General features: G+C 53.8%; 42 protein-coding genes across 42 annotated transcripts in view; 19 read left to right on the top strand and 23 right to left on the bottom strand.

Annotated features, from left to right (window-relative positions):
* Positions 1-23: 23 nt before the first annotated feature.
* On the top strand, positions 24-2,408 carry CORC01_11171 (hsp70-like protein; the record flags this gene model as incomplete). Its single annotated transcript, XM_022622797.1, has 5 exons — positions 24-66; positions 303-480; positions 642-807; positions 895-2,083; positions 2,140-2,408. 5 exons carry the CDS (start codon positions 24-26, stop codon positions 2,406-2,408), a joined length of 1,845 nt encoding a protein of 614 aa, XP_022470650.1.
* A 2,727-nt stretch (positions 2,409-5,135) lies between these two features.
* On the top strand, positions 5,136-5,882 carry CORC01_11172 (uncharacterized protein; the record flags this gene model as incomplete). The annotated part of the gene is made up of 1 exon (XM_022622798.1): positions 5,136-5,882. One exon carries the CDS (start codon positions 5,136-5,138, stop codon positions 5,880-5,882), a length of 747 nt encoding a protein of 248 aa, XP_022470651.1.
* A 1,880-nt stretch (positions 5,883-7,762) lies between these two features.
* Positions 7,763-7,999, bottom strand: CORC01_11173 (uncharacterized protein; the record flags this gene model as incomplete). The annotated part of the gene is made up of 1 exon (XM_022622799.1): positions 7,763-7,999. The coding sequence occupies one exon, from the start codon at positions 7,997-7,999 to the stop codon at positions 7,763-7,765; it is 237 nt and encodes a 78-aa protein (XP_022470652.1).
* A 3,503-nt stretch (positions 8,000-11,502) lies between these two features.
* On the bottom strand, positions 11,503-11,775 carry CORC01_11174 (uncharacterized protein; the record flags this gene model as incomplete). Its single annotated transcript, XM_022622800.1, has 1 exon — positions 11,503-11,775. One exon carries the CDS (start codon positions 11,773-11,775, stop codon positions 11,503-11,505), a length of 273 nt encoding a protein of 90 aa, XP_022470653.1.
* Positions 11,776-16,925: 5,150 nt separating this feature from the next.
* On the bottom strand, positions 16,926-17,153 carry CORC01_11175 (uncharacterized protein; the record flags this gene model as incomplete). The annotated part of the gene is made up of 1 exon (XM_022622801.1): positions 16,926-17,153. One exon carries the CDS (start codon positions 17,151-17,153, stop codon positions 16,926-16,928), a length of 228 nt encoding a protein of 75 aa, XP_022470654.1.
* A 4,872-nt stretch (positions 17,154-22,025) lies between these two features.
* On the top strand, positions 22,026-22,181 carry CORC01_11176 (uncharacterized protein; the record flags this gene model as incomplete). The annotated part of the gene is made up of 1 exon (XM_022622802.1): positions 22,026-22,181. The coding sequence occupies one exon, from the start codon at positions 22,026-22,028 to the stop codon at positions 22,179-22,181; it is 156 nt and encodes a 51-aa protein (XP_022470655.1).
* A 5,582-nt stretch (positions 22,182-27,763) lies between these two features.
* Positions 27,764-28,268, bottom strand: CORC01_11177 (uncharacterized protein; the record flags this gene model as incomplete). The annotated part of the gene is made up of 2 exons (XM_022622803.1): positions 27,764-27,913; positions 28,002-28,268. 2 exons carry the CDS (start codon positions 28,266-28,268, stop codon positions 27,764-27,766), a joined length of 417 nt encoding a protein of 138 aa, XP_022470656.1.
* Positions 28,269-30,142: 1,874 nt separating this feature from the next.
* On the bottom strand, positions 30,143-35,519 carry CORC01_11178 (DNA-directed RNA polymerase II subunit RPB1; the record flags this gene model as incomplete). Its single annotated transcript, XM_022622804.1, has 3 exons — positions 30,143-30,193; positions 30,249-35,099; positions 35,163-35,519. The coding sequence occupies 3 exons, from the start codon at positions 35,517-35,519 to the stop codon at positions 30,143-30,145; spliced, it is 5,259 nt and encodes a 1,752-aa protein (XP_022470657.1).
* Positions 35,520-36,574: 1,055 nt separating this feature from the next.
* On the bottom strand, positions 36,575-38,066 carry CORC01_11179 (WD domain-containing protein; the record flags this gene model as incomplete). The annotated part of the gene is made up of 2 exons (XM_022622805.1): positions 36,575-37,628; positions 37,690-38,066. The coding sequence occupies 2 exons, from the start codon at positions 38,064-38,066 to the stop codon at positions 36,575-36,577; spliced, it is 1,431 nt and encodes a 476-aa protein (XP_022470658.1).
* An 825-nt stretch (positions 38,067-38,891) lies between these two features.
* Positions 38,892-40,163, top strand: CORC01_11180 (tRNAHis guanylyltransferase; the record flags this gene model as incomplete). Its single annotated transcript, XM_022622806.1, has 7 exons — positions 38,892-38,905; positions 38,961-39,050; positions 39,129-39,305; positions 39,378-39,550; positions 39,604-39,692; positions 39,749-39,853; positions 39,945-40,163. The coding sequence occupies 7 exons, from the start codon at positions 38,892-38,894 to the stop codon at positions 40,161-40,163; spliced, it is 867 nt and encodes a 288-aa protein (XP_022470659.1).
* Positions 40,164-40,794: 631 nt separating this feature from the next.
* On the bottom strand, positions 40,795-41,505 carry CORC01_11181 (uncharacterized protein; the record flags this gene model as incomplete). The annotated part of the gene is made up of 1 exon (XM_022622807.1): positions 40,795-41,505. One exon carries the CDS (start codon positions 41,503-41,505, stop codon positions 40,795-40,797), a length of 711 nt encoding a protein of 236 aa, XP_022470660.1.
* Positions 41,506-42,209: 704 nt separating this feature from the next.
* CORC01_11182 (homocitrate synthase) lies at positions 42,210-44,078 on the bottom strand (the record flags this gene model as incomplete). The annotated part of the gene is made up of 7 exons (XM_022622808.1): positions 42,210-42,583; positions 42,638-42,895; positions 42,950-43,016; positions 43,070-43,683; positions 43,740-43,812; positions 43,888-43,913; positions 43,979-44,078. The coding sequence occupies 7 exons, from the start codon at positions 44,076-44,078 to the stop codon at positions 42,210-42,212; spliced, it is 1,512 nt and encodes a 503-aa protein (XP_022470661.1).
* A 1,980-nt stretch (positions 44,079-46,058) lies between these two features.
* On the bottom strand, positions 46,059-49,978 carry CORC01_11183 (uncharacterized protein; the record flags this gene model as incomplete). Its single annotated transcript, XM_022622809.1, has 7 exons — positions 46,059-47,273; positions 47,316-47,701; positions 47,755-48,292; positions 48,343-48,604; positions 48,655-49,383; positions 49,533-49,624; positions 49,895-49,978. 7 exons carry the CDS (start codon positions 49,976-49,978, stop codon positions 46,059-46,061), a joined length of 3,306 nt encoding a protein of 1,101 aa, XP_022470662.1.
* Positions 49,979-51,528: 1,550 nt separating this feature from the next.
* CORC01_11184 (cyclin-dependent kinase regulatory subunit) lies at positions 51,529-52,064 on the top strand (the record flags this gene model as incomplete). Its single annotated transcript, XM_022622810.1, has 4 exons — positions 51,529-51,632; positions 51,708-51,852; positions 51,917-51,975; positions 52,034-52,064. 4 exons carry the CDS (start codon positions 51,529-51,531, stop codon positions 52,062-52,064), a joined length of 339 nt encoding a protein of 112 aa, XP_022470663.1.
* Positions 52,065-54,222: 2,158 nt separating this feature from the next.
* CORC01_11185 (endoplasmic oxidoreductin-1) lies at positions 54,223-56,090 on the top strand (the record flags this gene model as incomplete). Its single annotated transcript, XM_022622811.1, has 2 exons — positions 54,223-55,919; positions 55,982-56,090. 2 exons carry the CDS (start codon positions 54,223-54,225, stop codon positions 56,088-56,090), a joined length of 1,806 nt encoding a protein of 601 aa, XP_022470664.1.
* Positions 56,091-56,383: 293 nt separating this feature from the next.
* Positions 56,384-57,490, bottom strand: CORC01_11186 (uncharacterized protein; the record flags this gene model as incomplete). The annotated part of the gene is made up of 2 exons (XM_022622812.1): positions 56,384-57,057; positions 57,142-57,490. The coding sequence occupies 2 exons, from the start codon at positions 57,488-57,490 to the stop codon at positions 56,384-56,386; spliced, it is 1,023 nt and encodes a 340-aa protein (XP_022470665.1).
* Positions 57,491-60,122: 2,632 nt separating this feature from the next.
* On the top strand, positions 60,123-62,273 carry CORC01_11187 (uncharacterized protein; the record flags this gene model as incomplete). Its single annotated transcript, XM_022622813.1, has 3 exons — positions 60,123-60,146; positions 60,896-61,876; positions 61,929-62,273. The coding sequence occupies 3 exons, from the start codon at positions 60,123-60,125 to the stop codon at positions 62,271-62,273; spliced, it is 1,350 nt and encodes a 449-aa protein (XP_022470666.1).
* A 680-nt stretch (positions 62,274-62,953) lies between these two features.
* On the bottom strand, positions 62,954-67,493 carry CORC01_11188 (CPSF A subunit region; the record flags this gene model as incomplete). Its single annotated transcript, XM_022622814.1, has 5 exons — positions 62,954-63,441; positions 63,506-64,751; positions 64,798-64,971; positions 65,024-65,340; positions 65,399-67,493. 5 exons carry the CDS (start codon positions 67,491-67,493, stop codon positions 62,954-62,956), a joined length of 4,320 nt encoding a protein of 1,439 aa, XP_022470667.1.
* Positions 67,494-68,108: 615 nt separating this feature from the next.
* CORC01_11189 (LMBR1 domain containing 1) lies at positions 68,109-69,890 on the top strand (the record flags this gene model as incomplete). The annotated part of the gene is made up of 1 exon (XM_022622815.1): positions 68,109-69,890. One exon carries the CDS (start codon positions 68,109-68,111, stop codon positions 69,888-69,890), a length of 1,782 nt encoding a protein of 593 aa, XP_022470668.1.
* A 210-nt stretch (positions 69,891-70,100) lies between these two features.
* Positions 70,101-71,443, bottom strand: CORC01_11190 (uncharacterized protein; the record flags this gene model as incomplete). The annotated part of the gene is made up of 2 exons (XM_022622816.1): positions 70,101-71,280; positions 71,358-71,443. 2 exons carry the CDS (start codon positions 71,441-71,443, stop codon positions 70,101-70,103), a joined length of 1,266 nt encoding a protein of 421 aa, XP_022470669.1.
* Positions 71,444-73,598: 2,155 nt separating this feature from the next.
* Positions 73,599-74,576, top strand: CORC01_11191 (uncharacterized protein; the record flags this gene model as incomplete). Its single annotated transcript, XM_022622817.1, has 1 exon — positions 73,599-74,576. One exon carries the CDS (start codon positions 73,599-73,601, stop codon positions 74,574-74,576), a length of 978 nt encoding a protein of 325 aa, XP_022470670.1.
* Positions 74,577-74,964: 388 nt separating this feature from the next.
* Positions 74,965-76,065, bottom strand: CORC01_11192 (mismatch-specific thymine-DNA glycosylate; the record flags this gene model as incomplete). The annotated part of the gene is made up of 1 exon (XM_022622818.1): positions 74,965-76,065. One exon carries the CDS (start codon positions 76,063-76,065, stop codon positions 74,965-74,967), a length of 1,101 nt encoding a protein of 366 aa, XP_022470671.1.
* A 1,255-nt stretch (positions 76,066-77,320) lies between these two features.
* Positions 77,321-80,569, bottom strand: CORC01_11193 (glycosyl hydrolase family 47; the record flags this gene model as incomplete). The annotated part of the gene is made up of 2 exons (XM_022622819.1): positions 77,321-80,350; positions 80,408-80,569. The coding sequence occupies 2 exons, from the start codon at positions 80,567-80,569 to the stop codon at positions 77,321-77,323; spliced, it is 3,192 nt and encodes a 1,063-aa protein (XP_022470672.1).
* A 4,643-nt stretch (positions 80,570-85,212) lies between these two features.
* CORC01_11194 (uncharacterized protein) lies at positions 85,213-85,473 on the bottom strand (the record flags this gene model as incomplete). The annotated part of the gene is made up of 1 exon (XM_022622820.1): positions 85,213-85,473. One exon carries the CDS (start codon positions 85,471-85,473, stop codon positions 85,213-85,215), a length of 261 nt encoding a protein of 86 aa, XP_022470673.1.
* A 1,457-nt stretch (positions 85,474-86,930) lies between these two features.
* CORC01_11195 (uncharacterized protein) lies at positions 86,931-88,745 on the bottom strand (the record flags this gene model as incomplete). The annotated part of the gene is made up of 3 exons (XM_022622821.1): positions 86,931-87,488; positions 87,547-88,536; positions 88,611-88,745. 3 exons carry the CDS (start codon positions 88,743-88,745, stop codon positions 86,931-86,933), a joined length of 1,683 nt encoding a protein of 560 aa, XP_022470674.1.
* Positions 88,746-91,982: 3,237 nt separating this feature from the next.
* Positions 91,983-92,402, top strand: CORC01_11196 (uncharacterized protein; the record flags this gene model as incomplete). Its single annotated transcript, XM_022622822.1, has 1 exon — positions 91,983-92,402. The coding sequence occupies one exon, from the start codon at positions 91,983-91,985 to the stop codon at positions 92,400-92,402; it is 420 nt and encodes a 139-aa protein (XP_022470675.1).
* Positions 92,403-93,838: 1,436 nt separating this feature from the next.
* On the top strand, positions 93,839-95,221 carry CORC01_11197 (uncharacterized protein; the record flags this gene model as incomplete). The annotated part of the gene is made up of 4 exons (XM_022622823.1): positions 93,839-93,886; positions 93,944-94,193; positions 94,346-94,400; positions 94,600-95,221. 4 exons carry the CDS (start codon positions 93,839-93,841, stop codon positions 95,219-95,221), a joined length of 975 nt encoding a protein of 324 aa, XP_022470676.1.
* A 4,560-nt stretch (positions 95,222-99,781) lies between these two features.
* CORC01_11198 (uncharacterized protein) lies at positions 99,782-102,147 on the bottom strand (the record flags this gene model as incomplete). The annotated part of the gene is made up of 3 exons (XM_022622824.1): positions 99,782-100,080; positions 100,186-101,857; positions 101,926-102,147. 3 exons carry the CDS (start codon positions 102,145-102,147, stop codon positions 99,782-99,784), a joined length of 2,193 nt encoding a protein of 730 aa, XP_022470677.1.
* A 917-nt stretch (positions 102,148-103,064) lies between these two features.
* CORC01_11199 (uncharacterized protein) lies at positions 103,065-103,410 on the bottom strand (the record flags this gene model as incomplete). The annotated part of the gene is made up of 2 exons (XM_022622825.1): positions 103,065-103,134; positions 103,241-103,410. The coding sequence occupies 2 exons, from the start codon at positions 103,408-103,410 to the stop codon at positions 103,065-103,067; spliced, it is 240 nt and encodes a 79-aa protein (XP_022470678.1).
* On the top strand, positions 103,370-103,666 carry CORC01_11200 (uncharacterized protein; the record flags this gene model as incomplete). The annotated part of the gene is made up of 2 exons (XM_022622826.1): positions 103,370-103,523; positions 103,581-103,666. 2 exons carry the CDS (start codon positions 103,370-103,372, stop codon positions 103,664-103,666), a joined length of 240 nt encoding a protein of 79 aa, XP_022470679.1.
* Positions 103,667-104,817: 1,151 nt separating this feature from the next.
* Positions 104,818-106,324, top strand: CORC01_11201 (aldehyde dehydrogenase; the record flags this gene model as incomplete). The annotated part of the gene is made up of 2 exons (XM_022622827.1): positions 104,818-105,293; positions 105,346-106,324. The coding sequence occupies 2 exons, from the start codon at positions 104,818-104,820 to the stop codon at positions 106,322-106,324; spliced, it is 1,455 nt and encodes a 484-aa protein (XP_022470680.1).
* Positions 106,325-107,336: 1,012 nt separating this feature from the next.
* On the top strand, positions 107,337-108,905 carry CORC01_11202 (threonyl-tRNA synthetase; the record flags this gene model as incomplete). Its single annotated transcript, XM_022622828.1, has 1 exon — positions 107,337-108,905. The coding sequence occupies one exon, from the start codon at positions 107,337-107,339 to the stop codon at positions 108,903-108,905; it is 1,569 nt and encodes a 522-aa protein (XP_022470681.1).
* Positions 108,906-109,153: 248 nt separating this feature from the next.
* CORC01_11203 (helix-loop-helix DNA-binding domain-containing protein) lies at positions 109,154-109,707 on the bottom strand (the record flags this gene model as incomplete). Its single annotated transcript, XM_022622829.1, has 3 exons — positions 109,154-109,202; positions 109,274-109,472; positions 109,596-109,707. 3 exons carry the CDS (start codon positions 109,705-109,707, stop codon positions 109,154-109,156), a joined length of 360 nt encoding a protein of 119 aa, XP_022470682.1.
* Positions 109,708-110,427: 720 nt separating this feature from the next.
* CORC01_11204 (uncharacterized protein) lies at positions 110,428-111,270 on the top strand (the record flags this gene model as incomplete). The annotated part of the gene is made up of 1 exon (XM_022622830.1): positions 110,428-111,270. The coding sequence occupies one exon, from the start codon at positions 110,428-110,430 to the stop codon at positions 111,268-111,270; it is 843 nt and encodes a 280-aa protein (XP_022470683.1).
* A 2,879-nt stretch (positions 111,271-114,149) lies between these two features.
* Positions 114,150-115,922, bottom strand: CORC01_11205 (glycosyl hydrolase family 47; the record flags this gene model as incomplete). Its single annotated transcript, XM_022622831.1, has 1 exon — positions 114,150-115,922. The coding sequence occupies one exon, from the start codon at positions 115,920-115,922 to the stop codon at positions 114,150-114,152; it is 1,773 nt and encodes a 590-aa protein (XP_022470684.1).
* Positions 115,923-117,182: 1,260 nt separating this feature from the next.
* CORC01_11206 (uncharacterized protein) lies at positions 117,183-118,078 on the top strand (the record flags this gene model as incomplete). The annotated part of the gene is made up of 2 exons (XM_022622832.1): positions 117,183-117,278; positions 117,350-118,078. 2 exons carry the CDS (start codon positions 117,183-117,185, stop codon positions 118,076-118,078), a joined length of 825 nt encoding a protein of 274 aa, XP_022470685.1.
* Positions 118,079-118,452: 374 nt separating this feature from the next.
* Positions 118,453-120,883, bottom strand: CORC01_11207 (uncharacterized protein; the record flags this gene model as incomplete). Its single annotated transcript, XM_022622833.1, has 3 exons — positions 118,453-120,308; positions 120,441-120,460; positions 120,600-120,883. 3 exons carry the CDS (start codon positions 120,881-120,883, stop codon positions 118,453-118,455), a joined length of 2,160 nt encoding a protein of 719 aa, XP_022470686.1.
* An 806-nt stretch (positions 120,884-121,689) lies between these two features.
* CORC01_11208 (uncharacterized protein) lies at positions 121,690-122,803 on the top strand (the record flags this gene model as incomplete). The annotated part of the gene is made up of 2 exons (XM_022622834.1): positions 121,690-122,323; positions 122,382-122,803. Coding segments are annotated over 2 exons (1,056 nt in total), but the record flags the coding sequence as incomplete, so codon positions are not given.
* Positions 122,804-123,428: 625 nt separating this feature from the next.
* On the top strand, positions 123,429-125,116 carry CORC01_11209 (alanine dehydrogenase/PNT domain-containing protein; the record flags this gene model as incomplete). The annotated part of the gene is made up of 9 exons (XM_022622835.1): positions 123,429-123,467; positions 123,535-123,621; positions 123,687-123,854; positions 123,912-124,283; positions 124,338-124,417; positions 124,482-124,495; positions 124,642-124,734; positions 124,795-124,916; positions 124,973-125,116. The coding sequence occupies 9 exons, from the start codon at positions 123,429-123,431 to the stop codon at positions 125,114-125,116; spliced, it is 1,119 nt and encodes a 372-aa protein (XP_022470688.1).
* Positions 125,117-125,610: 494 nt separating this feature from the next.
* CORC01_11210 (uncharacterized protein) lies at positions 125,611-126,300 on the bottom strand (the record flags this gene model as incomplete). The annotated part of the gene is made up of 2 exons (XM_022622836.1): positions 125,611-125,966; positions 126,144-126,300. 2 exons carry the CDS (start codon positions 126,298-126,300, stop codon positions 125,611-125,613), a joined length of 513 nt encoding a protein of 170 aa, XP_022470689.1.
* Positions 126,301-126,951: 651 nt separating this feature from the next.
* CORC01_11211 (fibronectin type III domain-containing protein) lies at positions 126,952-132,037 on the bottom strand (the record flags this gene model as incomplete). The annotated part of the gene is made up of 4 exons (XM_022622837.1): positions 126,952-129,944; positions 130,005-130,198; positions 130,308-131,086; positions 131,930-132,037. The coding sequence occupies 4 exons, from the start codon at positions 132,035-132,037 to the stop codon at positions 126,952-126,954; spliced, it is 4,074 nt and encodes a 1,357-aa protein (XP_022470690.1).
* A 441-nt stretch (positions 132,038-132,478) lies between these two features.
* CORC01_11212 (UTP-glucose-1-phosphate uridylyltransferase) overlaps positions 132,479-133,320 on the top strand; it is a gene marked incomplete at both ends in the record, with an annotated part of 1,571 nt that continues 729 nt past the window's right edge. Inside the window, one exon of the mRNA XM_022622838.1 lies at positions 132,479-133,320. This exon is cut by the window's right edge and continues 604 nt beyond it. Within this exon, the coding sequence (XP_022470691.1) occupies positions 132,479-133,320 (842 nt within the window).

Below are 133,320 nucleotides of genomic sequence, written 5' to 3' on the forward strand. Positions count from 1 at the left end.
TTGTGCATTTCAAATCTCTCAAAATGGCGGACGAGGTCTACGATGGTGCCATTGGCATCGACTTGGGTAAGTTTGATTTTTCCTTTTGCTGATGGGTGATGGTTTTTTTGGTTTATTTTGTGGCGAAGTCGGTTGCCGCTCTCTTGAGTGGTTGATCTTTTTGGGCATCACGAACAATGCCGCTACCGCCACCCCAGCAAAATAACACCGAATGTCAATAAAGTACTACGGATGGGAGACTCGAGGAGAAGCCTGTCACTACGGAATGAGCATATGAGGCTGACCGAGTCTTTTCAACACAGGAACCACCTACTCTTGCGTCGCTACGTACGAGGGTACCAATGTCGAGATCATTGCCAACGAGCAGGGTTCATTCACCACGCCTTCTTTCGTTTCCTTCACCGACAAGGAGCGTTTGATTGGTGAGGCGGCCAAGAACCAGGCTGCCATGAACCCCATCAACACCGTCTTCGATGTTAAGTGAGTAGCCTCGCCGTTTTCTTGGTGCTTTTACTCTGCGATTCCTGCTTGTACCCCGTCGGGTGAGGATTTTCCCCGCCCGAGGAGGGGTAATCCGGAGCAAAAGCAGAATGTGAGAAAAGTCTCCAACCACAGAACGCTGACCACCCATTCGTCTACAGGCGTCTCATCGGTCGCCGCTTCGATGACCCCACCGTCAAGAAGGACATCGAGTCCTGGCCCTTCAAGGTCGTCGACGAGGGTGGCAACCCCAAGGTTCAGGTCGAGTACCTCGGCGAGACCAAGACCTTCTCCCCCCAGGAGGTCTCCTCCATGGTCCTCCTTAAGGTACGTTTTGCTCGAGTGAAGAGCCCGGAAATAATGACCGGGTCCACACGATTTCCACGACATGCAGCTTGCTGACCCCCTCAACAGATGAAGGAGATTGCCGAGGTCAAGCTTGGCAAGAAGGTCGAGAAGGCCGTCATTACCGTCCCTGCCTACTTCAACGACAACCAGCGTCAGGCCACCAAGGACGCCGGTGCCATCGCCGGTCTTAACGTTCTTCGTATCATCAACGAGCCCACCGCTGCCGCCATTGCCTACGGTCTTGGTGCCGGCAAGTCTGGCAAGGAGCGCAACGTCCTCATCTACGACTTGGGTGGTGGTACTTTCGATGTTTCCCTCCTTAACATCCAGGGCGGTGTCTTCACCGTCAAGGCCACCGCTGGTGACACCCACTTGGGTGGTCAGGACTTCGACACCAACCTTCTGGACCACTGCAAGAAGGACTTCCAGCGCAAGACCAAGAAGGACCTCTCTGGCGACCCCCGTGCCCTCCGCCGTCTCCGTACTGCTTGCGAGCGTGCCAAGCGTACCCTCTCCAGCGGTGCCCAGACCACCATTGAGATCGACTCTCTCTTCGATGGCGAGGACTACACCACTCAGATCACCCGTGCCCGTTTCGAGGACCTGAATGCCAAGGCCTTCAACGGTACCCTCGACCCTGTTGCCCAGGTCCTCAAGGATGCCTCCATGGAGAAGGCCGGCGTTGATGAGATCGTCCTCGTTGGTGGCTCCACCCGTATCCCCCGCATTCAGAAGCTTCTGTCCGAGTTCTTCGACGGCAAGAAGCTCGAGAAGAGCATCAACCCCGATGAGGCCGTCGCCTACGGTGCTGCCGTTCAGGCCGGTATCCTCTCCGGCAAGGCCACCTCAGCCGAGACCGCCGACCTTCTCCTCCTCGACGTCTGCCCCCTGTCCCTTGGTGTCGCCATGGAGGGCAATATCTTCGCTCCCGTCGTCCCTCGCGGACAAAACGTCCCTTGTCTTCGCAAGCGAACTTTTACCACTGTCGCAGACAACCAGCAGACCGTCCAGTTCCCCGTTTTCCAGGGTGAGCGTGTCAACTGCGAGGACAACACCTCCCTGGGTGAATTCACCCTTGCTCCTATTCCTCCCATGAGAGCCGGTGAGGCCGTCCTTGAGGTCGTCTTCGAGGTCGATGTCAACGGTATCCTCAAGGTCACCGCCACCGAGAAGACCTCCGGCCGCAGCGCCAACATCACCATCTCCAACTCTGTTGGCAAGCTCTCCTCCTCCGAGATCGAGAACATGATCTCTGGTAAGATTCGCTTGAAAACAACTCGATGATACGCCCAGATGCTAATCACCCTATAGACGCCGAGAAGTTCAAGACCAACGATGAGGCCTTCAGCAAGCGCTTCGAGGCTAAGCAGCAGCTTGAGTCTTACATCGGCCGCGTTGAGGAGATCATCTCCGACCCCACGCTGTCCCTCAAGCTCAAGCGTGGCCAGAAGGACAAGATCGAGCAGCAGGTCTCCGAGGCCATGGCTGCCCTCGAGATCACCGACAGCGGTGCCGACGATCTCAAGAAGCAGGAGCTCGCTCTCAAGCGTCTCGTGACCAAGGCTATGTCCTCCCGTTAAATGTTTCAAAACGTACAGGAAATCTCTTGCGTTTTGTTAGCGTGGAGGATGTCTACGGCTTTGAAGAGGCCGCTTCACTGCGGTGTATCTGGTTCAACTTTCTTGCGTTTGGGTGGCCGAGCAGATTACGGCCAGGCAGGATGCGAATAATTTGGGTCAGGTGATATCAAAAGGCACTTAAAAGTTCCTCCTTTCTTCCAGCCGCCTTCCTCCCCATATACCTCCACAACCCCCTTACACACACACACACGACACGACACTGGCATGACTCTCGGGCGAGTATGAATGCTTTCCGGGTGCCGTCTTCTACGGCTTTCATAGATGCTGTAGAAAGGATCAGGGCGACATGAAATGAAATTACGTCTTACTTCAACTTGGTCCGATATCACTATGGATGTGATGTTACTCTGATATGTTGTGAGTTCTGCTAGCAGTTTTCTGTGTAGCTTCCATAACTGCAGACATTCGCATCGTCTTGACGTCCTCGCCATTAATGCCGCTACCATCCTGAAACCATCGACGTCACCGTCGCCGTCATCATTTGCCGCTGTCATCGTTATTAATATTATTATAAGTGAATATTCGTTGAGAAAGACATACCTATCTATACTCGCTCGAGATGACTAATAGCTTATTAGAACATATCACATTTTAAATGTGTTTTTAAATTTATAATTTGGACAGTCATTTGTATACGAAATTTATAAATTTGTATGGGAAATGCTGATCCGTCGTGTGGGGGTAAGACTTACTTTACCTTGGGTGGCTTGCTGTACACCTGCACAAGACATAGCAGCCTCACCTAGATTCAGTAAAGCGCCCGTTCAAAAGACTATAAGATATTATGACACAAATAATCATGTAGCGAATGCTCGTGGCCAAATCAGGAAGAGCATGGTTAAACGCTCATGTTCTGCAAAATATATTGGGCTTACTTCTACGGATGAGCTGGCACTGCTAGGTGGGCCGAGAGCCATGCTTGTTGTTATCGCAGACGGACCTCTTCAATACTTGGTGCATCCAACAAGTCAGACATGTCCCTCTAATGCGACTTGTTCGTTTTATATCCCTGCCTCATGTGGGAGCTCGGTTCGCTTGCACTGCATTTATCTAGGATGAGATGTGCACTGGGGACGTTTGGACGTTTGGTAGGAGGTGATACAAGGTACAGATTCAACAACGCCATTATCGAATGGCCCTTTCATTTAGAAGCACATTCCCCGAATGAATAGCTAGCAAATCAAACTCCTTCTGAAACATACGCTTGCCCCGCTCGCCCATTAATCATTCCACCAGCACAGACGAGTTGAAGTACGGCCAAGCGAGAAAAGTCGGCTTAGGCATAGCATCTATCATCGCTATGGGATAGAAGCATTGGTTTGGAGGCATCCGGCAAGTGAAACCAGCACGCATAGGCAAGAATGTGTCACAACATTTGCAGCGGCTACAAGACCGTGTTGCCAACTGACGAAGAGTTGTATGCGGGAGTAATATGTTGAGAAATAGTTAACTCGGGCGGCAAATGCTGGTTTGTCCTTGGCGCCAGCCATCCTATCCTGAGATTTACAGATATCTCCTATAACTGTTCATACAATTCCGTCGTGCCGGTGTGTCCTAACGAAGATGGAAATTGATTATTAATGAAGCTATTTCAGCTCGGGGGTTATTCCATCAGAGTCTGACAACAAGAGGTGAATCCCTCGGAGGGGGGGGGGTTGAGGAGCCAATGATTGATGCTGCAATGTTTTACTCAGATTCTGATTCCCCCTTCTTCACACAGTCTTTACTGCACGAGGCGCCGATTTGGCCATCCTTGACATCCTTCCAATGCGTTGTCAAGAGTGGGCAGCTCGAAGTCACTAGAAATTCATGCGCCCAAGACCCAAGCGACCAGCATGTAACCACTAGGAGATGTCGCTAACCATGCACACTAAACTAAGGCAGGGGTTGTGACCTTTAATGAAACCTTTAACGTGAGCCGAGAACTAGCAGACAGCCCGATAACATCGAATTTTCTTAGGTACCGAGGTTCTAGCTGCGATAGACCAGCGTAACATGCGAAGTGGTCAACGTCACCATGGCCAATAACAAAACTCAATGACTGGGTAAAAGGGGGATAGCTGTACGCCAGAGGGAACTTCAGTCACGAATTTTCCTTTTCCCTCTAATTATGATAGAAGAGGATGCTTGATTTCATCGCTGACTGAGGGTATCACCGTTCATGAGAAGATTCCAGCTTCTCTTCCCAAGATCTCGGTTGCATCAACCACATATCTTGTAGAACGGTGTGTGCCCCAAATTACCCACGGACACGCGAAGTATAGTGCTCTTTCACTGTAAGAAGCCGGTAGACGAGGCCATCATACCTGCTTTACCTGAATTCTAGTAAGCTAGATACAAGAGGTAGGGGTATATCAGAGTAGACGAGGTGAAGTTGAAATAGAACTGACCAGGGCAGGAGGATGATAGACCGGAGCTCGATCGCCACAGTGGGGCCGGCTGACATCTCAGCCAATCATGTAATCAGCAACCCCACCTTCTGTCGTTCCCAGTCACTCTCCGTCACTACCTTACTCACATTCATCTTCCACACCACTACAGCGTCTTGGCAGCTCCTTGCAGATTAGATCTAATGAGACGGGCCTGTCGTCAAACGTCTTTCGGAAGGTGATAAGATACCCCTTGCTGGTCAATTCCCGTCATCGACCATGCCGAGATCCTTTCGAGATGGCCTCCCGCACCTTCGAACAGTTTTTTGACCTTCCCGTCGAGATCCGGGATCAAATCATCTCGTACCTTTGCATACTACCAAATCCGATACAGATAGGTCCCACAGAGATCTCTGAGATACCTTTCCCACACGACTTAATACTTTCCCATCCGCTCCTTTACGCCGCTGGTTCCGCCCTTTTCTACGAGCAAAACCGCTTCATCCTCAATCTCCAAAATGGGCCCCGCGCCGCCGTCGAGCGGGCTATCTGCGACGGCAGCCCCTGGCTCCTCGGCAACGACCGAGCCCGTCGCCGCGTAAAGTATCTTGAGCTTTCACCCGGCCGCCTGGGCAACGTCTTCCAGACCCACGTCTCCCCGGCCGTGGCCGACATGATTCTGAACGGCTCCCTCCGGCATCTAAGGCTCGTTCTGTATCCAACGAGTGCCGACAAGGTCGTTTTTAACCAGAATGCCACCGATGCTCAGTCCAGAAGAGCCGCCATCACGCGGCGCGATGACGCCTTTGCTCATTCAAGGCCGTTCCAAGCTCTGTTGCGGCTTCTGGCCGATCCGGACCTAGAGACGGCTGATCTCTACGTCGACCCCATCCACCGCGATTTTTGGTGTGAGTTCCACGAGGGTGTGGCTTGCTGCAAGGGACAGCGCAAGGGACCGTGGCAACTCATTGCGATTGACTGGAGGAGTCTTGCCGCTAGCTACGGGAAGGATCATGAACTCAGCATTGTTCGGGTGGCGTCTTAACTTCTCAGTGGCCTCCGGAGTCTTTGACGCTCTTACGTGACAAAGAGACACGACGGCTAGAACCGTGTGCAGTCATTCAGGTGTATCGGCATTATGGTGTGAGGTTTTGACTCTGTTCATTTGCTCTCTAGAGCTATCAGCAATTACGGGAATCGTCAAGTATCTCTTGCCATATTCGACGCAAACTTACTTTATTGAACTGTTACGTGACAGCAACAACCCAAACTTTTATTGATGCCGGTACTCTGTAAGTGCCCAAATAAGTTGCGATTATTGTAAATGTGATGAGTCTATACTGATATTCACTTCTAGTGGATGTGCACTGAATTATCCTCGAAACCTTGGCTCGGCAGGAGGTTCCCCAGCCATCAGTTCGGAGGCTTGAAGTACCTTATGTCTGTTTCAACCGAATTCACAAGAACTTCTTCAAGAGGAAATCATGACGCTACGACCGGAATGTTCATTGGGCATATCGCTCTAACGTCCGAACTTTCGTTGAGCCCAAGTGGCATCGCATCGAGCTTCCGATCTACGCTGGCATAAGATGTGGTCATTACGCATAGCAAGTTCCACTTCTTCACACAAATAACTATCCGCAGAGCCGTTCTCTGAACCTTTTCCCACTTCAATTTTCTGGGCCGAGTCGTATACTGCTGCCGAGGATGTGGATTTTGTTAGGGGTCTTCTTCCACTAGCCATGTTTTTTTTTTTTTTTTTTTTTTTGAATAAAACGATTGATACCGCAGAGTACGCTTTCGAAGAACGCTGGAACGATTCAGGCCTTCTTTTAATTATCAATTCTCTTCCCGAGGGAAGCCAAGGATGTCGAATAGAGCCGCGATTATGGTATTTGATTTTGTTTCAGAGAAACAATGATTGGCCATACCATGTACTGGAGGACGTCGATCTTAGACCCCCATCCGAGCTAACCAACATGATCAAAGAGCAAGTGGCTAAGGTTAAGGCTAACTTGTCTCTGTTTCACGTTGCGATCTCCATGTCATCTAAGCTGCGGAGGTTTTCCATCCCTTTGAAATCAATTAGATGTGGAAGGATCTTAAGACTTCGTCGCTGACTTTGAGGTTCCACGGGATGATATTCCACTCTTTAGCACACAGAAGTAGAGGTTGTCAGACTACAATACTGGCTCGCAGATTGACGAGAATCCAGAACGGATGGAAGCTCCACGAGTGCGCGTTTTAATACCGTCCTAACACATGTTCCATCGACTTGAGGGCGTGGGACACGGGATTAAAAGCCAAGTGATCGCGTGATTCGAGCGTAGGAAGAGGTCATCAACAGGCATGGCCAGGCGGTTCGCGAGCAGATGCAGCCTTTGCTGGTAACGACAACACGAAATCAGCTTGGCAAAGGCGATATATGAGCTCTAGAGCGAATCACCGTTGGGTAAGCAAGCTCTTCGACCGAGACTAACCGTGACTTGGTATATATTACTGTTAAAATACCAGTGCCATGTGGGAAATGCAGCCTTTGCTGCCATGGGAATTCTGCTAGGATGAAGACATGGCTCTTCTATTCTCCAGCGGAGATTTGTCGCCAGCAGATCGGGGGGCTTTAACATCCAAGGCATCTCGCCAAAGATAAAGACCTTACTACCTCCTTTCCGGGGACCATTTATCGCCAGTGATGTATTCGTACCAGATCAAGCACATGGGCACGACGGGTAATCCAGCGCCTAGGAGAATTTCCAGACGACCTAGATACAGGTTATAGCTCACCAGCCGGCCTTCAGAGCGTTTTTGCGAAGCGGAGGATGTGGATTAAGTGGTTGAGACGGCCACAGTGATCAGGGCCCCAAAGGCGATGAAGAGACGACTCTAGACAGGATGATGACGACTTGAACGATGATGGGGATGAAGTTAGCGATTGAGTAAGGGCAGTATAGGCGGATCATGCTCGGCGAAAAGGTTGCTCATAAGCAGGTTATCGATGGCGCCGTTCACCGCCGGTGGATTCTGGCGGAACCAGGAGCCCACTACCAAGAAATTATCTCTCACGGCACCGCCGCCGTAGAGAGCTTTTCTGATGGCGCCTACCAGGCACAGCTTGTACTCTACGGAAGGCGGGCAAAAGGCAAAATGGGCTCCAAAGGACATGCTGGCGGCCGAGGGGGATAAGGGCTAGGTGCAGGAATAGTTGCCAGATATATGATACCCGTCGCCGCCAACGTCATCTGGGGATTAGGTGAGGAAGTCGCGACAGGCCAGCCACGAGCAATACTTGCTCGCCGTTCTCTAAACGAAATTAGCCCTTCGTCACCTTTCTGGCTCTAGCAGGGTCACTCACTCACTGCTCATTGAGAATAGATGGATGAGAATCGCTGTCTCAGACACCTGCGCCCTGCAGAGAGGCATGGGCATGATACCGGGCTTCAGGTTACTTCACCGATGGTACCTGCCTAGGCCCCGGCCCCGACCCGGACAAGCCTCTCCGAGTGGGGCCGTGACAGCTTTCGGAGGCTATGTATTTTGTCCGTGGCTGTGGCCACGGGCCACCCGGCCCACTCCTTCCCCTTCCCCCGTTCCAAACCACCAGAAACCCCCCCGAGTCCACAACTTTGTTACCTCAGGTCTAAGAATGGCCCCCGAAACGAGGGACGAGTCTGGCGCCGTATTCAAATGCTACGCTATCTCCTCCCCAGGACGGGAAGATCTTTACATAGAAACAAGAGCCCCCGATGCTCTCCTTTTGGCACATCAGGACCGTTTCAGCGCATCCAGACCGCCAAGAAGATGGATTGATTCAAACGCTTGGGGATCTGCAGCGCACTACCCAAAAGGGCCCCCCCACGCTCGCGGCTAGGTTCTCCATTCATTGTTTAGGCCCTATTGTCCTCGTCCTTTGAAGTTTGAATTTCGAACAATAAGCCAAGCTTGGCGTGAAACCTCACGAATCGGCTCCAGTCCCGGGCCTACGGTGGTTGTAGCGTTTCCTTTCTTCGTTCTCTTTATTCTTTTAGGTTATCGCGCTTCAGCATCACTCATCGGCTGCAACCGTACGCATACCGTGCAGTAAACGCTGCTGCTATTTCGATATATCGTCAGACAAGAAGGCACGCAGACTTGGGACGACAAGCAGCGGCATTGCCCATCTTTCGTCCCGTCCAATCTTGGCGCTTGTCGGAGGGGCGGGCCCGACCCGCCCGCCGTTCGAGTTGACCTGCCACCTGCCTAGCCCGTGCATCTCTCAGGTACCCCTTTCTCGACTTGTAAGCTGCATTCTTGGAATAGAACCAAGGCCAGGGGAGACGCACATGTCAACAGGCACCAGCGGTCGTACAGGCAGGCCGCATTTCGTCTCTTCATCCTTTGTGACGTCAACAGAGGCTCGGATTGTATCATTAACGGAAAATCCGGAGGGTCTTCGCCCTCTCGCTTACGGTGGCCATGGTGCTCTGTACCGGCCCGCAACTGGACTGAGTCGCGACGTATCGAATTGAAGCTCAAGGGTTTTCTAGATACGGTAATTGCGAGACAGGGTTGGGTTCAGCGGCCTGCCAAGGGGGGTCACATGCCAGATGCAACGCCCCGTCGATCTTCCCTTGCCACTTCTTGTTTTCTTCATTTACCTGACGAAGTGACTAGCGATCGGAGATTGACAGCAGCCGGCAAACAAAACACGACAAGGCGTGCGTGTTCCTAGCGACAAATGGGGCGCGTCCAGTCAGTCTCAGAGGCAAGGGAAACCTAAACCCCGTCGCGCAAGATAAGAGCTTGATTCGCAGACGGGCGAACCGGATATGACGTCTGCATAAGTCCAGAGTCGTCTCCGAAACTCTCTGCGCGCCTCTGTAGGACCCCGTGGAGTTTGCGAACCAAGTCCGAGTATATTGCGCAACTGCGATTAAACTCCAGCGCCAGCACCAGCACCAGCAACCCGTCTTCTACCCCCTCTCGAAGAGAAACTCTAGACCAGACAAACTACAACCCTCTTTTCCGCGCAAAGTTGCACGTCATAATTACACACACACGTACCTACACACAAGACCAAGCAAGTCACATATTGTGAAATTGAAAGAGGCGCGCACAACCAAAGAGAGGAAAACTAGTTTTGAAACTATCGAACCCGCTCAGCCTCGGCATAGACCAGAAATCAACAAACCCCGGTCATGATACCCAGTCTCTACCCCACGTGCGTCTCGTCCAGAGCAGATGCTCCTCCGCCTCCCAGCGAATCGACCCTCGGTGCAGCAGCAGCAGCAGCAGCAGTAGCATGCTCCTGCTCCCCCCTACCCCTCCCCCTCCATTCCACTCGAGTCCTCTCGTCCTAGCAACAGTAACTCCAACATCAACAGATAGAAAGAAACTCGACAACAATACCGTCTGCGTGCATGGAATAACAGCCGATAATAAACGACAAACGCCGCAAAATCAAGGCAAAGTCATTCCGGCTTACTCCAATCACCACCATCACCCCACACCCTTGAAAAGGTCTCGAAATGGAGGGGGTGATGGTGAGCTGTCTCTGTGCCTCCTTGTTCCCCTCCTCTCCAGACTTTTTCTTGCACAATCAGCTCCCCCCCAATCCGCCAGCCCGGATTAACAAAATACGACGCGCTCTACTGCATTCCACGCCAAACCCCCCCGGTCTTTTCCTCTCCCACCTTGATCAGCGGGTTGGTGGTTTAGCATGTCAGATCATTGCATGAAGTTGGCCCACAACACAGAAGCTTGGTCTCGCTCCTTTCTCTCCCCTCCTTCTCTGCACTTCCATCATTTCTCTCCTCTGTTTGTAAGTGCCGCTTAGAAGGGTAACTTGCAATTTATTTCCTACCAACCTTCCGGAGCAGGGAAGCCAGTGTTCATTACAGCCTTGGAGAGGTTCCCCCCTGAGTTGACAGCTCTCGCCTCCCCCCCTCCCCCCCCACCCCTTGTCTGTCGCTCTCGCTCCCGTCCTGTCGTCGTCGCTGTCGTGTCCTGCTCCTCTTCCCTTGATCCGCTTAGCCCGGCAATGTGATGTAGGCTCTTCCAGGCATGTGGCACAGCCGAAGGACTGAGGAAATGTGCCCACCCACCACCATTCAGATCTCTGGGCTGGATGCCGATTTTTCTTTATCCGCTCGTTGCCGACTAGTAGACCGGTCGAGTTTCTCTTGTGTCATACCAGACTGACATTGTAGGATTCACAGCACATGCAAGCGTAGTACACATTTTCATACAATGGCTGTCTCCATCAACAACTCCAATTTGATAACTGTTTTTTGCGATGAAAGATGGTAACCCGTTTTTTTCTTCTTCTTTCTCAAGCGGTTCCGTCTCCCATCTCATTTCCCCTAGACTCTATGAACGAATAGGGGGTTGATTGTTCCTCCTGACCAAAGAGACAACCTGCCCTACTTTCTTCAGGTGATATACTCGATGATACCGCGCCGTTGATGTAAATATCAAATGTAAAAGAAAACGCCTAGTGCTCTTCCTCCTAGAGCTCTCCCCTTGCTGATCTAATCGCTTATTTTCTGGCACAAACTGTGTTGGTTTCCTGCACCCATTGGTATCCAGACTGTGATGGTTGATAAAAAAAAGAAAATCATGATTGAGCTTGCTTCAACGATGTAAAATGGAACGCTCCATTGTTCATTAGAAAAGACGAAAGACCCAATCTAGCCCAGGAGAGCAGGGTTCCAGTCAGACTTGTGCTCGTCGGGGTGCTCGCCATAGTGGACGGGACCGAGCTTGAGAAAGCGCAGGCCGGTGGGAGCGGTAGGGGCGGCAGCGGCGCCCTCCTTGCGGCCGTCACTGCTCACGCTCGAGGTGCGGCGCTTCAGGGCTGCCGGCTCGGTGACGGCGGCGGTCTGTTGCTGTCTGAAGGGGTAGGAGGACGAGGTGGTGGGGGCGAGGGAGAGGAAGACGGAGTTGTCGACGGGAGAAGACATCTTTTTTTTTGGGGATAGTTGTTTTGTTGTTTTTGTTGGTTGAGCGAAGGCGAGAGTTGGCAAACGGCCTGTGCAAGTAGATCAACGGCTTGGAGAATAATTCACGGAGATACTGGAGAGATGAGACGGCGGCAGAGTCGAGAAAGAGTTGAGAGCGTTGGGATGCAGACTAAACCTACTATGAAAGGGGGAGAGACGGCCGTCTAACTTTATAAGTTTCGACCCCGGAGGACACGGAGGGGAGCTGGCTGACCTGATCGCAGATGGGCAGCCCCCTCCCTTCCCGGTCCACCCTTACACCCGGCCCACGGGCAGAGTCGAGGTAGGTGACAAGTTGCCGGTCACACGTTGGGTGCCGTTTCAACCCGGGCTGCTCCAAAAAAAAGGTTCATACTGGGGGTTCTCGGTCGCAGATGCACTGGGGGAGGGGAAGGGGAGTAGGGGGAGGGGCAGTCAACGTATCGCATCGCAAGCCTTCTGTCGTACTTCTCGAGCAATGTGTATGGGGCGCGCCGCACCGAGGTGCATTTCCCTCTTGACGCTGGCGGATCAGCCGTCTGGGCAAAATAGGGACGGCTGGGCATGTTTGGACGACGCAGACACATGTTACGGTAACGCCATCCTCAGAGAGAGCGTGATTGAGAATGGGTGGGCAAAGTCACAGGCCCGGCGTGCACCAAAGAGGAAATGCCGGGATCTGGCGTCCTCAGAGACATGCCAAGGAAAGCCATGACACATGCACGGGCAAACGATGTGCTATTGCTGTATCCGTACCGTCGTCGAGAGTTGCTCGTCTTGACTGAGACTCTTGCGGGGGGTATCAAAAACCTTGTAAGTCAGTAGGGTAACACGGTAGGCGATAGAAAGTTGGGCGCGGCCGGGGTAATGTTGTATTTTGATTTCTCAAACAAAGTTCGCCGGCCAAGACATCTAAATTTTGATATGCTGCATCTATCCATCTCCGCTTTCACCGTATCGCACTCATGTTCTGCAACAATGCAACTGGGGCATCCAAGCGTCTCGACCACCTAGGAGGGAGGGGGGGCCGCATCGCAACTTTGCTCGCACATGAAGCCAAATGCCAAGCAGAATGAGATTTTCGGATTAGACATAGCAGAAAACAGAAACAAAATGGGACAAAAAGAGACGGAGAACACGGCCCCTTGCTGCGGTCGCTTCTGAAACTTTTTTCAACGCAGTATCAGATCGGCCCTGTTGAATTTTGGTATTTTATTTTGGTGGCTCTGGACACTTGACCTAGACCAGTCTATTCTGAGTTTCTTAAACGGGAACGTTGTGCACGTGGGCCCGCAATTGGATGAGCCCCGTGTCGCAAAAGGCGCTGGAGAATTGTGGAATGAGAAGACTGATGTGAGAAACCCCCGAGTTGTGTTCCTGTTATCTGTAGCTGCCGTGGGGTTGGTGCGCTTGAAGGGCGAGACAGCCGCCGCAAAAAGTAAACTGAAGAAAGAAAAAAAAAAACAAGTAAGGCAGAAAAGCGCAGGGGTGGTTACAGTGGCGCAGAGTGTGGGTACTCCTGAGTGGATGAGGGGCAAGCGTGGCTGCATCCCAAAGTCTTGCCGTAAAAGATCATGAAGGTTCCTTGTGAATGCCCTCCATCACCAGATCTGATATCGTGACAAAGAATCCGGAGAGGGAAAAGGTGGAGAACCTCGGCCGGCCCCCATTGAGGCTCTTTGCCATCCCCAACGACGTCGAAAAGTAAATGGGAAAGGCTCCAGAACCCGAAGGGCCAAGTTGCCGGGTGCCGGGGCGCCGGTGGTTCCTCATTGGCCGCGTCGGAGGCGGGCAAGAGGATTTCTCGGAAGGGACGAGAACCGGCGCAGCGGGGACCTTCCATCCTTGGGTAACAGCGAACGACCAAGAGCCTGGCGCAACGCCGCCCACCTCATGATCCGGGGGAAAGGAGCCCACCTCACTGGAGGGGGCCTTCGGGTTCGACGCCGAGGTGGGAAGAAAAAAAAAAAGAAATGCGGGGGACACCGGAGCCTTTACGCTCCCGCATCCTCAAACCTTTCGCAAACCCTCCCCTTCACCACGTGAGGTAAGTGAAAGTGAGGTAAGGTATCAACTTCTTTTGGCTCAGTATATCGATTGCATCGTGGCTCGCACTCGGCCGGCACTGTTTGCAGCCAAGTGGGCGCGTCCGAGCCTAGCCGGGCCGCTGCCGCCGTGCCACTGGCTGGGCCCGCCTGCATTCCTGCTGTGCCCGGCGGGAGGCACGTACCGCCATAGTACGGCGCGGATTCGATCCTTTGACTTTGCCCTTTTACCAAGTGGTGCTGCATTTCCGTAGGATTCGGGAGGCATTCGGGAATGGCAAATCCTGATCGCCTTTGCTTGCATATTTCTAGCAACAGCATTTGATCCTTCCGTGGGGTGCAGTGCCTGGTCATTGCTTGGTGCTTCCCCGCAATCGCCATTTCTTTGACTTCAAACCTTTCTAATAATCTTCTGCGGTAGTCAGAGCCCGCTCGGGTAGACACGAAGCTAAGGGAGAAGAGCGGGAAGATGGAGAGGATGGAGAAGAACAAGGAGAAGAAGAAGAAGAAGAGGAGGAGGAGGAGGGGGAAGAGGAAGAAGAGGAAGGAACAGGAGAGGAACGCTGCAGGAGAAAGAGGGCGTCAGAAACATCCTCTCCTCTACAAGGTGATGGGAAACGAACTGAGAAGTTTCCACGCCGCTTCTCGCTTGCCTTGGGCGAACGTCTGACGCCACCTCATTTAGCTCGTTCGCTCAACACATTTATCAGACTTTCTTTCGACATTAGGAAATTAAACCGCAAAGTATCTTCAGTAAGACTCATCTGCACAATGCGTTCATCTCTGCTACGTTCAATCGCAGCCTTCGCCTTGGAGACAAATAATCTGCTGACTTGGGCCGCAGAGTCTGGCAGGCCTTACTCAGGGAAACCCCTAAGTCTCCCTTCGCCTCAACCTCCTCCTCGTCTGGGCGGATGGTCCTCTCGTTCCCTCTTCCGCCAACGTGTCCTTGCCCTCTTCGACAGTAGTTTGAGAGGTAAATCATTTCCCCACATGTCCAATCCGTTGCGCAATGTCATTCTGCAATCTCAGAGAAGGTTCCCACAACGCTCGTATCAGGGGGCCAGGGTGATTGTAGTCACCGGCCACGACTCCGCTTCTCGATCGAGGTCAAGCCAAGCCATCGAGGCAGTTGGCTAGAGGGTGGTAAGCCCGCTTCGTATGCGACCGGCGGGCCGCCCGCAGAACTCATCGTAAAGCCTGGCTCGAGGTGATTGCGGTGCATGAGGTAGCACGGCATGGCTGTGGTTGTGTTCGTGGTGTGTGCAAGAAGCGGTGATGGGGAGCATCGAGACCTTGCAGAAGAAGAGTGTTGCCACCAACACGAGGAGGCATTTCCTGCCTGCTGCCTCCCCTCAAACCTTCGTCACGAATGCGCCGCAGTTTGGTGATTCCAACTTGCATTAGTGGACACATGATGCGAGGTTGCTTGTGGATGGTCCAAGTACTGTACTCAAGAAGAGACTTCGAGAGAATCGTCCCAGGGTGCAGTGGGTAGTCCAGCTTCCTTTCCGCCACTAGAAGGTGTGTGGTATCTTCGTCAGGGGAGAGGTATATCCATCCGTGGCTGTAATGATATCCACCTTCGATCAAGATTGGAACCATGCTAATGCGGTCTTGGTACGGATAGGGGCCATGACAATCCAGGTCTTTTCCACCCGCGGGATCAACGGTCCAAGGGCCATTTCTGACCGCTACAACTTCCTAAGCCCATCTCCTACGGAAAGGTCATTCCGCATATGCTTCTCAACGCTAGGCCCCTGATGCCTGGCTGATGCCATCTCGTTGGTGACAGGCAACGACGAGGTGCAGATGTCAACTGGGCCATGCCCGCATGCCCAGCCAAGGACGACGGAACCTATGACCTTTCCTGATCTTCCCTCCATCTTTTCCAGTCGGGGAGACTAATATCCAAGCATCCTTGTCGATTGGCCGGTTCTGAAGTATTGCAACGCAACTGACCATCCGTAGCATTGGAAAGGGTACGCTTTCCGTGCAAGATTCACCTGTGCCACTGGCGAGAAGTTGAAAAACGGTGGTATTCATACTGCAAAAAGCGTGTAAGTCTGGCCGAACGCTATTGAATTTGAGCCGCCGTCCTGGGCGGCTACCGAGAGAACGAGTGGTCGTCGGTCGAGTCGGGCCAAGCCGCGAGTCCCACGAGGCGCTTATAACAGGGGGGGTCCGAATCGTGATTGGCTGACATGCGACTCAATCACACCTCGCCCGCTTGGTTGAGGACAGGCCAACAACAACGTCTGCGACATGCTCGACTTCGTGGGGCGTGCTGCTTATTTTTTTCCCGCGATGAACCTGTTGGAACGGGCGACAAGGGCGCCTGATGGTGTCCTCTTGCTCTCATGCCGCGACAATGTCCTAGTTGGTTGTGAATGGCGGCACCAGCAATCATAGACGAGCTCTGCCCAGCCGCCACCTGCATGCTCACTCACGCAGGGATGGTGGGCACAGCTTGCTACCCCTCAACTCGATACAAGTCTCGAATGAGGCCTGACAAGAGCATATGCAGATGCGCAATAATTTGCAAGTTACCCCTGTTGCTGCTCTTCAAGTCCCAAAGAAGAAGTTGCGGAGCTCAACTGTGAAGTGACGAGATGATCTGTTGTCCTTTCCTGTTGTGGTCAAGGAGGCGAGAGATGTGTGTGGAAGGCAGTCGGATGTCAAGTCGTTCCCATGGGGGTCTGAGGTCACCACTGGAAACGACAAATGCATGCCATCCCCCCCCGTCGGAAAGAACGCAGGCTGTGATGGGAGCATTTGTGTTGACGCAGAACCTGGCTCATTGTGATGTAAACTTGCTCTCAAAATGACCTGCAGCCGGACAGGCCTCAACTCCTTCATGCAGATTATATAACAAATAAGTCCAAATCCAGGGGCCAGTTTGACAGGGTTGAGTCTGAGTATGAGCTCGTTGGGTATCGACGAGCTTATTGAGAGCTCCTGGCCTAAGGATGTCATGTTGCGAGGTGGATATGAAAAGGGGGGGCGAACTCTGCTTCGCCGCCTTGGAATCTGGTGAATTTGGACTGACCACCTCGTTTTCCACAAGTAAGAATCCTAATGCGGAAGTCATCTTGGCTCAAGAGGTAGACGACAATCCGTCGAACGCCGATGGAAGTGAGGCGACCGGGGACTAAGGGGGTGCGGTACCCCATTGTTCGGGATGATTGGTAGACCAGATGACCATGTGAGGTGTGCTGCGGGCACAAGGAGTGTTGGGGTGTTCGAAGAAGCTTGCCTGGTAAGACTGCCGGTAGGTAATGACAGGCCGCACGCGAGGCCGCATGAAGGCACCATGATGTGTTGGGTTCCAGCACGGCCCGGTGGTAAGGTATTAGCAAGCTGGGAACCCCAGCACTTGAAGCAATCCAACACCATGACGGTGGGCCAGAGGGTCTTGCGGTGAAGCTGGTTCTCTTCAAGGCTCAGGCAGAGATGGAAGAGACAGGAATACAGACTCATGACATCCACGGGATCGTGGCTCCTCCTCAACATCAGTGGTTTGCTAAGATGTTCGCCCCCGGAACAGATAGTAGACTGGGTGGACGAGCGCACCCCCTCACCTCGGTCTACCCGGGACGCAGGAGCAGGCATTAATGGTTCGATTTACGAGAAAGAGGGTGTGGCTTCGAGACTTGAGGTACTTTGCCGGCTCGGACTTGGAGTTGGGGGGCGCCACCGTTGCGACCATTCCGTATTGTGCGTTAGGGTGAGACGCCGTTGACGATGAGGATCTGATGCATCAGTACGCCACGCCGATGAAGATTTCCCTTACCTTTCCCAAAAGTGCAAAAGACTAATAACGTTGATGGTTTATACCTAGAATTTTGGCGACCACGTTTGACAAGATGGGACCGTTGGCCTGAGAGACTCGCGAGGACTGGCCAAACACCCGTCAAGCTCTGCGGTAAGCTTGCCTTCAGCAAGCCAAACGAATAGCCGACACTGCACCAACGGCCGTATTTCAGTAGCTAGCCCCAAGCCAACAGGGCCTTGGATGAGGTTTGGACTCGAAGAGCATTGAAGGATAAATCGAGGCAGCTTAGTCGGCGGAGACTAAGTTGGTGGATTTAGCATACGGACGTATGTCGAGATACACTAAAGTAGCGGGTATAGCTAATCCGACTAGCTGGTGACTCTTGTGCAGAATCCCCAATTCGATGGCAGAATCCTTGATCTAAAAAGGTTAAGTTGCTCTCTAGCCTTCTTTAACTGATGGTGGCTTGCATTCTCTAACACAAGAAACCTACACAACTTCCAACCGCCTCAAACGCAACGAGAAAAGAACATTATACGTATTATTCTTATTTTGACCAAATTCAACGACAGGCCTTGAAGAGAGGTAAAGGATGGAGAGAAAGATGAAACCGAAAGAAGAAAGGGGTAGAGAGGCAAGGGGGGGGGGGATGGGGGAAACAGAGGGACGCAAGGCATAGACGTGGACCTCATTGTGTTGGCACTTATCCGACCGCGTCAACGGAAATGCGGAAACTGGTATGTATCTGTGCCAATATTCGAAATGCAAAGCTTTGCCATGGGAAGCTGGTGTGGACCATGGCAAAGGGCAAATTGCACGTTGATGGCCGGTTGAAGAAGACTTGATATTGCCATCACTGTTGGTGATGAGAGAGGAAGTGGTAGGCGAGACGACGGGGACGGGAAGCAAGATTTGGGGTTAGCAGGGAGTGACAACATAAGAATGAAGAGGAAACGAAGAGGAAATTTCACCAAAACCACATCGAGGAGGTCATTTCACAATGCAGTTGCCCAGATCTGTCACTTCCTTCCTTGTTGACTGCAGTCGGTCAGGTCAAGCCAACCAACCAACGACAACAAGAACGCCTTTGGCAAGTACCTACCTTGCGCAATATTCGCACCGTATAACACGTGCCGTTTCCCGCGCGCCACACAGTGCGTCACCGGTCCCGACTTGGAAGCTTCATCTCGCCTGCTCTGCTCTGCCCTCTTCCTCTTCTCCCTCCCACACGGACGGATACATCACACACGCCAACCCACCAACCCAACCCAACCCAACATAACCCAACCCGGTCAGCGGTCTAAGGCATCCCACCCCTTGCCATCCCATGGTCTAGGGAGCGGCGGAACGCCATGTGCCCCCCCGATCAAGCCACCGGGCTCTTTCGGACACTGCTGCTGGCCACGTTTATGGCTGGCTTAGCTTCCTCGGCCCCCTTTACATCTCATCAGCACAAGGCACAAGGTCAAGGTATTCGTCCTCAACAGGATCGCGCTTCGGACTCGCCCTCGTCCGCTACAACAGTCCCGTCACCTTCACAACCCTTTTTCTTTTTAGCCATCCTTTACCCATGCACTCTCACATCACACCCCAACGGATAGGCCTGGCGACCCCAATCGTGCCGAATTCCGCCCGCTGTTAGCCACAGCTGGCCCATTCATGAACCTCGTTAGGCTGTCTTGGTCTTGGCCTTGGATCTATGCCGCCTTTCCTGTCCTCCACACGGAAGAACCAGAACATGGACAGATGAAGGACGTGACGACTTTTGCTCTTGGCGTCACCGTCTCGCAGAGCCACGCCTCAGTCCTCGACTCCACTATTTTATGTGAACCCCTGGTCAATCATGGAATTCGCTTTATTGTGTCACTAGCTGCCCAAGCGTCCACTCTGATCTAGGGGACCGTCCTGTTTTCACACTTTTTGCCATCCTGTCGCCAAACCGTCGTGATCTTGATACTCCACGCTGACCCCGTTGGACCTGAGGATCCCTATGCCTATCCCTGGACCTGGACATGGACCTGGACCTGGACCTAGGCCTTGGCATGGACTCGGCTGAAGCAGGGTTGGCAATCTGGTCAGGGACGTTGATGCGGATGTCGATGAATACGTGGGCCGACAGTCCGATCGACCTTGTGCTGACTACTTTGGTCTCTGCTTCTCCGGTCCAATTTTCGACGTAGAGGGACGGGGGCACAATCAAACACTTCGCTTGGGAGCGGCTGTTGCTCTGTTGCAACTTTCCCATCTCACGGCGCTGCTGTCCGCCTGTCTGCCTGTCTGCCCCATTAACAAGCTTGCTATGACCCCCAACGTTGACTCTCGCCGTTCCAACTCGGAGCGGAAGAGCTTCTCACTGGCTTTCCGTCTGTTTGTGGTGCGGCTTCGTCATTGAATGCTCGTGCCTGGACGAGTTGATGTTCCATCGGACGTTGTCTTTACTTGAGCATTGCCCTCAGTTGGTTAGAGCAACTTCGGCAGGGAGAGCCAAATCCGTGAGCGGTCTGCCTGCCCGTCCGCCCTTAGAGCCAAAGTGCCAAGAAAGACGGCAGCGCATCGAGGGATAGACGGAAGATAGCTTAGATAGATACAAAGGACGCCATCAACGGAACGGGCTTGCCCAAACTAGACGAACAAACAGGGCTTGACGCGGATCCCTCATGTGCGACATCGTCTGAACGATCCACTCAACACAGCGGCCCATCTCTACGCTTGACAGTAAGGTCGGCTTGGGACGCACTAGGAACTGCCCACGAGTGGTCTCCCGACACCATCAGTTCGAGTACAATCACAACTCAAGACAGGGGACATGGGTCACCCTTTCTTTGTAGGCCCTTATGCTTGCCCTACGCTGAGGGAGCTGACCAGACGGCACGGCACCAGGCCCTGCACAGAGCACTGCTGCCATGCCAAGCAATCCCCGGTCGAAGTGGCCGTCGTTCTGTGTGTTACCACGTTCCCCAATGGAAAGCGCGGCCAGTGGGCGCCATGCGGCAATGGAAACACACGAGAGGTGCACCTACCTGCCCTACCCTGCCCCGAATACCCGTCACCAGGCATTGAGCCGGGCGGGGCGGCTGAGGACATCCGTCTTCTATCTTTCTCTCTCGCTTCTTCTTCCTCTCTCTTCCTCTTTCAACATCCCGTCTTCAGAAACCACCCTTGAACAACATCGCCGTGCCTTGGCAGCCCTCTACTGAAGACTCTTGAAGAATTCGCTGCCAAACGTCGACCCGGCTCACTAGTCGTCGAAACCAACATCTCGGGTCACGCGTCGCCCATACAGCACTCGACCCGGAGCACCAGAAAAACGAGACATTGCATCAACAGACCCAACTTTGGCTGGGCTGCGCCTCTGAACTGCATATTGGGGGCTCTTTCGTTCTTGGTGGATATCACGTCCAACAACAACCAGTGTCTTCCAGAAAGGCCGGCTGCGTGATACCCTGGTCTTACCAACATAGCGAGGCGGGACAGTACCCGACTTTCACCTCTCATTTCGAGCTAGCGTACGACTTATCAAAAGGGCAAAAGGCAGGCCAAAACTCTTTCTCGCAGTCGACCAGCCATTGCGCCGTTGTGCGTTGGAAGTACACGGGTGCTTGATAGCCCTGTGTGGGAGAGCCAACGGCCTAGGCTGAGTCGAATTAGGCTGGTTTCTCCACGGCCGCCAAATCATCTCCACAACCAGGCAGCTTGTCGACCACCTCCTGCAGAGGGGCGGATCATACAACCCATCTGCCCGGTCCGCACCCGCAGCCAGCAACTCTCGCAGGTACCTCGACTTGCAAGGTACAAGCCATTCTCAAAACCAGTTGCATCTTCTACATTATTTTCCTCCACCACGTCACACAGCCCTCCCTGCGTCAACTTGAAGACCTCCAGACGCTTGACGCACCAACATCTCCCGACTGGCATCTTCCAACATCAGAACAGAAACTTTAACGTGCTGGCAAACAACCAACAGCCAAGCTGCGTCTACTTCTATTTGGCATCACCGGTGTGATAGCTTTCTGTTGGCCCTCCTTCGCTTGGCTGGTAGATTTGACGATGGCAAACAAGTCAGCCCACTCCCGACAGTCGATTTCAAGCCAATAGCCAGTCTTGAGCTTGTGTCACCACGATATATAAGACAGACGACATTTCCCGTCTTGAGCTCCCAGAAGACACACTCTTCATCCAACCAGGGAAACTACTACAGTACACGAGACTATCCATCTTGCCATTCACCTTCAAACAACAAGCCTGAATCTCACTTGCTCCTTGCAATAAAAGTCATCAGCACGCTTTCCTATCGAACTTTACACAACAAACCCTCGCCTAGAAATCCAACCGCTCGCAGCCTAAGAGACCTTGTCGCAACAGCTTCGCAACTTCCTTCTCTTTCTACAAACAAGACTTCCTTTACAGCCAAAATGTGCTCCAGAGTCATCATCACATGGGGTTGCGGCTGCATCGAGACTCGACCTGTGTATGCGTGCAGCTCCCATGGCTCTTGCGGAGGTGTCGTAGACAAGCCGCAAAGCCAAAGCGGCGCTTGCTTCAACTGCCAGCAGCAAGGACGATCGTAGGTCCGTTACAGACTCCTGACTCGGTGAGGTGCCCACTAACGGCCTCTTGGACATTAGATTCGACGACGGGCTCAAAATAGCCAGAGTACCAAGGGAGAGAAGGCTTTGACAAGCTTCAACTAGGCTCATTCAAATCATGAGGCTCACGCCTCTCGTTTCGTTTCACTTCTGTGGCAGCATTGATGCCAACGACGCCAGCAGAATAGAGCTTTGAGGAACCGCACTTTGGTCTCCATCATTTTGTTCATCAGCATGCTGGGGTTTTTCCCTCTCGATTATTCTCGACTTTTCTCATTTTCTTTCCAACAACCTACTACGATGACGGGGTATCGCGTGCGGGTTTCTTTAGACTTTATGAAGTAGCCTTTCGGTTCGCCAGGTCGGGCAGCGACTCTGACAAACACTCTCCCTGTCAATAGCTCCCATTTGTGAAGGGGAGAAACAAATTCAATCATTTGAACTCTACCTCTCGCACTTTGCAATCTGATGTTGTTGATTTGACGGTATGCGAAACGAAGGAGAAGACTTTTATCTGCCTGGTAAGCAAGCAAAATGGCAAGCTCAAATGTCTTGAGGTTTGGCCGCTTCCCCTGCCAAGCTCAAGCCACATTCGGGATACCTGCATTCGATGTCGGGCCGCACTCAAGCATCTATTTTGAACCACGCTTTTTGGACCCCGAGACATGGTTTCATAATGGGGCTGAGGCGGGAAAAAAAAGTAGAAAAAAAAAAAAAAGCCAGCATGCGACCGAAAGTTTGGCCTGCTGGAGACTCCTGCTCACCAGCCAAAAAAGACTGACAACGTGGTACTGCATTTCACACACGGGAGCGGTCCGCCTGCGAAAGCACGTCGCCTCGTCCGACAGCCAGCAGTAATTGGGTGGGTTGTTGTTTTGGCCTCAGAAGAGATGTTGGCCCCCCCCCCCCCTGTCGGTTTCCGAAAGAGGCGATTTACTTGTACACACATACACTACACACCCAGGGTACGGATCTGTGGCTCACAAGACAAACAAAACTTCGCCCCCAAAAACTGCGCCTGGCATGGACATGATTGTTCTACAACGGCATTCATTAGGTTATTCGAGAAGGAAGGGGCAAACCCCCAGGTAAGCCACAACAGACGCCCCAAACCAGCATGAGGCTGGAAATAGATAGCTGTGGTTATGGCGCGTGGCGGGTAGGATTTCCACGACCCAGCATAAGCATTGCGTCATGTGATGGCAAGCGAGCACGCAGTTCAAGTTTTAACGCGAATTCATTAGTGCGAGGCATACCCGCGACAAGCGACAACATTGTCTCATCGCCTAGGAACAGAGTCGAACTTTGCGCAATATTATCATGTCCAATCTCTTTTGCGCAAGAAAACCAGATGAGCCACGGCGGCCGCGAATAGCGCTTGCCAATAGCCTATGAAATTGTTTAGTCTTGAGAATGAAGAGGGAGGGGAAGGGACCAGGAGGGGGGGGGAACCAGAGTAACAAGAATAGCAATGTTTGAAAGAAAAATGAAATGAAATGACAATTGAAGAAAGGAGAAACAGACTGGATTGGGTAGGAGAGCGAAGAAGAGGGAAAAGAGAGATCGAGTTTACAACGGACAGCCACTCGAGAAGATGAGCGACAATATAAGCCAACCCGCAGCTAGTCGTAGCTTGTAGGGCAGACAGACAAATGGAAAACGAGACACCATACCATCAAGTTTAGACCAATGCTACACCACGCTACTTTAGCGTAACGGCGGAGACTAACGTCAACCTAGTGCACAAGCAGAGGTACTTTGTAGATGAGTTACCCTATTCCTACCTTACCCTGGTTCATGGCCATGTCAGTATCTGTGTGACAAAGTCGGCGGAAACACACACCGGCCCGGTCAGGCATTCCGGGTACCAAGATGCTGTGAGCAGCCGAGACTGGCGTGGCGGGCAGCGACGATAGCTCTGCAGGGCAACTGAATTACAGCGAAGGCGAGGTGTGTGAGCGTCGGCGCTCTCCTGTGTTCAAATGTACACCTCGTGATCCTGGACCGGGCCAAGGCAGCGCGACGCAGGATAGGACGAGATAGGACGCTCTCGCCGGATGTAACCCGCCCTTCCTTCCATCCGAATTGCGCCCCAAAGGACGACGGGCGAATGCGTAGTGTATTGGCGAGTCTGAGAGCTCTCGAGACAAGGTAAGGTGAAGCGAGGCGAGGTGGGCAAAGGCAAGCCAAGGCGAGAATAGAACGAGGATGAGGATGGAGGAAGAGAAACGACGAGGAGACGGCGGCACAGAGAAGAAAGATGAGATGAGGATGGAGACGAGGCGAGGGAGCTGCAGGAGGACAGGACCGGGGTGGGAGCCGCTGCCAGGTACTAAGCTAAGGTACGTGCGTACCGCCCCTGTCATCCGTGTCCGGAAGTGGGTCGGGAGATTGACAGACAGACGACGGCTCCAGCCCTTTCCCTAGCTCTTTTCGTCTTAGGTACTAGCTCCAGCAAGTGACTCCAGCAAGTACGTCTTGACTGCACTGTATCCGACAAGGTAATTACCTCTGGCTCGTTTCTTGCATTTGAATTTGTCTGTCCATCTCCTCTTCTCACTCCCACTCTCACACACACATATAGAATCACTCTTTCTCTTTCAGACACGCGCACACAAATCTCCTCCCCCCTCCCCCCTCCCCCCTCCCCCCTTCACCCATGCTGAGCAGGGCATATGCGTACGTTACGACCTTCCTCTCCGAAGCTCACCCTGCCCTGCCTTACCTTGGTCCAGGAAGCCCTGACCTTGTCCATTCATCTTGGCAGGGCAATCACGGAGGAGCACTGGAGTAGTCCAACCCGCGGACAACCTCTCCCCTGCCAACTTCGCTCCAGGTACCTGGCGTTGAGGGCACAATGACCAGGTCCTTGGAAGGATCATCGCAACTAGTTTGCCAGACATCCCTTCTTCGTTTCCATCTCGAGACCCTCGCTCTCACCCTCGCACCCGACCCAACATGTCGTCTCTCGGAGACTTGAATGAAGGACAGCAGGCCTAGAGACTGACACTACTTTTAATGCTGCCGCTGCAAGTCCGAGGAGGTGGCATGTGGGAGGGCAGGTATGCATCCGCCTATGCCTTACCGTGCCTACAAGCAAGGTGCTTGGGATCCGCCAGGCACGAGATGTCAGGCAAAACACAACCTGAGCGAAGGCAGATGAGCGAGGTACCTGATGGAAGGTCATGCATGCACGAACTCTACTTTATGCTTGTGTTCTGCCGGCACCACACTGCATGGCTTGCCTGACATGCGCCGCACGACGTCGGCCGGACACGGGCACGCGCTCTCTTCCAGGACACGTTTTTCGCCTTTCGCAACACCCTCAACCTCAACCTCAACCTCAACCTGCTGCCATACCCGGCCTTGACAAGCTGCATGACAGTGAAAGTCCGTCTTGTTACTGTATGCAACCTTGTACACCGTCGAACGTCCCCCCCCCCCCCCCCCCCCCCCCCCCCCCCCCCCCCCCCCCCCCCCCCCCCCCCCCCCCCACCCCACCCCTGCGAAAGTGAGAGAGAAGACCCCTTTTTATCTTTTCTAAACCCGTATGCCCCCGGACCCCCCCCCCCCCCCCCCCCCCCCCAAAAAAAAAAAAAAAGAAGGGGCTTGATGTGGTCTCATTCCCGCGTCATACCAACGCAGCATCGCGACGCAGACGATGTTGGTCCCTGGTTCTTGCCAAGCAGCGATTTCCCTCGCACGTCCACCATTGTCCTTCACTGGCATTTCGAAGTTGGCCAGGGGCCCCAAACGAGCTCGGTAAGCTGAACGTCCAAGGGGGTTAGGTTGGCAAAGCAATATGGGTGACCCGCGAATGCGAACGAGTTTCCTGATCCGCCTTCTTTTGTCAACTTGACAGATTTCTGCGCCGGGAAGTGGAGCTGGCACAAGACTGCGAACCAGCATAGAGTTGTCCCTGCTGTTCCATGGGGGCACGCTTGTGCCGTAGTACACGCGACCGGAGCCCATCCCTTTCGCACTGATCAGCTCGCGGTCGAGGCATAAGGCGAAGCAGACGGTCCGTCTTTCTAAACATCCTTGATATATCAAAACTGATATGTTTGGCAGACGGTAAAGAAACCAGCAACAACAATTTGTCCAACCACATCGAAAGGTAGTCGGCCACGAGAATAGCAGCCAAGAAGTTTGCGAACCATGTCTTCTCCCATCTCGCCCTGCCGACGTCCACGCCCGCCGTCCACGTCTTCGGCCCGCAAGCAAGTCACTGTGCGCAAGAAGCATAACGCAAACAAAGACTCCCTTGCCATCTCCTCATGTCAAGGTTGAGCAGTGACACCACTACGGCTACATACAGACAAGGTGACCAGGGGGGGCATTGCTCATCTTCACTTGGCCAGCACTTTTCCGCTTGTTGCGGATCATCGGCCAGCACTGGGGCACCCCTCCCTCCCCAATCCCCCATGCGCCTTGGGGGCGCCGAACTACCATAGTAGCATTGCTGACAGGCCCATCGCGCCCGCCCCTCTGGTCTTCGGCGGCTATGCACATCGCTTCAATCCTGCATAACACCAATCATGGACGTTCAAAAAGTTCACAAACCTCTTTGATTGTGCCGCAGTGCTGCACTTTGGACTTCATATTCCGCTCGTCAAACAAGACCAACCGCGCCGTCGACGTGCAGTAGGTCAAACTACGACGCTACCACACTCCCGTCTCCCTATCACTTCACGCTTTTACATCCTTCTCACAAATCGATCAAGCCGGCAAACGACACCTGGTTTCGCTCGCCAGGCCAAGCCACAATCAGCGACGGGAAACGGAATCCAGTCCGCAACCAGGCCGCTAGCGGTTGAACGAACGGCAAGGGTGGCACGGTTGGCCGCTTAATCCTCTCCTCCCTCTCCTTTTATACCTGCATGGGCTCATGCCTAGATGGTCGGAGGATGAAGAACAATGATTTGAGTGCGAATAGAGAGAGCTGCTTAAGAGCGACCCAGCTCACGGCAATCATTCGCCTCCATTTGAAAACCTCAAGTCTCTGCCCAATGCCTCCATATCAAGGTATGTAATGGCAGGGCAGCCCCCTGTCATGATCGATCTTTGGGGCCCACTGTTCGAAGTTTTAGCGCTGTGTCCGTGTCCTGCATCAGCTCGAGCCTCGAGGCTCCATCCCTTGCGACTGCCTGATTGATGATGGATGTTGATCAAGAGCAGACGAAGGGAATGCCTGGGGATAATATTGGTTCGACAACGCGCGAGAACCGCCTTATGGTGGATACCTATGGGAGTCTCATTTTTCGGTTTCCTGTTAATCAAAAATTTTCCTTCAAGTCATTGTTGTTGTCGTTTCCACAGGGAACAATCCTTTCCTTTCCGCATTCCCGGTTAAAGACTCTCGTCGTCGGGGCCCTTGTTCACCGGCTCCGGCTCCCTTGGCCCGTTGACCGGGTTCGTGTACGACCCGAGACCAACAAGCATGATGAGCATTCCGTCGGACCGCTTCCCCCTTTTTTCCAATTTTTTTTTCCCTTTTCTATTTGACATTCGGGAGTCCACAATGCAGCATTACACGATGCTCGGCAGTGGCGCCTGTTGGGAAATCATCCATCATCAAATACAGGCTGATAAGAAGAGAAAGGCGCAGAGACGGCTGTACTCGTCGGTCGACGTTGGGCACGGCCATGGTTGGATACCTTGAGCCGGCCGGTCCAAGCGGCCTCTTCGGCGGGACTTTTCCTTTTTCTTTTCCCCTTCGCAACCGCGGCCAACGCTCCATCTACCTGGAGGCTGGTAGTTGCACCCCGGCGTTTCTCGGGCCTCGGGGTTAGCGGCACACCCTTCGCTGCCTGTGACCCATAAGGCACTTTTCCTTTCATTTTGTTTGCCTCTATCCGTACAGTCGAGGAATTGGAGACTGGGTGTGCCACACATTATGCATGTGCGCATGTTGGATCCAGACAAGCCAAAGAGACGCGGCTTGGCGTCTTCGCGCGCTGAGCATGAACAAACCCGCGAATCAGGAAGCCGTTTGTCGACCGCTCGTTGGTGCGGTCTTGTAAGCGAACATCTATACACCCACCCAAGCGCCATCAGCATTGCCGTCATCGCCAGCTAGGCGGGTTCCTTTCACCCCATCCACCCACCAGGCTCGCCTTCTTGCAATCCGCTGATGGGACCACAATACGAAGGCCCCGGATTGACTTGCAGAATTCGCACAGAGTATGGGTGATGACTCGTGGGCTGTGAGTCGTCGTCGATGTGACGAGACCAGGATTCGAGAGGCGAGATGGAGAAGAGGACGCGGCCCCGTCCGGAAGAGGATTTGAAGAAGACGCGTCTCGGGCGTATCCATGGTACCCATGATGCTCATGGGCCACGATCCATCCTAGAGAATCTCCCACCCTTCCCTGTTCTCTAGAGGACGAGGCAAAGTCTGTCTCCGTCCTTTGTATCTTTGCTCCTCCTCCATACTGGGTCCCTCGTCCATTTACGGATATCCTGCCTGCCTACCCGCATCACGAAGGGAAGGAACAACAAGAATTCTAGAACCATGAGCAGCAATGTTTGGATGAACGCCTCGGGTGCGGGTGGCGCCGCTGTCGCCCGCGCCGCCCGCCGGGCTACAAGTTTTCTTGTCGAGCGAGCTTTTCCCATAGCGTCTTGGTGCCTGTGTCTGGTTATGTGACGTGTAACTTTTCTTTTTCTTCCCTTCCACCCCATCTTGCTCTTCCTGCCCATGCCGAGAAACATACCGAAAGCGTGAAATTAGAAAGAAGGAAAAAGTACAGGGCGGCCGACCGACCAACATCCTACAAGACGATCCCGGTTCCCCAAAGGCCCAAAGGGAACAATTAGGTAGTAAATGATGACAAGGTGCAGATCCAGCCGGACTTGGCTCCTCTTAGCATCACACCCTTTTCTTTCTTTTTTACTGCCTCTCTTGCCCCGTTGCTGATCTTCCCCATCCGTGCCCGTTCGGAAACCCACAGTCCACACCTGATTTAATCAGCCATTACTACTACGTGATGGTGCGCAGCGTCTCCAGGTCGTGGGTTCATCAGAGATGGGGGCGGAGGGGCCATGGAGTGACGGCAGCAGCAGCGGGTCACAGCAGGCAGCCAAGCACACGGGTACAGGCAACTAACTGCAGGACTTCATCACCACCACGCCGAAAGGGAGCGGAAGACATCATCACAATGGCAAGCAAATATTGAGCCTACCAAACGTCATAATCTTGTTACTGCAATAGACGTGCACCAACAAAAAGTCACGAACCAGCCAGAGGGGCACATCCTTTGGCGATATCAGTCTGGTCCAATTTCATGGGTGGTCAATCTGCGGTAAGATAGAAAAAGAACCGGGCTAATCATCTCTTCTCATCGCGAGACAACTCCAATCTGTGGTTTTTGTGTGTCTTCATCTTCTCAAAAAAAAGGGGTTCCCAGGTATTGCATTGCCTCTTCGCTCTCATCACCTCCCCTCCCTCTTCACACATCAAGCCACAACAGGTCAAGCCCTTCCTTGCCTTCCCATCCTACTCCCCCCCCCTGCTCTTACAACCCCTGATCGCCTTATTGTACAAAAATCAGCTTTTTACATAATTCACCGCAAGCCTTTTTTGCTTCTCTTGAGTGATGGTTTTTTTTGTGGATGTTGTTTTGTATGAGGGTATGTTGCTGTCCTTGCTTCTCCCCAAGTCTGGCCCCTCTATCGTCTTTGCGTGTAGCAATCTTGCTTTGTGTGATGTTACTTGTCTCTGGGAGCACTTCTATAAATGCATGTTCCTTGTCCTCCACACGAGAAGAAAAGGAAAAAAAAAGGTAAAATCTCAGTGACAGCCTGCGTCTGTAATGAGATGCGGTATTCCAATCGACCAGAACCAGTTAAGCCGTAAAATCATTAGTCGGCGTATTAGGAAAGTGAAGGATAGTGGCGAACTGAGGACGCGATTGGACGCTTCATCACGACTCGACGCACTATTAGTTGCCGGAACCGCCGGGTCCAGGTGTCCGCGGAGACCAGGAAGGTGACTGTGAATGTATTAGAGGTTGCTCAGAAACATCAGTTAGTGGAAATGTAGCTTACAGTCGGCGAATAGCTGGGGCTGGTCGGAGACTGCTGTGCTCCCGGAGTCTGTTGGAAACTCGGGCTCGTAGGCGAGTACTGAGCCGGTGAAGTAGGAGACCACGTCGGCGACGCAGGAGAGTACGACGGCGATGTGGGACCAGCCCCGTGGAGGTTGGGAGATGCAGGGCTGTAATTTGGACTGGCGGGCGAGTAGCTTGGTGATGTGGGCGACGCATACTGGGCCGGCGATGTCGGGGAGTAGTGCCTGGGCGAAGAGGGAGATGCTGGTGAGTAGCTTGGCGACGTCGGGCTGTAGTTCGGGCTTGCAGGGCTGGTAGGCCGGAGCATAGGCGATGTCGGCGAGAAAGATGGCGACGAAGGGCTGAACTGGGGTGAGGTAGCCCCGTAACGCCCGGCAGCACCGTCGATGAGTGGTGATGTGGGTGAGTAGCCAGCGTTGGGAGACGAAGGCGAATATCCGCCATATCCACTGCTGAATGGCGAAGTGGGCGACGTGCTGAACGGGCTTGTCGGTCGTCCAGGGCTAGCACTCGAGTAAGGGTTGACAGACCCAATGCTACCAAATCCACCACCGCCGTATTCGGTGCCGAAACCAGTGGGAGAATCCGAGCCAGCACCGACAATTGGGGAGAAGTTGCCGGCGGCGGGCGAGCTGAGAGACATGTATCCGGAATCGGCCATGGGAGATCCAGAGTCGTACGGCGTGGCAGCACCGCCAGCCTCGCCGCCCTTGACCGGCATACCGGGCATGAGACCCATGCGCGAGTTGTCGCTGATGACGGTCTCCAGCATCTTGGGGTCAAGGAGAACGTCAAAGTGACCAGTTCCCATGGGGGCCATCTGACCAAGCATGACGTTCTCAGAAATTCCACGGCAGTCGTCCAACTCACCGACAGCTGCGGCCTCGAGAAGAATTTCCACAGTCTCTTCGAAGGAACAACGCATCAGAGCACCAGTGTCGGCTCTGTTGATGCCGTGACGAGTGACGGCGGAGATAGTGCCTCTATACGTCATGACGTCACAGAGAAGAGCAAGATGTCTGTGGTTGACGTAGGAACCGTCGAAGGCAAGCACCTGAGTCAACTCACGAATCAAAGCCGCTCTGGCACCCTCGATACCGAAGACTTCGACAACTTGCCACAAGTGGTTGGTGTAAGTGCGGTTGGAATCGACGCCATCAACTGCCAAGACCTGGCGCAGAGCTGTTCCAGAGGTATCCAAGTACCATTCTGAGCAACGCTCGTCGGCTTTGGCAGCTAGCAGGGCTCCGTCTTCGGTCTCGATGAGCTTAGTCTCCTTGTTTAAGAAGGCTCTCTCGATGCCCTTGACACCGCGAAGGGAGAGAGTGTCAAGCAAATGAGTCTCAAGTCTCTTCAACATGACATCGTCCTCAATCTTCTTCTCTCCATCTTCGTCCTTGTCATTGCCCGCATGCATAGGACGGATACGGATGATTTGCTCTTCAGCGTTGTTGTCACTGAAAATGACAGCAAGATCATTGGGGTATTCCTCCTTGATGCGCCTAGCAACGTCTTCAACAGTCAGCTCCTTGTCAAGAAGCTTCTGGCGGTCCAGAGTGAGACGAAGCAGCCATCGAGATTGGTCTTCCGTCTTGTCGTGCGATTCGTCGGGGATGAGGTAATAAGACTCAACCATATCCAGATCATCGGGAATGTTAGTCGAGGTGATCTCAGGATCGTAGTAAATCTCGGTGACTGCAGTGACGGAACGCAAAGTCGTGTGCTCAACTGTGCTTCGAAGGGCCTTGGCAGCCTCTTGACTGGCATTGTCCTCACCACTCAAGTACACCACCATCGAAGGAGTCTTGATGTTCTGAGCCAAGTTAAGAATTTCCTTGAGACGAGGGACACCGAGAGTGACGTTCTTAGAAGAGACACCAGCGAAATGGAAGGTATTCAGCGTCATCTGGGTGGCGGGCTCACCGATGGACTGGGCCGCAATGACACCAACCATCTCTCCAGGACTGACAAAGGCTCGATCCCAGCGGGCCTCCAGCTCTCCCAAAACGTGTTCAAATGCCATCTTGTTCAGGCGCTGCTGGCAAGCAATACGCTTGAAAGCGAGTCGAGAGCGAATCTGTGCCTTGAAAAGGATCGTGGCACTGTAGTCAGCCTCCTTGGAGATATCATCGTTGCCGCGAACGATGGTCATTCTGTTGAGCATGGCCTGTACAGCGGGGATGACATCTTGCGGCCGCAAGTCGCTTCGCTGGAAATCTTCGACAGCAAAGAGCTTCTTGGAAGTCTCCATGAGACGAATCAGGTTCAAGGGTAGTTGCATGGTCTCATCATCCTTTCTCTTGAAGTTGATCTCGCGAACTTGCTTGCGATCAGAGAGCAAGGCATCAAACTCTTCATCTAGAAGCTGCTGGACCGCCGGGTCACCTGCAATTTCGTTGCCATACTCAAGCCACTCAAGCTCTTCTGGCCTGTTCTCGTCCATGACGTCCAGGCGGAAGCGGTCGGCGAACTTCTTGTGGGACATGTTGAGGTGGTCCATACGCTGCTTCTCGATGTAGATGGCGTCCAGACCGTCTTCACCGTACAGAAACTGGAGGATATCACCCAGAGAGTTTCTGACGGTACCGTCGTACTTGGCACTGACGTCCTCAAGCGCCTTGACGAGACGACGCTGGATGTAACCGGTCTCGGCAGTCTTGACAGCAGTATCAATCAAACCTTCTCTACCAGCCATGGCGTGGAAGAAGAACTCGCTAGGCGTAAGACCACGAAGATACGAGTTTTCGACAAAACCACGAGCCTCTGGTGAGTAGTCATCCTTTGTGAAATGCGGGAGAGTGCGGTATTTGAAGCCGAAGGGAATGCGCTTTCCTTCGACAATTTGCTGTCCGACCAGGGCAGTCATCTGAGAAATGTTGATGGATGAACCCTTGGAACCGGACGAGGCCATGGTAACGGCGTTGTTCAAATCCTTCAAACTCTTCTGTGTGGTGGTACCAGCCTTGTCGCGAGCGGTGTTGAGGGCCTTGGAAACCTTGCTCTCGAAAGTCTCACGGATGTTCATACCAGGTAGAGGCTCCAGCTCGTTAGCAGTAGCTTGTCTTGTGAACTCCTCGACCTCGGCCTTGTGCTCATCAATGTGGATCTGGACCTTCTCGATGGTGATCTTATCGGGAATGGTGTCACCGATACCGATACTGAAGCCGTTATGCAACAGCCAGTAGTTAACTGTCTGCTGAACACCGACCAGGAACTTCATGGCTGCCTCAGGTCCATGCTCGTTATAGACGATGTGGACGATACCACCACTGGCGGCACCGATGTTTTTCTTGGAAAGCAGACCGTACATGATCTGTCCCGACTGAATCAGGAGACCCTCGTCTTTGAGTGGATTCTCCTCCTTCGAATCAGGTGCGCTGTGCAAGCTGACAATGTTGGGAACTGCCATGCTCATAATCTGTTTACCAGTCCATCTTGGTCTAGGCCGAATGATGGCGGGTTGAGGAATGTTCCCATCCCAGTTGGGAACCCACAGCATGATGTTCATGACCTGCTCCTTGGTGAGGAACACGTCACGACGACAGAGCTTGTAGGCACCAGCAAGAGTGTCTTGCACGATACCCATCAGAGGACCGTTTCTTTGCGGTGAAACGATGTTGATGGGGACAAGGCAGAGCTCCTTGACTTCGGCTCTCGTCTCTTCACTTTGGGGTACGTGAAGGTTCATTTCGTCACCATCGAAATCGGCGTTGTAGGGTGAGGTGACGGACAAGTTCAGACGGAAGGTTGAGTAAGGCATGACGCGTACTCTGTGGCCCATCATGGATTCCTTGTGCAGAGATGGTTGACGGTTGAAAATAATATAATCACCGGTAATCAAATGACGCTCGACCTTCCAGCCGTATTCCAGAGAAATCTGTCCAGCTCTGCGATGATGGCGCAGATCAATTCTCGTACCGTCGGAGCGGATGACGTACTTCGCTCCTGGATGTTCGTTGGGTCCGTTTTGGACAAGCTCGTGAAGTCTGCCGATGTTGTACGGAGTGACGGTCTCCGGGTAGGTCAGAGTTCTGGCGATACTCCGAGGAACACCAACCTCGTCAAGAGAAAGGTTGGCATCACCAGTGATGACAGTACGCGCTGAGAAGTCGACACGCTTTCCCATCAAATTGCCACGAAGACGACCCTCCTTGCCCTTGAGACGTGCACGAATAGCCTTGACAGGACGACCGCTTTTTTGCAGAGCACGAGGTTGACCGGCAATGTCATTGTCCATGTATGTGGCAACATGGTACTGTAACAGCTGCTCGAAATCTTGCGCAATGTGTGCAGGTGAGCCTTCCCGGATGGCTTGCTTGACGTTGCTATTGGCTCGAATGATATCACCCAGCTTGTAGGTCAAATCATCTTCGTTTCTGAGTCCTTGGCCGGTTCCGTCCATGGAAATACTGGGACGCACGGGCGGGGGCGGAACAGGAAGAACGGTAACGATCATCCACTCTGGGCGAGCGTACTCAAGGTTGAGGCCCATATCTCTCAGATCGTCATCACTGATGCGACGCAAGATGTTGTGGGCCATCTCTGGAGTGATTGGAGGCTCCTCCTTCTTCTTGACGCCGTCTTCACCTTGAGCTTCGTACTTTGCAATAAGCTGCAGAGCCTTGTGCCGTACTCTAGGTTGAATGTTTCCACAGCCACCGTGGTTGACTGGGGCCTGCTTCATGTTCAGGCCATACTCTCCATCGTCGGGCTTCTGCTCCTTAACCTCGTTTTCGCAACGAGTCTTCTTCTTGCAAATGTTCCAGATGCGGTTGAAGCGAACCTTGGGGTCTCTCGTGTTCACAGCTTGGAGAAATTCAGGGTCGCTCTGAGAAGCCAGGTTAGCACAATCAAGTCAAGGCGGCTGTCAGACATCGTAGAGTAGACTAACTCTGTCGGCCAAGACTTTGCTGCAATTATGGCAGACGATCTCCAAAACCTTCTTGACTTTCTTGATAAAGCCAGGATGGTAGACGGGCTTCGCCAGCTCGATGTGGCCGAAATGTCCAGGACATTCGCCCATCGCCTGGTTGCAGGTCTTGCACTTGAACTGCCGATCGATGGAGCCGAGAAGAGGATCGTTGAGACCGCCGTCGCGAGGCTTCGTCCGCGTCTCGTCCATGGTCTCAGGGTAGACACAGTGGCAGACGCTCATATTCTTGATCTCCTCAGGAGCCATGAGGCCAAACTGAATCTCCTCGACCGTCTTTACCGGCGCACTCGAGTGCGTGAAGTAAAGGTTCGCCATATTGACAGTTATTTCGATGTCGTTGGGAAGGAATGTATCGACGGGAATTCACGAGATAGAGTGTAAGAAAGCAGGCAGGAGTCGCCGATAGTCGTTACGCGATCCGAAGACGTCGCAGACAAGGCGCAAAAAAAATCGGGCAGCGGAAATGTATCGCGCGAAACGCTTTTCGAGATGAAAAAATCGGGCAAGGTCGTCTATCGATGGCGCTCTTGACTACGCCAATCCCCGGCCAGCGGCCCAGGAGAAGGTTCCACTGATCCTCCCAATCGCCGCCACTTTTGGTGCGTCGAAGAATCGAAAAAATCTCGCGGTCGTATCGAGTCGTGTATCGTGTCGGAAATGAATGTGCGGTCCAGGGGCGCGATTTCCGACGCGCGTGGTGATTGTCGATGCGTGGATTGACGGAGTTGTAGATGTGAAGACCGTGGAGGCGAAAGCGAGGAGCGAGGTCAGAAACAAATCTTGCCTCCAGGCGGCTGGCGCAGCCGGAAAGTATACGCTAGCCGGATTTGGCAGTCACCCTCCTTTCCCTTCCTCAGGCTGGATACGCGTGCCCGAGGTCGATGGTATCCACAAAAGTCATGAAACAGGGTGCAATCACCGACGGACTTAAGTACTGATACACTTTCATAGGCCAGAAGAAGACCTCCAGTCGGAGGAAGTCGCCTAGGTATTGTGCGAGGAAAAAAGGCTGGATCAGGCCGATGAGTCAAAAATTCCTGCTGAGCCTCTGCAGCGGTAAAGACAAGGTCGGCGTTGACAAGCATTGATGGCTGAGAAGCCTTTGAGACTCGACTCTCTCCCTCTGGCTGGCATTTCCTCCGTTGGCTAGGGAAGTACTGTCATTATTAAGCAGCTTCAAGAGCTCTGGAGTCTGGAGTCCTAGATCGTTCCCATTTACATCACTGCAAGCCCCATCGCGCTAAACTCCGCGCAGGGATCTGCACACCAACGAAGCTCGTCCCATGGCGGCGCGATCCAACGCCATGTCCGCGTTTTGTGTCTGTGTACGGATAGAAATCAACATCAACGACTTGGGGTATTATTTATCTTCATCTTCTCCGACCTCTTCCACCAATCCTTCCCTTTCGAGAGGTCATCTTGTCTTCTACGACTTCGCTGTCTGGTATCTCGCCATCCGCACCCGGACTCCTTCTCCGCATGGTTCCGGTAGATACCGCCACGAACTCTTCCTCGCTGTCGCTTTCTCCGAGGTCGAAGAGTATCGGCATGCGGAAAGCTCCAGCGTCGCTGATGTGCCCGTTGACGACGATCGAAGTAACGACGTCCACTTCCTCGTCCTCCGCGTCCAAACGCCTCTTCTGCAGCTCCTCCTGACCGTATATGTCAAATTCGTCCTCCAGTTCCTCGTATTCCTGGTTCTCCTCGACCTGGGCAAAGTCGGGCGCAAGCCTGGACCACTTCTGCTCGGGTATGACAGACCAAATGTATATCCTTCCCGTCTCAAGACCGCACGTTGCGATGAAGGGTCGATCCGGGTGCCATTCGACTACTCCCTGTTCTTCCTTGGGGCCATCTAGTATTCTGATCAGGCCTGTGCTACCCATTCCCCTATCCCAGACATATATTTCGTGGTTGTTATATGTTGACGCCGCGACGTACTCGGAGGCTGAACTGAATGTGACGTGGTTCCACGACAGCCTGTTGACTTGGTCTGAAAATTTGTGTTCCTCCGTGAAATGTATCGTGTCCAGATCGAGGTCTTCAGCCGCGAGGTTTGGGATATGGAACGTTCTGACAATACGGTCTTGGGCGTTGATCAGGAGGACCCTTCCAGAGTTGTTCAGGCGCAATGTCGTGATCACACCGCTACAGGGCTTTTCTGAGTATATAGTCTTCCTTGTCTTCGCGTCAATGACATTGATCCATCCCTTGTTGGTTCCTGCCAGTATATGCTCTCCCGTAGATGTAAAAATCGTGACGGTGGTCATCTGTTTCGCGTCGTCTTTCAACTGTTTCTCGGTAGGTTCTCCGTCAATGTCGGGGCGTTTCGGTGCCGAGCTGAGAGGATATTTGATATCAGTTACGTCTGACACATCGACGAGTATCGGTTGCTCTTCGAATATCGAGGCCACAAACTGGTGACTTGATATGTTAGCGCAAATCGTCAACTTCACAAGGGAAACAAACGGGCTATCCAACTCACTGATTGAAGGGATTGAGCTCCGCGATGTATGCCGGAGCCCGGAAACGGACCTCACGATACCGTTTGCCATCTTTCAAATCCCACAACACAGCTTTCCATCCTTGGCACGCCGACAGTAGGTAGCGGCCGCACCTTGACCAACTTAGAGAAGTGATGCTTCTGTGGTGGCCGCGCATCTTCCTCGCTACACCCATCGTCTCGATATCCCAGATGACTACTGTGCCGTCCACCCTACCGGAGGCCAGAAGGTCGCCTGATCGATTGAAGCGCAGGCATGTCGAATGGCCGGACCGAATGGTGTTGGTATTGTTGATTGCGTTGATCGCCTCGACCGCGGCGATGGCCTCGTTCTCTTCGTTACTGAGAAGGAAGTTCATGGTCGCGGATACCTAAGCTACTGCCGCGAGCTGGCAATCTCGGGAACACTGTGGGCGTCGGGCTGAGGAATGTTGGGATGATGCAGGTTGCAAGCTTGACCTGAGCTCGGTTCGCAGAATAATTGTTGGAGTGGCAGCCGTGCGCATGCGACTGCTATTCTTGCGCCTGCAAGGCTGAGATGCTCTAGGGACCAGGCCCCGCAATTTTACCACAGGTACCTCTCTGAGTCTGCGCCAACTCAAAAGGGCATTTTCGGGCAACAGAGTGCTAGAGGCAATCGGATGAGCCAAAGACAGAGTATTAACAAAGGGAGGGTGAAGGGGGGAATGACCGGGGGCTGATTCCCTTTTTAAATGTCCAATGTGTTAAAAATACCATCAATTAGACATGTAGACAAGATCAAGAGGGGCAGAAGTTGAGGTTGTAGGGCCAGAAGGGGATGTACTGTTGCAAGAGCTATTTCTTCTACTCGAGCGCAATCCGAGGTATTCATGAGGGTGCTTTTTTCCGGCTTTACTGGCTTCGGGGGTCAAAATAAATGAGATCCAGCTTTAAAGGGAAATCATTCATTTAAGCTGGATTTTCATGGGGATATAAGAAAACCTGGGTGATAATTGTTGGAAGCTCTGATGGGAAGTAAGAATGAACCGCTTTCTGCCGATATCCCTGATCCTTGCACCCATCCCAGCTCAAATTGGGACCCCGCTGAAGCAGCGGCAGAAGTTAGAACAACCCCTCCCCCGCCATCCCGTCTGCATGTTGTCTGAAGGACGTCTCCAGCGCTGCGACAGACCTCAGACGGTTGATTTTGTCCCTTTGTCAAAATGGCCAACTCAAAGTGAAAACTCATGTTCCCTTTCCCTCCCCGTGGAATTTCATCTGACTCCAGACAGATTTGAATACGTCAAGAGCTTCGAGCAGCCCGACTTCTTGTTGCCAAACACCTGGATCGTCGTCCGCATAGATGGGCGAGGTTTCACCAAGTAAGTTAGGGAGTGAAGAGAAAGGAAACAATATTCTGGCCCAATTCACCTCTGACGATACTTCTTTACATCACGCAGACTCTGCGCAAAGTATGCGTTTGAAAAGCCGAACGACAAGAGGGCCCTCGACCTCATGAATGCCGCCGCCAGGGTCGTCGTCACCGAGCTTCCAGACATCACCATCGCCTACGGCGTCAGCGACGAGTACAGTTTCGTGTTCCACAAATCATGTACCCTCTTTGAGAGAAGGGCCAGGTAAGCGGGCAGCTCCTCTCCAAACCACTCACTTTTGTTTCGGTATCGAGGTGCATGCTTAAAATTGTTTAGCAAGATCTCAAGCACAGTCGTTTCAACATTCACCGCAAACTACGTCCACTTGTGGTCGCAGTATTTCCCTGATACCCCGCTCACCGCGCCTTTGCCGGGCTTCGATGGAAGAGCCGTATGCTATCCTACCGTGTCAAACTTGAGAGACTACATGAGCTGGCGCCAAGTCGATTGTGAGTGCTCTCTTGAGTCGTTCATGCTCTGTCCGGGGCTAATAGACTCGGAGGCCACATCAACAACTTATACAACACGACATTCTGGGCTCTGATCCAATTAGGCGGCCTCGACAACAGAGAGGCAGAGAAGCTCTTGGCGGTGAGTCTCCTCTCTCTTGATGCTTTCCGATGAAACTCACATAACCTTTTCCCAAGGGGACCGTCTCCGGGGACAAGAACGAGATCCTCTTCTCTAAATTCAAGATCAACTACAACAACGAACCCGAGATCTACAAGAAAGGCAGTGTAGTCTTCCATGACGTAAGTTGTTCCATGATTTTTTGTTCCAATTCATCGGCGGAATATGCGAGAAGAAATCGCCTTACTAAGACGCTCTCTCTTTTCTTCATAGTACGAGCTCGTCGAACCGGGGACCCATAACGCCACGCAGGCGGCAGATGCCCTCGCGGAGCCGGTGCAGCAGAGCAAGACGCAAGCGGACAAAGACAAGAAGAAGCGAAGCAAGGCCCGCGTCGTCATCGAGCATCTTGACATCATCAAGGACGACTTCTGGGATAGGAGGCCGTGGCTGCTATCAAACAAGCCAGGGAAGACTCCCAAGGAGCCCTGAACTCCACCAGGCGTGGTTTGAAACTTCAAGTCCACCATTGTTTGCGCTCAAAACCCCCTGGGTATACTTAGGGAGAGAAACAGAGGCAGAGAGACGCAGACAGGCGTTGACCCGCAGATATGGGCAGACATAGAGAAGCGAGAGAGGGGGCGGGGCAGGAGACATTGGGACCCAAAAAGAGATATGAGGTCTTGCTCTACACCTCCCAACATTTCACAGGTTTGGTGTATCATTCAGCACTTGAGATGAAGGTTTAACTAAAAAGACAAAAAAGCTCAACCACTGTTCGATGATTGAGTTCCAACAATTGAATTATACTCGGTGAAGCGGCAGTCAGAGGCCACGATAGAGTCTTTCCGCCTTTGCGGCCCAGCTAGACAGCATGGCCTTTGTCGCCTATCACTGCTTCTGGATATTCCTTGCGCCAAATAACGTCACCCAATTTTGTTGACAAAATCGCTTTCCCACCGCCCTAGCCCTCTCCTCGAAGCCGTAAAGCCGATGCTCACTTGGGTCGGCTACCTGGCCCTCATTCTAGCCAAAGTAGTACGGCGGTGGTTGTCTTCGACCCGGCGAAGAGGGGTATGTACAACTCGTTGCTTGTTTTCGGTCCAGAATTCTCCAGTCAACATCAACTGAACACTCCCTTCTTGGCCTTCTTCGCTTCCCTCTTGGCCTTCTTCATTTCCCTCCTCGCCCTCTTTTCCTCTTTCGACTCCTTCCGATCCCTCGGCGAAGAGCCCTTCAGATTTAGGACCTTCCTTACGGCTCTGTCAGACCTCCTCGCCTCCCTCGCCGCTTTCCTCGCCTTCTTGGCAGCCCTCCGGGCCCTCCTCTCCTCTTTGGTCTCGCCCCTCTCTTTCTTCTCTTTAATCTTCACCACTCTCCTCTTCACCTCCTTATCTTCGCCCTCAGAATTACTCGTCCCCTCCGCCGCCGTATCCTCGCTCTCAGGCGTAGAAGCGCCGCTCGCCTCCTCGTCTTCCTCCTTGACTTTCCTCTCGTGCTCCTGTATCGTCCCCTCCAAAAACCCGCCCCTCACAAAACTCGCATATAGCATCCACTTGCCCCCCGATACCTTTTCAATTTGGTTCAGCCGCCCCTGCGTGACCGTCTGCGTGACCTGCCCCTTCTTGGACGTGTCCAAACCCTGAAGCTGCTCGTCAAAGGCGTTCATCCACCACGTGTCGCTCGTGAAGTGCGCCTTGGTGCCCAGGCCCTTTGTATTGTCCTTGCGATTCAGAAGGAGCGGCTTCGCGAGGCCGATCGAGTCGTCCGTCGCGTGAAGGGAATGGCCCTTTCCGCGCCACCCCTGCGCCGAGAGGAGGGCGTGCGCGTCCATTCTTTCTTTTCCGGCCGTGAGTTTGGTGTGTATATGTGATTTCTTTTTAAATCGTTTCGATGGGAATTTTCGAGTAATTCTTAAATTCGGGACGGTGTGGTGATGGAAATTTGCAGAATAAGATTTGCCGATCGGCTAGAGGGTGTCATGAGCGCATGGGAGACTTATACATGGCTGAAGATTCATTTGATTCTTCTTCGTTGGTGGGTTGTCGATGGAGGGAGGATCGCGACGAGGCGCTCGGTCCAAAAGTGGTTGCTGAACTGGAATTTTTCTGTTCTGCCGTGCTTATCTTATCTTAGCCTACCAACCCAACCCCACCAACATCAATGATCAAACCAAGCGACGACGCCTGAGCATTTTCAATGTTATTGCCTCGATGACAGAAAACGTAGAGCTATTAGGAAGTGGTATCTAATTGTCACTCCAATCAATGGACTCATGATACGGCCTAGGTTTGATGAATCCTAGCAAACTAGCTTGGTGTTCCCCTCAAAAACGGTAAAAACCGGAGATGAATGGCAGAGCAAAAGCACTGTGCTTTCAGTCTGCGTCGCCAACCCAATGGTGTAGTACCCATTCGACTTTGAACGTTTCTTCGTTGTTGAGGTATCTGAACTAAACACTTTTATAGCTCTCCCCTCTATGATTGTACAAGCAAATGCCCCCTTTTTTGGTGTCCCATATGCATCCCGGAAAAAAATTTACGCCTTAACCTTCTTGGCCGCGGGTTCCGCTGCGGCATCATCCAAAGCACGCTTCTCAGGCTCGCCAGCAAGCTCCCTCTCCGCCTTCTCGAACTTGGCCTGCTCCTCAGCCGTCAAGTTGGGCAACAGCGGCTTCTCCTCACCCTCCGTAATGTTCAAGTGGAAAGTACGAATGATGGAGTCGGCATCGTCAATGGCAATCGGCCTGACGTCTGCCAGGGCCTTGATCTTCTGAGTGACAATCTTGACCTGGGCGTCGGTCATGGTGAGACCAAGCTGCTCAACACGGCTCTTGATGGCGTTCCATCCAGTCAATCTTGATGCGAAGTGGACGTATCTGCTCATGCCAAAGTCGGCGGGGTTGATGATCTCTGCACAATGCGTTAGCCACGTCCGTGGTTCCGAAACAGTTCCAATCAACATACCATATGTGCTAGGGTTGTTAAGAATGGCCTTGGCGTGAATACCGGCCTTGTGGGTGAAGGCACAGAAACCGGTGATGTAGTTGTTGAATGGAATGTTGATCTCGACAGCTTCGGCGACAAGATCCTCAAGCTCCTTGAGTTTGTGCAGCTTGTACTTGGATTTGGTGTAGTCGGGAGCGGCGACGATCATGCGGGCCATCAGACCACCGAGGGGGGTGATACCGTTGCGCTCACCGATACCGATGACGGAGGTGTCGACTGGTAGCAAAATGTCAGTAGGTGGAGCACAAAGCTATCGGGCATTGGACTCACTGTGGGTAGCACCGGCCTCGAGCGCGCAGTAGGCATTAGCGATGGCGCATCCAGTATCGTTGTGGAACTATTCGAGTATTAGCATTCAATTTGCGCTGTCGCCTGAGCCAAGCGGCTTACGTGAGTCTCAATATCGCAGCTGACGACACCTCTCAGGGTGCGGACAAGGTCGTACACTTGTCTGGGGCTGGCGCAGCCGACGGTGTCGGCAATGCCGACTCTGTGAACACCAACCTTGTCGACGGCGCTGTAGACGGAGAGCAGATCGACGAGGTCGGAACGGAAAGAGTCCTCAGATGAGAAGCGAATCTCGAGGCCCTTGGACTTGACGAACTGGATAACCTCAATGGCAGTGTTGATGATGTAGGTCATGTCCTTGCCGTGAGAGTGCTCGCGGAGGTACGAAGAAGTGCCAATGACGACATCGACACCGTCAACACCGGTCTCGACAGCGAGGCGGGCGTCGTCCATCTGTTCAATGTTAGTCTTTGCTTTGTTGAGGCATGCCGAGGCAGGGGCTCTTACGTGGCAGCGGACATGAGTCAGGATCTTGGACTTGAGGCCGAGCTTGCAAATTGCTTCGCAGTCCTTGCGTGACTGCTCAGAGGCAGCGGGCGAAGTAAGCTCAATGTAGTCGACACCAAAGTCGTCGAGGGCCTTGGCAATCTTGATCTTGGTCTCCGTGTCGAAGAAGGCGTTGGCGAACTGCTCACCCTCCCTCAGAGTGGACTCGACTGTACGTCACAGGTCAGTGGGTGACCCGAAAGAAGACCATTCTGGCATAACACACTAATCTTGTATCTGTCAACGTTGCTGAGGAAATCGCCAACCGGCTGGTACGGGTTGCTGTGCTTCTGCTTGGTCTATATCGTCGGGGTCAGAACAATTCGTCATCGTTGCCGCGGGAGCGGTTTTCGGAGGCGATTGATGGCTCTTACAGGAATCGCAGTGAAGCCGGGGTGGTCTAAAGGAAATAGAGTCAGTCGTCTATCGACAGCAGCGTCCTGCGCAAGAAGCTGCGACACATACCAGCCTTGATGCCGTTGGCTGTGCCATTGGAGCCGTTCGCATGGCCATTAGAGCCATTGGAGTGGCCATTGGAGGCCGGGACGTCAGGAGTAGGGCACATCTTGTATGTTCATGCACAGTATGTCGCGTAATGGATTGAATTGTTCGAAGGGAAGTATACCAATGCCCCAGATGGTGGTGGGATTTATAGACAGATTTTGAGCAAGTTGAGTCACAGTTTAAAAAAGATTGGGAAGACGGACGGAAGGCCAAAAGTATATATGTAAGGAAAAACCGAAAGTTCAGAAAAAAAAAAAAAAAATAGCAGACCGGGCAAGGCGAGGCGGTACGCAACAAGGTGTGGATTGGGCGGGATGGCCAGTGATGACCGAGGACGGCGTTCGCTGCTCCCATGATCAGCCAGTCATTGAGCGGAAAAAAAGAATTTTCCCCATTCTTTGGCCCCGCTTGAGGCACATCCCCGAACGCGCTGCAGCACTGTGCCATTGACTCTTAATCAACAATTTTTCAAGGGCCTATCGTTACGTCTGTCCCGTCTGTACCCCGCTAGATGCCACCTGAAGTGGGTTGTATTTGACCCCTCTCATTGGAGGGATGCCTCTCCACACGTAGCGTAGGCCAATCAGCCCCCCGTTATCGGAAGATCGATCTCCCATTTGGAACCTGCACTAGTCCTCATGCGGTAATTCCACATGCTGCAGCTTGCCCGGGTCATGGTCCGTGTCCACTTCTGTGTCATCCTCAGTGCTGCCACCTGCTGATGGTCCTGCAGCAATGATGGCTCTGCGTGGGAGACACCGCCTTTCGTCCTCCTCCCCGAGATGATGTCTCTGCAGCCATTGTTGGCTGATTTGTGAGCGGCGAGAGGGGCCTGGGCTACCCGTTGACAAGGTTCCTGGAGCTGCAAGGTCAGCTACCTGGCGGAGCGCCGACCTCCTGCAGCAACGCGAAGGACAAAATGCGCTGCAGAGCGTTGTAATGATGCCATCCGATGCCATGACCTGACCAAACTGTCCGTCCTTGCAGATCAATTGGCAGAGTTGGACAGAGTTGGCCCGGCCGTGCGGCTACACGAGCAGTCGGAAGCGGAAGCTTCTGAGCCAGGCTTGCCTTGTGCCAACCAGCTACCACGCATTAAACATCAAGCCATCTGCCGCCAGCCCGGGCAGGATTAGTGATGCAAATTGCCGTGCTTAATTCGAAACCTAGCCGGGTATCTCGACAAATATGCTGATGCGAGAAATTTTTGTCATGCTTGCTCAGACACTGGAAAAATAATGCGAAGCCACAAGCCAGGTGGATATATATATATACACCTACTCGGGGCGTCGAACCCCAGCCAACACAGAGTTCCGTCGCCAGACCGTTGGGTTCGTTTTGTCGGATCCTCCGACTGCCCCCCCGTCCGCATTACCGATATCCTCTTACCTACAATGGTAGGCATCATCTGGCTGCCGGTTGCTGGGTGCTGGGGTAGACGCTGCTCCAGTTTTCCCACCTGGGTCCACACTTCAATAACGGATCCCCAGACGACGTCATGCAAGTATGACTCCTTGCGGTATCTTTAGTGTATCCGTATGTACCTATCAAACTATCTCTCATTTCGTCTCCGCAGGTTCCCAGCTAAATAATATCAGAGACAGATAGTATCGCATTCCTGCGGGAGAAGGATCACGACGGAGTTGCATAAACCAGGAATTCTGTGAGAAGCCTTTAGGCTACCTTGACAGCGAACAAATCTGTCATTCATTTATGTACTTCTCAAGGGTATGAGACATTTGAAAAGCTCATACATCAAGGCGAGCCCGGTGTTTACAAGTTCATTCTCCCTAGAGATAGGTATTTATTCTATAGTGTAGGTTTCATGGTGACAACCTGTGGGTACAACGCCACTCCAAGCCCAGAACCGAGAAAGAGTACCCAGATGGACGCGAGGCACGAAGACCGCAAGAGTCCATCGGAGAAAGCGAAATCCGTGACAACCAGTGAAAACCCGTTCCAACAACGAGTGCACAGACAATCCTTACAGATCATGTCACCGCCTGAGGCATGACGAAGATGAAATCATAAAGCCTCTTGCTCAAACGGACCAAATGTACTCACCATCCAGGTCACCTTTCCTGGCTGGTCCCACCAGCTTGGGTTGACCAGCGTCTTTCTCGCGCTGCTCAATGGTCTTCATCTCCACCTCCACGCAGGCGCCCATCAGTTTGTAGTCCTCTTCAACCAACGCCACAAGGTTTCGCATATAATGCTGGCCCTGGAACCCTCCCAGTTGCCGAACCTCCTGTTTGACCTTTTCCATTCGGTTGCCCATGGCCGCGTTTTGAGCTTTCTGAAGCGACGTTATAGCGTCCTCCTGTCTGGCATCACTCTCGGTGCGCTGCTGCGAAGGATATGGGGACTGTCGGTACTGAAGGTATTCCCGAGTCTGCTTGCGTTGATCGTCTTGGAAGTTAGATCTCTTACCCATCTGTTCAAGCTGGAGTTGCTGTCGCAGCTGCTCGCCCGGCAAGTCGGTGTGGACCAGGCCAAGTCGCTGGGGCAGATGATCGTAGAATCGACTAGCAGCTTGCGAATCAAGGACACGTTGGGTTGCATGAGGAACCTGGTGATGGCTCGCCTCTTGCTGACAGTTTTGGGAGTGCGTGTTGCGTGCGAACCCCATCTGTTCCGCATCTCTGAAGTGTCGCTGATCAATCTGCTGTCTCAAGCGTGCGTCTGCAGCTAGAAGGTCTCTAGTCGGCGGTGGCCCCATAGTTATCTGATTGGCACGGTGATCCATAGACTGAAAAGCTGTGGGAGACTGGTACTGAGCTGAGTCACTGGGCAGGGGTGTATGATCTGTACCCTCAGATAACAGATTCTGTAGGCGGGGATATAGACGAGATTCAACTCGAGGCGAAGGCGCTCGGGGGTCATGGTCTCGATGATTCAAAGTGGTCGCCGCAGGCGGCTGAGGTGTAGGTAGATGCAGCGACATCTGGTCGTCTTCAGGCCAAGACGGGATGGGCGGGTAAAAGGTGACCAGTCCATCGTCGGTAGTGTACTCTCGGAATCCGAGTGCGTTCGCCACAGAGACCGTTGTCGCGCTTCTGAGTTTGGCTTGATCCCAGACATCTTGTAGGGTCACTGGAGGGGCCCTTAGATTCGGAGTGGGAATACCATCATTGGCCTGATAGCTCCTCCAGCGGACTTGATCGATAGCCTGAAAGCCCGCCTGGTTTCCATAGATGTTGTTGGCGCCTAAAAGGCCGCCAGCCGGAACAGCTTGAATAGTGGTATCGGAAAACTCCTAGTTCCGGGGCACGTTGGCAAGCAATGTCATCGTCTCCACCTCAAAATCGGCACCACTTGGCAGCTTCTGTCCCTTAGGCAGAGCAGCCGCGACGGAGACCTCGATTTCATTGACGGTTCCAGCCTGGAGCTGGACGTCAAAGACTCTAGCGTTGACGGGAAGCACCTGTCCTTGAATGGGATGGAACTGATGTACAACCTGCCGGTTGACCGACACATAAAGTCGCCACTGACGCTCATCCTTTTCGAGAAACGTCGGCATCGTCGCAATAATTTGAATTCTCAACTGGCCGGCAGGGAGATGGACGGTCATAGACTGCTTGCACTCTCTCTCGAGGGGCAGCAAAGTGATCTCGAAGCGACCTCCAGCATTAATCATCGGATGGGTCTGGACAGTCAGATTGCTGATCAGTGCATCTGCAACACCTGCAAGCTTGATTAGCGATACCGTCATTTTCATGTTTTCGCGCCATACGTACTCTTGCCAGGGGCACGGAACTGCTGGTCCCACAAAGGCTTCGGAGGCGGCTGTGGAGTAGCATTCGCCTGCGGCTGAGGCTGCACAACTCCAATAGGCTGGAAGGTCGCGCTAGACAGGTTCGTCGTCTGCGACGCAGGCGGCTGAAAAGCAGAAGGGGTGCTTGGTTGACCGGGGGTCACTACAGGAGAAGGCCTTGTTGCGTCCTCGCGCTTGATGTTGTTCGCGACAGACGGGCTTGGGGACGCGGCCGACGTGCTGCGGAGTCTGTCCATCGCAGCTGAAACGGCTGGCAGTCCAACCTGGCGAGCGGTGCCGTTGGCAAGCGGCGCTTGATCATTGATGAGGACTCCCGCTGATTGAGAAATTGCGGGCGCGGGCGAGTCCGCGGACTCACTCTTGCCTCCAACATGGATGGTGATCTTCTTAGACGCCGTTGGCTGCTCGATAGCAGGCTGCTGGACCTTGAGCTTGATCTTGGGCTGCGAAGGCTCTGGCACAGCTGCCTTGGCCTGTTTCAATTCATCGGCGAAGAAGTCCTATCTTCATGTTAAAAGTCGAACTAGTTATCGCTGTGCAAAGAGCATACCTGAAGCTCCTGGGCAAGCTCGTAAATCTCACTTCCTTCTTCATTGTAGAAGAAGGCGTTCTTCCAGAGTAAGCTAGCTGTCTCTTCGAATGCCGCCCAGCTCTTCAAGTCGCTAGAGCCAGTGGCCTCGTTGCGACCTCTGACACCCTTGGTGATCTTTTGGAGCTTGCGGAGCGACATGGGCTCCTTGACGATCCTGTAGTAGTCTTTCAAAACCCGCGGGGGAAGGTTGACGAAGGGTTCGAAGTACGCTTCGGCCTCGCTAGTAGGTGCATTAGCATGACTAATAATCACGAAGAGACAGTCACTTACCCGTCTTCTTTCTGGCGAATCATCTCCTCCACGATCTTCTCTTGGGCCGTCTGGAAGTTGAGGCCCTTGTACGGAACGCCTTCGTACTCGTAGTCAGGGCGACTAGGCGTGACCATCCGTGCCTTTGATTTACGAGGAGTCGCGCCCTTGGACGGTCTACCGGGTCCTCTGCGACGAATGAGAATAGTCGGCTTCGAGTTCTGGCTTCCCTCGTCATCGTCCTCCTCGCCTTCTGCGTCGTCATCTTCCTCTTCATCATCCTCGTCAGCTTCGGCTTCCTCTTCCTCCTCGTCCTCGTCTCCATCAGCGTCACCCTGTTCCTCGGTAGACTTTGCGATAACCTGTGACTTGCGACGGCCAGGGTTTGATGGAGCGTCTTCCTCGTCATCTTCCTCGGCTTCATCGACGCGGTTGGCAGGTAGAGGGGTTGGAACCGCGGCATAGCCGCCTCTGGCATACGCGGGATTGGTCTTGGTCATGAAATTACTCAGAGCTTTGCGAACTCTCTCCGCATCATCGAACTGCTGAGTGTTGCGAGGGTAGAATTCCTTTGCGTTGGACACCATGCGTTTGAAGTAGCTTTCCAGCTCTGTAAGCGTGGAGAAGTCGCCATTGGTGAGCTTCCTTTCGATGATCGAGAGCGAAATCGGCATCCTCGTCTTCTTGTAATAGTCGGGGTTATTCTCTCTCGGGGGCAGCTTTTCAAAATAGCCCGCGACCTTGCGACCACTAAGAGAATTGGATGGTTAGAATACGCGAGTGCGTTTGATATGTATGAGAGATCTCTGCAATCGATGCCCAAGGCACTGAGAACCGATATGGAAACCGACTCTAGCTGTGCCTTGGTCGAGAGAAGGGTACGCATGGGTAGAGCTCACTTCTTATCTGCAGTCCGGCGTATCTGTTCAAGGAAGAAGTGGCCGTGTTCGGTAGTCGACTCGACCGTCTCTTGCTTGCTGAGATCGTATTTCTGCAACAAGAAAAATGATCAGTTTGATCCTTTAAGACCGGCGTCTAGCAGTAGATATCTGGTCGGGAACAGTGGGGAGAAGGGACGAAACGGGTATGATGGGAGGTAAATGCAGTCCGAACGATGGCCTAGTTGGAGACACATTCGGGGATCAATGGGGTGATGGTGGAATTTACTGTGAAGCCCTGTGAAGGGCGACGCAAGCACGAAAAGCTTCCATCGACAGGGTGAGGGGTGCATGGAGGATTATGGGGGACGATGAACACTCACCTCAGTTAGTCTCTGGCGCTTCGCAGCGCGTTCATCGGCTTCATTCGCGCCGTTGACGGCGGACGATCTCCGTTTGTTATCCATCAAAAACGAGTGGACAATGGTCGCGAACGCATGCGCTTTTTACTCAGAAAGTAACAAAGGGCTGCTGACTGGATTGTGTGTGCAATGGCTGGCGGCATGCGACAGCCTTTGAATGGAACAGCTGGTGGTGATGCTGCAAGTGCGACAGGTTTGCCGAAGCGCGTCGGTTTGTAGATGGAGACGGGTAAGAAAGGTAGGCTTGGGGCAAGGTTGTTGGCAGACAGGGCTGCAGACGGAGGTTCCTAGCGCAGACAAAAGCTCAGGTAGGCGGGTCCCCGGTGGTGTTGCAGCTCTCCCCAAGTTTTTCTCTCGAGCCAGGATGGGGTCAGCGAGATATCTGAGATGCCCAAAAAGCCTTGATAATCGAGGAGGAATATTGTTGGCGCGAAAAGCTGTCGCGCGATGGTGGTTCAGTCCTGGGGATGCTGGGGGGGGCTGTTCCGCAATTGAGAAGGAAGGGTTGAGGAGACGCGCTAGGATTTTCGGGACGGTGGCACTGGGTTGGCCTTACCAGTGACCACTCAAATTCGGAAGTTTGACTGAATGGCAGGAACATCCAGAAGCAGAAGGGACGAGGTTCCTTCCAAGCTACCTGGCGACTTCAAATTCAAGGTGCCTCAGGTATAGGTGCTGCCTTTTTCTTAAGGCGATATTTCTCACAGTTTGCCAGCAAAGCTCGACGGACGGGCTGGTGCCAGGTGGCGATGCTGCTAGGGTGGATGGCAGTATTAGAGTGGGCCGGCACCGTTGAGAACTGAAAAAAGGGCAGCAAAAAAGTTTCACCGCCCTTGGCGTGGACTCAGTCTCAATGAGGAGGGTCATTGGAGGGGGCCTCTCTAAAATGCAGTGCAGCACTCAGCTGAAGCTGGACTAAGGTACACAGCATCCCGAGTAGTTTAGGTGCCTTACCTTAGGTAATGCACGTTAAGTTACAGCACCTGAGTAGGTACCTACGGATACTCCGTCCAGACCAGGCCAGACCGAGCCAGGGGCGGAAGTTGCCGGCAAAAACGCCGCGGACCCTTGGGGCCAGCAGATGATGGCAGCGCTGGGGTTCGAAGTAGTGAGATCCAATTCGACTTTTGTTTACTGCTCCGTATCTTTCCCACTCTTTGAATAATAACCCCTCGATGTTGCGCGCGCCAGTCTTCCTCGAACACTATATTTCTGGCATCCAGCTCCCTCGCGACTTCCCATATCCTCCTCCGAGTCAGTGGTGCAGCTGAACTGTTGTTTCAGTGCCAATTCCTGCCTACCCCGCCTGCATCGTTGTTTACCTTTTTTTCTTCCCTTGTCTCTTCGCCTCCGACCTGGGTGTGTGTGGTCGCCTGACCTGCCGGAAGAACTGGACCTTTCGCGCCCTCAGACTCCTCTCTCGCGCCCCAGAGTATATTGCCAGTTTCCAGCAGCTTCGTTCGTCACTTGGCTCCTTCGTCCCTCTCAAACGAGCCACCCCGCCGGTCGCGTTCGCGGTTAGATACCGAGAATCGACGCCACCCTCGATCCCACAGACGCACACCCCATCACAAGAAAGACAAACCGCATCCGCTATGGATATCGACATGAGCCGCCGCAACAAGGTGCCGCGGGCTTTGTCTGATTCGGAGAGGGCCCGTTTGGACGAGTTCATCGACTCTATCCACTACTCTGCGCGGTAGGTTAACTTGTTGTTTCTCGCGCTCCCGTAATGCCATTCCACTCAGTGAACTAATCTGTTTGCCATTTTTAGATACTCTGATAGCGAGTACGAATACCGCCATGTGCAGCTGCCCAAAGCCATGCTCAAGGCCATCCCCAAAGATTACCATGATTCTTCCCACGGAACATTGAAGCTGCTCTGGGAAGAGGAATGGCGAGCACTCGGCATCACTCAGGTATACCCCGCGGCCTCTGCGGCTACTCTACGACGCGCAGCAGAACACTGACATTAGAACACAGAGCTTGGGTTGGGAACACTACGAGGTCCACGAGCCAGAGCCGCACATTCTACTCTTCAAGTCGGTATACCCCTCCATTGAGTCTGTCGTGATGTATTACTCACATTGGTGAAAATAGGCGCCCGCTCAACTACCAGCCTCCTCAGTGATCCGCATAGCGAGAAACGTCTCATTACCCTGCAAACGCAATGCAAATTCCCGCTCCCCGCCCAGCAGGCTGCTGCCTGGGCGATGCTCTCAACGACACGAATGACGGCCAATGATGATGGAACATTTCTCTTTAGAAATTCAGGAGAAGAGGTTGAGAGATGATGATACCTCGTCTTTTGCAGACCACGACACATGGTATAAAGACGGCGCATACCACTATGGTTATTGCATTTTCTTTTGGGTGGTTTGAGTCATCGGGGATCTGTTGGTGTTGGCTGCTTGCTGCATATCTTGGAAGTTGAGAAGCGGTCTGGTCTGTTGAGGTTTATTGTACAGCATCACGGCAATGGTCTATACCACACTGCCGCTGCCGCTGAGCCTCGCCAATTGATGCGGCCAAGGTCATCATCGACGGGCGAATGCTACGTCTGGAAAAGAAGGGACGGCGCGTCAGTTGTGAAGATGGCCACCGTTGGCTAGTACCTGCATAGCTGGACCGACGACAGTAATGAACAGAGCTGAGGAACCAGGGGATAGATACTTGAAGCTAATGCTGTGTTACAAGATGCAAAGATTCCCAGAATGGCAAGGGGTTTGTAGATGCCAATTTCACAGACATGCATACAATGTGAGAGCTTTGAATAATTGAATCTGAAATACAGTATGATGATGTCGAGGCACGGGCATGTGCCCGCGTCAATAAGCCACCCAGCATGATTATGAAAAGTTGGCACCACTCTAAGACGACAAGTAGACAGCAAATCCGAGTCCTGGAATATGCAGAACTGCTGTAGAGCAGTGTTTTGAGGTTGGGTGAGTCGCTCGTATTGTACGTAGCGGGGTGCTAAACGTCACTTTGTCAACAGTCCGAAGAACGGACATGATTTAGTCTTTTTTTTGCATCTGAAGTACTCGGTCGACACGTGCGAAATTGCAGGGAAAGGGCGGAGGACAGACGTATGACAGAGGCTCCGTGGTCTGCAATCGGCAAGTCGGCGGGATGCACCAAGCCGGAACGAGCTGGATGGCGGCGGCGGCATCCGAGAGACGAGCTGGAACGGCCATAACCTATTTTGGCGCCAGAGTGGTACCAGTTGGCTCCTGCATCTGCTGATTTTCCACCCGGAGAAGGACACCTTTCACCTAGGTTTGCTAGGTACTCGACACCACCCTCGCTTTCTCGTTTTTGCATTTGCCACACCGTGAGACAGCACACCGGCATTGAGAACTGTGGGGAGAAGTTTACGGGAGCCAGAGGGCGATACTCAGGCGTTTGCTGGGATCCTTTGATATTACCTTAGCAGCTGGTCTGGTGGTCGCATTTCAGGATCAGCCAATCCTCGCCAGATTAAGGAACGCGATAATTACCTTGAGGTACTTGGGGGCCCCCTCCACTACATATTAATCAGCTCTGGGGTTCCATTGTTGCTTCCACGTCTGCCTTCCTGCCATATTCGAATATAGTTGAGGACAGATTCGCATGACTCTACCAGCTTCCTTTGACAGGAAGCGTCTAAAAAGGCCCGGCAGTCCCATCCTTCCGGTATATCCCACTCTGCAACAACTCCGCCCTCTCTGCTCTATTTACATCACCTTCCCTTCATTTCAGTTGCCTCGATCGAGCAAAAAGAAAGAGAAAAAAACAGAGAAGAAAGGCTCGAGGCCCCGGCTTGTAACGATTGATAGTAGACACGACAACGCCCTTTCTGCCACTTGCGTCTCCATTGGAAGGCTTAAGACAAGAAACTGGATCGCCCCCATTTTACCTTTCATTTAACCTCCAACGCCCTCGGCCGTTTCTCCGAAACAAACCTCACCGAACTTTACTTGACCCTGCTTGAACGCTGTCGCATTCACACCGCAGCATAGGCAAGCCTCGGGTTCTACGTTGCAGGAGCCCGGACACTCGCAACGTTTCAGCCGAACCTTTGGAAACTTGTCAACTTTACCAATTACCTCCGTCAGATTTGGGCAAGCAATTCTACAAACTGGCAAACACCGGTTCTTGCTTTGCTGCTGCATATTAAACCCTCCGATTGAGCCACCGTCCGCGAAGCTACGAGCTTCTTCCGACCACCATGAAGTCTGCCAGCAGACTATTCTTCCTTTCTGTATTTGCACTTTGGGGATCTCCAGTCCAATGCGAGCGCGCCCAAGATGATTGTGCGGTATGCCGCCGTTTATTTCCTCCTTCTCTTCTCGAGGGCCTACGTCACCGCCGCAGTGTCCGAATACCGAATCTCCCTCTCTAACTCGTCGTACCAGATTTCCCCCAAGGCCATCGTTTCCGATGCATGCGCCTCCTACTCTACCCTCGATAAACTGAACACCAAGGTCAAACCCCTCGTCGACGACCTCACGAGATCGACCGACTTCTTCTCACACTACCGTCTTAACCTTTTCCACAAGAAGTGCCCTTTCTGGAACGATGAAAATGGCATGTGCGGCAACATAGCCTGCGCTGTAGAGACACTCGATAATGAGGAGGACATCCCCGAGGTCTGGAGGGCGAGCGAGCTCGGGAAGCTGGAAGGCCCGTTAGCAAAACACCCTCCTCGAAAAGTACAGGACGAGCGCCCCGAGCGGCCGCTACAAGGAAAGCTGGGGGAGGAGGTTGGCGAGAGCTGTGTGGTGGAGTACGACGACGAGTGTGACGAGCGAGACTACTGCGTTCCCGAAGACGAAAGCGCGAGCTCCAAGGGCGACTACGTCAGCCTCCTCCGCAATCCTGAGCGATTCACCGGATACGCTGGCATGGGCGCCGCCCAAGTCTGGGACGCCATCTACCGCGAGAACTGTTTCCAGAAGAGCTCGTTCCCGCACTCAGCATCCCTGGGACAGTCGCAGATCAGCCACAAGGGCCCCGCGGCGCAAGACTTCCGTCAGATCCTCGAGGCGGTTGGGCGCCAGCAGGCCCTGGAGCAGATGCGCGAGACGCAGCCTAATGCTCCATTTGCGGCTCAGAACGGTCTCGAGGCTGGCGACGAGTGCTTGGAGAAGCGCGTCTTCTATCGTGTCATCTCCGGTATGCACGCGAGCATCAGCACCCACCTCTGCTGGGATTTCCTCAATCAGACCACCGGTCAATGGACGCCCAACGTGGCATGCTACCGCAGCCGTCTCCACACCCACCCCGAGCGGATCAGCAACCTCTACTTCAACTACGCCCTCGTCACACGTGCTGTCGCCAAGCTCGGCCCCTACCTTCAGGGTCGCGATTATACCTTTTGTTCAGGTGACATCGACCAGGACGCCGCAACGCGGTCCAAGATCCTCGAGGTCACCGAGGGAGCGGCGAGCGTGTCCCAGATCTTTGACGAGAGCCTCATGTTTAAGAACGGTGAGGGCCCGTCGCTGAAGGAGGACTTCCGCAACCGCTTCCGCAATGTTAGCCGCGTAATGGACTGCGTCGGTTGTGACAAGTGTCGCCTCTGGGGCAAATTGCAGACCAACGGCTACGGCACCGCGCTCAAGGTCCTCTTTGAGTTCGATAATGCCAGCGAAGACATTCCCGTTCTGAAGCGCACCGAGCTCGTGGCCCTGTTCAACACGTACGCCCGGATCAGTAGCTCCCTCGCGGCCATTAATAAGTTCCGTGCCATGGTTGATTCCGAGGAGGCCCTCGCCGCCGCGGTCACGTCGTCCAGCCCGATTCCGGACCGGGCGAAGAAGCCGCACAACGTGGTGGTGACACCAGACGCGGAGGCCGCTAAAGCGGTTCCCGAAGAGGAATACGGCGAGGACGAGCCTGTGAGAGAAGAGACCTTGTCGGATATGTTTGACGAAGAATTTGGACGCATTTACAAGGCCTTCAAGTTTGTCGTCCGCCGGTGGATCGAGGCTCCTAAGACAATGTAAGTTTGAACATTACCAACAGACCTCGATTGTGGGAAAGATGACTGACAACAGGCAATAGCTTCAACGTTCTTCTCTTCGAGCTGCTGCGGTTCTATCAGTTCTTTGTCGGTTTGCCTGTGACACCCAGAACCTGGCATTTTGAGCGGCATGTAGTGGATGAGTTGTAGATGGTCTATTCTTCATCTTTCATTTTGGTCGTTGACATCTCAGCATGGCATCGTGTTACTCTGCATGGCCGGGTGGGGGCAAATGGCGTTTAGTTATTTTAATTTTCCCGGGCCGAGGTGCTCTTAAGACTAGTATCACAACCAGCCTGTACAAACAAATCGATGCCAGCACCCCGAAAATTGGCTTTGTTCCTTGGCACTACAAAGCGATTTTGACTGCCCATGCTGCCAGCCTTGTTGCTTGAGGGTTCCTAGCCTTGCTACCCACATGAGCAGTCGAAAACAAATACCCCTCACTCGTATAAGCCATCCTCAGTGGCGCTCTTCTTCCTCCTGGACGGATTATTCAAAGCAATGTGCGTGACAACGTTGCCAATCTTGGCCTTGACCCCCGAAACCTCAATGTGCCATTTCTGGACACCACGGAACTCTGGCTTTTTCAGTAAGCCGTATGTCTGCCGACACGCATCTTCGTGCGGCAGTCCAAACGTCCACCCGATGCTCACGTGGAACGCATCGTCGACGAGCTCGGTCGCATGGGTTTGGTACAAGGGTGGATGTTCGAAGCGGACGGCGACGCCGTTGCACTTGTTGAGCAGTGTGCGGAGCTGCGGGTTGCTGCCGGTGGTGCTGGTGCTACTAGTGTCGCTCTGCGACGAGGTGGCTGGGTTCGCTACACGGAGGACGAGGAAGGACCGGTCCGAGTCCGGCGATTTGAAGAAGCCGAGGCCTCGCGGCGATAGACTGAACTCGCCCGTGGCAGAGGACAAGGAATATGTCAGGGAGGAGAGGAAGGCGTCCTTTTGCGCCGTGATCAGGGACAGAGGCCGCGAGAGTGAGATGTGAAGTGGCAGGGGAGCGTTGAGATCCGAATTTAGGAGCGGGTGCAGTTTCTGCGTGCCAAGGAGCGGTGCGATTTCGTCTAAAATGGCAGTGAGGAGAGAGTGCTGCTCCGCAGAGGGGTGCCCTGCATGGTGAGGTCAGTCGAAGTGAGGTGCGTGGCTGTGAGGGCAGAGAGAGAGAGAGAGAAAGAGAGAAGCTTCAGACTCACACTCAATGTATACGTGTGATGGCCAATTGCCAGCAATATGGGGAATGGTTCTCTTTCGGCCCTGGTGCAGAGCCGGGTTGTCGGCAGTGGCATTTCGCACCGTAGAAGCGTACAGGTCGTGGAACTCATCCGGGAGGGGTGGAAGTGTCGATGCACTACCGCCATTAGTCTCCCTCGTGTTCGAGGACACGGCAGGGTTGTGTCGGATTCCTTTTCGACCGCCGGTGCCAGCTCCGGCGCCGCCTGCCACGGAGCCATGGGTCTCGCTATCCGCCTCTTTGCGCCTTTTAGCCGGAGGGAATCCGGCCTCAGAAGCCGAATCAGATGATGAGTAGTCCACCAGAGCCATCGCTGAGCGCCAGGGGCTGGTCAAGACGCAGTTTATCTGTGTGGTCGGTGTTTTTGCGTCTGTGATGGAGTTATCGAGCCAATAAGCGTTGAGCGGGTGTACAGTGCTTTTGTTTCAACAACTCTAATTGTACCCGTTACCCGCAACACCGAGTCCAGAAACGTTCAATGGTGGCCTATGAAGGTGGTGCTGCAAGATGGAGGCATTGAATTGTAGTAGGTGAAGTATGAAGCGAGCACCAGCTGCACATTGGACAGTGGTCTGCCTGCGTTTCGGGACTTCGCTGGAAGATCTCGTTCGAGGTGCTCCCAGAAAAGCAACGTAGCGCAAGGACTTTCCTCCCACTGTGCCGGGTGTCTGGGCTTTGTAACGGCGGTGTTCGCTTTGCAACATAGCTACATTACGAACATGAGCGACTCATCTGGCATGCTACCAGAGTATATCTCAACCATAAGTTTCTGATTGTCTTGAATTCGGCATAAGATGCTGCAAATGAGAGACAAATTGCTCGTATTTCTCTTATGACCGGCAAGGAAACAAGACCCCAACGGACCATAATTTTAAGCGCATAGCCCTTAGAATTGATTGATGGGTGGCGGTGAAGGCCGTTCCCAGTCGGACAACGTGTTCTCGCGAAGTGTTGCGGACAAGCATTGCCCTGACAGAGGGGCGATGAGACGTGGACTGGGCCTTTCCCGTATGCCCCCGTTATGCGGCCTAAGTGCCCCGACTCCCGAGTCCCAGAGTATAAGCAGCGGAGTTGGATGGTGCATACCTACTACGTACGTGGACGAGTCGGCTACGAAGGCTCCGTTGTGTCTCCGTCCCATGGTAATTGCCGGTGTCGGTACCGCTTAGTCTGCTTGCCCGCGCATCCCGACTCTATTTTTGTGCGGCATTGGCCGCATGCGATTTGATTTGGTCTGATGATAGTGCGGCTGCAATATCAGCCCTGCAACCGTTGCGGCATAGGTGGAAAGGTGGAGTGGGATGTTGCGGTTGCCGATCCCCTGGCTATCCGTACATAGTAGAGTGGTTTTTTTTTTTTTTTTTTTTTTACTTTTACAGTGGGATGACGTACACAATAGGGCTCAGTAACCAATTCGAAGTCCAACTAGACGTTGTTAAGGGTCCGCGTGTCCCGTTATCGGGTGCTTGTGGCTGAGCTAACTCAGTCTAGCAGGCAAAATGTTTCGTTTCTTCTCGTGTGCTGCCCTATGTATTCGTACCATTGTACAGTGTACTAGGTATCCGTACACTCACTCGAGGATGCCGTTGCACGACCCTGCAGGGATCGTGACAGTCCGAGCGGAGCCGCTGAGGGGGAGAGGGGACAGCGAACCGCACGTGAGAGATGTCGGGGAGGCCGGGGGACGGTAGTGGTGCGGCGCCGATCTTGTGATGCTGGATCAAGGCCAAGGGAGCCCGTGAAGTCTCAACAGTGTCAACACCGAACATGTCGACGACAAGATAGCGATGGGCGCTGATACCGGTATTCTCTCTTCAACCGGTTCAGGAGGGCGAGATAATGCAAGGTACCGCTGCAGGTATCATACGAGGGGGGGCTTCCAATCATCTGGTAATCTTGCCCTGAAAAGCGAGTTCCTTCCAGAGAGATATGCCCAACACCGCAGATAGAAGGCACCTTCGGACAGTATCGAGTCCCCGCCTTCCTGTCCACACCATCTCGTCATGCGGTCTCGGCCCAGTCCCTTTCCCTTCCCCGTCCCCTTCCATCCCCTCCTCCCAAGAGCCAAGAGTCCCAACTTCCCAAGTCCAGGTCCTTGTCACTGCAGCCACAAATCAGAAAGAGCACCACAAACGAGGTTGCTACCTTATGCAGTATGTAAAGTAGGTGGTACCTACATTCACCAATGGAAAGCTCGGCTGCCCCAGTCAGCGCAGGTCCCATGATGGTCACTTCCCATGCTGGCATCTTCCCGGAAGCCCAAGCAATAAGCGCAGAATTCTCTGCGCTTGCTGCATTCGCACACTGGACACACTCACTCGCTCGTCACACAAACATGCACCCGACCTGCCTTACAAGGACGGGGTCTAGAAGTCCAAGGTAGGAAAGGGCCTGGACTGGCTACGTCTGTCGTAGGCATCTCGCCCACCCTCATGCTCATGACTCTACTGCCCCTCGCTGGGCAAGCACCGCACTCTTCCCACCAAACGGAACAACGGACAATACTGGAAACTATCAAAAAGGCACTCGCGCCTACGTTGGGGCGCACCATCTTTCTACCGTCTTTCAACTCTCGTCTCTTGTCTGGATTGCGTTGCATTGCTTTGCTTTGCATCGCCCATCATTTTCTGACACCTCAAAGTGTCCCACTACCATCCATCACCTTACCTTCGGTGTGTCGCATACGCTGTCTACCTTACCTTATACCGAAATCGCTTTCTTGTCTTGGCCAACCTGGACTCGCTTTTGGATCATCCGAAAAAAAGACGTCGCAATCTCCAGTAAACGAGCTGCAAACCTGGTTGGAGGCACGCGCTAGACCACCTGCTCATCCCGATCCGTACCTTGAACCGTTGCCTTACCTGCTTCGCCTGCGCACCGACTACCCGATTACCTCACTATACAAACGCACTCATCGGGGTTGTCGCATCGACGTCAGTAGCCATGGATAGGTCCGACAAGCAGTGGGTAAGTCAATTGCCAACCTCAGCTCGCTCCAGTGTGTCCCTGCACCCGACGCACTGCTACATTGTTAATATTATCTTCTGTTCATTCCCCGATTGCGCGCTACTGCCAACATCGTCATCGCCCACGTTCTTTTTTTCTACTCTCGCCTTCTCCACATTTCCGATCCCATCACTGTCGCATCTGCGGCCTTATCACTACCCTTCTAGCCTGTCTCCCAATGTTCTGTATTCCGTCACTCCCGGGCACCCAAGCAAGTCGTGGCCCAACTAGTCGCTCTGTTCAGGTGTCGTCAGCCATGGTCGAAGCCGATCGTCCCGTCTCGCCCATCCTTTCTCTCCTGTCAGGGCACCCGACGGCACTAGCTGCTTGCGCCCGAACTTGTTCTTCGAAGTCACCCTCTCCGTCCAAGCTACCCCTGCCAACCTAGATGAGCTGGTAACAAAGGTACGGTCGGGCCCCCTGCAACGCACGGTTCTACCTTAGCCACCCAGACCACGCCGCTCGGGGGTCCCTTCTTGCGTCACTGCCTGTCCAACATGTTGGATTTCCAAGAACAACCCCGAAATCTGCCTCACATCATTCGTACTGCACCTAAGCCCTTGACGACGTAAATAATACGGGTCTCTCCACACAGGGATGCGCGGCCTCTCAATGCTCTTATACTCATCATCTCCTCATGTTACTTGACCTTGCCTCAGAGTTGCTTTACCATTCCCCACCCAATTCATCAATTGACTCGACTATTCTAGGCTAAAGCATATCTGCTCGACCCTCTCACTGCACCCGAGCCTAGCCAAGAAACAGGACCGGGAAGCTCATTCATAAACCCCGACCCATTGCTTCGAACTTTCTCGCAGAAGAAGAAAGGCAAAGAACCAGTTCAGAGTAGCAACCAGAGCCACAATAGTCACAAAAGCCACAGCCGCACCTCATCGTATCCCACTCCGCCTGCGTCCGCAAGCCCAACTCGGTCCAGCTTTCATTCATCCAATCCGTTCTCGCCGACTTACAAGCACGCTTCTTCGCCTCAGCCTAGAGGACTTGGTTCTCCAGCGTCGCCCTCCTCGCCAAACCATCCCCTAGGCCGTAGTAGCAGCGTTCGAAGTAACGGCCTCCGAGTACCGTCTTCGCCAAGAGATCGATTCCCCCCGAGCACGAGTGTTACTCGGAGCATTAGTGCCCGTACTCGCTCCATTGCCGAGGAGAACGCACCTCAACCCAATTCTTCAGTTCAGCGCAGCAAGAGCGTGAACTCTCACCAAGGCTCCGGCGGTCTTCGACGCTCCGGTTCCATCAACCAGAGGTTTCCCGGCGATATGTCTCATCGACCTCTAGACATGATCAAGCGCGAGCAGCGCGCCGCAGACCGTGCACCTCACCTCAGGACGCGCAGATATGGCCCCGTGACGGACACCATTGACTCGCTCGACAGCATCGGCGGCGTCTACCATCATGGCGGCCCCTATGATGCCACTTTGGCGTCCCGCAACCGCAACAAAAAGTATGCGCCCGTTGAGGCTGTGAGGGAGTCCAACCTGGAGGCCTTGAAGGCGACGCCTCGCGAGTACATTCAGGATTCCCTGGACAAGCATGTACCGTTGCAAGGCACCGGTCTTATTCCCGCCGGTGGCACTGATATGAGCGGCAATGTTATGAACTATGAGGAAGGAGCCGATCTCATGCGTGAGCCCAATAACCAAGGTGGTGCTTACAAGAGATGGGACGGAATTGTGAGTCGACATCGGTTCTGAAGAATTGCAAATTGGGACTAATTCCAGACAGCAATACCATCCTGATGATCTGAAGGGAAAGGGAGAGCCTTCCTACACCTACGAGAGAGACCTTAAGGAGAAGAAGCGCATGCGTAAGGCGTCTCTTGGCAATAGCCCCGCAGAATACGAGATGCGCTCCGGCGTCAACGCTCAGTCACGTAAGGATAACGGGGCGATGGTACGTCAGCGCAGTGTCAGCAATGCTGCTGACGGAAGACCCGGCCCCTCCGAAATGCCCAACGGACAAACCAACAGCGCAGACATCCATCGTCACAATAGTACCGGCAAGCGTTTTAGCGACGGCTTGAAGCGTCGTTTCGGTAGCATCCGTCGAAAGAATCACACTGCGGCGTAGATGGCTTTTGTCACCCAGATTCGGACCTTTCCCATGTATTCCGGCGGCGTTAAGACCTGACGTTTCAACAGACGCCGACTCAAGATTGGCACCAGTATCTTGAATGAGTGTCGAGTATTTCGGCATGTGTACAAGTAAGACGTTTCGTACCTAGAAGGAGACGCCTTGCGGTAGGGAATTAATTAGAGAGGAGACAGAGTGCGCAGCTTGCGTTTGGTTGTCAACAAGAAACGACATCAATGGTGAGGTGTGAGCTGCGTAGGTCTGCCGAAGAGCAAGAACCATAAAACCATGCACCGCATCATGATCAAAAAGGGCGGTAATTTTCTTAGTCTTAGTAAATAGTATACCCATAAGCTTGCTATCTTGTTTCTTCTCCGCAAAACACTCAGAATTACTTTATTCCGCATTGCTGACCGCGCTGGATAAACGTTGCAGCACTGATTCCTTGTGAATTGAGAAAGATGACACCTTGAAATGAAGTATACTACACGAGCGCTGCGTTTTGATCTATTTTTGATCAAGTCCTCGACGACACAAGATCTATCTCGTGGGGTAAAGCTGCCAGAGGATCAAAACCATCAACAGCTCCTTTCGCTTTTCGTTCCTGACCCCCATCCGTCTTTCAGAATGCCATTCCAAATTTTCACCTCATTTAAATCTAAAAGCTGAAATTTTCTCTAGAAGTAGGCCATACCGCTCCATCCTAGGACACCTTCCAACTCACCCCTGACCTCGAGTACGTCGCCGTAGCCGCCCTTGCCGGCTACTTCGAACCGACGCCCGGCACCGAGCTCGTTCCAGCGGGAGAGCAGGGCACCGTCGACGATGCTGCGGCCGGCGCTGGTGTCGACGCCGGGCGTGCGCGCGTCGAGGGGTTGCAGGCGGTGGGCTTTCGGATTCGTGGCCGCCGCCTGGGGCACGGCGGCAGCAATGCTGTTGGCGAGCGACGTCAGGCGCCGGTAGGCTTGCTCCCCGAGAGGATTGAGGGAGGCGAGGGCGCCGGTCGGGGAGGCGAGGAGGAGGGTCGTGGGCGGGTTCTTGGAGGCGGTGGCCGGTGACGGGGACGCGGAGGTTCGGGGAAGGGAGAGTGTTGCCGTCGGGTGGTTTGGGGCCGCGGAGAAGGAGGCGCGATTCAGTAGGAGGTGGCCCTGGAGTGATTTTGGATCTGGAAGGAGTCAAAATTTTAGATCATCGACGACTGGGTAGTAGTACTCAGGAGGTGAACTTACGCTCCGGGTCGAATTGCATCACATGGATCACGCCGTCCTTGTCGCAGACGACAATGTGCAGTTCGTCGCCGGCGACGACAAAGTCAGCCGTCGAGACCTCGAACTTGCCCGCGCTCTTACCAAAGAGCATCATCTTATACGGCTCCTCGGCATACCCGACGAACCAGACGCCCTTGAAGGCGTCTGTCATGAGACAGTAACCCGTACCGCGGACCTCGCGCACTGCCGTGACGTAGCAATTCATGTCCATAAAGGCAACGGGCAGCAGCGTCCCGTCTTCCTTGAGACCGCGCACCATGCACTTCTGTCCCTGGGCGACGAGCATGAGACCCTGGGAGCCGACCTCGCATATGGCGGTAACGGCGCCGCGGGGTATCTCCTCCTTGGCAACGAGCTTGAGTTTCTTGTTCGTCTCGGGCCGGCCGGGTTGCGGGACGACGGGGACAACATCGTAGACGAGGATACGGCCGCGGATAGGCAGATCCTCGCCGCGGTTGATAGCGGTGCCGATGGTGATGAGCATTCGGCGCTCCTTGGTTTCTTCGGAAACTTCCAAGTGAAGTGTCTTCATGCACATCGCGACCTCGTGCTGCTCGAGCTCAACGGCGTCAATGACGGACCACGTCGTCGGGCTCATGAGCTTAATGATGCCGCGTTCGGTTCGGGGATATATGGTTGTGGTCTCCTTGGCCCACTCCTTATGGTAGTCATCGTCCTTTGGGAGCTCAAACGCCTCAGAGACACTGCACGCAACGGCGTAGGTCTCCATTGGGGGATGGTAGGCGATCAGGCCAACGGCATCGCCGACCGGTATCTTGCGCACAGAAACGCCCAGTTCGGCAAAGTTCGTGTCTGCGGGGAGCTGTGTGACACGTGTTTGGCCCTCCGAGTCGGCATAGATGAAGCCGCGCTCGCAGCCTTCTGTGTGGAATGAGCTCATGCCGCGCACACCAATGCCCTGCAGGCCGACGACCTTCGGACTGCTCTTGGCAGACTTGATGATGAAGGACGGCGAGGCACCAGGCAAGAAGACGGTGATATACCCGCTGATATTACTGCAGGACCGAAGAGGAACAAACCGCGGTTGCTCGTTGGCATCATCATCAGCAACTTCAACGGGACTCTTGGCGAGAGAAGGGTTGTTGATCTTGCGGAAATGGAGAGTCTTTGCCAGACCCACGGAATCGTCTTGTGATTTGAGACGGATCGGTTCGTATATAGTGAGGTCGTCATTTGCATGACGGAGCTTTTGGGTTTCAGTAAACAGAAGTCTCCAAATTGACAAGACTTACGATGAGGTGTGGTGAAGCCGCAGTAGCATCACCAAGATCGGCCACCAAAATCTCAGTCAGCGTCTCTTGAACGGTACCCCGTCTGACGGCGTAGTCTGCGGACAGGAAAGGAGGAACATAGGTCAAGCCAGCAGCAACGTAGACTGGCTTAGAAAGGTTGGGGAGAGCGTATATCTGTGGATAGGTAAGCAAAACGTCTGCCAGTCGGTTGCTGCTCAATTCTTACATGAAGAGCCCCCGCCGCACTCAGCAAGAACATGAAAATGCCGTGATCTTCTGTTGTGGCCCCGTCTTTTTGCTTCGGGCCAAAAAGACCGTTCACGTCTTTGTACAGGCATCCTGCAAGCCACTTCGTCGAAAGAATAGCGTCATCTTCTCTTTCCATTTCCTCCAACTCGCAGTTGTTGTCGATCTGAGCCACCATAATGCTCGAGTCGTCTCGAATGAGGAGAAGATAAGGGTCGACAATGCTGGCAGTGATCACTCGTGGCTCAGCACCGGTGTCCTCGTCGAGCATCGGAAGTATTTGACTTAGGCCCAGATCTGAGCAACGATTAGCAATGACGGTGAATGCCTTGGGACGGGAAAAATTTCGACTCACCTCCATCATAGCAACGTACTTCCGATTTGAGAACTTGAATGATCCTCAGATGCTTTCCCATAGTACCGGCCTCCACCGTAAAGCCCGCCGCGGGATCAAATTCTGTTCCTGACAACGCTTCAAAACCAGCACCAGTAAGAGCATAAACGTCTGACGTCTCATACCCATCCAGGTCAACCTTTGAAACAATCATGAACTTGTCGTATATAGATGAAGCATCAAATTCGCTACCCACTGCGGCGTTGGCCCCCTTGTCCCCTTGCAAGGACTTTGGAATGGGTTTCTGAACGCACATGGTCCAGAATCCTCTGGCCTCTGGGAACTCGAACCTACCGATGACCTTTGGCTGAATATTTTGGTTCATGATAGCAACAGCGCCGGCATTGCCCTTGCCCACAGCACAGGCGAGCTGCAGGTCGGATACGACACCGACCGAGTTCTTCTCCTCCTCGCTGTCTAGAATGAAAGCTTGCTTGCCCGACACCATATCCTTGATGGGCGCAATGCTCAGCAAGGAATCATGAATGCGGAAGCTCAAGTCTCCTCCCTTGGAAACCCCATTCGCAGTCGCACCGGGCTGAATCATTGTTGTTGTCGTTTCACCATACAGATCGTCATCGTCGTCGTCATCCATGTCTTCATCTTCCAGGTCATACTCGAATGAGTCGTCGACCAATCGTGTTTTTCTGCGTGCGTTCTGCGCCTGCTTTCGTGTCCAGCCGAGAACAAGGGAGTCACTCCCCGTAGTCCCTAGGAAGAAGACGTTCCTGCTAAGCTTCGAGATGGAGGAGACACTACACTGGACAATGTTGCCACCAACTTCGATCGGCACAAGCTTGACGCTGACCCCTGAAACTGTGCGTCCATCAATCTTGAAGGTGACGATGGCCAGTCGCCCGTCGCTGAGCACCATCAGCAACTCTCCATTCTCGGCAGACATAAGTTCGATGTAACAGTGCTCGAGCCGCAAATCCAGATCAGACTGATCTGCGAGAGGGAAGTTCGTGGTTTCCTTAGTGAAGGCGTTGACAGCCACACCGTTCGGCTTTCCAGACTGATCTATATGAATCAACTCGTTCGTGCCGATGAGCAGAGCGCCGCCGACAGGACCTGGCAGGGCAATGACTTTGAAGAGGTCCTGGGGTAGGTTGTTGACGGAGAGAATCGCGGTCGAGGCCCTCTGTTGTAAATCGAGAGTGAAGACCTTGTAAGAGAAGTGGTCCTTGCGAGGTAAGGTGTTGGAGCGGCGCTGTGTTGAGGAGATGATGCCAAAGGTGGGCTCTCTGTACTCATGCAAGAAGGCGAGGTGCACAGGATGAAGGAGACTGGGATCAAGCTGCGGTAGAGGGAGGACGTATGATGTTGAGTATGGTACATCTGCTATGTTGCTAGTTCCATTTGTGGCCGCTGCTGCTGATGGCTCTTTTGCCGGCCGAGGTCCATCCACATCTTCATCCCAGTCATCCATATCTATGTCCTCATCGGCTTGCTTGAAGGGGAGAAAGGCGATGTATCTGGGGCCAAACCTGAGAGCGGCGCATCGCGAACCAGGATCGGCAGCAAGATATGTGCAGTAGTTGCTCAACGGGCCGTCGAATGGAGAGCCTTCTAGCTCTTCTTTCTCGTAGTAGTGGATGGAGATATCCTCGAGTGCGTGTTTCTCGGGATCCCACTGGACCAAGCTCAGCCTGGCAACTCTTGTAGCAATCAGAAGAGCTTCACCACCTGACTTGGAGTGTTGCAATTTAATTCTTGCCAGTCCCGTTACGACACCAAATAATGGAAATTCGGCCACGAGCACGAGCTTGGTGTTGTTTGATCGATCGGCGCGAACCAGCATACCGTCGCCGCCCAAAAAGGAAGACTCGAGGCCGTCATCGTCGTTCAATCGGCGGTCGTATGGTTCCTCGGCCCTAGAAGTCTGTTGCTCTCGAGTTTGCGACGTGTCGAACTCGGAAGAAATGGTCTTTGTCGAGAAGATCTGCAGTAAAGAGCCCTTTGCGACGACTAGATTGTTACTTTGCGCCGAGAGGAAGGGCAAGCTGAGACTGTACTGCACACCAGTGGGTGGCGTGAGCTCTGTATAGCACTGCATCTTGACAGTCTCAGGCAATTGCCCTTGGAGCCCTTGCGGTCATTAGTATACGAGGGCGATGGATGGGATCGTAGGTTTGCAGAAGCGTAGAAGGTTGCCTGTCGCAAATCAATCCAACGACAGCTCCTTCAAGAGCTCTGGTCGCGCAAAAGCCCATTGACCGTGTCGTGCATGCTGATTGGCGAGAGATGGCAGAGCGGATCAAAGAAAGAGCCGAAACTCCGGGGTACCCAATGTACAGCAGGCCTACTGTGGTCTAGACCTCAGCACTCGCAGCACTCAGCAGCCTCCTAGCAGCACTGTGACGCTCGGGTGCAGCACACTAAAGCAGGCAAGCTAGAGGTTGACTGGGAGCTGAGGCCTCGCTAAGCCTGTCGCCATGGCAGGAGCTAGCAGCTCAGGCAATTCTTCTGCCCCTGTTACGTCACCCGGCGCAACCTCCACCACAGGCATGCTAACCTAGAGCTCCCCAAGCACCGAGGAATTAAGCAGTGAAACAATGGCGATGCCCACTGCTCTGCACCAGTTCTACTGATTCTTCGGGAAACAAGAACAAAGGTTGACGGCCCAAGAATCACCATCTCCTGAAATCGTACTGCGAAACCGCTTTCCATCATGGCCAACGCAGGCCTGCTCCAGACCAGCCTCATCTGGGTGGCCTATGCCGCCGCAGTCGTCTTCTGCCTCCTGGCTGCCATCATTACTACCTTCACCTGGCAGACGCCCCGGGAGCGATCCGTCATAGTCAGCATCGTCGCTATTGTCAGTCTGACGGCCCTCCTGGCAACGGTTCTTCTCCTGCCTGTCGACATTGCCCTCATCTCCTCCACAACACATGCATCGCTTGGCGTGAAGAAGGATTGGGCCACCGAGGCGCGAGTTCACGATATCCTTCAAACACTGCGAATCGTCTATTATTCACTCTACAGCTTCGACGCTCTGCTGTGTCTCTTGATCATTCCATTCGCCTACTTCTGGCACGAGGAATACGATGAGATCGAAGTCGAGGAGGGTCGATCCTTCAGCAGCCGCCTCATCAGTGCGCTCAAGTACACACTCGTCTTCGTCATTCTTGTACTGATCCTCTTCCTGGTCGGCTTCTTCGTACCAGCCGCTGGCGATCACAACGGTGCTCACTGGGACCTGGATTACTTCAAGCGCATCCTGGTTCAGAACAATGGTCAAAAGGCGCTTGCCTTCGCTCTCGGACTTCTCGTCACTCTCGGAGTTCTGCTCTATGTCATCTACACAGCAGCCGGACTTGCCCTGCTTCCCATGTCCTTCATCAAGTCTGCACCGTCGATCTCTGCACCTCAACTTACCGAAAGCACCGCATCGGCTTTGGAGCAGAACCGCGAGCGTCAGCGTCAGCTGGAAATGCGCAATGCTGGCCGTCCCGAGGGCATGTCGTCCAAGGACAGGCGTGAACTCGAGGCTCTGGTGCGAGAGGAGCGCACATTAACTCGTCGTGAGAGACTCGCCGCAGAGGCCTCCGGAGAAGGCCGCAGCACCATTTACAGGTTTTGGCTCAAGGTCTGCGCCGTCTTCCGGCCCATCAAGCTTCTCGGCGGTATCCTACTGCTCTTGCTCTCCGTCTTGATCTGGGTGTCAATGTTGATCACGGGAATCGACAAGGCGAAGAACTCCTTTTGCAAGGGCAAGTGCGGCTACATCCTGGGCCACATCAATATCTTCCAGCCTATCAACTGGATTTTCATTCAGTCGGCCAAGGCCTTCCCGATTGATTACGTCTTGATGGCACTCCTCGTCCTCTTCTTCTTCAGCAGTTCAATCACGGGTATTGCCACCATCGGCATCCGATTTTTGTGGGTTCGCATCTTCCAGATCCGCAAGGGACGCACCGCGCCGCAAGCTCTCCTCATTGCGACAGTCATGCTGGCCCTCATTATCCTAGCCATCAACTACACTATCGCGAACATGGTTGCTCCCCAGTACTCCATGTACGGCACTCAGACGTACTGCACAGCTCCTCACCACGCTGGTGAGACCCCCGACTGCAAGGAGAGACCCGATTATCTAGTGCAGTGCTCTGAAGCGCTGGATCCCGAGGCCCTCAAGGTTTGCACGCCTTCAATCATGGCCGAATTTCTCAACCGCATCGCAATCACGTGGCCCTTCTTTGGCATGCTGGACTTCTGGGCCCAGTTCGTTTTCCTCGGAATCTTCCTCGTTGTTTTCACGACTGGACTATTCCGGGCTCCCAAGCTCAATGTTTCCGAGGTTGACGAGGACGCCGAGGAGGATGAAGAGGAGGGTTTGCTGGCAAGCACCGGTCGCAGATTCGGAGCGACATGGCAGGATATCACGGGACGCACCAAGAAGACTACTTACGGTACGCAGGAAGGACACAATGGTGCTGGGTCTTCTGAGGCCTGATCCAGCGTCGTGGCTCCCTTAACATCGGAAACATTGTGCCGAGCGTATACGGGCGGGTTGTAAACCAAACACATTACATATCATTAACGGTACGGGAAGCGTGGAATTTTGTATTGAACCACGGTCAAGGCACACGAAGCTGAGGGTGGTGGGGACCGGGTTGGTAGTCCAATTTAGCGTCACAGAATGCTCAAAACTGTTTATTTGTTCTCATGAGGCTCCCAGCATGACCCTCTTCTCACTATCCTTCTTGGGCTTGACGAACCGGACGGCCTTATGCGTCCGGTCATCGAAGGCCGCTGCTGGGCCAACGTGCATTTCATGCCAGCACCTGGCACAGTAGACATCCTCACAGCCAAGGCACTGCAACGTGCCATCCTCTAGACAAACCGTACACCATGTCGCGGCATCCTCGTCGGTGTAGCCCGTCTTGGAGGTTAGACGCTTCTGCTTCACGAAGCGATCCGCGGGTTGAAATGTCGGTACGGAGGGGAGGCCCATGCCGCCGTCCGACGAGGAGCCGAGACCGCTCAGTGCGGCCATGCGTGCCGCGATGTCGTTGTCAAAGTCTGATGCGGCGTCGTGCTTGGGGGCACTGGACGGTACGCAAGGAAGCATGAGGTCGGGGAGGCCGCCTTCGGCTTCATCGTCTGCCTTGGGGACTGCGATGGTTGAGGGTACTGAGGGGAGGGAGAGCCCTGTGCCACCGTCACCTCCACCTTGATGATCCTCTCGCGAGGTATCTTGGCCTCCATCATCGGAAGCCCCGTACTTATCGCCCGGTATTGGTGGAATAGACTCTCGCCGAGAATTGTACTCCGCCTCCTCCAGAGCCTGTGAGAGCAAATCCTCCACCTCGCGGCCCATTCCTCCGCTATCCGAGTCATCATCATCATCCTGGCCGTCAACAGGTCCATCTCGCCATTTACTCCGAGACGGGTCCACCGAGGCCTTCGAGAGCTCTTCTAGAAGCAAGTTCACCTTGGCGGACTCATCTTTGGGATTGGAGCGCCACTGGTGCTGCGGGCCAAAGTCCTCGTCGTTGAGCAGATCCTCGAGGGTCTGGTCATCCGTCTGCAGGAGAGGATCAACGTCATCCCCCGCTCCTGCCGTCGGAGCCGCCGGTGCCGGAGCGGCGGGCGATCTCGAGGACTGTTGCGGCTGGGAATGGGGCGGTGTTGGTCCCGCGCGAGACCACCCCCGGGATGGGGATGCCGGACACTGCTGACCGAGGTGAGAATTCGCCGTGACCTTTGCGGTCTGCTGCTGCGGAGGGGGTGGTTCCTCACGCTCGGGTGTGTTCCTCAGGGACCTCAACCGAGCGGACAGTGCATCATCTCTCGAAGGCGATTTCGCTGGCTTGATGCCCGTGAGGGAGACATTGAGGGCACTTGACAGAAAACCTTAGCAAATTGGTCTCCCGAAGATGCCGGTGGTTATTTTTTGCTTGTGTGGTTTCTTATTTACTTTAATGACCTGTCCAATGACACTCCGGGACTGCCGCCCTTCAACGCGCTCAGGCGGTCCAGGAGACTCTTGTCGGGACTGCTCATGTTCAAGGTCTCTCTCCTTTGGATATTAGATCTAGTTCTGACCGAGACCGAAGGGGTAGGCGCGGGTGCAAGGGAATAAAAAGACTTTGGTCAGACATATGAATCCGAGGAGAGGAAACCCCGCACACGGGTGTGATAGGTCGTATGGGAATGAGCTTGTAATGATAAGAGGGGGTTGCGGTGGACGCCCAATTGTTGAGGAGGCAACAAGCATGAGGTCGACAAGGTCCGAAAAGGTGGCGCGAGGCAACCCGCGAGGCAGCCAGGGGACGAGAATTCGATACTGAAGGATATGGGGCCAAAGATCTCACCTGTCTCTAGAGTACCAAGCTTTGGCGCTACAGGGCAGGTGAGCAAGTCAGATCATAAGGCAGAGTGCAAAGGTACGACTACCCACGATAGAACCCTGTAGGCTGGCACGCTGGCACACTAATGACCTGGTAACTGGTACTGCTTGCTGGCTGACGAGAGAGTGGAGAGGATAAGGTAGGTAGCGAGTGCGAGACGTTGTCCGCCAACTGGTACGAAATGTGACTGCACAGCCTCTTTGCTCAACTCAACGTGACAAATCAGGTATTACCTTAGCCACTAGTTAAGCTTGAATAAGCGAGATGGGGGGGGGACATTGCCATCGCTGGGACCTCATTAGGCAGAAACCCGCGTCCTGGCGTGCCAGTGGCTGAGTGCCTAGGTACCCTCCAACCTCACTCAGTCGGTTGCTCAAGTCCCCGAACTAGTCGTCTTGGCATCGCCCGACTGTGCCTCGATGCTGCGAGATTCTCATCACTACTTTGTAAACTCCCAGTTATTAGCAATTCAAAGAAGTCATCAACGCTCATTGACGATTCCAGAGAGAGGCGGTGGTAGAGAAACGCAACGGCTCAAGCAACGGTCTATGGCCTAGATAGGTGATCGTCTGCCATTGCGTACGGTAGCTTCTTTCCACTCGGCTTTGAAGGGATGTCACACCCTGCTGGTAGAGACCTTGGTGACTGCAAACGGACAGCGGTAAATAGTCAGCGACTGCGGTTGTCCGCTGTGTTTTGCGTCTTATGGGATGGTATACCGCCACGACAAACGATGCTTGATGCCTTAGTGGGTGGCGCGTTGGAAAACGCCGTCACCAAAGCGTATGCCAGGGTTCAGGCAGCACCGTCCACAAGGTAGGAAAACACCTTGCGGCGGTGGGAGGATTTACGATAAACATGGATCCATAGGAAAAGATTGTTCGGCGGCTGTGTCGCCACCAGTACCTAGGCTGTACCCAATGCTTACTGCCTTCCCATCGTGATATAACGTGGAAATGGAAAGGCCTGCATAAGAGTTATAAGATATCTGAACAAGGTCTTTCCACTTCCCCTCGTCGTCGTTCCTTTCACGCCTTCGAGAACATCATCTTACCAAACAAAAGAGCCTCCTCGCCTCCTTACCAACTTCACCAAGCGACAAGCAAGGCCCCTGCTTGCATCATAGACCGCCACACCCCTCCGCCTAAGAAAGACACTGTCCTAAAAGAGGTCGCACCGACTTAAATCCTTCTTTCAACAGCGACTTCATCGCGCATTCCAAACGCCGCACGCACCCAAGAGATCCCTGCCATTGCATAGTACCTTTATCGCCGATCCTCAAAGTACGCCAAAGAACCGAACTCCGGTTACCCAAATCCTACCGAACAGCGCCAGGCAATCAAGAGCGCAGAGGAAACGGGAAGCACCACTTTCAGGGCGTACCAGCTCATCCGGCCTTCCGTCATAGTGTGTAGTGTGGTGGCGACCATTCAGTCCATTACACATAGCCATCGTCTGACGGCATAGGTATTCAACCAGTCGGAGCATCCCTGCCAGTGGATAGACAGTCACAAAGCGCATCTCCTGGCATCCTACACGCTTGCGCATCAGTGTTGAAACGGGGGAAGAGACAAAACTACCCTGGCTCCCACTTCCGCCAGTTCATGCTACCTTCTTAATCTTACATCTTGCCCACATCTCAACCTCGGCCCATTCGCACCCGAATCGCACACGAGACTTGTACGCGTTGTGGTCCCCATTGTAGATTGGCATTTGCTGTGTCGCATTCCGACTACACACCTACTTACCTACCTACCTACCTACCCAACGAAGAATAGGCGTAGTAAACACAACCGACCGAAGCGAAGATGAGAGTAGGTATCGCAGTCGTCGCGCTGACGCTGCTCGCGCCCGTGTGGGCCGCTGCCGTGGAACCTGGTCTTCACGGTTCCGACGTCGCATTCCTCGCCCCCAAAGCCGAGCGCGACAACACCCAGCAGGACGAGAAGCTGTGGAAGCGCAAGGGTGGAGGCGGCGGCGGCGGTGGTCGCGGCGGAGGCTCTTCTTCAGGTGGGTCCCGGTCGGGAGGTGGCAGTCGCTCTGGCGGCTCCAGCTCCGGCTCTGGTTCAGGATCAAGCTCATCAAAAGGCGGTTCAGGTGGTTCAAAAAGCGGTGGCAGCAGTAGCGGCGGTTCCAGGTACAGGTCTTCCTCCTCTGGACAGTCCCTGTCCGGATCATCCCCGAGGAGCAGCAGCAGGCAGACTAACAGTAAATCAAGTACCTCGAGAGGCGGCAGCCGCGATAGCTCTGGAGGATCGACGAGGACGGGAAGCGGACCGCCGCCAGCGTACGGCAACGGCAGATACTACGGCGGCGGTGCGACGACTCCCTACCCGGCCGGCCAGAGGAGGGGCAGCATTGTGCCGTTCCTGCTTGTCGGCGGTGCCCTGGCTTTCTGGCCCGGTCTCTGGCTCGCCGGCGCACATATATATCCCTACGGTTCCCCCTACCGGTACTACAACGAGACGGCTCGCCAGAACCAGACGAAGCCGGTGCTGTGCGGTTGCGAGGAGTACCAGCCCTGCGGCTGCGACGAGAACAATAGCACAGACTACATGAACTCGCTCCTCGGCAACGGCAGCTACGCTGCCCTGAACAAGTCCGTCGTCAACATTGGCGAGTACAAGGGCAGCGAGACCATTCTTATTAACGGTACCCTGCCCAACGGCACAACTGCTGCCGGCGGTTCCGACGAGGTTGGCTCCGCTGCCTTCCGCACCGTTGTGGAGACGCTCGGTTTCTGGCCCGTTGCCCTGGTCGTTCTGGCAACAGTCTTCGCCGCATAATCGATACAGCATGATGAATGAATGCGCAAGCCTTTGTACATTAATGATGCATGGCATTCATGCATACGGGTTGGCTGTATGACTTATTTTACTTCCTGGAGTTTTATTTTTGGAGTTCTGATACCCTGTAAACGACTCTGCAAGAGTCCTAGACTCTATGATAATTGGAAAGGGTCCATCACTGGGGGATCATGAAAAATGAGCTATTAGTTTCGATGAACGAATTAAACAGAGTATGCTGTGCTGGTTGACCGATAATGTGCCAGGTGATTCTGAGCTCAGTGCTGCTACAGTCGTGTTAAAAATGGCCATCGCGATGAGGTGGACCAACCTCATCGACGAGAAATATAAACGCCCCAAGTGTTCTGTGAATATGTTGCCTTGTTCCTCAGCCCGCGGTAGTGCTTCTGACCGTTCCCTCAAGCACCTGTGCCTCTCTCTCAGCGCGCCTTTGTTCACACCAAACACCTAGCTCCCGCCAAATCTTCTCCTTCTCAGCTGGGCGGAGCGTGGCAGCGAGACCGCTTGTGCTCGTAGCAACGAAGAGCTTGGCGCCGGCCCACGCCTCAGAAGCCCCGGCACCCTCCTCCTTCACAACGACACCCATGTTCTCGCTCTCGTCCTGCCAACCGTACCAGAACTCCTCCTTCTTGATCCCCCTCCCGTGCCTCACCCGCCAGACGCTCTCCCAGATGGACTTACCCACGAGGCAGACCACCTCGGGCCTGCAACCCCTGACTTTGTCCTCGAGGACCCCGACGCCCTCGTCCATCTCCGCCTTGGACAGCTCGGCGCCGTTGCGGCTGGGGCGAGCAACAATGTTGGTGTTACCCAGCCCGAAGAGCCGCGGCAACTCGCGGTCCTCTGTCGGGTGGCACAGGCGGGGTGTGATGCCCGAGGAGAAGAGCAGTTTCCAGAAAAGGTTCGAGGGGTGGGCGTAGACGTGGCCAAGGGCCGCGGTGCGGAGGCCCGGGTTGAGGCCGACGAAGAGGATGAGCAGGTCCGGGGCGAGAATGTCGGTTAGGTGGGGGAGGTGGGCGTAGGTTGAGGGCGGCGCGTAGCCTGCGGCGGCCTTGCGCTTGCGTTTTGGTTTTGCTTTTGGCGTTGGGCTTGGTTGGTTGTTTGGGATGATGGACAATACGTCCTGCGAGTCTTCTGGAAGCTCAACTTTGGGAGAGACGAAAACTGAGGAGGATCTGTTGAATTTCGACGAAGTGGATTCGGGACCACGGGTGCCGGTGGTGTTTTTGGTGATTCGGTTCCGAGAGGGAACGGGGCCGAGTGGAGTCTGCTTCCGCGAACTGCGACGGAGTGGCGGCCGGGGTAACGGACGAGGGGACGGAGCAGACTCGATGACAGAAGCAGCCGCGGCTGGATCATTGTTGGGTGCCGCGGTTGTCGGTGTGAACATGAAGTTCTGCATTTGAAGTTGGCCCTTGAAGCTCGCGGGCTTGGGTTGAGACTCGGCGTCAAAGAAGGGTGACTCCATAGCTACCTCAGGATACAGGCCCGTCTTTGAAATTTACAAATCCGAGACGACAATGTCCTATTCGAGATCGTACGGTGAGTAAGACCTGACGTGCCCGGAAGATTAGGCCGATTGGATCGTCTGGTCAAAGGTAGGGTCCCAAACGTAATATACGTTGAAACTATGGGGGTATGTTGCTGTATGCGAGTTGAAGTGTCAAAAGATTGTCTCGAGTTCGGATTGCTCCTCATCAGATGAGGTCAGAACGTATCACTTGGCCTTGAACATGCCCGCCGACATGTATGCGCAACGTAACGCAGCCGATGCTCGATGCTATGATTTGTGAGATTTGGAATTGTGAAGGATGGCAAATAAACGAATCAACAATTCTGGTATCGTGAATGCGCTTTCCTGATGTGGTCACCCGTGGTGTGGTATTGCTGTATCCATTGATTTACCCTGGCAAGGTATGCTCCGGGATAATGAGGCGTCCCTCCGTGACAGTGGAGAAGCAAGACGGCAAATGTGAGGCTCCTTTGGGATGTGGGATTTGATGTAGTCCGATTTTGAACTCGAGGGGAGTTGAAATAAACACAACCTGACAGCTCCTAGCTAGAAACCTCGCCACGGTGCCGAAAATTTCAAGTTGCGGAAGGGCAATGTTTGATTTAGGGGTTCACCCCTTGGGTTCGGTATTCTTTGGCGCGTCATTGGGGAGCTTCCAGGCCCACAAAATCTGCCTTGGGCGAAGCTACAACCTCAGACACCGACTTCAATGGCAGGAGCGACTCACGGCAATGGAGGAAATTGGTTTGGATAAAGCAGCACCCAAATGAGTTTCAACGATTCACAATTCCCTACTCTCATCGCGGCTTCTATTGCCAAGTTCGAAATCTTCGTGATATGTGGGCCATTTTGATCTCAATCAACATGTTCAAAACTGGCTTCCGTTCACAAATCCAAACGAAAAGGACCATGAAATATTTGTCAACGATACAGGATAAGCAGAGGGTCTTTACGGGGGCATCATATTGTTGAGGATAGTTTCGCCGGCCACCAAATCAATCAAAATGGCTCATAACGGCCAAATTTTGAATATGCGACTTAACATCGAAGCATCAAGCTACACGGCAACTCCTCCACAGATGGTATCTATCATGCACCTCCAGGCCCGTATATACAATGTACCGGTATGCAGCAGCAAAAGACCATGAACCCCAGTTCAATGAGTAACAACCTCATCCTCTTTGATTTGACGTACCCATATTTGCCCCATTTATAGAACAATGATATTGTCCACCCTCCGCCCTTGAGTCTCAATGAAGTACTTCCTCCGAACTCCCACCCCGAGGGCATTGCCAAACTTCTCATAAGCCTCGGGTCCACCGCCGCGAATCATCACCATGGCGATGGGATGCGGCCGTCGCAGCCCCGACGGTGTAACCTGTTCAACGTCGAGATGAGGTTTAATCATCTCGTATTCCCACAAGTCGGGGGGGCTGAAAACATAGTTGGTCTCAAGATGCTCCTCATCGATAATGACAACGAGCTGTAGAGATCGTGGTGAAGGTGTGTAAGAGGGGATATTGGCAATCTTTTCACTGAACGAGCAACCTCCGCGACGCAGGACAATAACTTGGTGATTGCGAGGCGCCTCGTCAGGCAGGCGACCGTCACACCCAAAACCAGCCTGATAGACTGTTTGCCAAGAGAGGTTCGGAAGGGTATCGTCGCTCGGGATAGAAGCATCAGAAACATCTGGTAGTGGAACAGCCCCTTTCCCCACTGCCAAAGCACCCATGTAGCTCTCAACGTGGAAGTTTGTCTTGGCACCAGCAGGGAGCGGCGCTGGGGTGTTGGTAGGCTCAAAGACCGACGTAACAGCGCGAATCATGGACTTGAGCATGGATCTGTAGGCGGTGTTCACACTCTTGCCGGCAGCCTGATCCTCTACGAGCCCAGAGTGCGCCTCTTCGGTCAGCTGAACCTGGTCGTCAAGGTCACCAATCTCAACCTCGAGCCCCTCGGCAGGTGCCGGTGCACTAGCGTTACGCTCTTCCGGCTCCCCGTGCATCATGATGAGCTCAACGAACCCCTTGTAGCGAACGCGATTGAACAGTGGATCAGAGATGCCTTTCAGGAGGTCCGCGTCGATATGTACCGGCTCGTCTCGCCCCAGGGGCATATGATTGACCTGAGTGACCCTCCAGGTATGATCGTACGCTGAATCGAACGAATCCTCCTGAACGAAGTGGACCTTCAATCCACTCAAAGCAGAGATCCTGACGCCCACCGGTGTTTTGAAGGCGGCAGTGTTGGCAAAAAGGCTGTTGAAAGCACTCCCAACGCTACCTTGTTGGATGTTTGCCGGAAATTCGATAACCAGCGTAGGTTTGAAAGGCAATGCGGCACATGTGCCATTATCTGGGATAAGGTTGCGTGGGAGCGTCCAAGGGAAGAAAGTATGGTTTGCCTTATATCTTGATATCGAACCATTGCCTTTGCCTGCGGGAACCAACTCCACTCCACTACGTGGGTTGGAGATGGTATGTAAGTTGACAAAACTTGCTGCATGAAAGACGTCGGACCGCGCAGCCAGAACAGAACCGGTAAGAGGGACTTGCTTTGGGACAGGGCAGGTGTTTGTAAAGTTCTCGTCGTAATAGACATCAACGCTGCTGTGTTGTTTGCGGCGCTTCTGCTTTTTTGTTGGCTTCGTCCTTCGCCGAGGAATAATCAGCGGATGCGCCTCGGTAGTGAAAACGTAAGAAGCATCGAGCTTATTCAGAGGGTGGTCTGGGTCGAAGAGCAAGTAGAGATATTTGGTGGTTTCGCCAAGGAAAAAGCTCTGCATACGGTCGGCCTTCTCCCCTGTGTCGACGTTCTGTAGGCCGGACCAACCACATTTCGTGTAACACAGTCTCTTGATGTCACTGAGAACCATTTCCCCAACGTGCACATACCAGGGATCGTTCGTAGCGCGGTACAGGTAATAGTTGGACTCGATGAATTCAGGCCGGCCAGGCCACCAGCCAATGCCAGAATCGACCTGTCTCTCACGTACAGACCATCTCTCGGGTAACGCCCCGTAGCGGGTCCACAGAGCAGTATATAGTAGGTTGGCTTCCTCAGCCTCCTCGATTTCGCCAGCCATCGCAAGCAAGCCAGGGTAGAAGGCTGCCAGGCTGTCAATCCAGCTAGTGAAAGCGTATCCGCGAGTTCGGTGGCCCGTCATGTAGTATGGGTGATGCGCGTCATTATAGAGGTGACGCTTGATCGCTGCGTGCGCCTGGTGCCACGCCTCCAGGAAAGCCCCTGCGGAGTTCTCCTCAGGCGTCAAAGGTATGTCGTGTAACGTGTTGGGATCGAGCCATTGCCGATCAGTCGGTGGTTTTGGGGCTGTAACATTTGGCAGCTCGTGGCCAGACAGTAGAATATGGCTTTTCAGTGCATATTCAAAGAAGCTGTCAACACCAGCGCCGATTCCCGAGTCAAAGCTGACCCATTCGCCCTTTTCAGGGTCAATTGCATTGCCAACAAGACCGATGTCACTTTTGGCTTTCCACACTGCCCAAAATGCCCGTTTAGCCAATTGTTCGAACCTCGAGTCGCCCGTGAGTCTACTGAGGACAGAGAATTCCAGTACAAGACTTCCCGCACCAGCGCTACACGTATCTGTCTTTTCATTTGTCGCTCGAGGCGAATCCGGGTCATCGCGAGAGACTTTGTGCAGTGGGGAGTTGACGTAGAAAGGAATGCCATGTCGTAAGTTGACTCTCGGGTATGGCAGGCCTGTGTTTGTGTAGAAAGCAGGCAGGAGCCGCTCCGCAAGGTCCAGAGCTAGCCTGAGAAGCTGCCCATCGTACTTGAAGCTATTTGGCCATGCTATAGGGTGCAGCTCCAGCGGATCCTCGTCTTCGTTGAAGGTTTGGGCAGGGTTGTAGCCGGGTATAGGTAATTCTCCGATGGCGAACAAATGCGCGCTTAGCAAGCCACCGACTCCTCTGATAACTGTCTCGAAGACCTGGACTTTGCTGTCCAGATCAAAGCCTCGCGCCCGGCGCCCCTCCCCGGAAGGCCCGCGTCTCCCGTCGCCATAGTATTCGACGAAAGCCGCCACGCTCTGCTGAAATTCCTGCAGAGCCCAGACAGCGGTATGTTCATCGGAAGGTGTCCCTGCAAGGATCGCCAAGGTCGAAAGGCTGTCGATGAGAGTAAGGGAGTAGTTGCCGAGGACATCGTTCAAATCGTAGTTTCCGGGGTTCGCGGGATCGCGCGTCAGTGGGGTGCAGGAGATCGGCCGTAACTGCAGGCAAAGTCAGTCTGCTATCAGTGTCTTGCAGAGCTCCAAGTAGTCGCATACCTCATCCTCTGGAAATGCAACGCGCATGTAGTTGTCCCAGCCATGGTGGAAGACTTGGGTGGTTGCATTGCGAAGGTCGGCAAGGTGAGCTTGGCTGATCGCCAACACGACTATAGGCCATAGAAGACACAGATGGCCCAGTACTAATGATCGCGACAGCATGGTGTTGTTATCTCTTCTGAATGCCAGCGCTTGGCCGGGTTCCCATCAATCAGCGGGCTGCCAGCGGCAGATGCCTCTCGATCTATGTGGGACTGAAGACGAGGTTCTTCATGGGGTTTGTGCCATCAAGCAAGTCGTACTTCGAAAAAAATGACATGGGTATCACTGGAAAATGAAAGGTTCGCAGAACAAGAAAGGAACAGCGTTGAATTGAAGATGTTGGCCGCCCTTGATAGGTCTCGTGTCCCCTTGACGTCGAGCATAGAAGTGGGATGCGATGTCTGTCATCTTCCTCCCATTGGTGGAGCTGCTGACTCATCACTGAGTCGGTGCGTCGCTGCTAGAGCCCTGCACTCGGTGCTGCACCTCAACTTATGGCACTTGCCGGATTGCCAGATTGGACGAACGCAACTTGAGTTAGTTGTCGAGCAGGCTTCTAGAAGGTGTAGACAAAGTCATAACGGGATTCCCTCATTTTCATAGGATTGGCCAACGGCTTTATGCCTTTTCCCCCACTCTCTCTCTCTTTGTCATACGCGGCAGTCCTGAGTCGAGTCGTTAAATGCCCATCATCCGTATACAAATGATCTCCGACGATTCTCTGAGGACGGAATAAGAACAGGAAAGACATTGGCCAGTATAGATAAAGTCAGCTTCAACAAGAATTGGGTTTGACGCGGTAATACCATGCAGTTCAATGAAGAAATCGGCCAAAACATCAACTCAGCTGAGCCTCCAGGCTTCTGTTCAGGTTATGGGAAGGAGGAATGCGAGCCAATGGCGTTTTGACAGAGACCCGAAAGATTGAAGAAGAAGAAGAAGAAGGATCGCGAACGGCTTCAGTCACCCAAAGCAAGATTGTGTCCCCCTTATCTTGTTTACCTATCGCAGAATCTTACCTCATCACCTAAGGTATGTAGAACAAGGTGTGGCCAGTGCACTCGTCACCGTTCGGGCGCTAAGTGACGGGAAGCTTTCTTTCTTCCAACAACCCCACAGCGCCAAAATCCTCCAAAGTCAACCTCAACGGAGGATACCTCTATTGTTGGGCAACAGGCGCGCCGCATAAGCGCAACACCCCTTCTTCTACGTTGCCAACTTTCAATCCACATGTTTGAAGCAATTGCATGAGGATGTCGACATCGTGCACACTTGGCTCAGACCCCGCGGCCGACACTGGTCAATTTCGGAACGAAGCGGTCCTTTGCCGTTGTTGCCCCCACAACGTCAAGCCATTCCGAGGGCAAGTGAATTCCACCATCGATTTCGTCGGCGAATGCCATTTCGGGGCAGAGTTTCCGACAAGCTGTGACGTCCATCCGGCCCACTAGCACTATTCGTGCAGCCGGTCATCAACCCCCGGCTATTTGTGATGGAATCGCAGGTGGCCGCCAAACGGGCCGCGCACACCGCCAGGCCATTTCGGCAGGCCATGGCTTCAGCCTCCCGTACCCAGTTCGCAGGTTCAGCAGTCGAAAATCTGTTACCCGAAATAGTCGCTTCTAAGACCGTGTTGTTGTTTACTAGCTCTACTGCAGCCTCGATGATTGCTCACGACGTCCCCAATACCAGTCGTTTGTCCCAGGGTAGGGTAATGGGCACCTCTCAAAAGAGAAGAGTCGCTCCTGGAACGCGAAGAACGTGCAGAGTGGCGCCATCCTGATACGCTGCTGAAGCGACGCCGGCTGAACACCGGATTCGCTGCGAGAGTCCCTGGCAAGGGTCTATCGTCATCACTTTACGGTGACGCTCTATCCCAAGTCGTCCTTTCTAAGAGGCACATCAGGCACAAAATGTTTGCTGTACCTACCCTGCCAGCCAAGGTACTCAGCCTTCGAGCTGAATATCTCCTTTTTTTGGGTCAGCGGCAAAGATTTGATCTTCTTCCGATTCCAAATAATTAAGCAATTCTAGGAGAGCTCTAGATCGCAAGAGCGGAGCTTACGGCGGGTGTCAAAGAGCAGATGCCTGGAAACCTGGACTGCGGGCGCAATCTTTTCAACCCCTCCCCCGGCTCCCTCTTTCTGGGAAGTGTTTGATGCCTAGTCGATTGCCAGATGGCGCACCGTTTGATTCGGTACTGGGGCTGTTTCGAACATCCAAATGAGGCAGGAGCACAACGATTTGGATTCCTCTCCGGAATAAGAGCAATCTTGTCTTCACCGACTTTGGACCCGATGCTTTGGAACGAGGCCCGCAAAGAAGAAAAAATGAAGCAGAAGCTGCAGAAACTCTGGACCAAAGTGCGTGTTTGCAGTCGTTCCATTGGTAGTACGCAGAAACCGAGCGTCTACTGGTGGAAAAGCGGAGAGTAGGGTGAACGACTGCCTCCCTGACGCTGGTGGATGGCGCGATGGTTTACTAGATTGGCTTGCTTGCTGGTCTACTTGTATGGATGCTACGACTTCTCTGCAAGGGAAAGGTCATACCCGGCAGGCGGTTCTATTCTGCAATTCTGATTCGTCCCGAAAAGACGGATAGCCATATTACTGGCTAGTTTTTGCATGAATAGTGGCTTAGCCGCTGCAGATGAGAATTACCGACCACTTCTTCGCCCGTTAGGCGATGATCTGGCAGCTCATTCCGGATGTAGCGCATGGCAGACGTGATGGGTGGCATGATCGCCTTTCCAGCCTGGCACACGCGCTTCGCGCTTCGCAGCTTTGTTGTTGGAGCAAGAAGGCCGTTTGGCGCAGGCGCAACACGAATTGGGCGCCTGCAAAGACCAAAATCTGGGGTTGCCATTCACCAAATACCACATAGGAAACCTTGGGTTCTCTCTGTGATCAGACGAGTGGGTTGGGCCATGGGCTGCATACACATACACTCCATGATAACGCCCCCATGAAGGCGGCGGCCGACCATGGCGTTGGGTGACAAACGATCATGTCTGGAAAGATCATCGGAAAAACAAAGTGGACGACATTGGCGTGTATATCGGGCAAGGTTGGCCTGTCAAGGCACGGCAAGTCGCAACAGAGGGCTACATCGCTTCGAGGATGGCAGCTCAGCCCAGTCAAACCCCTCCAGTTGATGAACACCATGGAAACCCCATAGCCAATGGGTCATGGGCCAAGCAAGCGGGGTGGGGGATGCTTTCGTCCGCAGTCCCCCTCTCTGATCATTGGGGCTGCGGTTTCTCTATGGATAGACGAAGCAGCGAAACGGAAGGCCACGGACGGCACCCGAATACTCGCAATTACGAGAAAACAAATCAAGTGAAATCTCTAGCGTCGAGCTCGACTCCGCGAGGACCCGTCGAAGGACAAGGGAACAGGCACCAGCGGCCTTCGCTTCATTCCACACACCCCCTGTCCCCTCAAAGATACCCGGCACAGGCCGCGAACACTCTGACAAAATGAGAGTTTGCGTTTTTATCGCGCTGTCTCCATCTAATTTACCGAGTTCCTGGGACAGTTGATGAAGTGTCTCTGCAGACCAGACCGGACGTGGACTCGAGCGAGTGGGGGCTGGAAGAGAGAGACTCCACAACAGGCGCGAAAACAAGGGAATATTGTGACTGCGGAACGCCTAGTGGCCCATGCAAGCCTAGCACCCGTTGCCGTACGGAGACGAAGAGGGTCGGAATACTCCGTACGCAAGTACCAGTAGCCGTGATTCACACCATGTTCCCCCGAGGGTTAGTAGGTTTTTGTGGTTCTCCAAGCAGCAGGGGAGGGGAGTTTCGTCGCTTCGTCACCCCTTCCGGGCCTCTTGTCGCAGCGCTTCCCTTTCTCTCGCCGAGCGCTCTCTCTCCCCGGATCCTGGGAAGCAGAGGATCAATCACAGGTCCGCAATCGCATTCCCGTCACACACCGGGCAAGGTCCCAGGTCAGACAGAGAGAAACAGAGAGAAACAGAGAGGGACAGAGAGAGACAGAGATACAAAGACACAGAGAGACAGAAAGGCGAAAAGAGAGATGGAGGGAGGGAGAGGGAGGGAGGGAGAAGGAGGGGGGAAGAGGAGATTCCCTCCGACCCGTCAACCGTTCCTGCAACTTTCATCAAGGGGAACCCTCCCCCCCTTCCTCCCGCTCGATCAGATGAGACGATGGATGATGAATGCCTGTGAATGCGATTGAGATTGTGAGATGGTGCGCAATCTTGACCCGTCTGGAGCAACGATTGAACCATTCATAGGCACTCACACGGCGTTGTGAGACAGCAATAAACCGAAGTGGCTTGACGTCCGCCTCCGCGTCAGGCCGGCTGCGAAGTTTCACGCAGTCCGGAATTGATTGCATAATTCCGGCCGTCGTTCACTTTCTCATTGATCACCTATCCGATGCCATTCATCGGGGGGTTGAATCACCGTCGTCATCTTGCCTCGGATCGAACCTATCCCGCAACCGACGAGAGCTGGCTGCCGCGCCACTGCCATGATCACGACGAATGACACGAGCAGCGTGCCCTCTGGATACACTCTCTTAGTCCTGTACTACCCGACCTGCCTTGAGAGCAAGGCAATGACCTCTACCTCTATCACAGCTCGACAGGCTCTGCCCTACCCTGCCACAATCAACCTCCGGCACATCCAGGTCCCGAAATTCCTCACAGCCTTCCCACTTCACGTGAGCGCGAGATTTGGCAATGGCAGACAGAGCCACTCCGGGAAGCCGAAGCTGTCTTGGCGGGAAGGACAATCACAGTGCGCGGAAGCCGCTCTGCGGGGCCGTCGGCTTGAATATCCACTCTCGGTCTCTCGCACACTCCTTTCGAGGTTTCCTCACAGGACTGAGAGTGTCGTCGTCCTCGCCATCTCTCCCCTCTATCAGGGTCCAGGGCGGACCAAGGCGCGCGCAGGCAAATGTACGGGGATGCCCCGGGGAAACAAGAAAGGAGGATGTCTTCCTTCTCGTCTCCCCACCCGTGCCACCCTCTGCCTGGTGCGCCGTCGCCGCCATGCCTGTCCCTGCTGCCCTGTGCCTTGTGTCCCCTGTCGAGCCCGCGCTAGATATGCCCCTCTGCGACTACCCCGTGCCCTTGCAATGCCTCTTTACGTTTACTCCAAAGCCAAGGACTCCTCTTGATCCTCTTTCCTTCTCCCCTCTCTCTCTCCTCTAGCCCACCCCGTGATGGGCTTTTTTAAACACTTTCTAACCACGATCCCCCCTCCCTCACCTCGGCCCTGAACCATATCCACTATCCGACTCAAAAGGGTAAAAGTTTCGACTTCCCAGGCTGCGGAAAAGCATGAGGTCGCATCCGGGCCAGAAGGGCCGCAGACACGGTCTGGCTGTGGATGTAGTGTAGTACGCCCTCTATGGTATGAGGCGATGATTGTATAGTGTTGCCGGATCCACCACCGCCGTTAAGAAGAAAAGCCACACCCGCAGGGCATCTTCTCTCCTGTATCTGCCTTCCTGGTCTTTGGGTCCTCATCCCTTCCCAAATCCTCGCCTTGCCCGTCCCTCGGCATCGGGGTAGGGGGGAGGAGCACGGACGGGGTGCCCGTTGAAGAGGGCTAGCCTGGGCCCAGCCCAACATGAAGCACGACATGGGTGAGGTGACGGATAAGGCGTGCTACTCGTCTCTCACTGTAGTCGTTATTGATGTTTGACAGTGGTGTAGCAGTAGAAGAGGAGCAGAGGACCTTTATGTTCTTGGCGTGTCCTGATGACGATGGCATGAATGGCCAAAGTAGATGAGCCGTCTTCCCTCACATGGTCATGAGACTCCAAGAGTGGTGCTGTTACATTGGGCGCGTCGGTGAGTGCGAATGCTGCATTGGTCCCGAAAACTCGGAAATCCTGCCTGGAGATGGATGAGTTGTGAGTCTTACCCCATGCTTGAGGTGCATCATGACGGGCAGGTGGATGGGACGGCGGGCTTCTCCCTCGTCAGGTCCTAATCTGGACGCATAGATGGCAGACACTTGAAAGTGGTACTGACATCGACATCAAAGATTCACGACTGAAGCGAGTGAAGGACACGATGAACGAATAAGGTCTTGTTTGCACTGCGTTTGCATACAAGATGATGACTGTGATGTGTGCATATATGATGAATAAGTCTTCCAAGTGGCACAAAGTAATATAGACAGTGAAGTGTAAATGTACGCGAGATAATGATATGCGGAACCCAGAAGAGCCCTTGCCGCCTTTCGGCCCCCTGCCCCTTCCGGTATGAGAAAACCATACGAAATGAGTGGTATCTTTTCAGCCAAAAAAAAAAAACCAAAAAACCAAAAGTTTGAAAAGAAAAGACAATGAACAATCTATACATCGTCCCAGCCATTTGGGCTCAGGAAAAGCATGACAAGGCCAACCCTTATGGAGTTACCATTGGAAGAAGTGAATTTCAGCACTGCAGGTGGTGCTAAGGTGTGCGGCGTGCGTGTTGTCGGAATCTTGATGTTTCCTCAAGACAACTTGGGCTTTGGTGCGATGCGTCCTCTGACGGCCCTAGGCTTCGCCGGCGTTCTTTTCTTGGCCGGCTGCTTGCCTCTAGCCTTGTTGGAGGAGGCGGTCGTCTCTTCAGGGCTCTCCTCCTCCATCTTGATCTCTACTTGACGGCCCCGTGGGCGAGTTCTGGGAGCCCTGTTGAATATGATGTCTTCGTCGAAACCGTCTTCAGGGTCCTCGCCACGGTACTCGTAGATCTCATCGATGATTTGTTGGCGCATGTCTGGGTTCTGCGGCGAGGTTGATTCGGCTGTTTCGTCAAGCAAGACAGCACTGCTTGTGGCGATATTCCTCAGACGGGTGAGCATCTTCTTTCCTCTGCGCGATTTCCCTTGCTGGGAGGTGGGCAAGGGCGTGTAGCCCGAGTCTACCATGCCACGATCGACTGCCAGGTACTCAACGTCAGATGAGCCCCACGCAGTTGTCTGACCGCCGCCGTACTCCTTCCACTTGCGGTGAACCATCTTGAAATACTGAGCATCGACGAAATCGAAAGCGTCCTTAAGAATATGTTTCTGGTCCGGCGTTAGTTTTGTTGCTCAAAGACATCGCTGTAGCATGACGATGACTTACGTCTCTGGGTGACCACTCCAAAAAATTGGATCTTCCTCTTGTCACTTGCATCTGCAAACGTGCAGCTGTACTTGCGTGTTCGAACCTTTCTTTGTGCTCGTTTGAAATCAAGTCCCACATCCCGCTACCCTTGACGCCTTGCACTATCATCTCTCTCTGACGTTCGAAGAGGAAGTGGAGCTCTTGTGGGCACTCCGCCTTGATGACGAAATCATCTGGGAGCAAGTCGATGTGATGAATCTCGTCACCGGCGATAGGCTCTTCAGAAGATTCTGTCTCAGGCTGTTCGGCTCGAGCTCTGACACGGGGTGTTCTTTGGCAACGGCCCGCTGCTTGTGGGTTATTTTGGCGCGTTCGGTTGGTTCTTTGAACGACTTCCGGCCGTTGTATCTGTGTGCTTGGAAGGGCGTAACCCCAGTTACGCCTCCTGGTAGCTTCAGACTTGAAGGCTGTGATATCGGATTCTTCCACCCAAGTGTTGGCCGGCGGCTGGGCATAATACTGCGCCTGGGCTTGCGAAGGATTCGGAATCTGGCTCATAGATAACTCATTCATGATAGGATGCGGCTGCATCATTTGCTGCGGGGGTTGAGACATGTAGTAGGCCGGGGACATCTGGGGGGAAATGGAGCCCTGTTCCGATTCAGATGGCGCAGAAACCGTGTAGTTACCGAAGTAGTAGTCCTCGGGAGGTTCGCGTTCATGCTCGGGTTCTGCTTGGATGTAGTTCATCTCGAAATGGCTCTCGGATGTGGTAGGGTTCATCGCCATCGGCGAGCCAACCTGGCTCTGGGGAGCGCTCATGGAAACGGTGTTGTGCCAGGCCATCCTCGAGGGTCCGGACGGACTGGATTGGGGTTGCATGGGAGTCATTGCTGAGGGGTACTGGGGAAGAGTTGTTGGTTGTTGGACGCAGGGCGAGCCGCCACCAGATACTGGGGTCAACATATGTGATTCACCAAGCTGCGCCTGATGGTTGAAAGTTGTGACCTAGTACTGGTCAGACTCGCCTAGAGGGCTGCTTAAGGATGTATATATATATATATACATATATATCGACTTACTGCGAAAGGAGGGCTTCTAAGGTCTGGGTAAATTGTGGTAGGAGGCTGTGCCACTGAGGTGCGCCTGCTGGGCATGGGGTCTGATAGTCCGTCCGGATGCATAGAAGTCTGGTCGATGTAGTTTTGGCCCGTCATGATCAAGTGAATGGCTAGGGGTTTCCTAGACAGTCGAGGTAGGTATGGGAGTTGAGTGTGAAAGGACTGAAGTTGTGAGGGGTGGCGTGTAGGTGGCGTGTAGGTGGCGGTGGAAGTACTCCAAAGACTTGGATGTGCGCGAGAGCTTTAATAGTTGTGTGTTTGTATGAAGCTCGTCTTGTCTTATAAGAGAGGATGGGAAGGGGGGAGAATGGACAGTAATAAAGAATGGAAAGAGTCACTGAAGTCTGCCTCTCCGTAATTGGACTTGTGAAGTAGGATGGATGAGAAGAGAGCCTCGCGAGGATGAGATGGCCGCGGCCTATTAATGACGAGCGAAGTGGACAGCGATGGTGCCGATCAAAGGTTTGTATTTTTTTGCAAGGGGAGCCTGCCTGTCGAGACGATTCGGACGAGTGCCACTCTCCAGGATACAAAGCAGCGGGACCATCGCCAGGGTCTGAAAAAAGACAGGGGGAAGGATAGTGTACACGAAGTACATGAGGCCGTTGTAGACCGGCACACGGACCAAGAGAGGAGGAGAGGGGACAGGCACAGAAACAGCGACAACGACGGAGACAGATTCGCATGCGGGGGCATGGATGTGGGTGGTTCCTCGCAGGCGATAGCCGCCCGGGGCTGCTATGTACGGGTCGTGCAACTCTGTAGATGCAGGTCGATTCAGTCGGCCGAGCAGCTTTGGGGGAGGGGTGGGAAAGCCAGATAGAGAGAGGGAAAGAGAGAAAAAGAGCAGACATGGGGCGTGTGTCCACCACTCCATGGATGGGGAAAGAGGAGCAGGGGATAGAGCGGGAGATTCTGAGAGGTTACCGTTGCCAGCAAGAACCACACACATACTTTGTACACAACAGAGTAGCAGCGGCAGCAGCCCCGTTGACAGTCACACTCACAGATGATGCAGCCCAGCCCAGCAGCTATGTTACAGCCTACCGGAGCAGAACATCTCCTAGTCTCCCAGATACTTGTCTAAGGAACACGATATGGTAGTTTGCTCTCTCTCTCCGTGCGGCCGCCTCGCAGCGCCTAAATGCGTGACAGGTGTGGGACGGGTGGGGAAAAGGAACGACTGACAAGCAGGCTCAGCACAGTAGAACTTGGGAGTGAGTCCGAGCCTTTCAGCATAGCTACATGTCATTGCATCTCTCAACTGTTTCGAGGCACCAAGTAATACAGCCCTGGCAGCGAGAGTGGCGAGGCGCGTAGGTCGGATGCATTACAGGGAGATGATCTAGCCGGCTTAGATACTTCTTTGTTTTACTGTAGCCTCTCAGCTTCAACAACACCACGGTTTACCAGCATCTCCTCTTCTAGGCCACATTGGGCTTTGCTAAGCAGACGAGCAAAGTAATTCGGCTAGCTCACACTTACGTGAATGGTGCGAACGGGCAGGCAGATGGGGTCTGTGATATATTAAACGACCATCGGCGATGGAGAAGCTCGCAGAAGGATGCTCCTTGTTCGCGGGCAAAGAATCCCGGAGAGGGGAAGAGATGAGCGTTGACTTGCGGCGCGTGTGCGGCGTCCTCTGATGGATCCTGGATCGTACGGGTGCACGGTACACAGCTTTTTGTAAGGCAGAGCATGGCAGGGGTTGGCATTGGCGATGGGGTCTAGTTCGGAGAGAATCAACACCAATCCTGCGGTTCCGCTGCTCTGATTCTCTCTTGCCATGATGAATGTAGATAGGGGCCGAAACATTGTCCAAGCCATGATCCTTGATGGCACTGTGGGCTGGTGGTCACTATCCGAGATGACAGATAGACAGGCCTGGCCGACAAGACGACACCAGAGAACGAGTATCCGAATGTGAACTGCAGCAGAAGAAACGACAGGAAATAGACCAAGGCTAGGGTTATGGAACAACTTGCCTTTTCCTTCCCCATCCACGGGATCACAACCATTTGCTTGGGATGACCCCGCCGGCTAGAGGTTCCAGTAGTAGGGCTCTCACTGCAGAGTACAGGACGGAACTGGAGTTACCGGTCAAAAAGCAATGTTGTTCTGAGCATATATGCTGGGAGAGCAGTGTGTGTGGTGGAAGAAATGCAGACTTGAAGTGGGTGACTGTAACACAGCGGGTGGCATAGTGACGTTTGGGGGCTATCAACCTGCGTCTGGATTACACATTACGCACGTAGTTACGCACGTAAAGGACCGGGATATACCACGATCGACGCGGACCATCGTAACGGGGTTGCCCCGGGACGGGACTCATACGGCTTCCCTCCCGTGGTGGATAAGCTGAGAGATGAGAAAAGAGGAATTAAATCGATCTTGAAGCCGGGCTAGTGGCGCAATTCCTTACTCTTATTGTGTCTCTGGCCGATTGGACAGAAGCGAACAGAGCATAGGATAAAGGAATTCTCAAAAGTGAAATTCAGACTCGGCGCGGGTATGACAATGTCAGTGCCAGCCGGGATTGTGTGACGAGCCTCAACATGCTGCGCACATGTGGTTCAATTGTATGAGTGCACACGTTGAAGATATCGGGAGCATAATTCCGGGGTCTGGGTAATAAAACGGCCATGGAAATAAGGTAGCCAGAATAGCAGGGTAATCAAACACGCAGAAAAGGCACGGTAAGGGGGAGGGAGGGAGGGGGGCAACGAGAGAAGGAGGAAAGTTGAGAAAATGTGCTATCCGTATCCATACACAGTAGATGGCAGGAGCTGGCCCTTGCCAAATCCACATTGGGGGTTGGCAGAGAGAGAGAGGAGGGCGAGAGGGAGAGCAAGGGACGCGAGTGAGCATGGAGGTCGGGGGTCAACCCAAAAAGACTGAATAGAGTGAAGCGGCCGAGTGTCATTGCATGGAGCCCGTGTGATTGGCTCCATGAACGGCCGCAACGGGGTCGACAACTTGGAAACCGGGGGTGAAAAAGGGCAAGTGGAGACGGTCATCTCGCGGTACGTTCCCTGCCTCATTCTCATCCTGACTCCATGCCTGCGTGCCTGCCACTCACTGCCTTCCTGATGACCCTGTTGACACCTTGGATGCGACGTACCGTAGGTACCCAAGTACCCGTCTGCCTGCGTTCACTGTGCCGTCCTCGAGCCGGATCCGCTTGTTCATGTCCCCCATTCCCGTCTCCAGTCAATTGGCTTTCCCAGCCGACGCATTGTCGCCTTGTATCAAGTGCTCACCAGGCTAATGGGTGACTGTTACTGTGTAAATTGCGTCCTTGCAAAAAAAAAAAAAAAAAAAAAAAAAAAAAAAATGAGAAGGAAAAAAAAAAACTTCTCGACTGGATTCCAACCCCTTGACCCGGTGTCAAGTCAGAATCTCTCCCGGCGGCACCTGCTACGCTGTGAGTCTCCTCTCAAGTCTGTCACATTTGCTCACTTGCTATCACTTTTCGTGGGCGGGACCCTCACGATAGCTAAGGGTACCGTTGCCGAAATCTGCATTGCCCTAAGGTCTGGTCACCTCAGGCCGGCCCTACGCCAAGACTCGCGGAACAGAACGGCCAGTGCCCAGCACCACCAGGTGGAAATCTTTGACGGACAGGGGTGGTGGGGTATGCCTAGAGCTCTGATGGTTGGGCGTGTGGGTGTTGAGGCTGCAAATCCTCGGACAAAGCGGGGGCTCAGTTTCCGTAGGAGTCGGGTGTCGAGGTTTACTCGCCGGTGGGTGTGACCGGAACGCGTCCCGTCAACTGGGACAGTGGTGAAGTGGACACTGGACTGGATTGGACTGGAAAGGCCCGGGCTCTTCAGGATGGAATTGCTTAAACAGGTATCCGAGAAGTAGGCAGTCGTCGTTGAAATTGCCTTCTTTCTCGACTACCTTGCTCTTCTCTACCTGGCGACCAGAGACACGCTCATGTCAGATCATGACCCTCTGAGGGAAGAAAAAAAAAGGAAAGAGTCAGGGGCTTACCTTGCCCGTGCAGAACTTGTTGCAGTATCGGTAAACATGAGCCAGTCGGACAAAGCTTCCGCATTGTCTCGTCTCCTACCATGGCATCGACTCTCCATGTTATTCCCATTCCTTGGCCATAGCGATTGTTATGCGATCAAGCCACTGTCGATCTAGGCAAGCATTTCATGACAGGCTATGTACCCTAGTACACGCCTCCAAGCTAGAGTAGTGAAAGCAGTGATGGGATACTTTGGGTTGAACTGGGCAGCCCCCGCAATCCTGTTGAAAACGGGGGGGAGAGAGGATTGGACAAGCAAGCGGGAAGAGGCGGGAACCGTTCGATCTGGAGGGCCCATAAGCATAAGCTGCCGCCGCCCGCCACGATCTAAGATCCATCTCGTGCCGCCAGAGGGTCGCCGCATAATCTGGCTGACCGACACAGACACTTTTTATTTTTATGAATATCTCCTGCCTACGGATATACCTTCGTGCAATGGATGTCTTGTTGTGTAGGTGGAAGCCGAAGTGAGGGTCCCGATGGTAGAGTCGAATCTGAAGAACCGGTTGATACCACGCCTGCCTCCACCGCGTGCGTTCATACGCCTCCCCCCTGCTTGTCTTAAAGCTCGTTCGAAAGGGTGAGTTGCCACAAGGGAGGAATGGGCTGACATCGACTGCGACGCATGCAACTTTGAGACCCTCGCCCATGCTCTCTGATTGAGTAGGAAAGAACAATAGCCACGTATGACCGCGGGTGCGAAACAAGAGGAGAGGAACGCGACTTTGCTGCAGAGAGGGAGGGGGGAAACGGACGCTGGGCCAATACGCTCAGTTCTCATCCCTCTCGTCGTCAGGGATATCCCTACTAGCGCGGACCCGACAGTCTGGTTCGCGCTAATTTAGCGTTACAACCTGATGGAGTCCACGCTCATGCGAGGCTATCATTGGGTCGCCTCCGAACCACTTCATCAGGGCTCCCGGGGCTTGTGCAAAGCCTGAGGCCACAATAACGCCCCCCACTCACACACCCCCTCACTTGCCTCTCGTCAACTTCATTCTTGCTCTTCCCACACCCTCCCCACCAGCAAACGCACACCTTACTGGCCAGAAGCCGATCCCAGTTTTCGGACTTAGCGCGCGTCTGTTCTTTCGACTTGAAGCTTAAGCATAGTCAACCACTCACGGCATAGCTGGTGACTCCTAGATAGACCATGTTCACCACCAACAAGCGGCCAGGACTTCATCACCAACAGCAGATGGTCAACAGAACGCAAATTTGCCCAGTTCTAACCGCGACAGCACACACCCATCCACAGACTTCCAGAGTTTACACGCCGCCTCGGAACTGCCTGTCATCACACGCATTCTTTCACACCACCTGCGTCCTGCTGCAGAAACGTGCCCCAACTCTGTTGCTCCTGGCCGCCGCTTTCTTCGATCCCATCGTCCCAGATGCGGGTACGGTACCGGGCCATGACGCATCCTTGATGAGCCAAGTCAAGCTGAAGCTGTACGTGCTGCTCCGAGGGGAAGAGGAGACTGAAGCCGTCCCGCCTTCGCGTGCCGGTCCTTCCTCGCGTTCCTCAGACCGATGGTACCTTGCAGATCATCATTCTAAGGATAGATGCCGAAACAGAAGGCTGAGGTGCAGTCTGATCCTTTGGGTTTTCTGAGCCTCCAGCCTGTGCCACGACGAGGACATCGCTGTGCCGCCTTAGCCTCGCTGTGCCCCTCTTCTCAACACCTCGTTGCCATGAAATCTCCCACCCAGTGGTAAGAACGACCAGCTGGCGAGGACGAGGACCGAGGTGCGGCATCAGAAGCAGGCGACCCAGCCACGGGCCCGAGGTCAATTTCTCGGCCCATGGTCGCCTCTCGGGTCGATGCCTTTGTCAAGGAAAACCTTACCGGCCGCAAACAGCCTAATGAGGAAGTGGTAGTATCCCCATTCACTGGTATTTTGCGCTCTTAGCGCCCAGGTCGCATATTTCGTCGCCCCCATTGGCCATCACCGCCTCATCACGCCGTTGGTCGCGTCTGTCACGGTTCCAGACGCGGTTGTGAGCGTCCAAATTCATGAACTGGGCCCAATTCAAGCCAACACTGCCTCGACTTCGCCTGGCATTTTGGTTTGTGTTGCATTGCGCATTCTCATGCACTTTGAGCGCTTCCACTCTCTCGGGTCGCGAAGGCAGCTGATCTCCGGCAACAGTCCTACTGGACATGCCAGAAGCCAGGTCTCCACCGCAAAGCATCGTCTGCGTCTACTAGGGGTTGGCATTGCAAATCATCCTCGTCCGTTCCCCAGCAAGTCAACACGTTCTGGCGGTAACCCCGCGTCAAATCAGCCGAACATCATTCATGTCCGCAAGGTTGGATGGGACGTCGACATGTCTGGAAGCGACGTCCTTCATTATCATGCCAAGGCATGCCATGAAATCGAGAACCAAGGTCAGAGGTATCCGTCCGAGGCACCGAAGCACGCTCAGACTGGCAGCGATCTTGCCGCTCGCCATGTGCGCTTTCCGTCCGAGACTTCCAGTGGGCAGTGGTTCGATGACGCTTGCCATCGCTGCTGCACCGTGCAACCCTGACACTCCACCATTCACCGCAATCAACGAAGTCTAACGCCCCCCCCCCCCCCCCCCCCCCCCGGGCGCCTTCCCACCGTCCCGCTGCCCGCCCCAGCCCCCTCCTCCCGCCCCCCCCCCACGCCCTCGCGCCCCCCCCCCCCCCCACCCCACCCCCCCCCCCCCCCCCCCCCCCCCCCCCCCCCCTGGACGTGGACTTGCTGGTCATCCCTGAGGCACCTAGAGAGCAGCTCGTAGGTACAACGAGATACACCATGAGACTGCTTTTTCTCTCCCAAGGTCTCTCCTGGCACACCAGGTTGGGCATGCTCCACGCGAGGTTTTCGGGCAGCCACTCGGCTTCAGGGCGATTGCCCCTTTGCGGCTAGAAGCTTGTAACACGGAAGTCCGTACATGGGTCTCAACCTTGGGCAGCTTTCTCCTCACTGAAGAACTGCTCAATGAGAGCAATCATAGTTACTCATTCTGGAAGAAGGCGCAGCGATGGTGGCTGACGGCTGGGTGGCTAGGAAGGCTCGGCCTCCAGTTCTACCTTCAGACTCTGGTCTGAAATCCGTGGTGGCAAGCCCTGCTACACCCGCGCACGATTCTGATGCACACAAATGCTTTCCCGGGGACGGCGCCTTGTCTTTGTGGTGTCTTCCTGCTCGCCAACTATTGGAGCAAAGAGGCAAACCACCCATCTTCAGTGTGGTGGTCCTCGCCAACCTGCTGTGGCCATCCCCCCGGCTCCCACGAATCATGGACGGCACAGCTAGTCCGCGGCGTGACGAGTTTCTGCAGTTGTCATGGATGGCAATTCTCCAGGATCTTGACGTTCAGAGAGGGGGAACACTCTGGAAGCCGTGGTGGTTCTGTGGAAGAGCTGCCATGACTGGTCGAGTGTGGACAAAGGCGGGCGTTAGGCCCTCTGCCGGTTGCGCCCGTAAGAATCTTTTTCTCCATGTCGCATCTGGAACAGCGGCAAAACGGTCCCTGGAGAGTGAAAGAATTTCCTTCTGCCCCTCCCCCCTTCCAGGATCAAGCTTTGTGGTTGCGTGGGAATGTCGAAACAGACAATGGCCTGAGGAGATTCACAAAGAGCGCCGCCACCACCACAACCAAAACCTCATCCATCTGCACGATGGGCATGCGAAGAGGTGAAGCAAAGCAGCTCCAATCCTTCAGTAAATCATTTCAGCCCCCAATGCTGCTCATCTCTGTCGGGTTCATGTCTCTGCCCGAGCCGTTGACTGCAAGACTACAACCAACGGCCGTAACGATATCCTCCGGGCGTTTCAAAAGCCGCGCTGTGCGAGCCTTCGCCACGCCTCTGTGGGGATAATCAGCACTCTAATCTGTATGAGAAACTCGAGTGTACATTACGTGAGAAGCCCTCCCACCTGATCTAGAATTGTGGTCAGGGCGGTGTTGAGTCAATTTCCAGTCTGGTCCACACCTAGCACTGAACTGGCCATCACTATGGACACTACCCTCGTTGGGTGAAGATGCTTCTATCGGTATAACATGTGTCGGATATTGGGCGACGTTGACATCAGTAGAGAATTACGCCTCGCGAGGCAGTCTCTATCGATTTGACCGTCCCCCTTATAGTTCCTTGATCACGTTGTTTTGACTGGCCGTCAATCCATGAGGCCACAACAGAGGCCCGAAAAGGCGACCAAGTGCCTGCAAAGCCCCCTCCACGCTGCCCCGGCGACTCCGGATGTCGGCGAAGATGAAATCGCATGCCAAGGAGGAACTCCCAAAGGCCAATCCGAAAAAGTACAGTTGCGTGCATGATTTCAGAAGCTATCGTGGAGACGTATTGGGGCGCCCAGTGGTCATCGCCGTCTACCCAAATACATGTTGAGGATTTTCCTAAGCCTCTCTCTGCACCCCAATCTTCCGGCCGCAGTTTGGGAGCTGACGTTGAGCTGCAGATGTCTCTGCTGTCTCCTGCAATGCTCCTCCTTCGCAACTCCAGCACTCCCAGAGCTGCAACTGCGCCGCTTCAGCGGCCAAACGGACATTCTCTTCAGCTTATCTGCAGGAACAAGGCACGCAAACGTCATTTCTACTCCGTCGCATTTCGTACTAATACGCCTCCTACCTCGCGGTGAAATCGTCCCAAAAGGCGGAGCGTTGTGCCCCATACGTGAGCCAGTGAAGCTCTCCGGGGACAACACCAACCAACAACACCAACACCGAACGGCCCCCAACCATTCCGACCACGCCCAAGGTAGAGAATCAACCCTCGTGTTTCGACCAACAATAGACGACGGAAGCGCTCCAAAAGCTGCTCCTGTTCGTATCCACAAGCTCCAAACAAGCGCAGACGTCCCATACGTTACACACCCGAGCATCGTTTGCGCATCCACCCAACAGCCCCCTTCCTCCACGCGATCGAGAAAAAGCCAGACGCAGCCCGCACAATCTAAGTTTAATCCCGGCCGCCACTCCCGCTGCCACGGCGGCGCAGACCACGAGATGTCTAGGACGTTTACCGCAGGCTGTTGGTAAGTCATGACTGGACCTTGGTGCTTGCTGGCTGGGATGCCTTCGCCTTCAGGCGCGTGCGACGATTCGTCCTCGCGCCCCTTCCCCTCGCGATGACTCTTGTCTAGTATCGACATCGTCACACGAAGCGCCTCATCATATGGAAGACTGGACGATTCAGACGAGCGAATCAGAACAACCAAGCTGACATCCCCTACCCCCGCCCTGGTTCACTCTCGTCACCTCTGGCCCCTTTTCTCTAGAGTGAAGTGGACAAAGTAGATGAAGGTGTGTGCCTAGACCGGACATCTAGTTCATTGTCAACTTCCTATTCGGCTGGAGGAAAAGAAGGCATCTATCAATGATGGAGAACCGGACGAACGCCTCATCCAAACGGCCCCCCCTTCCCCGTCATCTCGCCCCTCCTGACAGCCCTACAATTCTTCTTACGATGGAACAAGCGACGATGGATGCCTGCACCGAAAAATACTTCTCCAACTCGTACCGATACATCAAACCTCCTTGACTCCTTGAGGATATCCTTGAGGGAGAGAATGCGACAATCGTCAGATGCTGCCCACCCTCCGCCCCGTGCCGCCAAGGCCACTTGCGGCCGTCGAACGACGTGCCTCACATGGCAAAAGGGGAGGCGATTGCCTATGCCATCACACTTCAGCCTGCTGGGCCGTCACATACGCGACCCGCGGCTCTCCAGCGAATGGGAGCTGTCTCTGGGTATTCTGAAAGACTTCATGTCCTTTGTGAATGGAGCCTTTGGAAGAGAGGGGGGCTAAAGGCATAGTTTCTGTCCTGCAATTTCCGCTCCAGAGTGACTCTTATGTTCCATGTGATGATGGAAATCGAGAGTTTGAGGCCTAGACTTGTCGCTCACATGATCATCATCATACCCATCAACACTCGTCCACTTCATTCTCTTGAAGCAGAGCACATTTCCCCCAACTTGTGTTTTCAACCTATCCTACCTCGGCGCATGGGGCCATCGACGCTTAGGTCTCTGCTTGCCGACGCCCGTTGATGCCCATCGCACTTAACCGCAGTCCAAGAACCACGATCTCCCTGGGTGTAACTTTCAATGGGGGTGCGACTAAGTCCGGCTACGGATTGTGGAAAAGGAAAGCATTGATACCCGTGAGATCACCACTGTCTGTCTATAGGCCCAAATAGAAGTGTCACCAGAATAGTGACTCACCCCTGGGCACATCTCACATGCTTGGCTCATTCATGATGCGATGACACACCCGAGCACTACAGAGGACAGTCATTAGATGTGTCAGTGTTGCTAGTCGTATTGGATTTCCCAGACAATATATCAGGAACGTGTGGCAAAGTTGTGCTTGAATTAAATTTTCTTTTGTTTCGGAAGTAAAAAAAAAAAAGCCACAGCTAATCACAGCGTTCTTTTGCAAATGTGTGCCCATGAAAGAAACCTGCACCCGCTATTGCCAATGCTTTGATGATCCCAGAGAGGAAAGGAAAATAGACACTGGAGCCTCGGGAAAAAAGAAATGAAAACGTACAAAACGACCACCGAAACCGAAGCCGCAAACCGATGTAGCCTGATAATGTCGTGGAGCTCATTGTCGAATATACGCGTAATTATTTCGTCATCAACAGACTGTGCTAGGAAACCCAAGAGGATGAAATGAGGCAAAAAGTGTAGTGTACCAACGAGAATCGCTTGTTGGGAAGGGCTTCCATTCTGGGATACCAATGGCAAAAGCAGGTGTATAAACGTAATAGAAAGACTTCTATCTTTCTCTGGTCCAAATATGTCTGGTTGCAACGCAGTCGGAAAAGAATGATGTCGCTCACCTCGGAGCACGGTGGGATCACTGAGAGCTGCAGACCTAGTCACTCATCCTCGGACCCCAACGGAGAGGGGCCTAATACAACGTCTGCCGAGGGGCACTCACTCACTCCTTTCTGGCAAGCTATGATCAAGCTCTCGGCCGCGTCTCTGCAGGTGGTGAAACTCGCCCCCACGTCAATGTTCTTCCTTTGTTCGTACTCCTGTGGGGAAAGTGATGGAGCTGATTCTCCCGTGTCGTAGTTCCGGGCGGCTTCTTATGCACCCTCAAGAGGCTGCACGAAGTTGTAATTGAAGTCCAGCAGGCCGTCCAACATCCAATGCTGGGGGTCGAAGAAATCGTAATTGGTCTCGCCGTAAGTCATGCCGCTCAGCATGCTATTACTTGGTGCTTGGCTGCCAATTCCGCCTGAGTTGCCAGGTGTAAGGGCACCATTAGCAGCGAGCAAACTGTTCGCTTGGAGTCCTTGGGTTGCCGGCATAAGAGTGCTGTCCAAATGGGTCGATGACGCTGAGGACTCGTTCGCTGAGTCTGGATTAGTAGGTTGTTTCATGGCTATTGAGGGTGGCACGTAAGTCAGTCATCACAGTCACACCGAAGAGAGACGTGGATGTAATGGCTAGAGCACAGGATAGGAAGGGGATGGGGTTTTATAATTACCATCGATTGAGCCTCTTCCCTGGGCTTGATATTCTTCCCTCCAACGCCAGACAAAGTCAAATACAAGACTCATGCTATGGCGGCAGCGCACCTTGAGCTGCAATGTGTCGTCAATGAGCAGCGGAGAATCGTCGTTGTCGTAGGAGGCCGTGCTGTTGTTGTCGAGTCGAGCTCCGTTCCACATTTGCACCATTAGCTCTGCTAGACGCCACTGTAGGTCGTTATTTACAACGCTTGTTGCGCGAATGGCGTTGATAGTCTGGTGGAACAGATTGCGGCCGCGATCGAAATCAATTGTTTTGGCAAAGAATGACCGCATAAGCTTGAGCAAGGCAAATCCTGCCGCGATCAACATCTGCTGGATGTAATTCGTCGCATACAGCAGAATTTGCCCGGGGGAGTTCTGCCCGGGTGATGTGACCTTGTCGACCTCAAGGATGTTATCCAAGAAGCTTGTAGTTGCCCTCCAGAGGCCCATCAGATCATCAATGTAGCCAGGAGTGGTGCTTGAGTCGAAGAAGCCAGCAAGGCGCAGATGAAGTGCCGCGGCTCGCATGTGCAAGTTGACTATTGGTCCCAAATGCTGCGAGAGAACCGATGCTTGAAGTTCGTTATAGTCCTTTCGATAGACCCTCATCAGCATGGCGCGGTGCTCATCACCAGCGACCCCTCGAGGATCACTAGCATTGCTGTACATTTCCTTGGACACCTTGTCGCAAAATCTTTCGACTTGGAGTCTAGCCTCCAATTCGGGTGTCAATCGGAAGGGACCGTCCTCGCCTCGTCGAACGGCCAAGGTCCAATCGTATAGGGTTGAAGCCGGCTGACCGTAGCCAGTACCGATGGTTTGAGCTACAATGTTGCAGACAGCCCATGTTGAAACGCGATCGTGCAGCTGCTCTTTGTTGAGGTCTACTGATACCCTAGAGAAGTCCTGGCTGTGGTTTGGCCTGTGTAAGCCAATACCCGTCGCCACCTTCATCATAACGCCACAGAGGATGTGCGTAGGGTCAGCACTTGTCGTGCTTGTTGGGAGAGGCCAGGTACATAACAGGCACAAAGCTTTGACGACAAAGTAGCTGCTGGGAACATCTCCGATGGTTGACCAAAGCAATCTGGTCAGAGGTCCAGATATCGAGGTCAACAACGTGGGGTCTGCGCTATATCGGCGAGCAGCGACCGAAATAATCGACCAAAACAGAAGGGCGTGTTGTTGGAAGTACTGGTCAGGCGTCTGTTGCGGGTTGAGGAATGGCAAGAAAGGGTGATAGTATGCGAAGAATTCGTTAAAGAGCTGATTCACTGACTCCTCGGTCAAGCGTACGTTCTCTAGCTCGTGGGTGTAGCGTGGTAGACTGTACGACCCTCCCCTCTTGAGGTGCAACAGCGAGGATACAGCCTCGTCGGAGCCCATGAGGGAAGGATTCCTAGTGTGTGTATACACGCTCGTCGCAACCGGAGAATGGAGGTCTTGTTCGTCCTCGTCCACGGTGTAACCTTGGTTTTGGGCGCGTGCAATGTTGCGTCGCAACCTATCGATTTCCTTTTCCATCTCGGCATGCTTCGAGCGCTTGCCAATGCGCTTGAAGTTTGACTCAATCTTACACGAAAGCTTGAGACGGTTACACCGTGAACAGCTTTGGAAAGGATCTTGAACAACATCGCATCGCAACTATTCCCGACGAAGATTGGTTAGAGGGGTGACTCATGCAATGGATTTTGGCCGGTGCGTTGACTCACCTTCTGTTGTCGACACTCGTTGCAAGCGCGCTTGACGCCGGGCTGACGCTTTTTGGAATCAGGCTCGCCATTGTCGTCGTCATGCCCGGCATTGCTGCCAGGGCTGCTATCCAACGCCATGCTGCTGTGCTTCCTCTTCGGAGGCCCATTGGGCGCATGGCGGGCGCTCATGGGACTTGTGGGCGAGACGGGCGTCGCCCCGCCGGCAGAGACGACGTCCATGCAGGGCACGGGGGACCGTCAGTCGCGGTGAGACAAGACAAGACACAGCACAGGCGGGTTCGGGTGACCCCTCCCGGGCCGGGCGTGGCGTAAGGTGCGAACGGCGGTCGCAGGAGCTCGCAGGAGCAACTCGGCAATCGGAGATCTCCTGGACGGTGAGCGAGACTCACTGGGGCGGCGGTCCGGTGTCGCGACGTACGTGTTGGTATTGTTGATGTGAAGTGGGAGCTGGCGCGGCCGAATGCGGAGGGCGGGGAAGAAAGGTTGATTTTTGACCTGAGGAGCGAGGCAAGATTTGCTGTGGAAAGTGGAAGGGGACATCTTTGCGCCTGCCCAGCCGTTGGACTTTTGGAGGGGGCCCAACGGGGGTGCGAATGGCTGGGTATCGTCATATCATTGGCTGACTCGATCTGTAGTTCCCCGCCCTCACCTTCTGCAGCGGGCGGGGTGAGTGAGTACAGAGCAGTTTACACATGACAACTGCCCGACCAGGTAAGGCGCATTAGGAACCCGGACCCGACTTTCACCGGGTCTCGCTCTTCTGCCCAGGCCGTGCCCGGCTGCTGTCAGGATAGTGCACAGACAGGCGGGATGCGCCCCGGTTCCTTAAGCTCCCCGGCGCAGGAGATAGCAATCCGAATTGACAAAGATAGGCAAATTGAGATTGATGACAGCTGCTGGTCCGATATCGTCCTTTTTCTCTGCCTTTACCCACTCTTACACGTCCTGCATCTGGGGACCAGTTTCCACGCGTCCACTGCAATAGGTAGCAGATTCGCCAAGAGCAAGTATCCATTGATGACAGAAAGAAAACCCAAAAGTGGAAATTGTAGGTGAAAATTGGGCCAGCAGGCGGGTGAGCGACTGGCCGAGTGGCTAAGGTAGTCAGTCTGTGGTCAAAGAGCGTGGGACTATGACTAATCATATTTGGAGGTCATGAGCAGGCGCAGTGCGTAGCGCGCAGCAGCCGTAGGACATAATCCCCTTCTGCTTTGGCAGAAACTCAAGTTTAGCCTGCCGAATGAGTTCATCATCAGACGAACACTTGTACATAAGCATTTCCGTGGAGAGGCTGACTCGCGCCTTCTAGAACCCAAAACTCTCCTCCTCCTCCTCCTCCTCCTCCTCCTCCTCCTCCTCCTCTTCTTCTTCTTCGCACCGTTCAGGGGTGTCATTCCCTTCTTCCAACTGCACCTCATATGTCACATCATCATTTTCAGCAATGCCTGAATCCGATGCTAAAGAAGCGCCAAAACCGCCCATCAAGGTTGCGCTGGCATTACCTGCCGTGTACCAGGGAAGTGGTTCTTACACTGAAAGCTCAAAAGGGACCCGTGACGTCCAATTTGCCATGCCGGGATCGCGACTTAAGCAAGGTGAGGCTTCGTCTCTCTCGGTGGAGTCGCTTGGGTCGGAACTGATTGTTCTCGCAGTCGACGTCCTCCAAGTAGACTCAACTGCTACATCTCAACCCTTTGTGGACCCAGCTGTCTTCCAAAAATGGATTAGCAAGTCTTGATGTGACTGCTGTACCTATGCCATCAAGACAATGTGGATGGATCGAAATCCGACCATACAGCACTCAGCACTCGGAATCGCGACTGCATATATTTGTCTTGGCAGAGAGATGCCTCATCCCGGATCCGAGCGCTTGGCGGCTGTTCCGGAACTTTTTTAGGCCCGATAAAATAGTCCACTACGTACTGGATCTTAGCCCGCCATCAATTGTCAAATAGAGTTTGGCGGAAAGAGTACTCGTGCGCTCCGGTAACTGTGGCCGGCATCTCGAAAGCCCATAATTCGCCCCCGCGGCTCAAACTCGTCCACTCTGGGGTCCGATCGGGTGTCTGATCCAGGACCTTTCGGCTCAAGTCCTGCTTCGCCAAGATCCACTTTTTAAGGAAGAATGAGCAACTGGATTTACTCGGGGCCAATTCCTCGGAATTGGAATTGCGGCAGTGCCACGCCCGGTTAGATCGGAATCGCACAGAGAATCCGCCGTAACTTTCATCTTAGGTTGCACTTCGGCCAGTGATGGATTAAATGGATGACAGTCACTGGATCACTAGCTGAAGTATGGCAAGGTTTGCAACCGCATAACCGGCGCTAAAGTCTCGCATCTCTGCAAAACCCCAAGCTCTTCCCGTCAGCGCGATGCGGGCTGTCGGCCGGGGATGCTGCTCGACTGCGTAGTAGTGTAGGTGAGAAGTGTAAGGTAGTATCCACGCCCCTGTTCGGGACCACCCCCACCAAGTCCACTCCAACTGGGATGAAACGGGGGACACAAGCCAGCTTTATATCCAGATTTCAAAGCAATACGTAGTGTAGAATTGATTTCGAAGGATCGAGGGTGAAGCATTCCCCTAGTCAAGCCGTCTCAGACTTTCTCCCCGCGTCCACTTTCCGCGTGCGGGGTTCCGGGCACTAAAGAGCGTAGCGTTGATCAGCGGCATATCCAAAAAGGGCATGGGTTTGGATTGAATAGATGTTCCACGTCGGTCGATAGCTACCTCTCACAAGAGTATAAGAATCTACTGCTCGGCTGAATTCGCTCGCTTCGCGTTTGTCCCCTCTCTCAAATGTATCCCTCGTGCGACTCTCGTTACCTCTATCTACTTTTGATAACCCTCAACAAGGATACTGGCTCGCCTCTCAGACTCGTTTTCAGCAATGCCGGCACAAACTAACGGAAGCTCCCCAGCGGGAGACTACATTGTCCCTTTTTTTATCGATGGGGAGAAGTCTGTCCCCAAAAAGACCTTTGAAGTCGTGTCGCCCGCTACTGGGAAGGTCATCTACAAATGCGGTAGCGCAACTGAAGAAAATGCCTTGGCCGCGGTTGAATCCGCAGCCAACGCGTTCAGGAGCTGGAAGAAGACGACACTCACGCAACGCCAGGAAATCTTCTTGAAGACTGCTGCCATCATGGAGTCTCGGAAAGATGAACTGGTCCGCATCATGTCTGAAGAGACGGGTGCTGCCACAAGTTGGTCAGAGTTTATTCTGGGTCTGGGCATCGGCTGTATCAAAGACGTTGCCGGACGCCTCGTCACCGTCCAGGGCTCTGTCCCAGCTACCAACGATCCGAACTTCAGCGCAATGGTCCTCAAGGAACCTTACGGAGTCGTCCTCGCCATTGCGCCTTGGTTAGTATATTGATGACGGTAGACGCCGGTGAGATAGCTAACACTCAAACAGGAACGCCCCATACATGTTGGGAGCAAGATCAATAGCGTTCCCAATTGCCGCTGGCAACACTGCCATTCTCAAGGCCTCAGAACTTTCTCCGCGAACGCTCGTCGAGATGGTGTCTTGCTTCCACGAAGCTGGCTTGCCCAAGGGTGTTCTGAATGTCATTGTGCACGAGCCCGCCAACGCCGCTGCCATCACAACATCGCTAATCGCCCATCCTGAGATCAAGAAGATCAACTTCACCGGGAGCACTGGCGTCGGACGCATCATCGCAAAGCTGGCAGGTGAGAACCTGAAGCCAGTACTACTGGAGCTTGGAGGCAAGGCCCCGGCCATCGTATGGGAAGACGCCGACCTTGAACTGGCTGCAAACCAGTGCGCAGTCGGCTCTTTCTTACACGGAGGCCAAATCTGCATGAGCACTGAGCGTATCATTGTGCACAAGAAGATCAGCGAGCAGTTTCAGTCCAAGCTGTCGGCCTCGATCGAGAACATCTTCCCGAACAAGTCCAATGCGCCTGTCCTTATCAACGCCGCGGCCGTTGAGAAGAACAAGAAGCTTATCAAAGATGCCGTGGGCAAAGGCGCTGTCCTCGTTTCCGGCGACGTCGACGCTGAAGAGACGTCCAAGACGAGGCTGCGGCCAATCGTCATCAAAAACATCACGACCGACATGAACATTTACAAGACCGAGTCTTTCGGGCCGACCGTAGCACTCTTTGAAGTAGAGACCGAGGAGGAGGCGATCAAGCTTGCCAATGACACAGAGTACGGTCTGACGTCTGCCGTCTTCACAGAGGATTTGCGGACAGGTCTCCGCTTTGCAAAGGAAATTGAATCGGGAGCCGTCCACATCAACAGCATGACTATCCACGACGAGCCTGGTCTACCCCATGGCGGCGTCAAATCCAGCGGGTTTGGCAGGTTTGGCTCCTCGGGCCTGGATGAGTGGACGAGGACGAAGACGGTGACCTACCGGAACTGAGTTGGTGCTTACACAGCGATAGATAGATAGATAGATACCTGGTCTGGATGAAATTGGGTGTCCACGGCTCCTTTGGTTCCGATGCATTACGTACATTGATTTGTTGGGTTCGTCGCCTATCGATGCACGACTGTATGACAGACGGTTGCAAATAGATTCCACGTTTTCATGGTCCCAACTTGCTGAGAAAGCAATAAAGTAGCAATAGAGGGGTGTTGATCACGGCAATTGCCATCAGCCAATGACGATTATGTGGAAATAATCACGGCATTGCACAATCGGACTTGCCTACCTTACCACGTGCTTACTAAATTACACACGATCGGCACACCACATCTAGGGTCACGACAGGAGAAAGGGGCGGTAAGAGGGACTTGGCTTGGACTCGATGACAGCCCAATTGAGTTTTGGGGGGTAGGTACTATGATAATTTCTGGTGGTATTGCACGTAAGATGAAGGACCAAGGTTGACGGGATCATTTCAAACAATGGGATGCCAGTACGTACAATTACGTCTTCCCCGCAGTTGAAAACCTGGAGTCAGAAAAGTTTCCAGCATGTCACACTGGACAACGATGATCCATAAATCCTAACTCCCCGGCCGAAATGAATTTCCGAATAGGTGCATCCAGATGGAGGATAACCCTAAATCCCTAAGCCCCGGGGTATCCATTTGATGGTCTTGAAGAGCCTTGAAGAGCGCAAGGTGGCATTGATCAGTTCCAATCCGAGAATCCGTGATCATCTCCCCCCGATTCTTCCGTTGAGATGGACCGGAAGTTAGACAGTTGTTCGGATAGCAGCGATGTACGTACGTAGTAGTCGACGGATGACGGGTCATGGTCCAATGAAACAGCTCCTGCCCGTGCAGACCCTGCAAAGCTCCCGGCATAATTGGCGCTAATCCTCTTTGGTGTGCAAGCTCTCGGGATCCTTGCATCACAAATTCGAGTCGCTTCTCAAGATCTTCAAGCCAAGTGACATAACTCTCCGATTGCCAGCAATCCACGCAATGCTTCCCGCACGGCCTTTCCGACCGGCCTTCCGTGCGGTATCGGGCCTCCGAAGCCCGGCACTGAGATCTCAATGCTTCCCAGGGCGATGGTACTCCGACAAGAAACCTGCTGCGGCGGCCGCCGAAGATGACCTCCCCGACCACCGAAAGCTCGGCGTCCAGCAAGAGCTCTTCACCTCCTCCCTCTACAGCCCCGGCTCGCCCATTTTCCTTCCGAACGGCACACGAATCTTCAACCGACTGGTGGATTTCTTACGACGGCAGTACGTCCACTACGGGTTCGACGAGGTCATCACGCCAAACATTTACAAAAAGTCTCTGTGGGAGGTGTCGGGCCATCTACAAAACTATGCCGACGACATGTATACCGTCACAAGCCGCGCACGCGCGCCCGAGGAGAAGGCGAGCTGCTGTGGCAGCCACGACAGCGAGAGCGCTGCCCGCACCGGCGAGGAATCCAGGCTGACCGAGGGCGAGGACGACGATTACGGCCTCAAGCCCATGAACTGCCCGGGGCACTGTCTTATCTTCGCCTCCAAGAACCGGAGCTACCGCGACCTGCCTATCCGCTACGCCGACTTCAGCCCGCTTCACCGTAACGAGATCTCGGGCGCCCTCAGCGGCCTGACGCGCGTGCGCCGCTTCCACCAGGACGACGGCCACGTCTTTTGCCGGCCGATACAGATTCAGGACGAGGTTTTCAAGACGCTCGACTTCATGAAGACGGTCTACGGCGCGCTCGGGTTGGAGCAGTTTGATTTCGCGCTCTCGACCCGGCCGGCGGACCACTACATTGGAACCGACGCCGAGTGGGCGCGGGCCGAGTCACAGCTGCGCGACGCGCTGGAGCAGGCCGGCCTGAAATACACCGTCAAGGAGGGCGACGGCGCCTTCTACGGCCCCAAGATCGATGTAATGCTGCACGATTCTCACGGCAAGTCGCACCAGGCCGGTACGATCCAGCTCGACTTCCAGCTCCCCCAGAGGTTCAACCTTGAGTACCAAGCGCCGGCGCCGCAATTGGAGGCGCAGGGCCTGCCGCTGGACACGGCTGACGCAGCGGACCTCGAAACGTACGGACCCGTGCCTCCCGTGATGATCCACCGGGCCATCTTGGGGTCCGTCGAGCGTCTGATGGCGCTGCTGATTGAGGAATACAAGGGCAAGTGGCCGTTCTGGCTCAACCCGCGTCAGTGCGTTATCCTGACCATCAATGATACGGAGCCGGTGATGAGCTGGGCATCGGAGGTCAAGGATATCCTGACGGGCCACGACCGCGTGCGTGACCCGAGGAACCCGCGACAGCCGCGTCCTACGGGCTTCGCGGTCGAGATCGACTCCAGCGCACGGTCGCTGGCGAAAAAGCTCAAGGAAGCTCGGGAGAAACAGCCCGGCTTCATCTTGGTAGTGGGCAAGGGCGATGTTGCGGCGAAGCAAGTGACCGTCGACATGACTGACGGCCCAGACAGCTCGGGAGGTAGCGGCGCCGCGAAGGGGGCCCGGCAGCAGATGGATCCTCTTGCTTTGCTAGAGAAGATGCAGGAAAAAGTGGCGACGTACCAGTAGATGTTTCGCGCCCCGTGTATAACAGATGTAGAAATGTACACTACCGCTACAACAGCGCCAGCTTAGCGGTTTGTATTATAGTCATGATGAACGCAGGCCATGCCTTCAGCATTATTAGTCGTCCTTTACACCCATCCAAGGATGTGTCGCCATCCCCACTCCGTTCCCATGGTATCGCTTCACCTGTAATCCTCAACTCCCTGGGAAAATCACATCGAATAAATCAGCAACACCGCTTTCCCGTTATATCACCTGGTCCTGTTGGAAGTGCTGTTCGCCTGCTGGTGAAATAGCGGTCTATGACAGCCATCAGTAATTGAGCGTACCACGTTGACATGAGTCGCTTCTCATCGACCGGGCTCACTCACCGCTTGTACTTTTCGTCGACCTCGCCGCCAGAACTCTCAATGCGCTCGACCAATTCCTGACGCTGCCTGAGCTGCTCCTTCATGAACTCCACCGTCTTTTTCAGCACGAGACCCTCGGAACGGCCCTGGCCTTCAAGACCGGGAACCAGTTCCGTCAGGCGATCGAACCCCTCGCGGATGGCCTGACGTCGCTTTTGCTCTGCAGCGACTCACGTGTTAGCGATTCCGCGTGGTGAATGCGCCAAAGGGCGGGGTCTTCAACGCGTGCGCAAGAGAGTAAAAGCTTTCAGAGTCTTGTCCTTCAAAAGGGAACTTGACGTACCAGACGCGATATGATTTTGCTTCTTTTCCGCCTCGGTCAGGCGCGGCTTCTCTTCAGGTTGCTCGGCATCCGCGGCAGCGGAAGGGGAATTGGACTTATTTGGAGAAGACATGGCGCGGGTACGTTCGATTTCTACAGGCGCGTATGCAAAGTACGAGGTGGTAGTATAAGTGAAAGCGATTCATGAATGACCAAGCTGTCGAAACCTTTTGTTAGGCTTGACGATGGCAGGAGAGGAGAATGGGGTATATGTGAGTTTGTATGTGTGAGGGTGTTTGTGTTTCGCACGATCACATGCCGTTTCGCACCGAAGCGGGATGTCCTCTGAGATCAGATCCCCTCCAGCTTCCTCCGTGCGGGATTCGCAGAAGCCACCCCTGTACGGTAAGGTTCCTGCAGCACGTTTGTTTCCGCCCGCAGGGCTGGCTGGCACCGCCGCCGCAGGAGCTGAACCTGTCGCCCAACGCTCCTTACCTTGGGGGAATAAGGTCGGCAGATAAGATAAGCCGACGGGCCTCAGGTAAGATAGGTACCTAGGTAGGCACCTAATATAAGAGACCCAAGAAATCAATCGCGTGGATCTGGCGGGGTTGGCACGTCCCAGGCTTGTGTGACCTCATTGGCATCGGGATTGATTGCTCATCCAGAAATTCTACAGCTGCCGGCCCACAATGCGCTGCACCTCCTTTCTTTCCGATAGCTGTGTCTTCGATTCACATCCTAACATTTCACTCTCAAGAGAACAGAACAAGATCCCAAAAACCTTCCCAATTCACTCCGAGTCTCGTCCAAATTCCGCGCCAATCAATCTTCACTCTCTGCATACACCACCATGGCCGACGTAAAGATCTCATCCGACCCTCCACCGGATTACACGAAGGCCACCGAACAACTCACCCGGCCACGGGCGCCCTCCGCCGCTACCGGTGGTCCCGGCGGCCCGCGTGCGCCGCTCCCCCTCAACCTCCCCATCCTCTCCTACCTCAAATCCAAGCGCGTCATCCTCGCCTCCGCCTCCCCGCGGCGGCGCGCCCTCCTCGCCCAGATCGGCCTCAAGGACCTTGAAATCACACCCTCGACGAAACCCGAGGACCTTGACAAGTCGGCCTACGGACCCTACGAGTACGTCTCCGCGACGGCCCGCCAAAAGTGTCTCGACGTGTACGAGACGGCCTTGCAGACGCACCTCGCCTCGATCCCGGATCCAGACGTCGTCATCGCCGCCGACACCGTCATCGTCACCCGCGACGGCCGCGTGCTGGAGAAGCCCCGGAGCGAGGCCGAGCACATCAAGATGCTGCGACACCTGAGGGACACCCGCGTGCACAGAGTCCTTACTGCGGTGTGCGTCGTCGCGCCGAGGGAGGACGCAAGATCGCCGGGCTACGAGATCGCCACGCATACAGAGGAGACCAAGGTGTACTTTGCGCAGGAGTCCAATGGCTTACCAGACGATGTCATTGAAGCCTACGTCAAAACAAGAGAAGGCGCGGATAAGGCGGGTGGGTACGCGGTTCAGGGTATGGGCGGCATGTTGCTCGTTGAGAAAATCGAGGGCAACTTTGATAACGTGGTTGGCTTGCCGGTACGGCAGACGCTGGCGCTGGCGGAGAAGGCGATCTTCAAGCAGGACGAGGAGGAGGTTGCTGAGGACGAGGAGGAGGACTTGATGTGATTACAAAAATGGAACAGAGACCTGCTACATACACGACCTTGTCGAGACGAGGAGGAACGCATTTAGAGAGGGCGCGAAAACTTGGTGATATGCCCTAGTTTCTGGCCTTTGAATTCGAGGACGAAGGGAGCTTCTGCGTCTGATATACAGCGAAAAGTTGCAAATACCGTATAGCAATGAGCTTTACATGATATGAACGACCGCGGGCTCACGGTCGAAATCCCCTGGCAAAAAGTTTGTGCGGGACACCTTTGAAGAGTTGTTACACCAATGGTGGGATCAACATGATTACGTGACACGGTGATGCTGCATTGCCCTCTTTCAATCCTCCGTAATTTCAGTGTGCCCAGTGGCAACAGAATCACGCTGTCAGCACCCTCTGTAATCAATATGTTTGAATCTAGTGACCCTAACCCCAAGTGCCTCGTTCCTATTTGCGCCCACTTACCTTCTGCCCCGAACAATCAACCAACACCAGTGGCAGCCTTCTAACACAGCATGACAACCTTGGCACACTCTTATTTGAATTGTCTTGCCTCCCAGATTGATCTACTCATCCGATTCAACCGCCGACTGTTTAAAGTTCTACAATATCCTTCATCGAATTGGTGCCACTAGCTATTCGGGGGGCGTGATGCTCAACTATGGTCAGGAGCGTAAAGCAAGATATAAGTATCATCCTGTATTCCCCTTTGGTATTCCCCTCTTCCAGCTACCTCAACATCTGAGTCCAATTTACTTCGTCGCCTCCTTCCAGTGCGACTTTCTCATTGGACGGATGTTTCCAGTGATTGCCGTCTTATTCTTTTCATTGCGGTGTGTTCTCTGTCATGGCGTCTCACCAGTAATCCTTACTATCCCAAGGTAGGTCCCACAGTGTAGAACCTGGTGCCATTGCGCAATCAAAAAGACCCCTCTTCAACCATTGGGAGCCTCGACGGAAGTTCCATGTAGCACACGGGTATGACATCGTTGTCAAAATGCTTAACTTCTGCCGAAACCGTCCCTTCTAGACAAAAAAGAGCCCCGCCTCCGCGAACACCGACGGATTCACAGAGTCACAGCGTTTCACGGGTCGTTACGATCCTAACACGCCTAGCTACCACAAACTCCTAGTACATTATACCCGCCAGGAGGCAGATGAAGAATTCAGTCTACAGATCGGAGACTTCCCGCAATGCCTAGAACCCATCATTTACGAATAGCTCGGTTACCAATGCTCACTTCACCCTTATCATCCGTCAATTACAAAAAAGAAGTGGCAAAGGAGGAGGATGCTAACTTTGCTATGTTGAATGCTCCATGTCACATCAGGATTGTCTACCCAAATTTTCAATCTAGCAGGATTCAGCAAGCCATATGACTTTTATTTGCGAGGATGTACGGATAGAGACTTCACAAAAACCCCGCGCGTAATTTTTGACAGACACATATCCATGACTACTATACTTACGCTACTGGCCTGCTCTCACCCGACTTCAGAGACCGAGGTTTTTGGCATCCCAGAAAGCTCCAATTGTAGCTTCCGTCACGTTGCCAGATAGGTTCAATGAGAAGCAATCCCCTGGGGCCATCCACATTCAGGTGCTTGAGCAGGCAACAGACATCAAGCCTGCTTGGATTGCGCCTCGACAATCCAGTCCACGTTCAAATACAGGGTGATATTTTGACCCGAACTGGAAGTCCACTGTGCCAGAACCACACCACTACCCAACCACCCTACTGGAGCTGCTTATCACCCTCTGTGCCTGTCTATCAGCAAAATGAGCGAAGAATACAGGTAGCCGGTGGCCCTAGGGGGAAGAAGCCCGGCGTGATTTTGCGCCCGTTGTCTGCCGACGCAGGACTTCAGTCCGATACAGCTACCGAGATTAGTTGCGCATCCTCAACGGTAGTTCTCGCTGCTCATCGAAGCCGTACCTCCAAAGTTAAAAGCTGGAAGTTAGAATAGTCTGTCAGCCTATCACATAAACGCCCATCAAGTGCCAAACTCCTCCACCTTTACTGGCAGCACACGCAGGTTCCAGTTTTCATGAATATCCCAGGACGAAGAATACGTTTAGGCAGACATTCACAAGCCACAGGGCAGGCTCGCACAAGACATAGCTGAATGAAGTTTTGGCGCCACAGGTAGCGCCGGAATGTCGGCTACTAAAGACCAAGAAGCCGAGAAACGTTTCCTATGGAGGCGGCATCACTCCCTTGGCAGGGGGAACGGCAGGCCACCCCGGGCCGAAATGTAAGGGGTATCTTACGGGCTATGTTTAAGGAGAGACAATGGTGGAGTCTAAGCTAGGCACATGGCAGAAAACTTAGAACCTTCAAACGTCTATAAACGAGCCTACAAGGAAGTGGTTGTGTAACATATAAAGGGCGGTAGATTTTTGCGATCGAGCCGAATTGGAATGTAGATGTTCTTGTGTGACCATGCTGCGTGGACAAAAAAGTCATCAAAGAAAAGGGAAGTGACATCGCGGGCGTATGAAGTCTCCCTGTTAATAGGGAAGAATAGTGCATTGCCGTCGAAGCTACTCTGCCCATTCTTGAATCTTGATCCATTAGTTAATCGCCCCCAATCACAATCACGGAGAATGCTCACACGCCATCTTCAAAATTTAGATCAAATTCGATTTGACGCTTACTCAGGTAGAATAACTCCTCGACTCCAGGGTACTATCCAACATCCCCCACTCGTGCGCTGCGGGTATCGATGGCTCTGAGATATCTGTGGTATCATCCAATGTAGACTAGAAGTCATCATCGGGTGCTGGATGTCTATAACATGTCTCTTGGTATCTCTCTCAAGGTAGCGCCTATTAATATTACTAATTGGTTCAATGTTGCCTTCCCTCTTTAAAATCGTGAAAAATGCTCTTGGTTCAAGACTTCGTCGGCCTTTTGAAAGGGTGAGCCTCCGTGTTGAAAACCCACTCATCCAAGCTCATTAGTTCCGGGTCTGAGAAGATGAGGTAAAAGTACTTCAACGTCTCAGCGAAGAAGAAGCTCTCCATGGTATCTTCCTGCCGCGACTGGTTATACGTCACATCAACAACGACGGCGTGCGCGTCGTCTGTCTGAGTCGACTTCTGGACGGCCTCAAACATGTCCCACGCCATGTCCAACAGGTCCGCCTTGCCTGTGACCCGGTATAGCACAAAGAGACTCTCGATGGCCTCGGGTCGCAGGTTGTAATGAGCGTCGTCGACGCGCCAGAATCCCCTAGGCGCATGGTGGCTGCTTTGCGCAACCCACTTCTGCTCGTCCCACTTGCAGATGTCCACGGTGTCGCACTTGACGACCTGAGACTTCTCCGGCATGAGACCGCTCTTGAAGGACTTGTACGCCCAGGCGCACCCGCGCGTGAGCCTGTCGCCGAGGTCCACGTCGTCGGGGATATCAAAGAGCTTGCCGGCCATGGCGAACATGCCGCCGGCGAAGCAGGATAGGTGCTCGAGCTGGGAAAGTTGGTCAATCTTTCGGAGCTTCTCGTTGACGATCGCAGTGCCCAGAAGCAAGATGTCGTCCTGTTGCGGCGTCATGGGACGGTACAGCAGGTGGGCCTTGGTCGCTTTCGCTACGCCTCTGTACATCTTCTCGTAGGCATTGTCCAGGCCGCCGAGCAGGACATGCATCTTGGGGAGGTACTCGTAGAGCGAATCGCCGTCTCCGCCGAGCTTGAAGACGTTGTTTGTGGTCTGGAAGTCGTCGCGGACGTTGATAAAATTTGGCCACATGCCAGGGAGCAGCGTCTCGTCTTGGATACGGTCGAAGGCCTTCTTGATGCGCTCGATGGCGTCGAAGAACTTGAAGTCCCCGGTCAACTGCGCGAGTCTGGTGAATTCTAGAGACATGCTTCCAATAGAGGCCGAGCTCTGGTAGGGGTCGGGTAAGATTTTCCCGGCTCTGAGCTCCTCGAAGCTGAAGCTGTAAGGTGGGAAGCGATTCGGTGTGTCGAATGCCGCATAGAGCATGTTGGCGAGCTCGACGGCCTTGTCCAGGAGAATCTGCTCCTCGCTAAGATCGTATGCGGATAAGAGTCCACCAAGGTACCGGACGTTCGTCTCAAAGATGTTGCATCTCGTCTCGGTTGCGTTATTCCAGTCAATTGTGCTGATGTACTGGACGACGTCGTTGAAGTCGTCGTACATGCCCATCAACCAAAGAGTGTCGAGGGAGTCAACCAGAGTGGCACCCCATCCGTTGTAGCGGTTCTTGCCCCTCAATGAAAGGGGCTGCAATTCATCATAACCCCAGGCGTGCCTAGTGTATGAACGCCAACTCTTCTTGAAGGCGTTGCGTACTTCATTGCGGCGGGACGCCATGAGCCCGATATCGAGGCCGATACCTCTCTTCTTCAGGCTGTCTGAACGGTCCGCAGCGAACTCGTATTGAATCTTTGGAAGCGCGAGGGGTTGGCCGTTGGGGAGCCTTGTCATCTCAGCCAAAGGAACTGGATGCTTTTGCGGGTGTGCAGACCAGTCATAGCTTGTCTTAATGGGCTTGACGATATCATCGTTGCTGCTAGGGACGTCCTCAAGATGTACCGCATCATCACGTAGTAGTAGAACAGAAAGCACCACAAAGACGACGAGCAGTGCTAGCACCCGGTAGGTCGGCGGGGAGTGGTTTCGCAATTGAAATTTGGCGACCATCTTGGACGGAAAACGGACAAAGGCGAGGCAGGAGTGACATATAGAGGACCAAGGGGGGGAAGGGAAAATAGGTGCGGCAGACATTTTGTAGTATGAGCTCTGGCGTCACTCGGATATCGACCGTGGGAGGACTTTGTGGATCGGAGCTCCTTTGCTTCTTGCGGCGCTCGACGTCTCGAAGGTCTGCTGCCTCTCTGGTGCGTCGTCCCCTTCCATGAAACACGAGGGGTGACCATGATTTTGTGCTTTACTCGTTCTTGGATTGTCCGTGCAAAGCAGTTGGCAGGGGTGCGGGGGGGCGGGGGGGTGGGTGGGGGGGTGGGGGGGGGGGGGGGGGGGGGGGGGGGGGGGGGGGGGGGGGGGGGGGGGGGGGGGGGGGGGGGGCAGTCTGTAGAGGATAGATCACTCGGACTGTTAACGACTCAATCGATGGCCATATGGTGGGCTAACACGCGATTGGACCTCTTTCCCTTAGGTGGCTGAGTAGACAGGATCGAACTGGAATGACGTTTGGCTAAGATCGAGACTAAGGCAAATAGCATGTGTCAACTCCGCGAATGACATGCGAATGTTCTCCCTAAGCGTTACACAAAATGCTTCCGGCAGAGACAGCGATTGAAAAGGAAAGAATCCTAAGGGAAGAACACCCATGTCATTATAAATCGTTGACTAGTTTTTTAAGGCCGGATACATGTGCCATTCCAACTGCCTTAAACCTTGATAGGATGCCCACCACGAGTTGCATTCTGACTAGGTCGATGTGACGGTTCAAGCCAACAGGAGCGCGTTGTTTCAAGGCACCTGACGTGTTTCAAGGAACGTGGATTTGGGAAAGCTGACTGAACTTAAGGTCCGTATCTAGGTAGGTATTAGTTGACGTCGGCCGAAGGCACAGAGCAGTGGAGAGTAGCACAGTGGGAAGGAAGACGAGTGTGGGGAGTGGCTGAAAACGGCGATCCCGCGGGAATCTGAGACAGTGGACTACCCCACCGGGCCGACCTTTTTGGGCTTTTGGACTGATCTGTGAGTCGTGACGGAAGCAAATCCGGATGGGACCCATCCCCGCGAGCCACATCTTGCAGGACCTGTGGCTGGAGCTTTGCTTGACCGCCTAAAGTTTTTAAATTTCTGCCGCATCCCACCTCTCAGGCCCAGGATTGTTCGTGCACTTTCGTCGCCTCCGGGGGGTCGTTCAACGAGCTTTTTTCATTTTCATTTTTGCGAAGAACCATTGATTGCTCGCCCGGCCACCAAACAATCATGTCTTCTATGCGCAACGCCGTCCAGCGTCGCTCCCACAGGGAGCGTGCTCAACCTTTGGAGCGCCAACGTTTCGGCCTCCTCGAAAAGCACAAGGTTTGTTCGGGACGCTCTGCAACACTCGTCATCATCGAGATGGTTACTAAATGCCCGTTTTCCGCCTACAGGATTACTCCCTCCGTGCCAAGGACTACAACAAGAAGAAGGCCACCATCAAATCCCTGCGCGAAAAGGCTGCCGACCGAAACGAAGATGAGTTTTACTTTGGCATGCTCAGCCGCAACTCCATGGGTTCGCGCCTCAAGGATGGCAGAAAGTGGTCTGGCACCGTCGCTGGCGACCGCGGCAACAAGGCCATGGACATGGACACGGTGCGGTTGCTCAAGACGCAAGACGTCGGCTACGTGCGCACCATGCGCAACGTCATCTCGAAGGAGGTGAAGCGTCTTGAAGAACAGATTATCCTGATCGGCGGCATCGATGCGGCGAACCACAACGATGACGACGTAGACGACGATAGTGACGACGACGAAGTTGCCAGGAAACCTACCGGACCGAGAAAGATCGTTTTCTTGGATGCTGCGGAGGCGGAGGCCAAGGCCAAGGCCGCTGAGAAGGAGGCGATGGAACTGGACGACGAAGAAGGCGAAGACGAGGACGAATTCGAAGGGTTCGACGATACCAAGGGAGATGCCGACGAAGATGCCGCAGAACAGAGGGAAAAGACTCTGGCGCGGTTACGGCTGCATCTACAAAATGCGAAGAAAAAGCTCAAAGTCTTGACCAAGGCCGAGGAGGGTCTCGAGATACAGCGGGCGAAGATGGCCAAGACTGCGACCTCGGGCGGCACGACAAGGAAGGGCAAGAAGATTATGGTCCGGGCACGCAAGAGGTGAAGAATTCCCGTTTCAGCGTCTTTCAAAAACGGTTGGCGAACAAAAAGCATGGTTGCGATTGGTGGTGTTTGTTTTTCTCGTGTCTTCATTTCAATCCTAACATCTGAGCGGCTATGGAAAAAAGACGACCCATATGCTCAGAAACGTCGTCATGCGATACCCAAGGATCCCCGGAGTATAGATCTACATGTACAAAGAAGGAATATCATCGCTCCCCTATCCTTTTCCCGGATAGGGTCTCATAAGGAAATTCCCATTAATCCATCAAACCCTTGAACCGTGAGAGACAAACCAGACCAGAACTATGCATCAACAAAAGTGGTATCTCATTTACTTCCCTGTCATTCCCGTATTCATCCCTTTTTTGGTGTGGTTCACTTGGGCTTGACACCGACACACCTAGCAAGCCCCTTGACAACGGCAGCCAGGGCTTTGAAGCCCATCGTCAGCAACCACACGAGACACTTGAACAGCCCAGCCACGACCTTGAACAGCGCTCTTAAAGGCCAAGGAAGCCTGTCGCGCGTTTCCTTACCAACCTGCTCTAGCTTCGCGAAGCTGCTGTCCTGGCTCTCGACGTCGATCTCGAACTCTTCCATCTTACCCCTGCGCGCGGCCGCCGCGGCCCTCTTCTTCTCCTCCCTCTTGCTCAACCAGCGCTCGCCGCCGCCGAGGGGTTCGCGCGGCGCCGGGGGTGGCTCAAAGGTCTCGATCTTGGTGTTCTTCTCGTCGGCCGCCGCGACGAGCATCAGCGCCGTTACGGCTACGTCGACGATGAAGAAGCTGTCAATCTTTGCGGCGATGGCGGTGTCGATCTCGAGGTACCCGCCGCCCGTGCCGTCGCGCGTCAGCTTGGCGAGGTGCTGCGGCGACTCATGGTGCTCGAGGGTGTACTCGACCCGGCTCCAGGCTGGCGAGCGCTCAATGGTGACGCAGAAGGGGGTCGCGAGGGCCGGGTGGACGAGGAAGTGCGAGCCAGAGTCTTCGTCCCAGACGAGGCGGGCGCACTCCGTCTCCGCCGTCATGATGGCGTTCATGTCGTCCGGCTTGTCGAGGGCCATCTTGGCGGCCGCCAGGGGGTAGAGGAGCGCGACGAGGCCGTCGTTGGGCGGGTGCTTGCGGGACTCCTCTTCCAGAGTCGTTGTGAGGACTTCCTGCCAGTGTTTGCTCTCGGCGCCCTTGCCGTTGTCCTTGTGACCGACGACACCGGAGAGGATACTGCTCGCTGACGAGCTTGCCATGGGGTTCGGGGCCTTGTACACCTTGACAGGGTCGTGGCGGCTGAGGGTGACGTATGCTGATGCGGAAGTGGGATCGAGCCGAATGTTGTAGAATGGCTGTGACGTTGAAGAGAGTGTGTATACGGGGGCATCCTTCTCCTGGGATAACTTCATGCAGTACACTCTGCCTTCTGAGGGAGGTGCTTTCCAGCCGTTGCAGACCTTCCATAAACTCTTCATATGCTCATTCGATGAGACATTTGGGATGATTGGAGGCTCAATCTGTCTCCTTGGCCATCTTTGTGCCGAGCCTCCACTCAGCGGACTCCTCATAGGAGGACTTCTGTGCTGATCATTTTGGCCTTCACCTCCCTGAGGATTCGGATACCATGTTGTCCGATTAATCACAGCCCGCGGGATGTGGGTTGGGCTTGTTTGTGTGGGAAAGTAGTCTTGCTCGTTGAGAGGCCTCTCCGGGTTATACTGAGGGAAGATGGATCGCAGAGTAGGTTGCTCTTGTGAAGATGACGACGGCTCCTCAGGAAATGGAAGCTTTGCTATCGAGCTTCGGGACCGAGTGCTATTATTCCGTACCAGTGTTTGTGCTTGTGAGAAAGCAGTATCTGATCGGGGCGGGGCGTCGGCGATAGGAGGGGGCCGTTGGATGGGCGATGCCTCCGTCGCGGACGCCGGGGGTAGGGCCGGCAGCTCGCGACTACGCGGCGAGGGCTGCTGCTGTTCACCTGATGGAGCCTGTCGTAGGCTCTGTGGAGTTTCCGATCGCTCAACCGGTGTTTGTACTCTCTGCTGCGGCGTCTGTCTGCCGTGACGTGGTGGAGACGTCTGATCGATGTGGTGAGCGCTGTCGGGAGACACAGCCCGGGGCCGCTCACGCGATTCTGATCTTCGAGTTCGAGATGCCGGCCTCCGTATCGTTGGGGGCTTGGAGTTGGGGTTCGGGAAGAGTGAATACCCTCCAGAGGGTGGCTGGGCCGACATGCTGGGCTGTGCTTGGGGGGGGGAGGGGGCCTCGAATCGAACGTTGTTGGTTTCCCCCAGCGTATTAATGATATTCAAATCCGGTCACAAAATATGGGGGGGATGGCCTGAAAGGAATGTAGAACAGGTAGTCCAGCTGCTACCGATGCATGATATCAACTCACTGGCACCAAACAACAAACACAACTTCGTTTATTATTGTAGTACTAGGTAGACAACCAGATGAAAGAAAGAGAAAGCCGTGCAAACATACGACTCTCATCGATACCAAGAGAGTGTATATACGAATTGTCCGTACTCACCTCCCCTTTGAAACAGCGGCACTACTGTGGTACAGGCGGCAGGTCACCCACGGGCAGGCCTGGTAAGCGCTGGCTTTCGACAGGACGGGCCGCGATGAGTGGGTGAAGCCAAAGGAGGATGGAGGGGCCGGGAAGGAGGATTTGTCGAGAGCGTAGACGAAAATAGATTGTGAAAGGTGCGGACTGGGCCAATCAGCCCGACCATCACACTGCATTCTAGGCGCCGAGACCAGGGTGGTGAGAGACAGGCGCGCGGGGTTGGTTCGACGGGAGAGTCGCGCCATTGGCTAAGCCATCTAAATTGGTGCCATCAATGATCTCCTGAACCCTGACCGCCTTGGGCCCTGGGGATTTGCGACAATGCCGACGGTGCAGGCCTTCGGGCATGGAAGCGAGAATGTAACGCGGGAGAAAATTTGGTGGCTACCTGGCTGGGCCGTTGAAGCACCTCGCGTCCGCCGATCGTGTGGGAAGGGCTCGAAGGGCATGTCCACGTTCCACGTGGGCTCAAAAAAAGCATCATCGAGCCATATTTGTCTCGACAAAGGTCAACTATGCGGTCCAAGAAGTCATGGGCCTAACCGTGAGACATCTTCTGCGTTTCGGTCTTGCGTCTTGTTAAGTGACGAGACGGACATGGGTGAAGTTGAACGCGTAAAAAGTTTCTCCAACGGCAGATGCGCTAGAAGCAAAGTTTTATCAGCGTACGACTGGCCGATTGACGAGAAGCATCTGTGGGTGAAAGAAGGCGAAGGCGAAGGCGATCGGGCAAAAGACCGGCCGTGGTCGGCTTCCTGGTTAGAGTTCCATCGGCCTCTCGAATGGAGTCCCCGGGCTCGGACGCCCTTTCTGGGGCCGGGCGTCGCCGAAAATGTCTCCGATGGTCGGCGCATTTAAAACTGATGGTGGACCCGGCTTCCGAGAAGCTCGATTTCGCTCCGTGTTGTTGTCTTGAAACTACTCAAGATTTTTTGATATTAGGCATATTGATGACCGACGCATGCCCTTCTTCCAACATCCAGCTGCACCACTAGCGAGATGAGTCAGATCGTAGTACTTGGGTACCTAAACAAACCGCGTCTTCTTCAAGTTTGTGCGGCCGCTAACACGAGACAGAGCCGGCGTGATCGGATTGAGCACCGCCGTAAGGCTCCAGCAGGATGGCCACAAAGTAGTGATTGTGGCCAAGGAATTCCCGAGTCCGTTTGAGACGGTTGACAGCAAAGCTTCGATCAACTACACCTCGCAATGGGGCGGTGCTCACAACCGCTGGGTCATACCCGTCAACGAGATGGAAAAGCGGGATCATGCGATGGCTCTCAGAACATTCCGGCATATGGAGTCCCTCGCAAAGAGCAATCCCGAAGCTGGAATCACGTTCATGCCTGGGATTGAGTACCTTGAGGATCCTCCATTACATTATCAAGCTCTCACAGAGGATAAGGCGAAGAGCTTGGGACTGGTAGAATTCCGGCTCATGAGTCCGAGCGAATTCCCAGACGACAAGGTGAAGTGGGGATGTGAGTACAAGACATGGTGTGTGAACCCCATGGTCTACTGTTCGTTCCTCCTCCGGAAATTCTCATGGGGTGGCGGACAAGTCCTTCGCAGAGAAATCAATGATCTCCGGGAGGCTTTCTCAATGAAAGAGCTGTCGAATGTGCACCATGTTGTCAACTGCTCTGGCTTTGGATTTGGCGACAAAAACTCGTTCATCACCAGAGGTATGATGGCCGCTCATGCCTTAGCTGATGCGATGACGTTGCTAAGAAAGTTCTTCAGGTCAAACATGCGCTGTAGCCAATTTCAGCCCAGCAACAGTAACACGGCAGAATGCCGATGGTTCCTGGACATTTTGTGTGCCTCGAAACTTCGATGGCGGCACGATCGTTGGAGGCACAAAGGAACCCGACAATTGGGACACTGAACCGTCACTGGAGGTGCGGGAAAAGCTCCTCAAAAGTTTTGCTGCCACATATCCTCAGATTTTACGGGACTGGGGAGAGTACCGTATTCTCAAAGATGTCGTGGGTCGACGGCCGACTCGGAAGGGCGGTATGAGGTTGGAGAGAGAGGAAGCGGGTGATAAGTACACCATAATCCATGCTTATGGTCTTGGAGGCAGGGGATTCGAAATGTCCTGGGGAGTCGCTGAGGGTGTCCTTGAGTTGTTGGGGGAAATGAAGGCCATGCCGCGACTGTAAACATGTAAATGCCATGCTGAAACATCAGTAAAGAGATTCAGTAGGCAACGATCAACATTGTGTCAACGAGAAGCCGATATGCACGGTCATCCAACCACGTTGAACGCATTGCGGGATGAACGTCGAGCGATATCGGTGAAGTCGTCTGATTGGCTAATTGATGACCTGACTGAAAGTGTGGAAGGACGTTTGAGACGACAGTGCAGCTTCAGTCGGTCGGTACCTGCATGGCGTCATCCGCTGCTGCGTGAGTGGTGGAATTCGCAAATAGGGAAAAATTAAAAATTCGCAGCTGTTGGAGGTCGAATTTTCATTCGCCTAAATGACCAGAGAAAGAGAAGAATTTGGGTTCACTCGCAACTGCCATCCCATGTCCCACTGAGGTATTGAGGTACAGTACACACCTAAGGTTCCCCGCGCTCCGATAAGCGGTGAAATAAATCAGTTCCCTAGTAGTAGGTCCGGCAGAGGAGTCACACACAACCTTAACGTGGGATGTTTTGGAGTCATTGCCCCCACACCCAACTTTCAGCAACTTCAACCTTCCCGCCTCGAACTTTCGTAGCTTTCTCTCCAACAACAGCAATCAATTGTAACTGCAAACAACTCAATCGAAGTCGCAAATATGGCCCATACGATCCTTCACCTCCGATCCGAGACCAAGGTGTGTAAAGACCGTAGCACCTCACATTGACACCGAGTGTCCAGACACAGCTAACAGATGGTGTCAGCCCTTGGAACATAGGAGCGCACTCACACCTACCACAACTCGCAAGCTAGTCGAGGCCGGTTACGAGGTCAGAGTAGAAAGGAGCCCTGTACGTTTTCATCGGTCCAATATCCCTCGTTCGTACAGAATGGAACATTGACTCGAGAATCTCAGGTCCGCATCTTTGACGATGCCGAATTCGAAGCCGCCGGCGCGAGTCTTGTGCCGGAATATTCCTGGGAGTCAGCCCCAGAGGACGTGATCATCGTTGGTCTCAAGGAGATCGAGGAGAAAGACTTCCCTCTCAAGCACGTTCACGTCACCTTCCTCCACGTCTACAAGGTATAAAGGCCCCATTCGAGCTTGACAATTCCGAAGAGCTCGCTGATCAAGGCACAGAACCAAGGTGGTTGGGAGAAGACCCTCGGTCGTTTCCCTCGTGGCGGCGGTACTCTTCTCGACTTGGAATTCTTGGCAAACGAGTCCGGTCGTAGAGTCGCAGCTTTTGGTTTCCACGCTGGCTTCTCCGGCGCGGCTCTGGCTCTTGAGAATTGGGCATGGCAGCTCACTCACCCCGGCGAGCCATTCCCCGCCGTCGAGGCATATCCCAATGAGGAGGCTCTCATTGTAGATGTCAAGAAGGCCTTGGCCGAAGGCATTGCCAAGGCTGGACGCAAGCCCAGAGTCATCGTGATCGGTGCTCTTGGTCGTTGCGGCTCTGGTGCTGTTGAAATGGCCAAGAGAGCCGGTGTCGAGGACATCATCCGTTGGGTAAGTCATTGTCAAACTCTCGTCACTGCAACTCGCGCTAATATAGACCTGTAGGATATCGAAGAGACCAAGAAGCCCGGCCCCTACGAGGAGATCACGAACGCCGACATTTTTGTCAACTGCATTTACCTCAGGTACGTTTCTTCGGGACTAGCTTCAAAACGCGAGCTTCAGTACTAACGTGTACGCCTGCCATAGCCAACCTATACCTCGTATGTACCTTCCCATTACTCGGTATCCCGCATCCGTTGGCATGATCCCTTAAACGAAAGCGACAATTTCAGCTCGCCAAGAGTTGAACAAGGGTTACCAGCCAAAGGGGTCGTTTCATAAACCGAAGCTGACCATGCATTTATAGCTTTCCTCAACCGCGAGTCTCTGCAGGCTCCTGGCAGAAACCTCAGCGTGATTTGCGATGTTTCTGCTGACACAACCAATCCCCACAACCCAAGTAAGTCACTTCGCGACGATATATTCAAGTAACTTATGCTGACGCTGCATTTACCTCCAGTCCCCGTCTACACTGTGGCCACCACCTTTGACAAGCCTACCGTCCCGGTAGAGGGCCTGGATAACCCGCCCCTGAGCGTCATCTCCATTGACCACCTTCCATCTTTGTTGCCGAGGGAGTCTGTAAGTTTGATTAGGTTGAAACTACTCAAGATGAGTTAAGCTGACGCCATCGACAGAGCGAGGCCTTCAGCAACGACCTGCTGCCCACACTCCTGAACCTGAAGGACTGGCGCAATGATTCCGTCTGGGCCCGCGCCGAGAAGCTCTTCCAGGACAAGGTCGCCACGCTCCCCGCCGAGCTCCAGAAGAGGGAGGCCTAGTGGACTCCTATTCGGTCATATCTTTGTTTCTAGAATGAAATTTGGCGTTTTCAGGGGTGGAGGATCTTATGAAGAAAACGGGCATATCCAGAAGCCGAATAGACGGTGGGGATGAATTGTCGACATAGAGCAAAAAAGCTTAGATCATGAGTGAGCAAACTGAGAAATGATTCGCACTACTAGAGCTGAACGCTCGAGCAGCCACAAGAAGGCCTCGATGCAGTCTGACAATAATCGCCATCTACGGGATTCGCCCCTCCTTTTTGGATTGATATAGTCTACATGGTGTGAAATGTTGTGTAAGTTGTATTTATACAAGCCGAATGGCCGCGCCACAGAGCAGGGTGTCCCAAACCATGAATCCAGAACGCCCAACATATGCATCTGACCTCCGCAACCAACCCCCCGCCCCCCTTTCTCTCTCGTCACGGAGTTGACTTCCTTCCGCCGAGAGCACCACCTTGTTTAGATTTATACCCGCACTTCATCGCCTATCAACTGCTGCCGCCGCTTGTTGACGCTCCCCCTCCAACACTCTTCCGATCCCGCGCGGCATACCCGCCCACGCGCTCCGCCAGCCTCATCTTCTCCTCCTCCTTCCTCCTCGTCTCGGCATCCTTCTCGGGGAGGCCCCACCACTCGCGGATAAAATCCTCCTGCTGCGCCTTCTTGACGGCTTTCCGCTCGCGCTCCTTTTGCCGCTCGAGGCGCTTGGCGAACCACTCCTCGCGTGCGGCGTCGTGCTCCTGCGGCGTCGCGTGGGCCTTCATGCAACCGTTCATGGCGCGCAGCTGCGTGCGGCAGACGAAGGAGACGGTGAAGGTGCGGTTGAGGGCGCAGTCGGCGAATGCTGTTTTTCGGGAGGGTAATCTGTCAGTATTTGCTTCCACGATGGCCCATGCAGGAACGTCTCGAGGAGAAGGGGATAGTCCAGAGAGAAAGCCTACGGAAGGCTGGGGACGAACGAGGTAGTCAAGGGGAGAAGGGGGGAGGAGGGGGGGCTAAGGAGTTCGAGAACGGAACGAACCCTTGATCTCGGGTGCGCAGGCGTTTCGCACGCGCGCGTGATAAATGTCTCTGATCTGCGCCTCCTGGGAGGCCGAGAGGGGGAGCGGATTGCGCGTGGGCATCGACAGGCCCGCGGGGGCACCGTCGGTCGGGTTCTGAGCCGCCATCGCGGCCATCAATCGGGGGAGGTGGGAGGTACGTCGGTCGGTTCGGGGGAATCGGAAGGTAAACAGCGGGCGGCGTTGTCGGAGGGTCGTCGGTTTCTTTCGTTCGTGGGGTGGGGGGTTCCTTTCGTAAATGCAAACACTTTTGAAACCGATTGGTAGTCCTCCGTGTGAGGACAAGAGGGAGAGATTTCCGCTTGTTCCCTTTTCGTTTGTCAATGTCCCGTCGGCAGATCAAAGGCGTCAGGTTTGCGCGGGTGGTTCGATTTGGGTGGGTAAATCTACAGCTACAGCTAGTTCGTTCTCCCGCGACTTGTGACCCGTGCTTTCGGACGGAGCTTGCCAATTGGACTTTCTGCCGGCGCCGAGGGTCACCGCCTAAGGTACTTGATACGAGATCACGGACCAAACCAGCATCACCTTCCGCATACAAGTGATCTACCAAGATAGCAGCAACCTTCATAGGAACTGCCGCAGATACATTGAATGTACATGATGTTCGACATCTCTACATCTAGAGACAGCAGATTGAGGATTCACATTCACTTAGTTGTCTAATCAAAACGATATCATTTTTGGAACGCCGAATCTTTTATTTTTTTTGATGATTTTCGAAAAGCACTACATCGCCGAAGCCGTCAGATCGCGACACATCCGTTGGATTTACTCGTCTTTCTTGTCTTCTACCTCAACCTCGCCCTCAGGAGCAGCCTGGTGGAACTCAAGGCTTTCTCGGTTATCCTTGCCTTTCTTCTTCATCGAAAATTTGCTGCTCCAGCCAGAAATTCTGCTTTCCTTAGCGTCTCTGGATTTAGCCGGGCCTGACGGGCTGCTGGTAACGCTTTCATAGCTTCGACCAAGGAAGCCCTCCTCGCCAAAGTCGTCGATGTCACCAAAACTGGATCGATCTGCAGAGAGGTTCTTATCCGAGTTTGTGGTGCTCCCAGGCCCTTTCTTAAAGAGACCCGAGTCCTTGCTTAAACGAGACGAAAGACTGAACTTGCTGGAACTTCCTTTTCTGAAGAGCTTCCTATAGGCGTTCTCCGGATCCTTGGTGTTGGAGTCAGAAAGTGTGTTGGATACTGCCCGATCGAGCGTCAAAGACTCTCGAGACTCAGTGACCGACGTCTGTGTATGGACAGAAAACGCATCGCGGGACTTCCTCGATTCTGTTGGAGACGTGTCATAGCCTTGCGGCAGGTCAAGATTAGGTGTGAAAATGTCCTTGATCTTGCCCTTTTCTTTCGCGTCCTTGTCTTTGGCCTTGTCCTTGGATTTCTCTTTAGACTTAGACTTGTCCTTTTCTTTGCCCGAGTCACTTTCCTTATCCTTACTGCGGAATAGTCCCCCGATCGAGAATGTCGGCGCTGCTGGGTTCAGGCTCTTGCCCAATAAGGACCTGTTATCGGAGTTCTGCTTGCTGGCTGGTGGTCTGCTGCCAATGACGCCAACCTGGCTCGGCGAGACTTGGGGATCATTCAAGGCTTCGTGGTCCAGAATTTCGTCCTCGGCCGACGCTAGTGTTGTCTTGAGAGCCGCAGGTGAGCCATGGAGAGACGGTCGCCTAGATGGAGTTCGCGATGTCCAACGCCCATCAGGTGACCAAAACCGGCCTCCTCGGTCAGCTGGATGATTCCATATGGACCCGCTGTCGGTGGACGGTCGGGGTAAGTCCGCCGAGGCCATGGAAGCAGGTCTTGGACTGCTTGGATCTCTGTCCGCGTATGAATTCCATGGTATCAACCTACGAGCCGACGAAAACATGCTGCGTCCCAGATTCGACCCACTAGCCGCCTCAAGCGTGTCAGGCCCAGCCGAGTTCCGGTTTTGGGTGTAGGATGAGAAGCTGGTTCGGCGTCGATTTGTTCCATCTAGGTCGTCGGTCTGCCGAGGAAAGGACTGACTCTGGCCGTGCTTTAGACTGCCTAACATAGGGCCACCATCATCGACAGCTTTAGCGCCTTTACTTCTGTTCCAATTGGTGATCATATCCGTAAAACGGTGTGTACCAGCAGCTGGTGATGGCTGTCTTCCGGGAGAGGATGTAATGTCTCTGAGGGATGCAGGGTCGCCGTTGTCCGGGGCCAAAAGTGGGAAAGCGGTGACGTGAGAGGATCCCGGTGGGCTAGAAGGAACACTATTGGAACGTCTAGATGATCCTGGCGACTGAGCATCGTCCTCATATTCCACAACGAATGGGCTTCTGCGAGAGAATGAATCAGGGCTGGTAGGTTCGTCATCACCCAAGATGCCTGAAGGCAGTAAGGCAGCTGCCGTAGGACTGAGCGGGGCATTCCCCGTGAGAGCCCTGATTTCTGCATCGGAGTATTGGTCGCTTCCAAAGGCGTCACCTCCAGACATATCCAGGAAGTGTGAGAATGGCACTCGATTGGAGAATCCGATCGGTGGTTCGAAGGGAGAATCCGTGGCCGGGAAAGGACCCGTGGGCGATGCGACGTTGTTGGGAAGAGCATTGCTGGTGCGGCTTCGACGCTTAATTTGTGCCGAGGCGTTCTGGTCGAACTCGACGCCGGAGGAATTTGCCTGATTATAGAACTGGATGCTCTGTTGATTCTGGGCATAGACTTGGGCGTGAAGAACGTGGATATGGCCTTCGAGCTGCTGAGCCTTCCTATTCTCCATGATGAGTTGACTCTGCAGTTCTCGGCGCTTCATCTCGAAGTCCCTTTTGATTTTCCGGTCATCCTCTCGCCACATGTCGTCTTCCTCGCCACCGGGCAGCTTCCTGCGTGCATCCTCAAGCTCTTTGAGTTGTTCCTTCTTTTCCTTGTATTCGGTCTCGAGTTGGGAATACTCATCTTGCAAGGCAAAGTTCTCCTCGTCCAGGTGCTTGATCTTGAGATCACGACTCTGCGCGAGAATTTCTTTTTCAGATGCAAACCCCTCGCGAGTTTTGCGCATAGTCTTGGTTTCGGTGACACATTTTTCGATGTTATCGGCCACCTTTTTGCGCTTGTCCTGTTTCTCCTTCAATAGGTTCTCCTTCCGTGCCTTGTCCTTGGTGGCTTGCCTCATCTGCTCGCCGGTGGACTTGACTTTTTGCCTCAACTGCGCCGTGTTGTCATCCTTCTCTTTCTGAATCTTCTTTTTCTCCTCTTTTTCCTTTTTCAGGCGCTCTTCAAGCTGCCTGAACTCGCTCTCCTCGGATGCATGTAAGGATGCTGTCTCGACAAACTCCTTCCTTGACCTTTCCAAGGTGTCGGCCAGTTCCTTAAGCGAGGCCTCAGGGTGATCGCTCGAAAAATCCTTGATCGACGGCTGCTCCTGACTGGCTATAGACGGAGAGTGCCTGCGGTTGACAGTGTTGCGTCTTTGGCCAGAAGGACCGTCTCGCGCAGCGGCAGATCCGCCCTCAAGAGACGGCGCGGCTTCGATGGTGGGCACCTGGCTACGACTGCCATTGTCCTCAGTACACGGGGTTTGTCCTGGCCGCGGATCTTGATCTTGGAAACTGTCGGGAAGCCTCGAATTGCCCAGTTCTGGCCGTCCGTCGGATCGATAGGTTCGCAATCGTATGACTTGGCTACCGGCTTGGAAGTTGTTTGGTCCAACAGCAATCACACGAATATTATAACAATGATTAGGTCTCAGACCCGTGACGGTAATGGCTGTCTCTTCCTGCCTTGATTCGCCAACTGTGAAGATATGTCAGTACCGACTGCCGCGACCACCGAATGAGGCGAACAAAGACTGACCGTTTACGCCATTGACCTGGATCAGGAATTTCTGCACGGGTCGGTTGTGTGTTGGTCGCGTCCAGTTGAGAGTCGCCGCGTCGGGTCGAATTCCGGCCAAGGATACATCGGGGGCCTCGGGAACGTCCACTCCAAGAATGCTAATGAGGTCGGTCGTCGGTTTCCAAAGAGTCTGCCAGGCGCGATGGAGCAGCCTAGACCATGTCAGAAAAAAGTTGTCAGAGCGATCGTACGTGTCGGACAAGACGGCATCAAACAGCAGGACAAGGCGGGGAGGGGACGAGGCGCGTGGGTGAAACTGACCAAATGACTGCGGCAAGAGTCACCAGCATACTGGCATGCTGCACAAGCAACTCATCCAGACTCCAATGACGAATACCCTCACGAGTGTAATGTACAGACCAGGCGAGACAAAGTTGTGCGTAAATGGGAGCGATCACCCAGAAGGTTGCAAGGCTGGCGGCAGCCAAGACGAACTTCTGGAAGCGGCTATTCGGTCGCTTGAGCCACCAGGCGATGAGGGAGCTTACGAGGAGGAATTTCATGAACAGGGTCCATAACATCGCCGCGTCCAAACCGGGGAAGAAAGAAAGTGAAGAATAGGGAAGGGTGGGAGAAAAGCGAAGGAGGAGACCTTTCGCTAGTCCTCTCAGGCGCGGTCGGTTGGGAGGAAGGATTTGTCGGTCAAGAAGGAAATAAGAAGGAGGGATGAAAATCTCGGCAGTTGTGTTCTCAGCGGCGACGATGTCGACAAGCGCAAACACAGGTAATAGCACTGCAGATTCAGGCGCTTTCACAGTGGCACTGTCCACTAGTCCCCGGTACCGTGTATCGCGGCTAGTGGCTGATACTGTGTGGACGCGGGCGACGGGGGGATTGCCTGACACGCATGGCAACGGCCAGCTAGGGGGGAGCTGGACGCTGGGGGAGATGGAGGGGCGGTAAGGCAGGCAGTGCCGGCCGCCTCGAAAAGATGGGAGGGGCATTGGATTGGGTGCCGGCAGGGATGCGAAGGAAGGCACGAGATTCTTTTCCTCGTGAGGAGGATGGCAGAGACAGATAGTGCTATATTGTGTAGGTACCTAGTGATGCGCATTGTCAGTATCTGGTGGAGAGATGCAGAGCGGGAGGAGGTGGAGGAGAAGAGTCTTGTTACAGAGGCAATCCAAAGAGACGGGTTTTCGATTTATATCTCTATTTCATTGCGTATTTTAATCATGATTATGGTTTTAAACTGGCGGCATCTGTACGAAAATCAAAGGCTAATTGCCTATATCTTGCAAGGTGTTTGTTTGCCCTTCCTCTGAAGTATGTGCAAGCTACCTTATCGCGATGCCTCCATGCACTTTGGGCACCTCACGGTAAGACAAGGTACCTTGGCCGCTGCAAGAAGCACGATGCCACATGACGGCTCATGATATCGCAGTCTTATCCAACTTTGGCGACTGGAAGTAGTAGCCGGCCTTCTGTAAGGTAGATGGTCAACTACAAGACTGTGGTGTTGAACTGTTTACTCGGGGAAGAAAAGAAACATTCACCTCCTGCCGTCCAATGTCGTAAGCATCTGGTACCGGCCTTCCTTAGCCTAGAGCCTGAACCTGAGGCTTGAACATGGCATGGCGCCTCTTCCGTCTCCTACCTTATCTGCTTCACTCACTTCCCGCTCACCTTGTTCTCGTCTTGTCTCAACTCGACAAATCCAATTATCTGATAATCTGGTCGACTGATCATCTCGTAAAGTAGCCAGATTGCCAAGGACTGGCTCCAGAAGAGGGGCCTTTTCTGGTCTTCGGTTCCTGGTGCATCTTACTAGTGTAGATGCTCACTAGAACCCAAGGATAAACGCCACGTCGCACAGCCCCGATTCCCACACCCGAAGTATCACACATCGTCAAGTTTCTTCCTTACGTGAGCCGAGCACTCACCTTGATCATCCTCAGCCTGGAAAGCTTACGCTCGTATCCGAGACCCTCCCACGCCACCAAGTCTGCCTCTCCCGCAGGATGCTGGCCCTGAAACCGCCTCTGGGCCATGTGCTGATGTGGCTGGTTGTTGAGTGTTCCCTGCAAACGAGTTGGAGTGAGGGGCAGCCAGCTGAAAGCGACCTATCATGCATGCCCTGAAGGCGTCTTGCGGCCTTGGAATGAGGGGCGATCCATCCCACCAAGTCTGAAAGCAATCCGACTTGTCCAATCCAGCTTACCAGACACCTGGCGGGTACCTTGACATCCCAGCAAGAGCTCCCACTCCAGCACTATATTTGGACCCTTGAGGGATCCTCGGCGGGGACTACAAGTAAGGTGAGCTATCCTCCTGGCGACATCTTTTGTTTACTTCCCTTCCGCCTCTTGCTTCTCCTCTTGTTCCACGTTTAGAATCTCGTATCGATCAGATCAGACCGTCTCCTGACCACTTACCAGCTCCCATTGCCCTGTTCGAAAGCGCTCCTACCGCAATACCTCTCCTGGCCCATCATGGAAGCCATCAAGTCTGCTCTGAACATTGGCTCCAGCAAGCCTGCCGCCATCGAGCCCTCTGCCGAGCAGCTTGCCCAGCTTAAGGAGAAGTACACCAGCGCTGGACAGGATCACGTATTTACCTTTTACGAGGACCTCTCTACCTCCGACAAGGCAACCCTCTTCGAGCAGTTGTCTGGTTTCGACCCCGAGCACATCAACAAGATCACCGACCGCGCCCTGAACCCTCCCAAGAACGAAGATGCATCCACCCAATCCGGCCTCGAGCCGCTGCCCGAGTCTGCCACCGCCAGTATTCTCGACTCCAAGACCGAAGACATTGAGAATTGGTACCAGTCGGGTCTCGACCTGATCGGACAGAACAAGGTAGCCGTTGTGCTGATGGCAGGCGGTCAGGGCACCAGACTAGGCAGCTCAGCACCCAAGGGCTGTTACGATATCGGCCTTCCCAGCAAGAAATCCCTCTTCCAGATCCAGGCAGAGCGAATTCGCAAGGTCCAGGAGCTTGCCGCCAAGAAGGTCGGTACCAGCAGCGCTGTCGTGCCGTGGTACGTCATGACATCCGGCCCCACTCGCGGCCCCACGGAGAAGTACTTCCAGGAGAACAATTACTTCGGCCTGGACAAGGCCAATGTCTTCATCTTTGAGCAAGGCGTGTTGCCTTGCATTTCGAATGAGGGCAAGATTCTCCTCGAGTCCAAGGGCAAGGTCGCCGTTGCCCCTGATGGTAACGGAGGTATCTACCAGGCACTGGTTGTATCAGACGTTATGGGCGACATGCGTAAGAGAGGCATTGAGCACATCCACGCCTACTGCGTCGACAACTGTCTTGTCAAGGT

This window comes from Colletotrichum orchidophilum (genome assembly GCF_001831195.1).
Source record: "Colletotrichum orchidophilum strain IMI 309357 chromosome Unknown Scaffold_118.1, whole genome shotgun sequence".
Taxonomy (NCBI): domain Eukaryota; kingdom Fungi; phylum Ascomycota; class Sordariomycetes; order Glomerellales; family Glomerellaceae; genus Colletotrichum; species Colletotrichum orchidophilum.